Source organism: Cornus florida, unplaced genomic scaffold (genome assembly GCF_030987335.1).
Source record: "Cornus florida cultivar Cherokee Brave unplaced genomic scaffold, ASM3098733v1 CherokeeBrave_3.0.0_Hap2_Chr11, whole genome shotgun sequence".
In the NCBI taxonomy this organism is placed as follows: domain Eukaryota; kingdom Viridiplantae; phylum Streptophyta; class Magnoliopsida; order Cornales; family Cornaceae; genus Cornus; species Cornus florida.
The window spans coordinates 29,527,593-29,671,771 of NW_026775581.1; the positions used below are offsets into that span (position 1 = coordinate 29,527,593).

General features: G+C 38.2%; 1 protein-coding gene and 1 long non-coding RNA gene across 3 annotated transcripts; one reads left to right on the plus strand and one right to left on the minus strand.

Annotated features, from left to right (window-relative positions):
- Positions 1-1,990: 1,990 nt before the first annotated feature.
- Positions 1,991-113,537, minus strand: LOC132285641 (probable alpha-mannosidase At5g13980). 2 transcript variants are annotated; one of them, XM_059787835.1, is made up of 31 exons: positions 113,066-113,537; positions 112,854-112,937; positions 112,580-112,668; positions 112,156-112,330; positions 111,830-111,949; positions 111,579-111,668; positions 111,421-111,492; positions 111,094-111,207; positions 108,403-108,503; positions 108,212-108,305; positions 107,961-108,128; positions 107,774-107,863; positions 107,007-107,072; positions 106,836-106,892; positions 84,299-84,518; positions 84,052-84,191; positions 61,007-61,081; positions 60,792-60,851; positions 60,629-60,700; positions 33,650-33,697; positions 33,396-33,515; positions 33,150-33,215; positions 26,913-26,948; positions 5,789-5,901; positions 5,559-5,643; positions 4,937-5,047; positions 4,754-4,849; positions 4,396-4,443; positions 2,645-2,713; positions 2,335-2,551; positions 1,991-2,260 (listed from the first exon to the last, which is right to left on the minus strand). In XM_059787835.1, exons 1-30 carry the CDS (start codon positions 113,258-113,260, stop codon positions 2,336-2,338), a joined length of 3,090 nt encoding a protein of 1,029 aa, XP_059643818.1. In that variant the 5' UTR covers positions 113,261-113,537; the 3' UTR covers positions 1,991-2,260; position 2,335. The 2 variants fall into 2 exon arrangements, with proteins under 2 accessions (XP_059643818.1, XP_059643819.1); XM_059787836.1 differs by lacking the exon at positions 26,913-26,948 and having other exon boundaries at positions 113,066-113,536.
- A 22,249-nt stretch (positions 113,538-135,786) lies between these two features.
- Positions 135,787-137,292, plus strand: LOC132286329 (uncharacterized). The gene is made up of 2 exons (XR_009472751.1): positions 135,787-136,159; positions 136,626-137,292. It is a non-coding gene; the product is annotated as an uncharacterized LOC132286329 (long non-coding RNA).
- The last annotated feature ends 6,887 nt before the right edge of the window (positions 137,293-144,179 follow it).

The window sequence follows — 144,179 nt, forward strand, 5'->3', positions numbered from 1 at the left end:
TGATCACAGAGAAACTTTCACTAAGTTTTGATGTCACGTTGCCCTAGAGAAATAGAGAATATATATATAGTAGGAGTAGATTGCAGAGAGAGAATATAATTGCAGTAGTTTTTCTGAGAGTAGAAGATAACTTCTTTTATTGATCTCTCCGCTAATCACAACCTACATATTTATAAACTTTGTCACGTCGATCTTTTCGTCAATAGGTATAAACCTAAATGTGTCGTTGGGCTAAATCACTGTTAACGTTATTAATAGTTATTATAACTCTAACAATACGCAACTTAAATCCAATACTATTGATGGACACTTGTCATGCACTGATTGGGCACCTACCCAAGGTGGATGAACTTCATCATCCAACCTCGGTTGGACACAAGTATTGTCCTTGATGAAATATCCATAGGAAAAAATTTGGTTGGATAAAAGAAAGGATAATAAGACAATATTAGGAGAGAGAGAAAGTTTTGTAATTTAAAAACATGTATAATAGCCTTAATTGGGATTAAATTTGTGAAGAAATAAAAATGACCCATCCATCCTCTTTTTTCTTCTTTCATTGAGTCCTCCCTACCAAAGGAAAGAAGTTTGTTTCTTCCTTCGTATTTTTCCTCCTCCCCTCTTCCTTATATCTTCCCATACGGACGCCAATGCATCTACACTAGTGACTTCCCCTTACAAGTGTCGGCAACTTCTTCCTTCTGGACAATGTGGGAACTCACAACTCTTCTAAACATTTAATTGGAAAAAATTTCCCCTTTTTTGCAAGATTTTAGAGATAGTACTATTCTTTTGGGAAAAAAATAAAGGATTCATTTCCTTGCTAATTGCCATACTATAACTAATCCTCAAACTCTTGTAAAATTCATTTTTAAAGAACTGCAACTTGACAATAGCTTGAGACATCACAACCACCACATCATCAACAAAAGAAAAAAGCCACAAACCAAAATTTTATATATATATATATATATGTGTGTGTGTGTGTATTATATTATGTGTCATTCTCCCTTATTTCCTTATATATATATGTATAATATATTATATTCATTTTTATTTCTTTCCTTCTTGATTTACTCCTTGATTTATGCGATATCTGCACTCTACTTTTCAACATTCGCACTACAATCTTAAATGAAATGATAATTTTAACCTTACATTTACAAATAAATAATTATTACTTTTTAAATGACACAATTGCCCTTTCATATTTTCTCTCTTTTATCTCTAACATTTAATATTTTAAGCATCTTTTGATAGCACAAATAAAATAAAATAAAAATTGAATAATTTTTTTTTAAGGGACCAAAAAAAAAAATTGTTATGTTGAATAAATGGCCTCTTTTGACCGGATAAAAAAAAAAATAAAAAAGTAACCATTTAAACAATTCTCTCTTTTTACATGAAGAAAAAAAAATCCCAAAAAAATATATTTATTGAATAAATTATCTCTGTTTTTAAGATCCAAAAAAAAAAATAAAAAAATAAAAAATACAAAAGGAAGATGATTAAAAATATATATATGTCTATTGAATAAATTATCTTTTTCGATAAGACCCAAAAATTAAAAAAGGTTATTTTTATCAAATAAATGATTTCATTTGACATGACCCATAAAAAATTACCAAAAGGTAAAGTTACCTCTTTTGAAAAAATAAAAATAAAAAATAAAAAAAAAAGTCAATTTTGTTGAATAAATCTCTTTCGATTGTAAAAAAAAAAAAAAAAAGTTGGACTAAATTATCCCTTTTGACTACCAAAATAAAATTATTAGTATAGAATAAATTATTTTCTTCGGGAGGACCTCCGAAAAACAAAAAGAAAGGAAAAAAATAGTAAAGAAAGTAAAGAAGGTAAAAAAAAAAAATTAAAGTTGTATAAAGGGTAGTTATGACATTATAAATTAAGGAATTGTGCATTAATGAATTCAAGGACTTTTTTGTCATTTTCTTTAAAAGAAAATGATAAATATAGTGCAATTGGAGAAAAGTGAAGTGCGAATATCGTCTCCCTGATTTATTCATTTTGTCAACTTTATTTCCAATATATTGTGTATCAATACAACGCATCAAGAAAGTAATAAGGGAAAATGTAGCCTCAGTGGCTCTTGATCGATGGATGTAGGCCTTAGTGCCGAACCATGTATATACTTCTCTATCTTTCTCTCTTCCATCTTCTTATTTTACATCTTATATTTTTGCATCATAAATTTAACACAGCTAACGGATTAAATTCATTAACCCATCTGCAATCAGCTTACCTGAAAAATAAACCAATACATCAATCAAAACAATGCTTTTTGAAATTTGTTGAGGAATCATTGAAGTTTCTTACCTTAATTGTAGTGGACAATTTTGTTAGTGAATTCAAGAACGAAGGTCCGAATTTCCATTGGGGCAAGTTCCACCACCAACTTTATGGGATCTACAGGGCCTCCTCTCAATATACTGGGCTCATCATGGGAGCTTTCTACTTTCCAAACCAATCTTTTCTTCTCCATCTCTAGTCTTTCTTGATTAGCAGATAAGCTCATTTCTGTAATTTTACTTATCTAAAAGCCCGGGGAAAAAAAGAATGGTTAAACAGTTGAGGTAAAGCAGATGATAATTAAGGAATGATATATCATGGTGCATATTGCTTCTACCTTCTTATCTGTGAACAATTTTTTCAATTCTATGCTTGCCATGACTGAGAGATCCTTGTCCTCTCCAATCTAGAATCACATACCAAAAGAGAGGTTCAGAACACATGACTCTGGATTGGAAAAATAAAATTTTTGTCACCAATGAATTTTTTTATGGTGAAATTAGTCACTATAGTGCATAAGTTTAGGAACAATTGGTAATAAATAAGAAACACCCCGATGCCAAATGGACATTTTAAAAATAAAATCAAAGTTCACCTAACGCCCACCAGAATTACATATTCAAATAACAAGAAGCATTATCAAATGATACAATAGCAACAATATAAATGATTTGTTAGTCTTGTTGGTTTCCTAATCAGAAGTTAAGAACATAGGGAGGAACTTCAGCCCATATTGGCCAAAATATTCCTCTCATTAAAGTGAATCTTTGAAAAAATATGTTAAAGGGAGCAAATTCACGAAATGTGTTGCTATAATACCTTGAAACTTAACCAACCAAGCAAAATCATTTTGATTACAAATGTGGAACTGCTAGAGAATTGACTATCCAAAAAGAACATGGATTGAGGCCATGAAGGAGGACCAGATTGCCTCCGATTCAACCTAGGGATATGGCTTTACAGAAATGCCAACTGGAGATGATGATAGATGTGGCTGAATCTAACTAGTTAGGACAAAGGCTTGCTGAGTTGAACAAAGTTGAGGATTGAATAAACGGAATTGACAAAAGGATTATGGTAACACAAAAGATAAACAATGAAATTAATTTTTAAAAAAGTATCTAGAAGAAAGCCTCCATGCTGAGCTGTCACAGAAAACAACTAATAGATGATGGTCACTGGCATGGAACCTACAGAGAGAGGGATCACAAGAGATTCGAAGACAACCGTAGGTTTAGCCACCCCGAGATAGGATGAACACTGCTTCAGGTTGCGTAGGACAAAGGCTTGCTGAGTTGAACAAAGTTGAGAATTGAATAAACGGAATTGACAAAAAGGATTATGGTAGCACAAAAGATAAACAATGAAATTAATTTTAAAAAAAGTTCTAGAAGAAAGCCTCCATGCTGAGCTGCCACAGAAAACAACTAATAGATGGTCACTGGCATGGAACCTACACAGAGAGGGATCACAAGAGATCCGAAGACAACTGTAGGTTTAGCCACCCCTGAGATAGGAAGTACACAGCTCCAGGTTGCGGAGGTCTGGAGATTTCGTCATGTCCCTCTGGCACAATGATTTACCCTAGTACTTGCTTGATTCATATAGGATGAAGAACTGCACGTGTCCAAAAGGATCACTAAGATGCTCAAAGAGGCCAGCATACCTCCTAGTTAGCACTGAAAATGAAATAGGTCTAACCCAAAGCCATAAGGATATATATGAATTATTCAGACTGTTTGCAAGACTTGGACCAAAAATAATGACGCAAAGACCAAAAGGTTGTGCAACTGAGGATATTTTCGTACAAATGTAAAATATATATATTTTTCCTAGTTGGTACTCAGACACACACGTCTCTTCTGAGACTTGAATCCCTGACCTCCCTTTGGGAAGTAAGAGGCTGATACCGCTAGGCCACTGGCCCGTTGGTATACAAATGTAAAATATAATTTTGCAGAAAATAGTTCTATTTCCTCCATGAAATTTACATGGTATTAGGGTTGAACCAAAATCTTTTAGTTGATAAAATTGAGGATACTAGGTTTTCTATGTCATAATGTGGAAGGAAAAAATAGATAGAGAAACCTCATATAAGTGCGCCAACCGAAGAAGAACTTTTCCTTCTTCAAGCTCCTGCAGGAAAGAAACCAAAAAAAAATAAAAAATTATAGTTATCTTTTCTTTTCTTCTTCTTCTTCTCTTTTTTTTTTTTTTTTTTGGATAACGGAGGGTGTCCCCACCCCCTTTACGGACGGGACTATCTTCGGACACCCACAATCACCCTCAAAATAATAAACCCAAAGCGGAAGCTTAACATTCCTAGGAGTTTATCACAAGACCACTGGGTCATGGCCAAATGCCTTGTGCCAACTCAGCTATCCCGTGGGATTCATTAGTTGCTTAACCAATTTTACAGTTGCCTTACAAGTTTACAAATGCATACCTGGAGGGTAATCATTGCAACATTTTCTGGTAAACTGTAGGAAGGGTCTATCCCTGAAAAGCTTGATACTTGAAAGTTACTCCATTTATCCCCATCCTGTAAAAATAATTTTTTTTAAAATGATGTAAGATCTAACTGATTCACCATTCAAAAAACAAGACAACTTCAAGGTCTTTCAGTCACCTGCTCAGTGAAGGCTAAGAGAAATGGAGAATATATCTCCTGACCGGAAGACCGGCGCCATTTAGCTCCCTCTCCTAGGGGATCAATTCTGAGATAATACTTTCCTTGGATCTATAAGTATGACAATCAAGCAAATTAGATATGACTGTTGCAAAAGACTTAAGTTCATATGATTGGTAATGCAAAGTATTTCACATTAATAAATATGCAATAAGAATAGAATGGCTAATATCTTGAATGTAAATGCTGGCACATGGCCCAGATGTGAAGTGAATGACCATGAAGTATAAGAAATCACATGCAACAGGAACACACATAGCGAAATGTCCCAGTGGCACCACCAGTCAGTGCAAAACTTATGAAGAGATGAGTGTTTCAGATAGATAAATGTAAAAGTGAGATTTGTGAGCGTCAGTGTAGATTGAACAGCGTTATTATTTTTCAAAGAGCACACCCGAACACAGAAATGTAGCCTAAATACAAAATGAATGTAAAATTCAGCAAATATAAAAAACGGTAGGCTACAGTAATGCAGACAACTGTTTTAAAATTCAGCAAATATAAGAAAATGTAGGCTACACAGGAATATGGTACCAAGTGTTGATGGTTTGATTATGCTTACAGTTAATCCCTTGCATTCATCAAGCACACAAACTGTTTCGTTTAGTGCCTCTGCAACACCTCTAGAATCATCACGAAGCAATCTCCTACGCAACGGAAAAATCCAATATATCTATTTTAAAACTTTGTGAATTGCTGATACCAATTATCATGATCTCTATTATTTGGTAACATAATATTTAACAGAAAAATATTTGGGGCACAAAAAGCAATGTAAAGGGAAGAACAAACCTATGGAGCATCAGCTCCAATTGCCCATCCCTAATGCTGGATCCCCCCACAGATCTATCGACCAAGACAGAGAGCTCTGTGCTAACATCTTTCATATAAATTCCAAGATTAATCTGAAAGTAAAACAAACTACAGATATTAATTAATTTGCATAGGAAATTCCATGAAGTTCTTCAACAACTGTATGGTGAACAAAGAGACAAGAAGATCTAGTTGTAACAACAAAAAAATAAAATAAAATAATACTTCTATCAAAAACGGCTATTTTGTCCATGGAATATCATCACATCTTTAAGAAATAGCGCAATATTTAAGAAGCAGTTATTACATTTTCACATAAAATTTGATACGCTTTTCTTATATAATTTTACACAAAATTCAATCATTAGGGCCATGTACAACAAAAACAACTAAGACATGCACCAGGCTTCTAATCTAGGAAACATCATCAAGCGCATGGTTTGAAACACTAGTGATATTAAAATATGGTCAATAATTGATTTTATTTGATAGTTTATATTAATGAATTTGTGTTTTATTTAAATAATTTACATACATATATGGTGAATGCTTGTATTTAGGGCTGCAAATGAACCGAGTTGTTCATGAACAGCTCGGGCTCGTTCATTTGGAAAACGAGCCGAGCTCAAGCTCATTTTCCAGGCTCGTTTAGTAAACGAGCTGAGCTTGAATTGTAAGCTCGACTCTCTAGCTCGTTTATTAGCCCAATATATGTTTGATTTTTAAAATTTAAGTTTAAGCCCATATGCCCAAACACACACACACACACACATTTCAAACCCAACTTTGTTAAGGCTTATAACAATTACTTATAACATTATCAATTCGAAGTGTTATGACAAATGCAACGAACCCAAGTTGAATCAAGAATCACAACAGAAAAGTAAACACACCATACAAAGAACACAAGGATTTGTACGTGGTTCGGCAACAGCCTACGTTCACGGTCGGGATCTGGCAAAAGTTTTCACTATGTGTAAAATCGAAGATTACAAAATTTCAGTCCCTCACTCTGTTTCTGTACGAATTCCAGAGTCTCTCTCCCTCAATCTCTTAAGTCTCAACCCACAACATGTGTACCTATTTATAGAGTTTCAAACATAATTCCTTGTTGGACAAGGATTACAATTCCTTTTAGGCCAAGACTTGCCAAATAAGAAATTACTTAATAGAATACAACTCTAAAACAGAATCCTAATTAGAATACGAATTTGAGACACAATTTCCAACAATCTCCACCTTGGCTCAAATTCCATCCAGCTACTCCTTTCGCCGCCTCCACATGCCCCTAAGGGTCTCAGCAACTGCATGTACCATTCAAGTCCAGATAGTGCCTGAACTTGAGTGTAGGAATGACCTTAGTCATCATATCTGTCGGATTCTCTGTTGTCCCAATCTTCCTCACTGCAATAGCACCCTATGCAACTACATCTCTAATGAAGTGAAACCTGACATCAATGTGCTTGGTCCTCTCATGGAACATCTGATTTTCAATCAAATGTATGGCACTCTGGTTGTCGCAAAACACAGTCAAATCATTCTGCTGCAAGCCCAAATCACCGACCAAGCCTCTCAACCATATAGCTTCCTTCACTGCTTCTGTAGCTGCCATGTACTCAACCTCAGTAGTAGATAATGCAACTACGGGCTGCAAAGTCGCCTTCCAACTGATCACACTCCCACAAAGAGTGAAAACATACCCTATCAAGGACCTCCTCCTATCAAGATCTCCAGCATAATCCGAATCAACATATCCAGCAACACTCCCTCACGTGTTGCTGCCTTTGTCATAAACCAACCCAACATCTGCAATGCCTCGCAAGTATTGTAATATCCACTTCACAGCCTGTTAATGGACCTTCCCAGGACTATCCATGTATCTGCTCACTACACTAACTGTATGTGAAATGTCTGGCCTAGTGCACTCCATAACATACATAAGGTTACCAACTGCACTAGCATAAGGAACACGAGACATGTGCTCCACCTGCTCCTCGGTCTGTGGTGACAATCGTGCTAAAAGTCTAAAATGGGCAGCCAATGGAGTATTCACAAGTTTTGGTGCCTGCATACCGAAGCGTTCCAGCACCTTCTCAATGTATTTCTTCTATGACAAATACAATCTGCCCTCCTTTGTCCCTGTGAATTTCCATTCCCAATATCCTCTTTGTAGCACCAAGATCCTTCATCTCAAATTCACCACTAAGCTGAGCCTTCAACTTGTTGATTTCAAACATGTTCTTGCAAGCTATCAACATGTCATTAACATACAACAACAAGTACAAATACGAACCATCTGAGAGCTTCCTGTGATACACACAACTGTCAAACTTACTCCTACAGTAGCCATTGCCAAACATAAAGGTGTCAAATCACTTGTACCACTGTCTAGGAGACTGCTTCAACCTATACAAGGACTTCTTCAGTAGGCAAATAGGATATTCCTTTCCCAGAATCTCAAACCCCTTAGGCTGATGCATATAAATCCGCTCTTCCAACTCACCGTGCAAGAAAGCAATCTTGACATCAAGATGCTCAAGCTCCAAGTCAGACAGAGCAACCATAGCAAGTAACACCCGGATTGAGCTGTGTTTCACCGCAGGAGAAAATACTTCATTGAAGTCCACCCCTTCCCTCTGTGTATAGCCCTTCGCCACTAAGCGTGCCTTGTACCTTGCATCTTCCACCCTTGGAATTCCTTCCTTCGTCTTGAAGACCCATTTACAGCCTACAATCTTCTGGCCCTTAGGCTTCTTAACTAGCTCCCAAGTCTGGTTCTTATGAGGAGACTCAATCTCCTCACTCATGGCGACAGACCATTGTTCTGACTCTCCATCTATGATAAGCTCACGATAAGTACACGGCTCATTAATATCCTCTGCCACACTAAGTGCATAATCAACCAAATCAGCATGTGAAAACCCATACTTCTCAGGTGGCCTAGTATCCCTCCTAGGCCTGTCTCTAGCCACACTATACTGCTGCAACTGTGTATCTCCCTCAGCCCGAAATTGCACCTGCTTGTGAGTCTACCGAACAGGACTATCCTGTAACTGAACCTCTACATGCTTTACCTACTCAATGACACCCCGAGCTTTCCCTGAATCAACTACCTCCTTCTGCGGAGTAAGCATCGTAGACTCATGAAAGGTCACATCCTTGCTAACAAGTTTCTTCTTTCCCGAAGCCTCTGGGCACCATAATCTGTATCCCTTGACCCTAGGCTGATAACAAAGAAACATGCATTTCTTAACCCTCGGTTTAAGCTTCCCCTCATTCACATGAGCATACGCTAGACACCCAAATATTCTCAAATTACTGTAACTAGTAGGAGAACCAGACCATACTTCCTCTGCAGGTTTACAATCGATAGCAGTCGATGGAAATCGGTTCACCAAGTAACTAGCTGTAGATACAACTTCAGCCCAAAACGCTTTATCTAACCCCACATTGGACAACATACACCGTGCCCTCTCCAATAGCGTTTTGTTTATCCGTTCTGCAACTTTATTTTGCTGCAGAGTCTTCCTCACTGTGTGGTGTTTCATAATCTCGTGAGTCTTGCAGAACTCATTAAATTCTCCATCACAAAATTCCAAGCCATTGTCTGTCCTCAAGCGCTTGACCTGTTTTCCTGTTTGCTTCTCAATCAAGGTCTTCCATTGCTTGAATGTAACAAAAGCCCCATTCTTGTGCTTCAGAATATAAACCCAAACTTTCCGAGAAAAGTAATCAATCAACGTCGTCATATATCTACCACCACCATGTGAAGTAACCTGAGAGGGACCCAAAGATCAGAATGAATATAATCCACCGTACCTTTGGTCCTGTGAATTCCTGTACTGAACTTCACTCTGCACTGCTTCCCGAAGACACAATGCTCACAAAAATCCAGCTTCCTAGTTTTCTGACCACAAAGCAAACCCTGCTTACTCAGAACATACATCCCCCTCTCATTCATATGCCCAAGCCGCATATGCCACAATCTGGTAATATCTGAATCTGGATCCAAGGATGATACAGAAACTGAACCCGTGATTGTGTTACCCTGCAGAGCATATAAACCATGCTTCTTAAGTCTCTTATTCACCACAAGAGCACCCTTGGAAACCCAAATGACTCCACCTCCAGCCTTATAAGTGCACCCGATGGAATCCAGCATACCCAAGGAAATCAAATTCTTTCTCAGTTCTGGTACATGCTTGACATCAGTCAGTGTTCTCACTATGCCATCATATATCTTGATTCGAACTGTACCGATATCTATAACCTTGCACGCCGCATCATTCCCCATCAGAACTTCCCCTCCATCAATAGATCGATAAGAGGTAAACCAGTCCCTGTTTGGACAAGCATGAAATGAGCAACCCGAATCAAGAATCCACTCATCGCAAGAGCTACCGACAAACAAAAATATTACCACCATCTGAATCATTACCCTCTGCAACAACCACACTTTCAATTTAAGAGGATTTTACATTTCCCTTCTTACGCTCCGGACAATCCTTTTTGAAGTGCCCTTCCTTATGACCGACGAAACATCTAAACACCTTCGTTTTGTTCTTAGACTTAGAATGACCTTTGCTTCGAGACCCTCCCTTCTGATTCGTTCTCCCTCTAGCAAATAACCCCTCTACCGAACTTTTTATATTGCCCTCAAACGCCCTTTTCTGCAACTCCTTAGAATTCAGAGCTGCCTTCACGTCTTCCATGGACAAGGCAATTTTGCCATACATCATTGTATAGACAAATTTCTCATACAAGGGTGGTAGAGAACACAATAGAATAATAGCGTGCTCTTCATCCTCTATCTTCACATCAATATTATTCAAATCTATGATGATACTATTTACCTCGTCAAGATGGTCTTTTAGAGACGACCCTTCGTGCATCTGAAGAGTAAACAACCGCTTTTTTAGATACAAACGATTCGCAAGAGATTTCGTCATATACCAGGACTCTAACTTCTGCCACAGCCCACCCGCCATAGTCTCTCCAGCAACCTCTCGCAGAACCTCGTTACGCAAGCACAACAAAATCGTACTGTGCACTTTCTCCATAACCTTATCTTTGTCCTTGATCTTTTCTAGCGGTGCATCATTCCCCTTCAGCGCCTTGGATAACCCTTGTTGAACCAACAAACCTTGCATCCTAACCTGCCACAGGTTGAAATCGTTTCTGCCGTTAAACTTCTCGATTTCCAAAAACTTGGACGACATTCCTGCTTCGAACCGAAAGCTCTGATACCATTTTGTTATGATAAACGCAACGAACCTGTTCTTTATCATGAGAGACAGAGAGAAGGAGAGAGAGAAATTGAACTATATTTCACACATACACACTTACAAACCTAGGGATACAAGTCACCTTAATAACACAAGGGCCCTACTAACATAATGTAATTACATAATGGCCCAACATATATATATATATATATATATATAACATTCTAACACTCCCCCTCAAGTTGGAGAATATATATCAAATAATCCCAGCTTGGAACAGATAGTTCTTAACTGGTTATGACCCAATGCTTTGGTAAACATATCAGCTAATTGATCTTCAGACTTCACGAATGGAGTAAAGATGCTCCCACGCAATATCTTTTCTCGAATAAAGTAACAATCAACTTCAATATGTTTGGTCCTCTCATGAAACACAGGATTTGAGGCAATGTGAACTGCTGCTTGATTATCACAGAACAATGGAGTAGGAGCTTCAACTGTCAACCCAAGTTCTTTTAGAAAATGTTGTATCCAGGTCAACTCACTAGTATTATAGGCCATTGCCGTACACTCAGCTTCAGCACTAGATCGAGCAACCACCGTTTGCTTTTTACTTCGCCATGTAATAAGATTTCTTCCTACAAATGTGCAGTAGCCTGTAGTAGATCTCCTATCTGAAGGAGAACCAGCCCAGTTGGCATCTGTAAAACCTTCCACCCTGAGATGACCATTTGATTTATATAGTAACCCAACACCTGGAGCTTGTTTGAGATATCGGATAATCCAAAGAACAACAATCCAATGTGGCATTCTAGGAACTCCCATAAACTGACTTACAACACTAACTGCATATGAAATATCAGGTCGAGTGATAGTGAGATAAATTAATTTCCCAACAAGACGATGAAATCTGCCCGGATCATTAAATAGATCACCCTTATCAGACACAAGTTTTGTATTCGAATCCATAAGAGCATCAACCGGGTGACCACCCAACATACCTGTTTCTTCTAATAAATCCAACACATATTTTCGTTGGGATAAACTTATACCCTTCTTGGATCTAGTAACTTCAATACCCAAGAAATACCTAAGTTTACCTAAGTCTTTAGTGTGGAATCGATATTGCAGAAACAACTTCAACTTAGCAATGCCTTCAGAATCATCACCTGTGATCACAATATCATCTACATATACCACAAGAAAGATGAAGCCAGCTTTAGTGCGCTGGTGAAATACCGAATGGTCAGTCTGACATCTGTTAAGACCAAATTTTAATGCCGCCTCAGAGAATTTTCCAAACCAAGCCCGTGGAGTTTGTTTCAATCCATATAGGGCCTTTTTAAAGCGACAAACAGTGTGAAGATACTCCCCCTGAGCAACAAACCCAGGTGGTTGCTCCATATAAACCTCTTCTGCTAACCATGCAAAAAAGTATTTTTAACGTCTAACTGAAACAGAGGCCAATGTCTATTAGCAGCAAGAGAAATCAAAACACGAATAGAAGAAATCTTAGCAACAGGGGCAAACGTCTCATCATAGTCAATACCATAAGTCTGGGTATAACCTTTAGCAACAAGACGAGCTTTTAAACGCTTAACGGACCCATCTGGAAGATACTTCACAGTGTATACCCAGCGACAACTAACCGGTTTGACACCTGGAGGTAATGGAACAAGATTCCACGTGCCATTCTGATGCAAAGCATCCATTTCATCTTGCATTGCTTTCCTCTAGCCCAAATCAGACAAAGCATCCTGCACAGTCTTAGGAACAAATGTAGTAGACAATTGAGAGGAAAAACATGAGAAGGATGGCGATAACGAATTATAAGAGACATTATGACCAATGGGATGATTAGTGACACACGAGCGAGTACCTTTACGAAGTGCAATAGGCAATGAATCAGACACAGTGGATTGTGTTAGATCTAAAGACTCTAAAGACGATAGAGGAGGCACGACAGCAGATGGCTTTGGGCTTCAAGTGTACACCTGTAACGGGGCAGGCAAACGAGATCTAGGTTGAAGAGAAAGTGAGGGAAGTGGAACCGGAGGAAGAGGCGACTCAGGAGTAATATCAAGAATTAAATCACTATCTGAAAAATATGGGACTGACTCACAAAAGGTCACATCCGCGCTAATAAAGTACCGTTGAGAAACAGGACTATAACAACGAAAACCTTTATGAGAACGAGAGTATCCAAGAAATACACACTTTATGGCACGTGGGTCAAGTTTATCAAAACCAGGACCAAGATTGTGGACATAACATACACATCCAAAAACTCTAGGAGTAAGAGAAAACAAAAGAGAATCAGGAAATAAAATAAAATGTGGAGATTTGCCATCTAATACAGATGATGGCATACGGTTAATTAGATAACAGGCAGTAAGAACAGCATCACCCCAAAACCGTTTAGGCATGCGCATATGAAACAAAAGAGCACAAGTTACTTCTAAGAGGTGTCGATTCTTACGTTCTGCAACTCCATTTTGTTGAGGAGTATAAACACATGAATTTTGATGAATAATTCCTTTATCACTAAGATATATATTAAAGGGGGTTAAAGAATATTCCTCAGCATTATCAGAACGTAAAATTCGAATTGGACAGCCAAACTGAGTTTTGATTTCTTTTCGGAATTTTTGAAAAATTAAAAATAACTCAGAACGATCTTTCATCAGAAACAACCAAGTCAGGCGAGAATAATCATCCACAAATGTCACAAAATAATGAAATTTATTGATTGAAGAATGCTTTATTGGACCCCATACATTTGAATGAACCAAATAAAAAGGACTAGAGACACAATTATTAACCCTAGACTTGAAAGACACGCGACGGTGCTTACTAAGTTGACAAACTTCACATGACAAGATTTTCAAATTACTAAGACTAGGAACTTGATGCTACAAAACTTGAAGTGACGGGTGACCAAGACGACAGTGCCACTGGAATGGAGATAGAGAAGACTAAAGAGCCACAGGATAAGGTGCCACATCAAAGTAATATAAGCCACAAGCTTCATGCCCCGTACCAATCGTCTTCTTTCGTCTTGAGATCCTGAAACACACAAAAAGTAGGATAAAATGTAACAGAGCACTGAAGAGATTTAGTAAGCTTACTAATAGACATTAAATTAAAGGGAAACTGAGGAACATATAAAACAGACAAGAGAGATAAGGAATCACTAAGTTGAGTTGTCCCCAAACCTGAAACCTTAGCGGAGGAACCGTTAGCAAGGGTAACTCTTTGAGAAGGAGGTACAGAATTAAAATCAGATAGAAGAGAAGAACATCCAGTCATATGATTGGATGCTCCAGTGTCTATGATCCAAGGACTGCGAGTGGAAGACAATAGACATGTGTGTGCAATACCTGCCTGGGCAAAGGTAGCCGTGGAAGATGAATTAGATAATTGCTTATAAGACAAAAACTGAGTATACTCGTCACATGGGACAGGGACCGTATCTGATTCAGCTACATTTTGAGATCCAGAAGCAACATCATTCGGAGAGGAGGAAACTTGATTTGCATAACTAGATGGTTTGCCATGAAGGTCCCAACAAAAATTCACAGTATGATTAGAAAGGCCACAATGAGTACAGTTTCGTGATTCCCTGCCACTGCCACGGCCACGTCCTCCCCGTGAATCACGAGCACCACATGTGGAGCGTCCCCCTACGACCTCCATAGAAAGCAGTATTTTCACCCTTTGAAACGATCAATGGTGAACGCTCACCACTCTGCCCAGTATTCAAAGTTGAGGTATCACTGACAAGTGTAGGGCACTGAAGTCTAGAAAACACATCAGCAAGAGATGGAAGTGTGGGACTGCCCATAATCTGTGAACGAAAAGACTCATAAGCTGATGACAAACTAGTAAGAAAACGGATAACATTAAAGTCCTCACGTTGTTGTTGCATACTTCGAACATCAACAGTAATAGGCTGATACATATTCAGCTCCTCACAAACTCCCATAACTTTGGAATAATACTCTTCTATACTGTGATTACCTTGTTCAAGATTGAAATACTGCTTACAGAGCTCATAAACATGAGTGATATTACTTGTCCCAGAATACAGTTGCTGCAATCTGTCCCATATCTCCTTGGCAGTATCCAAATAAAGTAAAGTTGTACTGATTTGGGGTTCAATACTGTTTATCATCACAGAGATGATCTGAGCATCTTCCTTTTCCCATGCATCAAAAGAAGCATCAGTTTCCTTGAGTTTCTCTTTAGTCAGATGAGTACCAAGGCCTCTACCTTTAAGAAAAATTTTAACAAATTTAGCCCACAGTATGTAATTCTTCCCATTGAGTTTAACAGAAGTCATGGGAGAATGAAGACCAGATGTGGGAGAAAACAAATCTGAACTGGATGCCATGTTGTCCCCAGCAAAACAGAGAAGAAAAAGAAGCAGAATTGGTATTCTGGCCGAACCTGGCAAACGGGCCAGATTTGGGCAAACGGGCCGGATTGGGCCAAATCTGGTCAAACGGGCCAGATTTAGGCTATCCAAGGTTAGAATAGCTATTCCAGGTTTAGTAAACCAGGATTGGAATAGCATAATCGTGTAGCCAAACAAGGTTCTTCTTCTTCACACCTCACAAATGCTGGTGAACAAAGCAGCGGAGACAATGGCGACCCAGTCACAAGCAATGACCGAATCAAGAGGCAGCTACCTCTGCAACTTCCGGCCAAAAAAAAAAAAAAAATTTAACGAACCTCTCCTCTGTAAATCAAGACGGCAGATCTAATGACGAGCTCGCTGACAACCAAAAAGAAGCTGCCGGCAACGAAGATGACGAACGATGCAGATCTGACGACGACGAATGACGATGCAAATCTGATGACGGTGAACGAGGAGTTGCCGGCGACAAACGAAACACCAACACCACAATCGTGATTCCGATCTTAAACCACACAATTACAGACCGTCACACCCATGAATTCGTAGAGCTCTAATACCATGTTCTTTATCATGAGAGACAGAGAGAAGGAGAGAGAGAACTTGTACTATATTTCACACATACACACTTACAAACCTAATAAGCCTATATAGGCTTATATAAAGGATACAAGTCACCTTAATAACACAAAGGCCCTACTAACATAATGTAATTACATAATGGCCCAACATATATATATATATATATATATATATATATATAACATTCTAACACCCAAGTTGAATTAAGAATCATGACAGAAAAGTAAACACACCACACAAAGAATACAAAGATTTGTACGTGGTTCGGTAATAGCCTACATCCACGGTCGGGATCCGGCGAAAGTTGTCACTACGTGTAAAATCGGAGATTACAAGATTTCAGCCCCTCACTCTGTTTCTGTACGAATTCCAGAGTCTTTCTCCCTCAATCTCTTAAGTCTCAACCCACAACATATGTACCTATTTATAGAGTTACAAACATAATTCCTTGTTGGACAAGGATTACAATTCCTTAGAGGCCAAGACTTGCCAAATAAGAAATTACCTAATAGAAGCAACTCTAAAATAGAATCCTAATTAGAGTAAGAATTTGAGACACAATTTCCAACAATAAGCCATCAGATTACCATGAATCTAGTGGTTTTAAACAAACCTGTCAAAAAGATATTAGGTCTCTTGAAAACCTAAATGGTCATCACACCCCAAGCAAGCAAAAAATAAATCGGATCTCACCCACAGCCCCACATCCAAGCAACATCCCCATCGTCACACCCCAAGCAAGCATTATCTCCATCGTCACACCCCAAAAAGAATCTTTATCGTTCCCTCAAATCTCTGTATTTCTCCCACTCTCAAATCGATCAGCTTGGGTGATGTATAACTCTCTTCTCTCTTTCTCACTCTCCCTTCTATCTTTCTGCAACTATGGTGACACTTGTGGTTGAGATATCAGTGGTAAACCGAGAAATCAGAACGATCAAACATGTGTATACACATATTTGTATATGTATATAAATTTGTATAAAAAAAATGTATATATCTGATTTTACATATATATTCTCCCTATTTACACGTGATTGTGCATATAGATGTGTGATTTTATGAATATACGAGTCGAGCCCGAACTCGGCCTAGCCAAGCTCCTCTGAGCTAAACCCGAGCAAGCCTCTGAGTTTGGCGAGCCGAGCCCGAACAACCCAAAGCTCAGCTCATTTGCAGCCTTACGAGATGAATCAAGTTGTCCTTGGATTATTTAATGTGATTTATGTGCATAGGAACCCTTAAAATCACTCCTATTATGTTCTCATATCAAGATTCTGTCAAGGAGTAATTTAAGGGTTCCTATAATAATATTCTCCAACACTGTCCAAGAAGTACATCGATATGATTAAATAGCTAGTACCCTGAGAAAAAAGGTCACCATGCTTCTTCCAAAATCATCTAGAATTTGAAGTTACTTCCCGCATTGTGACAATGATAAACTCTGCAAACTACTGCATGACATCAATTCGTTTTTATTGGGCGAAAATATAGGGATTTGATTTGATCTTAATTTGATTTTATATGATATTATTTTCATCATTTGCCTATTAGAGGCATAGGATCAGTGATTTGATTTACTTTCCACTTATATAATATTCAGTTTGTAATATAAATTAGGAGCATGGCTAATGAGAATTTGTGGCTTATAAGAGCCTTTTACATTCAATTTGGTATTAGAGCCAAGAACACGGAACACTCCATTGCTTGATCTCTACTTCATATTCTCTTGGTTCATCCTCTCCTTTTTTTTTGTGTTCTTTAAATTTTTCAGTCACCAACCACTAAACCACACCCAAGCAAACCAAACCCCTTCGGAGGTATGTCTTCTTCCCTCCATCGCTTCATGTGGTAGAGGGGTATCTCTCTAAACCAATGACCGGCTCGGTCGTTATGTGCTGTTGACGAATTGTCCAGCCTTTTTGACTTCCGCAAGGTCAGTACATGCTGTTGACAAATTTTTCGGCCGAGTTTCACTCTTATAGACAGAGCTGCTCACTTGGAAGACTTTTCCAACCCTTGTGACTTGCAGACAACAGTATTTACAATCTGCAATTCGGTAAGAATCTGCGATTTGATTCTATATCATCACAATCTGAGAAATGGAATCTATTCAGACTAAGGATAATGCATCCTATGCGCATTGTTCCCAAGCCCAAAGGATTACTACAATTTTATTAAATTGGAAAATTTTCCATCTTAGTCGAGATCAGTGAGACTTTATTTAGGGAGTCGGGGTAAAATTGGATATTTATTGGGCACTACTAAAAAACCAACACCTGTTGAACCAACGTTTACACAATAGGACATTGATAATTGTACCATTCTTTGGTTATTCAATTGTATGGATCAGTGTATTTATAATATGTTTATGTATCATGAAACTGTACACACCTTATGGACTGCTCTCACTAAGACTTATGCTCATGCTTGTAATGAAGCCTGGATCTATGAGTTGATCGAGATATCTCATGAGCTACCCAAGACGATTTGAAGGTGTCAATTGCAGATTACTTTGCCTTCCTTCAGTCACGTTAGGAGGAACTTGCTCACTATGAGTCCCTTGGTGATATCTTAGCAAAGGCTGTAGGGATTATTAAAGGCTAGACACGAGCCCCATTAGATTTATCAGTTTCTTATGGGACTCCGTCCAGAATTTGAGGCCCCTCGTGCTCAAATTCTGAATAATACACCTCTAGCCTCTCTTTTTGAGGCTTTTGCTATTATTGATGGGGATGATCGTCAATGTCAGGTTACACCTTGCTCTTGCTACAGTTCCTGCACCTGACAATGATCAGATGGCATTAGTCGCTTCTTCTAGACCATCTGGTACTCGCAGTTGTGGCCGTGGCAGTAATTGTGGAAGGGGGAGTTCTACCATATGTGCACACTGTGGAAAAATTGGTCATGCTAAGGATAGGTGCTTCCAACTCTACCCACATCTCAGATCTAGCAGCACTACAACTTCTTCTATTGCTGCTATTGTCGAGTCCTTTGGTGCCCATGAGCCACTTGCTCCTCCGCCTAGATGTATTGATATGCATCAGTTGCATACACAAATTGGGTTTATTATCTAAGATCATTTATCATAGGCATCTCTCCCTTAAGCTACATCAGCTCACTTAGGTACCATCCCTTCAGCTACATCAACTGTAGCTCACTTAGGTACCCCATCTGCATTCCATGCTTCTCAATCTGGTATTGTTCCTCCAACTTGGGTCATAGATTCAGGTGCTTGTAATCACATGACTGGTGAGTCTCGATATTTTTCAGATATGGAAGCATCCTCTAGGCAGGTAGGCCTTGCTGATGATTCTTTTACACCGATCATTAGTAAGGGTACTGCCCTTTTATCTCCTGATTTATCTTTACAGTCTATTCTTCATACGCCTAACCTTTCCCTTAACTTATTATCTGTTAGCCGTTTAACTCGTTCCTTGGCCTGCTCAGTGACTTTCTTTCTTGAACACTGTGTTTTTCAGGACCTAGCTAGGAAGAGAATTTTTGGTAGGGGGTATGAGAGGGACGGGCTGTACATCTTTGGGACATCAACAATTTTTGCACATGCTTCTGTATTACCGGACTATGGAAGGCATTCTTTTACGAACTAAACTCTTGATTTATGGCATGCTCGTCTAGGACATCTTTGTTTCCTGCATTACGAACAGTTTATAGAACCCATCAGTTTTGGTGCGTTGTGTGTGAGCTTTCTAAACACACGCACCTCTTATATTTCGTGCATGCGTCGTAGTCCTTGTTTATTTGATCTTATTCATTCTGATGTATGGGGACCTTCTCCTGTTACTTTTTACCCTGGTCATAAATATTATGTGACGTTTATTGATGATTACTCTCGTTGTACTTAGGTTTATTTACTTAAGTCACGTTTTGAAGTATTGTCTACATTTATTTCTTTCTTACAAATGATTAAAACCCATTTTAATACTATTGTTAAAACCATCCAATCAGATAATGGGAGGGAATATATCTCTAATGATTTTCGGTCTCATCTTAATTAATTGGGGATTCTTCATCAGTTGACATGCCCTTATACACCAAAACATAATGGAGTGGCGGAACATAAAAACCGTCATCTCGTGAGTGTTGTTCGGTGTCTTTTACGTGGTATGCAGGTTCCTCAATATTATTGGAATATGGCAGTTCTCACTGCAGCTTTTTTTATTAATCGAAGCCCTAGTCGAACTTTAAGGGGTAAGGTTCCATTACATATTTTGCGACCAAACAACACCTTTTCCCTTATTACTCCTCGTGTTTTTGGATGTACATGTTTTGTTCAGGACCGACATCCTACACGTACAAAGCTTGACGATAAAGCTATTCGTTATGTTTTTCTGGGTTATTCGACTATGTCGAAAGGGTACCATTGTTATGACCCTAGTACTCGTCAGATATATTATTCTCTTGATGTCACTTTTTTCGAAGATGTTCCCTTCTTTGGCACAACTTTTTTGCAGGTTCCGTCTTCTTCTACTCCATCAATGACTTTCTCACCCCTGGCTCGGTTCTATCCTCAACATCTCATCCTATGGCTCAGCCCGAGCTTCGCGTATACACTCGTCGCCCACAAGATCCCCCTCATGCTACACTGCCACTGTCCTCTTGTGGTACAGGCAATCCTAACCCTGCTATTCCCAATTCTACTTCAGATCCTACCTTGCTTACTTCTACTATCGATCCTGCATCACCTACTTCTGATTCTGATTTGCCTATTGCTCTCCGCAAAGGTAAAAGGACTTGTGTGACTAATCATCCTATTGCCTAGTTTGTTTCTTATAAGGGACTTTCACACAATTACCGGGCCTACCTTGCAGCCACCTCGGCTATTTCCATCCCTCGAACTGTATCTGAGGCTTTACAAGACCAACATTGGACAACAGCCATGGCTGCTGAGATGGATGCCTTGTAGAAAAATAAGACATGGGAGCTTGTTACTTTACCACAAGGAGAGAGGACTGTTGGCTGTAAATGGGTATTTACAGTCAAATATAAACCAAATGGTATTGTTGATCGCTATAAAGCTAGGCTGGTTGCGAAGGGCTTTACACAAACTCCACGGAAGGACTTTAATGCCACTTTTGCTCCGGTCATCAAGCTGACTATTGTCTGCCTTTTTATTTCCTTAGCGGCTTGCTACTCTTGGCCTCTTCACTAGTTAGATGTGAAGAATGTCTTTCTTAATGGGGATTTGACAGAAGAAATTTATATGGATCCTCCTCCTGGTTGTCGGCTTCAAGGGGAGTATTCTGGGAAAGTGTGTTGCCTTCTAAAATCCTTATATGGACTGAAGCAGTCACTTGGGGCATGGTTTCACTGATTCAGTGATGTAGTTATTTCTATGGGTTTCACTCGATGTCACTCAGATCACACATGCTTCTTCCGTCATAGTCCAGAAAATCATTATGCCGTTCCGTTATCTTAGTATATGTTGATGACATAATTGTCACAGAAAATGATGCATCTTTCATTAACAAGGTAAAAATAGACCTTGGGTAGGCTTTTGAGGTTAAAGACTTAGGTCCTCTTCGACTTTTTCTTGGTATTGACATTGCAAGCTCTAGGCATTGCATTTCGCTCTCTCAGCGGAAGTATACATTAGACCTCCTACAGGGCACTAGTATGTTTGGGTGTCGTTCTACTTGCTCTCCTATAGATTCGACGCATCAGCTTCATGCCGAGTCTAGAGACCTTCCAGATCCGTCTGCTTATCAACGCCTTATTGGCCGTTTAATTTATCTAACAAACACTAGACCCGATCTCACATTTGCGATTAGTGTTGAGCGTTAGTTCATGTATGCTCCTCAAACCTCTCACTTAGATGCAGTATACCGAATTTGTCGGTACCTCAAGTCCTGCCCAGGACTTGGTCTATTCTACAAATCCATACCACAACCTCTTATCTTGTGCTACACCGATGCTAACTGTGTCGGATCTCTGACGTCGCTCTACTTCAGGTTTCTGTACTTTTCACAGGGGCAATTTAATTTCTTGGAAAAGTAAGAAACAAAGCATTGTGTCTCGTTCTTTTGCAGAGGCAGAGTACCGTGCCATGGCTCAGGGCACATGTGAGATCCTATGGCTTCGTTCCCTATTGACTGAGCTAGGATTCCCTGTATTTAGTTCATCAACTCTCTTCTATGATAGCTGGTTTGCTATTATGCTCGCATCTGACTCAGTTCTTCATGAGAGGATGAAGCATATTGAGGTTAATATTCACTTTCTCAGGGAGAAAGTGCGATGTGGAGTTATCCATACTTCCTTCATTTATTCTACTAATCAGCTTCCGATATGTTCACAAAGTTAGTAGGACAATCTGCTCTTTACTCCGGTATTAGCAAGCTGGGCTTAGTTGATATCTTCGCTCTAGCTTGAAGGGGAGTATTGGGAGAAAATATAGGGATTTGATCTGTATTGGGAGTATCTATAGGGATTGGATTTGATCTGATCTTAATTTGATTTTACATGATATTATTTTCATCATGTGCCTATTAGAGGCATAAGATCTGTGATTTTATTTACTTTCCACTTATATAATATTCAATCTGTAATATAAATTAGGAGCATGGCTAATGAGAATTTTTGCCTTACAAGAGCCTTTTACATTCAATTGTATCATTCATTAAACTTCATGTGTTGACACACCCTAGCAGAATGGTGTAGCCAAGCGTAAGAGTCGACATCTCTTAGAAGTTGCTAGATCATTACTCTTTGCTATTAATGTTCTAGGGAGATGATGTCCTTACAACATCATGTCTCAATAATAGAATGCCTTTTAAAAGTCCTTCAGTTCCAGACCCCTCTTCAGTCCCTGTCCAAAACACACTTTATTCTAACTCTTCTTCACATCCTACCCAGCTTGTGTCTGTTATGCATATATTCACAAACAACACCTGAGTAAACTGGATCCGAGAGCACTCAAGTACATTTTCTTTGGGTACTCTCCCACACAAAAAGGATACAAATGCTATCACCCTCCTTCAGCAAAGATGCTTGTTTCCATGGATGTTACTTTTGTTGAAGATCAGGCTTACCATTCAAGGGGAGATTCAGACACTTCCCTTCAGGGGGAGAAGGAGACGAAGAGAAGTCTTGGGATGTGCTACCTCTATTATCATTTACTGGAACTTCTGTACCGACTTCAAATGGACTTCTTGAGCTATACAGATTGGTATACTCAAGAAGGGAGAAGACACAGGCAACTCAACCACCTTTTGATCAACCCAATGACCAATTAGGCGCTCCTGTGACAGGTAGTCCTAAGGTAGTTCCTTCTTTTGAACTCTCTATTGAAACTCAACTCAGTTACCTATTGATCAACTTTATGAGTCACACGACGATACTCAGTTAGTTCTTGAGAATCAGGCTCGTTATCCCCCTCGGGAACGAAAACCTCCATCTCGTTACGGCTTTCCAATTGTAAAATATCACATATCTCATTATGTGTCTTCACATCTTTTATCTTTATCTTATAAAATATTTGCAAACCAGTTGTATTCCGTGTCTATCCCTGATAAGTTATAGGAAGTTGTTGACAACCCTAAGTGGAAGATGCTATGATTGATGATATGGAATCTTTATAGAGAAACTGTACATGGGAACTAGTTGAGCTACCAATTCCTTGGAGGGAGTGTGTGTGAGTACCAACTAGGAAAAAAAATTAGTTGAGCTACCAGAGGAAAAGAAGGCAGTTGGTTGCAAGTGGGTGTTCACAATGAAGAATAACGCAAATTGTTCTGTAGAGAGGTTCAAGGCAAGATTGGTAGCTAACAGATAGATTATCAGGAAACATTTGCACCAGCGGCAAAGATAATTACTATTAGGGTCCTCTTATCCTTGGTTGCAAACCTGGAGTGGCCTCTTCAGCAGTTTGATATTGTTCAAACTGACGAGAGAGAGAGAGAGAGAGATGATGGAGGCTGCAATTGTATTATATATATATATATTAACTATAAGACAAAAGAAGCTTATATACAGGTACAAGAATGAGCTAATTACATAATGACCCTACCAACTCTATGTAATTACAGCATGACCTAACATAAATATATATACACACATAAATATTCTAACACTCCCCCTCATGTCGGAGAATATATACCAAATAATCCCAGTTTGGAACAAATAGTCCTTAACCGGTTATAACCCAATGCTTTGGTAAACATATCTGCTAATTGATCTTCAGACTTTACAAATGGAGTAGAGATGCTCCCACTTAATATTTTTTCTCGAATGAAGTGACAATCAACTTCAATATGTTTGGTCTCTCATGAAACATAGGATTTGATGCAATTTGAACAGCTGCTTGATTATCACAGAACAATGGAATAGGAGTTTCAACTGTCAACCCAAGTTCTTTTAGAAAATGTTGTATCCATGTCAACTCACTAGTGGTATGGGCCCTGTACTCAGCTTCAGCATTAGATCGAGCTACCACCGTTTGCTTTTTACTTCTCCATGTAACAAGATTTCCCCCTACAAATGTACAGTAGCCTGTAGTAGATCTCCTATCTGAAGGAGAACTAGCCCAGTTAGCATTTGTAAAACCTTCCACCCTGAGATGACCATTTGATTTATATAGCAACCCAAAACCTGGAGCTTGCTTGAGATATCGAATAATCCGAAGAACAACATTCCAATGTGACATTCTAAAAGCTCCCACGAATTGACTTACAACACTAACTGCATATGAAATATCAGGTCGACTGATTAGTGAGATAAATTAATTTCCCAACAAGGCGAAGAAATCTGCCCGGGTCATTAAATAGATCACCCTCATTAGGCACAAGTTTTGTATTTGAATCCATAGGAGCAGCAACCGGACGACCACCTAACATACCCGTTTCTTCTAATAAGTCCAACACATATTTTCTTTTTCTTTTTCTCATAATTACCAACACATATTTTCGTTGAGATAAACTTATACCTTCCTTGGATCTAACAATTTTAATACCTAAGAAATACCTTAGTTTACCCAAGTCTTTAGTGTGGAATCGATTTTGCAGAAACAACTTCAACTTGGCAATGCCTTCAAAATCATCACCTATGATCACAATATCATCTACATACACCACAACAAAAATGAAGCCAGCTTTAGTGCGCCGGTGAATACCGAATGATCGGTCTGGCATCTGCTATGACCAAATTCTAATGCCGCCTTAGAGAATTTTCCAATCCAAGCCCGTAGAGATTGTTTCAATCCATACAGGGCCTTTTTAAGGCGACAAACAGTATGACGATACTCCCCCTGAGCAACAAACCCAGGTAGTTGCTCTATATAAACTTCTTCAACCAAGTCACCATGTAATAAGGCATTTTTGACATCCAATTGAAACAACGGCCAGTTACAATTGGCAGCAATGGAAATAAGTACCTGAATAGAATAAATCTTAGCAACAAGGGAAAAAGTCTCATCATAATCAACACCACAAGTCTGAGTGAACCCTTTTGCCACAAGACGAGCCTTCAATCACTTAATAGACCCATCGTGAAGGTATTTAATAGTGTAGACCCACTTACAACCAACCGGTTTGGAGCCCGGATGTAAGGGAACAAGATCCCATGTCCGATTACGGTGAAGGGCATCCATTTCATCTACCTTAGCGCCAATCCGAATTAGAGAGAGCATCTTGCAAAGTCTTGGGAATAAAAGTAGCAGACTCTTTGGATACAAAACAAGATAAAGAGGATGGAACATTACTGTAGGAAACAAAGTTAGAAATAGAATGTGCAGTAAAGCAATAGGCAAATCATCAGGCATAGTAGGTGGCGTCGGATCCGAAGACTCTGAAGGATATGGAGGGAGCGAAGTAGGTGGTCGAGGTTGCCAAGTATAAACCTGCAATGGGACAACGGAGCGAGGAGGTACGGGAGCAGGGAATAAAGAGGGAAAAGTTGGCATAGGTGACTTAGGAGTAATATCGAGAGGAGTAGAATCAGAAAAATATGAGAGAGACTCAGAAAAAGAGACATCAACACTAGTGAAATAGTGTTGAAAATGAGGACTTTAGCAACGATAACCCTTCTGAGTGTGAGAATACCCAAGAAAAACACACTTGGTGGCACGAGGGTCGAGTTTGTCAAGACCAGATCCAAGGTTATGGACATAACACACACATCCAAAGACCCGAAGAGTACGATTAAACGACGCGGAGTTGGGAAATAGAACAGAATGAGGAGATTTCCCTTGTAAGATCGACTAGGGCATCCGATTAATAAGATGACAGGCCGTAAGAACAACATCACTCCAAAAACGTTTGGGAACATGCATATGAAATAAAAGGGAAGGGCACACTTCCAGGAGATGATTATTTTTACGTTCAGCTACTCTATTTTGTTGAGGAGTATAAGTACAAGATGATTGATGAATGATGCCTTTAGCATGAAAATAAGTCTCAAAAGGGGCCGAGAAATATTCTTTGCCATTGTTAGAACGTAAAACTTTAATGGAACACCCAAATTGAGTTTTTATTTCTTTTCAAAATATTTGAAAAATAGAGAATAACTCAGAATGAATTTTCATTAAAAACAACCAAGTCATACGAGAATGATCGTCTACAAATGTCACAAAATAACGAAATCCATTAATAGAAATATGTTTTATTGGTCCCCATACATCTGAATGAACTAACTGAAAAGGACTAGCAACACTATTAGTAGCTCTAGGTTTGAAGGACACACGACAATGCTTACTAAGCTGACCTACTTCACAAGACATGGACTCAACACGACTAAGACTGGGTACTTGACGCTGTAAAACTGATAATAATGGGTGGCCGAGAAGACAGTGCCACTGGAAAGAAGACAAAGATGAGTGAAGAGCCGTGGGAAATGGTGCAAAATCAAAGTAATACAAGCCACCTACTTCATGTTCCGTACCAATCTTCTTCATCGTCAGATCCTGAAAAATACAACATGTGGGATAAAATGTAACAAAGCAATTAAGAGATTTAGTAAATTTACTAATAGACATCAAATTAAAAGGGAATTGAGGAACATATAATACAGAGGAGAGGGACATAGAAGAAGTGAGATGAGTAGTTTCTAAACCCAAAACTTTAGTTGATGAGCCATTTAGCAAGAGTAACACTTTGAGAGGAAGGAACAGAATGAAAATCAGATAAGAGATGAGAACTACCAATCATGTGATCGGATGCGCCAGAGTCAAGAATCCAGGGACTCTGACGAGAGGACAATAGTGGTGCACTACCTGATTGGGCAAAGGAAACCATGAAAAATGAGGTGGAAGGCCATTATTGAGACATAAGATGAGCATACTCATCGCGGGGAATCGTGACCATGGCAAGCTCAACAGCCAAGTGTGAAGTAGTTGATGTGGCAAAGAAAGAAGAATCCTTTTTATTAAAGGTCGAGTGATGTGCATAGGGAGAAGGTGGCGGTTTCCCATGAAGAGCCCAACAATAATTGACAGTGTGATTAGTAAGACTGCAGTGAGTACAGAGTTTCGAGTCTCTACCTCTGCCACGACCATGGCCACGGCTATGGGTAAAACGACCGCCACTGCCACGAGAAGAATGAAAGCCACCCTGGGAGACAACTAATGTAGAATTTTCACTGCTAGGAGGAGCAATGACACCACTTGAAGCACCCCCTGAAGCACCACTAGATAGAGTAGCAAGCTGGAGTCTGGATAACATATCAGGAAGAGTGGAAAGTGCTGGGCTACCCAAAATCTGTGCTCGAATAGGTTCATACTGTGGTGATAACCCTTTTAGAACACGAACAACATTAAAATCCTCACGTTGTTATTGCATACTCTTCACATCAAAGGTGATGGGCTGATACAAGTTCATTTCTTCACAAATTCCCAATGCCCGTGAGAAGTATTCTTCTAGACTTTGAGTACCTTGCTAGAGGTCAAAGTATTGTCTGTACACCTCATAAATTTTGGTGATATTACCGGTACCGGAATATAACTGTTGGAGACGGTTCCATATCTCCTTGGTAGTGTCCAAATACAACAGTTATATTGGAGCACATAAGGTTTAGTACAATTCAACATTAAAGAAATAATCTGAGCATCCCTTTGCTCCCATGAACTGAAATCAACATCACTGTCTTTAGGTTTATCCTTAACCAAATGAGTGCCAAAGCCTTTGGCTTTCAAGAAAATTGCTACTGACTTGGCCATAAAACGTAATTCTTGCCATTAAGTTTTACTGAAGTCATGAGAGGATTGAAGGAAGCAGAGGAAGATAAAAAGTTTGAATTGGTAGCTATGGAGAAGAGAAGTTGACAAAATAAATTATCGAACCTAGGAAAAAAAATTTGGCCGAATCTGTATTCGGATCGAATCTAGTCAAACGGGTCGAATCTGGGTAAATGGGTAGAATTAGAACTAGATCTCTACAACCCTGATTTTAGTAGACCAACGTTGGGATAGCATAACTGTGTTTTGAATATCCCTAACCTGGTTTGGGATAACAGAACCCTGTAGCCAAACACAGTTGTTCTTCTTTACAAACTCATAGACGGCGGCAAGCACACAGCGCCGGCGATGGCAATCCAATCATAAGCAGCAGCAAATCAACAAGAAGCGACACCACACTGAACAAAACCTCTGCAACTTCCAGCCAAAAATAAGAATCGATGAAGCCTCACCTCTGCAAATAACAATGGCAAAATCAATTTCTTATGGTGATGACACAACTCACGATAGCCACCGGCGACCCAGCAACGAGCAGCAACGACGATAAAAGACGGCGAGCTCGCCGACAGCCAGAGCGGCAATAACACAAGCAACCAAACGGGGCTTCAGATTTTTCCAACCTTGTTTTTCTCTTTCCTCCCCCATCGACGTGTGGACCAGCTTTATTTTGGTACTATGAGTGATTCTAGTAGCCAAAAGGACACTTTATCTTCGGGCCGTGGCCGCACTTCCACAATAGCAGATACTATTAGTGGGTATACTACTCCATAGATTGTTGTCCCTCTTGCTTCAACTCCTCCTAGACCATCTTTTCAGGACTTCAAACAGTTAAAGCCCCAGATTTGTCAGCTTCATCACGAGCAGTTCGGAGCTTTATCTACCAGGCCAGCTCTTTTACTCCCACGACTACTATAGCTACAACTACTCCTTCTGCTTATCATGTTAAAGCAGGAAAACCTACTTGGGTTCTGGATTCGGAGCTAATGATCACATGACTAGTGAGTTGTCATTATTTTCTACTCCCGTTACCCCTGTTAATTAGGCTGTTAGTTTAACTGATGGGTTAACCACCATTATTCGTAGCAAAGGAGATGTTCATTTATCCCCTGATATTATTTTTCCATCTGGTCTTTATGCTCCTAACTTTGCATTTAATCTTTTATCTGTTAGCAAACTTGCCAAAACACTAAATTGTGCAGTGATTTTCTTTCCTCATTACTGTGTTTTTAAGGACTTGTGTTCGAAGAGGATTTTGGCAGGGGAAATGAGCACGATGACCTCTACTACTTTAGGGATCCTCCACTTGCTTCAGGCCTTCAAGCCTCTATTCTTCCATTTCCAGGTCTTATGATTTTTCTTTTCAGACTTTAAGTTTATGGCATGCTCGCCTTGGGCATGTAAACTTTCAGTATTTATGTCTACTTTTCCCTTCATTAATAACAGCTTGCAAGGATAATAAGTTTCAATGTGAGATTTGTGAGCTTTCTAGACATACTAGAAACAGTTATATTTTTCATATGCATCGTGCACCTAATATGTTTGATCTCATACATTCTGATGTGTGGGGTCCTTCTCCTGTTACTGCATTTTCGGGGCATCGTTATTATGTCACATTCATTGATGATTATTCCCGTTGCACATGGGTATATTTACTTACAAGAAATTTGAAGTTTTTCCCTTGTTCACTCAATTCCTCCAAATGATTAAAACTCAATATAAAACTGTTGTTAGGAATATTAAGTTTGACAATGGTCGTGAATATGTTTCGAATGAGTTTCGGTCTCAACTTAACCAACAGGGTATTCTTCATCAGCTTACTTGTCCATATACCCTTGAACAGAATGGTGTTGCAGAGCATAAAAATCGCCAACTAATGTCAGTTGTTCGATGTCTTTTAAGTGGTACGAATATGCCAAAGTCACACTGGCACATTTCGGTTCTTACAGCTATTTTTCTCATTAATTGTACCCCTAGTAGAGTCTTAAATGGTAAGGCCCCTTACAAATACTCCAGCCTGATATTACTCTTTTTTTCCATCATGCCTCGAGTGTTTGGATGTACATGTTTTGTTCAAAATCGTAGCCCTTCTCATACTAAACTTGACGACAAGGCCATTAAATGTATCTTTTTAGGATACTCTTCCATGTTAAAAGGTTATCGGTGTTATGATCCAGTACACAAACACAAGTATCATTCTCTTGATGTCACCTTTCATGAGCATACCCATTTTATGGTTCTAACACTATCTTGTAGGAAACTTTTACTCTCGATCAAGAGGCTTCTCCTATTGCCCGTCCTCTTCCTATTTTTCAAGAAGAGTCTTCTCTTGTGGTTTCCTCACCCCCTTTGCAGGTCTATTCACGCCGCCCTCGTGCTCCGCCTCCACTGCCTTCATCTTCCTCAGATTCAGGTTCAAGTACATCTCTATCTCCTTTACATTGCCCTGACCCTGTTCCTGTTCCTGAGTCTCGGTATCCCACTCGGAACCGCAAACCCCCTGCTTGATTTGGATTCATTTATAGTACTGATCATCCTATTTCGCAGTATATCTTTATGATGGTCTTTCAGGGTCTTACCAAGCCTTTCTAGGCAAACTTGATTCCATTTTCATTCCCCGAAAGTTATCTGAGGCTCTCCGGAATCCAAATTGGATGTTTGCTATGAAGGTAGAAATGGATGTTTTGCAGCATAATGAAACATGGGAACTTGTATCTCTCCCTCCTGGTGAAAAGATAGTTGGTTGCAAATGGGTATTCAGTGTCAAATATCTGGCTGATGGCTCTATCGATCGGTATAAAGCCCGTTTGGTGGTCAAAACGTTTACTCAAATTCCTGGTAAAGACTTTAATGATACCTTCGCTCCGGTGGCTAAATTGACCTCAGTTTGTTTGCTTGTCTCCCTAGCTGTCTCTCACAATTGGCCTCTTTATCAGCTTGATGTGAAGAATGCTTTCCTTAACGGTGATCTTCTTGAGACTATTTATATAGATCCTCCACCCGGTTTTCAGGTTGAGGGGGAAAGGTCTCTCGATTGCGGAAGTCTTTGTATGGATTAAAACAATCTCCCAGAGCTTGGTTCAGCCACTTCAATGATGTAATTCTATCCATGGAGTTTGTTAGATGCCATTCTAACCATACATGTTTTATCCACCGTTCCTCCACTGGTTAATGTATCATTCTGCTGGTCTATGTTGATGATATCATCATTACTGGCAATGACATCCTTAGGACTGCTCAAGTAAAGCTTCAATTGGCTAAAGCTTTTAATGTGAAAGACCTTGGGCAGCTCAGATATTTAATGGGAATTGAGGTTGCTAAATCTAAGCAGGGTATCTCTTTATCGCAAAGGAAGTATGTCTTGGATCTTCTTCGAGACACGGGTATGCTTGGGTGTAAACCTACTTCCACTCATATGGATCCTAATTTGAAGATCTCGGCTGAGTCCGGAGATCTCCTTTCTGATCCCTCACAGTATAAGCACTTGGTAGGAAGATTGATTTATCTTACCAACACCCGTTCTGATTTAGCTTTTGCGGTTAGTGTTGTGAGCCATTTTATGCATGCTCCTCGTACAGCTCATATGGATGCGGTATATCATATTCTTCGATATCGTAAGTCCTGCCTAGACTTGGATTATTCTATTCTTCTAGGAAGCAGGTTAGGTTATCCTGTTTCAATGATGCAGACTATGCTGGGTCCTTGACAGACGTTCCACATCTAGTTTCTGTACTTTCTATGGAGACCATCTTATATCCTGGAAAACTAAGAAACAACCTATAGTTTCGAGATCTTCAGTAGAGGCTGAGTTTCGTGCCATGGCTGAGGGTACTTGTGAGATTCTTTGGCTTTGATCTTTCTTGGAGGAGCTAGGGCTAGGTGAAAACCAGTCCTCAGACTTGTTTTGTGATAAATAGTCAGCCATCATGCTTGCTTCAGATTCTGTTCTTCACGAGAGGACTAAACATATAAAGGTAGACATTCATTTTATCAGAGAGAAGGTTCATTCGGGAATTATCAAGCTATGCTTTGTTCATTCCTCTAATCAGTCGGCCGATGAGTTCACCAATTCTGTTTGTCTATCTTTGCTTCATTCCTCGATTACCAAGCTGGGCTTGATTGATATCTTCACTCCAGTTTGAGGGGGAGTGTTGAAATATTTTTATCATTATTATTTTTATTAGCTGTTTTTAGCCTTTTATTAGGTGTTTTATGTAAGATCCCTATAATCATAAGATCACATAGATAAGACCCACGTAATTATGGGATCCCGTAGATAAGATCCCCATAATCATGGGATCACGTAGATTTTGGCATATTTTCTGTCTTTCTTTGATTTGGTTTCCTTTCTTTGTACCCTATTCTTGTATATAAATATAGATCTTGGCTCTCGGTTTGAGTAAGCCAAAACCCAAAACTTCTTCTTTTGATCTGTATTGGGAGTATCTTTAGGGATTGGATTTGATCTGGTCTAAATTTGATTTTATATGATATTATTTTCATCATGTGCCTATTAGAGGCATACGACCAGTGATTTGATTTACTTTCCACTTATATAATACTCAGTCTGTAATATAAATTAGGAGCATGGCTAATGAGAATTTGTGGCTTACAAGAGCCTTTTACATTCAACTGTTTTCACAAGAAATTACTATTTTTTACATGTGAAAAGGTCTCATAAATTATTACCATAAAACCAAAATCTGAATCTACTCATTAAAATTTTCACCATAAGCCCAATGATATAACCCCTCCATCCTTAAAGAGGAGGGGAGGGGTTCGAGCCCAAGTGTGGGCAAAAAGTGTGTGCATGGGGTGTGAGTGTGTTTCTTGCCAATTTAAAAAAAAAAAAAAGATGATTTGACCATTACAAATAAGAACAATTATGAATTGAGGAACAAGAACTAAATAGTTCTAACTATAATAAAAACATACGGGGTAATAATTTCCTGCAACAGGTTGGTTCACTTCAAGGTCCCAGTCAGCTCTATAATCTCGAATCTGTCAAACAAAATAATTTCTTTTAGTCACCACAAATTCGTTAATTCCTCCATGTTTATAGTAACATGCAGACATTGTCCGAACTATTTAAGAATATGCTAGCAGAGTCAACTAATTAGTGAGGCATATCAAATAGCAGTATATGATAAAATAACTTCAAGATGTGGTTCTGCAACGTACCCGCTCAATGAAATCACGTCCATTAGAATCCGTGTAAAATGTCTTATTGCTTTTCATGGATGTAGTAATTTGGGTTACAACCTCTTTCCCAATTCCATCATCAATAGGTATGGGGCCAACCTACAATTCAGAATATTGTTCCTGAAAAGAGCTCCAAAATGAAACTACAATCTCTTTTCTATACGTTTTTTTTTTTCAGGGCCACTGAGAACATATGCAAACACATAAATAAAATTCAATGAAGATTAACTTACAATAAATTCAACTTCAGCATGCTCTTTTCCCTTGTACACTCTCGTGATCTGCTCATGCATGTAGAGTTATGTTAGTGAGAATGTCAAGAATGAAATTTCTAGGAGATCACAGTCCCAACATATCATATAATTGATAAATGGCAGAAAAAGTTATATTTCTTTCATATATCTCAAGGGTATTTATACAGAATACACAGACCTATTCAAGGTAAATCAACTATACAATTAATTTGACAACTAATACACGCTAACTCCTAATAGATAACAGCTGTAACTCTTAATAGATAACAACTGTACATTCAGCTGTAACTCTTAATAGATAACAGTTGTACATTCAGCTGTAACTCTTAATAGATAACAGCTGTACATTCAGCTGTACACGCTAACTCTCCCCCTCAAGTTGGTGCATAGATATCGTACATGCCCAACTTGGATAGTGATGTATGAAACGAGCCACTAGTAACACCATGAGTCATCATATCAGCTAGCTGGTTTGCACTCTTAATGTAAGGAACCTCTATCACACCAGAATCCAGGTTATCCTTGATATAGTTTCTGTCAAGTTCAATATGCTTAGTTCGATCATGTTGCACTGGATTATTAGCAATATCAATAGCTGCCGTATTATCACAAAAAATCAATATAGGTTTCTTTGGACCAAACCCAAGCTCACTTAAGAGAATCTTCAACCATGTAAGCTTCGTAATTGCATGATGAAGAGCACGGTATTCAGCTTCTGCACTAGACAATGATACCACATTCTGTTTCTTACTCCTCCAGGTCACCAAATTGCCTCCAACGAATGACACAAACCCTGAAGTAGACTTCCTATCCAACTTGGCTTCCGCAAAATTAGAATCTGTATAACCCACAATGTCTAGGTGTCCATGCCTGGAGAACATAATACCTTTACCTGGAGAGGACTTTAGATAAGCCAAAATACGATTCACTGCATTCATGTGTCGGTCACTCGAATTGTACATGAATTGACTCACAACACTAGCTGCATACGACAAGTTAGGCCTAGTGTGAGTTAGATAGATCAACTTCCCCACTAGTCTCTGATATCTCTCCTTGTTTGTCGGAATCTGATCAGGATAGATAGCTAAGCCATGATTTACTTCAATAGGAGTGTCTATACACACGCAGAGTTACCAGTTTAAGCCAAGAGATCTAATGAATACTTTCGTTGAGAGAGAAAAAGTCCCTGCTTGGACCGAGACACTTCAATGCCCAGAAAGTATTTCAGAACCCCCAACTCCTTCATTTCAAATTCCTTGGCCAAATAGCTCCAAAGCTTCTCTATCTCATTGGTGTTGCTACCTGTAACAATTATGTCATCCACATAAACGATAAGCAAAGTAATATCATCACCATTCCTCTTATAGAAGAGAGTGTGATATGCCAAAGCTTGCTTAAAACCATACTTCTTCATTGAGTAGCTCAACCTACCAAACCATGCTCTTGGTGATTGTTTCAACCCATATAAAGCCTTCTTTAGCTTGCATACCTTACCTCCTTCAGGTATAAACCCCGGGGGAGGATCCATATACACCTCCTCTATCAAATCACCATGAAGGAAGGCATTCTTCACATTAAACTGTTGTAATGGCCAGTCCAAATTAACTGCGAGAGAGAGTATAACTCGAACAGTGTTCATCTTGGCCACATGAGCGAAGGTCTCTTGATAATCAATCCCATAAGTCTAAGTGTATCCCTTGGCAACTAGTCTAGCCTTGTACCTCTCAACTGTCCCATCTAACTTATACTTCACTGTAAACACCCACTTACATCCCACTGTCTTCTTTTCCTGAGGTAACTCGACCAACTCCCAAGGAGAGTTCTTCAGGAGAGCCCTCATTTCCTCTACCATAGCAGCCTTCCACTTAGGATCTCCAAGGGCATCCTGAAAATGACTAGGAACAGACACAGAAGACAACTAAAGGGCAAAAGCTAGGTGAGTCTTAGACAGACGGTGATAGGAAACAAAATCAGAGATAGGATAGACAACATTAGAAGAAAATTTGGAGAAACCCAACCTATCAGGTTCTTTACGATCACGAAAAGGATACCTCCTACCCTGATAACCAACCTGTGGATTCAAGGCAGCAGTCTCCACAGAAGTTACAGGGTTAGAATTAATAGCTGAAGTTGAAGTTAAAGGAGAAGAAACATGTACCTCAGAGTTAATCCTAGAAGATTCATCCGATGGCATGGTAGTATCATCAAGAGGGGTACTAGAGTTAGAAGGAGGCGGCATGACAGTGGCATCCTTGTTCCTTCTCACATATACTTCTTTGAACAAGTGGGCTGGTCTTTCACCTATTTTTTCATCGAACTCAGTCTCCATATGATCAAGAGTATCTAAAGGTTCTCCTTTTTTTATAATAGCTGAATCCTCCTCTTTACCTGAAATCCACAACCTCTTTTCTTCCAGCCATAACCGTTCCTTTTCTTTATATGGGTTGAAACAATCACCAAGAGCATGGTTTGGCAGGTTGAGCTACTCAATGAAAGAGTATGGTTTTAAGCAAGCTTTGGCAGATCACACTCTCTTCTATAAGAGGAATGGTGATGATATTACTTTGTTTATCGTTTATGTGGATGACATGATTGTTACAGAGCTGAAAAAAAAAAAAAAAAAAGGAATTTCCGCTGCTTTCTTTTCTTTTCATTTCTTTTCTATTTTAACCTTACTTCTAAAGACCTGCAACAGCCGTCAGCAATCTTCTTTGTGCTGCTGCTACTTGTCTTCAATACCTCTTAGCCACGATCCATGGCAACCAAAACAACCACTGACTCTTCCTCTCTAACCGAAAATTCATCTGACAGCAAGAAGTTCTCCACGATGACTATTCACGAAACTTCTTCTCCCATTCCTATTAAATTGGATGGTGCTAATAATCATGTTTGGTCTCAGATTTTGGAGATACATATTGCTGGTAGACAGAAAAAAAGGGATATATCACAGGGAGAAAGGTTGCACCTGCAGAGGATGATCCAAGCTATGATGAATGGGAGGCTGAAGATGCCCTAGTCAAGTCTTGGCTTATCAATTCTATGACGGTAAATCTGATGTCCCACTTTGTGTAGTGTGGAACAGCCAGGGAGGTTTGGGATGCGGTAAAGAGAAGCTATCTTGATGTCTCTGATTCTTCTTAGGTTTATGAACTGATGAAGAAGTCCTTTCAATTGCGTTAAGATGGTCGGCCTTTTGTAGAGTACTACAATGAGCTGAACTCAATCTTCAAGGAACTTGAATATCGAAGACTAAATGATATGACGTGTGCAACTGATATTGAGAAACAGAGGAAGCGTATTTCTGAGGATCGGGTCTATATGTTTCTTGTAGGTTTGGATCAAGTTAGTAGTCGTGTTCTAGCTACCTCTCCTTTACCAAGCCTGGAAGAAGCATATTCTCTAGTTCATCGTGAAGCACAGAGACAGGTCACCATGGCAATAAAGGATCACTCAGAGGCCTCGACTCTTGCTGTCCAAAGGAGTTCCCGACCAGCTCCTCCTTCTACTGACTCTACTTCTCGTCTCTGCATTCACTGCACTAGTACGAGACATACGGTTGATGTTTGCTGGAAGAAACATGGTTATCCGGAGTGGTTCAAACTTAAGCAAGTTGAGAAGAACAAGAAATTTGCTCAGGTCGCTATCACCGACACTTCTCCATCTTCTGCTTCTCATGTACCTCGAGTGTCTTCTCAAGGAGGTAATTCTGGTTTGGCCTTTATTTCTACTGCTTCTAACACTTGGGTTATTGATTCAGGGGCTACTGATCATATGACTAGTAACTCTTCCATACTTGACTCTCTAATACCTTCACCTGTTAAGTCTGTTCAGGTTGCTAACGGGATTCCTATGCCAATTACAGGGGCTGGGAATGTCTCACTTTCTCCTACATTCTCCATGTCTTCAGTTTTACTTGCACCTAATCTCTCTAACAGCCTTCTTTCCATTAGCAAAATTACCGAAAAACTTAATTGCTCTGATACCAAATTGATAAATGGCAGAAAAAGTTATATTTCTTTCATATATCTTAAGGGTATTTATACAGAATACACAAACCTATTCAAGGTAAGTCAACTATACAATTAATTTGACAACTAATACACGCTAACTCCTAATAGATAACAGCTGTAACTCTTAATAGATAACAACTGTACATTCAACTGTACATTTAGCTGTAACTCTTAATAGATAACAATTGTACATTCAGCTGTCACTCTTAATAGATAACAGTTGTATATTCAGCTGTACACGCTAACTCATATTCTTCCAGATCTCTATAATTTCCAGAGATTATAAATCTTCATATGATCCTGCTCATTTACTCAATGGCATCTATATTGTCCAAGAACCACTGCATAAAGTTTTATCCAAATAGAATTCGCAAGGAGAGGGAAAGAGAGTTATAAAACATATTTCTTGAGCCGAAGCACACAACTTGTTGATCCACAAGGTTTATATACATCTAGGATTTCGGGCGATTTAGGGTTTCAGCATTACCGACTTTGGGTCACATGAACTAGGATATCGGCGAAGGCTAGGGCTTCAGTTTATGTTTATGGAGGACCAAACATCCTCCCATCAGCCCGTGGGAGCAGGGGGGTCCCATGAAACTTCCCCTCCTCAAACCACTTGGAGTAGCCCCTTAAATGACTCACTGTACTCTGTAGACCTTCGCGAATCTGGTGCATGTGGATGAAGGCAAGTCTGAAGAGATTGTCCATATCACCGATGAAGATGCTGCGTAGGAAGTCGAATACTGGTAGTTTTCAATTGTTGGTTACTTGTTAGGGAAGAGAACATACTTCCCATTCTTTTGAGACTAACGCATCTGGAAGAGAATGTTGTGGAGTATAAGATCATTATGCTGCAAAAGGGAATCTTCATGGTGCGGTTTGATAATCAATCTGAAGTTGACAAGATTTTGAAGTGTGTTCAACCGTATCAAGGTCATCCTATGATTCTCAAGCGGTGGAATAAGAATGTGAATTTGGAAAGGGATGTTCCGGGATTAGTTCCAATATCTTCAACCTTTTGATTTGGCCATTCATTGTAAAAGCCCCTCTGTGATATCTAAGGTCTGTTTGAAATTTGCAAAGCCAATATTCTTGGATGATATATCAGTCACAAGGATAAGGGAACATTCGTCAAAGTCATGGTTGAAGTAGATGTGCATGAAGAACTTCCAGAATTCATTCTAATCAGTTTGCATGGTAATGTGTGCGTTGTTTGTATTGAATATGATTGGAAACCCCAATTGTACAAGGCATACCATGGGATTGATTATGCAGAAAAGAACTGCCCTAAAAAGGTTGTTCAGAAGGACAAGACAGTAGGTGAGTGGGTGGTTAAGAGGATAGGAAATTTGTAGTGGAGGAAAGTGTTGAAAAGGGAGAGATTCCTGTCATGAAGGTTGGAAGTAAGGGAAAGGTGTTGTCAGGGGCTTGTTTGTTATTACTTATATAATGTTGGGGCTTATGTGTAATTTCTGAAACTTGTTATTATAAATAGAATGTGGTGAAAGGATGAAAGTATTCTTTCATTCTTTCTCTCTTTCCCCATCTCTCTCTCTTTTTCTCACATTTGCTTTCTTCTCTTTTTTCTTATTCTTCTTTATCACTTACTCTTGATTTGATTATATCTTAAAGTCAACATGGTATCAAACCATGGTTTGTAAAGCTCTAGGTGTTTGTAAAGCTCTAGGTGTGTAGTTGAAACCCTAGGGCAAGTTTGTGTAAACTATAGTGGGTGTAAAGGGTTTTGAAGAGATTCCAAGATGGGATTTGTTTGCAAGGAAGTAGTGTTAATCACATCCACACGTGACCAGTTTTTTATCTATTACAGTCTCAATCGGTGTTTCTTTGTCTTCGCGGGTTTCTGCAACAGCGGCTTTTTCTTCGTCGTTCGCGATTCTAGTATGGTCTACTTTGTTGCTTTTTAGGGTTTATGTGGTGATTGTGGTCGCTTTTTTATGCATCTTAGAAGATAGTAATCTTTTTTTGTTGAATTTTGTGTGTTAGAGAGGTGGTTCTCTACGTATTTTGTTGTTGTTTTTGTTTCTGAAGATTTATATACCCAGAAACTGTTTAATAAAATGTCTAGCTCAAAGGTGACTTCAAAAGAAACTGGGTCTTCTCCTAGTATGACTGCAATATTGGGAAGTAGTAGTGATCACCATCCAGGCTTTTGTATTATGACTGTTAGGCTGGGTGAGACAAACTATATGGAGTGGGCTCAATCTGCTCGTATGCATATCACTGGTCGTAGGATGATCGAACATATCGAAGGGACTATCACGTATCCCTCCAAGAGAGATCCTGAATTCAAAGAGTGAAGTGCAAATAATGCACTAGTTATGACGTGGTTGTTGTAGCCAATGCAGCCACAGTTCAGCAAAGGGTTTCTGTTTGTGAAAACAGCTAAAGAGCTATGGATGACTGTGGAAGAGACATACTCCTCGGTTGGTAATTTTGCAAAACTGTATGAACTCCAACAACAGATTTCAAGATTCAAGCAGGAAGACCAAACTCTTGCTACATATTACCACACTCTACGTGATAAATGGGAAGAGTTAGATCACTACCAAGACTACATACCTATGTGTGCAGCTAATGTTAAATCATTTCATGCTATGGTAGAAAGAAATCGAATCTATGAGTTCTTAGGTGGACTACATCCGAGATACGAGCATGCCAGGGTACAAGTGCTAGGCAGGTATCCAACCCCTACTTCTGTTAAAGATGTGTTTTCGTATATCCAGGTTGAGGAGAGTATAATGAAGCCTATGTCTGCACTTGTATACACTAAGCCTAAGCCAGAAGTTCCATTGTCTGAGAGGTCTGCTCTTGCCACACAACAATGGAACAAGCCTAATCCTCCAAAAGGAGGGAAACAGGATGACAAAAGCAAGTTGAGGTGTGATCACTGTAGGCGTACGTGCCACATTAGGGAAACATGATGGAATCTACACGGTCGCCCTACTCTAGCTCCTGCTAATACGAATGTTAGGCCAAGGCCTGGTCCATTTAAGGGGTTATCTACAGCCCATACTGCAGAGCGTGAGACTGCTTCTACTGATCATGCCTCCTTAGGGCCACCGAGTTATTTGTTCGAGGATGAACTTGATGCTCTCCAACATCTACTAGCATAACATTCCTTCGTTTCCACCGCTAACTTCGCTCAAACAGGTACCTCGACACATCAGGTTTCCAAATTATCTGGTGGCCCACCCTAGATCATTGATTCAGGAGCCACTGATCACATGACTGGTATGGCATTTGATTTTTCTTCGTACAGTTTATGTTCTGGTAAGGATAAGGTTAGAATGGCTGATGGCACCTTCACCTCCATTGCGGGGAAGGGCACTGTTTCTGCCTCTCCTAATCCTACCTTATTTTCTGTTCTTCATGTCCCAAAGTTTACCAATAACCTCCTTTCTGTTAGTCACATTATAAAATGCATGAATTGTAGTGTAACCTTTTTTCCATCTCACTGTGCGTTTAAGGACTTGGACACGGGGAAGACGATTGGAAGTCGACGTGAGGACAATGGCTTGTATTTGCTGAACGCGAGGCTAACTTCTTATTATGTTGCAAATCAATCTAATGTTGGGAATAGTAATGTCAATAAAGATCTGTTAATGTAATGGCATAATAGACTAGGTCATTTACCTCTTCCTGTTTTAAAGCATGTGCTTCCCCAGTTTGCTTCTGTTGAATCTTTCGAGTTAAATTGTGAAACATGCGTTCTTGCCAAACAATGTCGTGTTTCTTATCCTACTAGTATTAATAAAAATACAACTCCTTTGCAGCTTGTTCATTATGATGTGTGGGGTCCTAAATCTACTACTTCGTTACTTGGTTTTCATTACTTTGTTGTGTTTGTTAATGACTTTAGTCGATGTACTTGGCTTTATCTTATGAAAAACAAAGATGAAGTTCATTCCATTTTTAAAACCTTTCATAGGATGGTATGTACTCAGTTTGGTTGTCCCCTCAAAATCCTTCGATTTGATAATGGAGGAGAGTTTATGTATAGTGGTCTTACCTCCTTTTTTGCTAATAACTGGATTGTCCATCAAACCTCTTGTGTTGATACACCACAACAGAACAGTGTAGCTGAAAGAAAACACCATCATATTACGGAGGTGACCCGTTCTCTTCTAATTGGGATGGGAGTGCCTAAAAGTTATTGGGCGAATGCAGCCTCAACAGCTACATACCTTATCAATAGCATGCCTTTTAAGGTTCTTGGCTACCAATCCCCCTTTTTTGTCTTACACCATGACACTGCCTTGTTTATTGTCCCTCCGAAAGTGTTAAGTTATGTTTGTTATGTTCACATTGATCATCACAAGGACAAATGGACCCTAAGGCAATCCATGTGTCTTTCTTGGATATTCCGCCACTCAGAAAGGGTATTGGTGTTATAACCCTGCCACTCGTCATCGCTTTGTCTCCATGGATGTTACATTCTTTGAGTCTGTTCCTTTTTTTCCCACTGCTCGGGATTCTATACAGGGGTAGACTACTATAAAGGTAGAGAATCCGTAGTCCATTCAGAGGGAATGCCCCCTTCCTTTACCTATTCCCATTCAAGGGGAGCTTCTTATTGAGCTCTATTTAAAGGGAGGTGCCTATGTCTAGTCCTCCTAACATTAATGATTTACAGCAGGGAAAGCAGCCAATTGTCTACACTAGGAGGGCAAAACAAGTTATTGACTCACCCCAGGACCAAGAAGTCTCCATCAATCCAGGTAATTCCTTAGTTGACATTGATACTCCTTATTCTTTTTCCCAATAGAATTCCTGTTGATCTTGATGTCCCTATTGCCTATCATAAGGGTGTTCGTAGTTATACAAAGCATCCCGTATCTCAGTTTGTATCCTATGATGCCTTATCTCTAACATATCGTGCTTTCACTTCGTGTATCTCCTTTGTATTTGTTCCTTCTAGTGTTTCAGATGTTCTCAGTCAAACTCTATGGAAGAAAGCTATGCTCGAAGAAATGAACCCTTAAGAAGAATGGTACTTGGGATATTGTTCCATTACCTAGGGGTAAGAAACCAGTAGGCTGAAAATGGGTATACGCAATAAAATATCATGTAGATGGAACAATTGAGAGATATAAAGCTCAATTAGTTGCAAAGGGCTTCACTTAGACCTATAGAATTGATTATTTGGAAACATTTGCTCCAGTTGCCAAGATGAAATCTATATGTGTTCTTCTTTCTTTGGCAGCTAATTTGAATTGGCCCTTACATCAACTGCATGTAAAGAATGCTTTCCTTCATGGTGACTTGGAGGAAGAGGTGTATATGATTATGCCACCAGGGTTTAAGCTTGCCAATGGTTAGAATTTAGTGTGCAAGCTAAATAAAGCCTTATATGGGTTAAAGCAGTCGCCACGTGCTTGATTTGAGAGGTTCAGCACTACTGTGAAAAGAGTAGGGTACACACAGAGTTAGGTAGATCATACACTCTTCATCAAGAAGCACCAGGGCTGCACCACTGCCTTTATTGTATATGTTGATGATATTGTTATCACTGGAAATGATCCAGAAGAGATTCGTCGAATGAAGTCATTCTTGGGAACAAAATTCGAGGTTAAAGACCTCGGATCATTGAGATACTTTCTTGGCATCGAGGTGTGCAGATAGAAGAAAGGGGTGTTCATTTCTCAACGGAAGTATGTGTTAGATTTGTTGGCTGAAATAGGCAGGCTTGGAGCTAGACCTATTGATATTCCCATTAAGCAGAACCATAGGCTTAATGATGTAGATGGAGACCCATTAGATGATGTGGGAAGATTTCAGCGATTGGTTAGGAGACTGATTTACATATCTTTTACGTGCCCGGATATTGCCTACGCTCTTAGTGTGATTAGTCAGTTTAAGCATGCTCCACGTACACCTCACCTTGAGGCAGCTCATCATGTTCTTCGCTACCTCAAGGGTTCACCTGGTGAGGGGATATTATTTGGCAGTCATGGCCACTTGCGTGTTGAAGCCTATACTAATGCTGATTGGGTAGGGTCTATGACAGATCGACGATCTACTTCATGATATTGCATATTTGTTGGAGGTAATTTTGTTTTATGGTGAAGCAAGAAACAGTCTGTAGTAGCTAGATTTAGTGCAGAGGCTTAGTTTAGATCCATGGCACATGGAGTTTGTGAGTTGTTGGCTACGTACGATGTTGGTTGAGTTGGGTTATCTTATTCGCGAGTCAATGAAGTTGTATTGTGACAACAAGGCTGCTATTAGCATTGCCCACAATCCAGTTCAACATGACAGGACAAAGCACATTGAAGTTAATCGACACTTCATCAAGGAAAAGCTTCGTCTTGGGCTGATTTGTACTCCATACGTCAATACACATGATCAGGTTGCTGATGTTTTGACTAAGGATGTGAGCAACTTGCTTGCAAAATATGTTAGTCAAGCTAGGCATGATAAATATCCTTGCACCAGCTTGAGGGGGAGTGTTGTCAAGGGCTTATTTGTTATTACTTATATAATGTTGGGGCTTATGTGTAATTTCTGAAATTTGTTATTATAAATAGAATGTGGTGGAAGGATGAAAGTATTCTTTCATTCTTTCTCTCTTTCCCCATCTCTCTTTCTTTTTCTCTCATATGCTTTCTTCTCTTTTCCTTCTTCTTCTTTATCATTTACTCTTGATTTAATTATATCTTGAAGTCAACAAAAGGATGTGAAGCAATCATCAGATAATGTTGCTTCTATGAGGGGGAAGTGTTATCCTCGGTGGAACTACAGGTTAATGACAACATAAAGGGTGAGAATCATGGCCCTAATTTGTAAGGTGGGGAAGCTGATATGTGGGAGGGGACTTTTTGAACCTACTGATGACCAGAATGGGCAAAGTTAAAAACGTTGGTGTGTAGATTTTTCAGAATGATGAGCTTATCGATTACCAGGTTGAGGCTAATGAGCCTGGTAAATAGAATGTTGTTGGGAAGCAAGGGAAGGACTCATTCCAAAAAAGGTGAGAGGGAGGTGCGGAGACTTATCTCATATGTTAATTATGACGGGAAGAATGGCGGGTCAAGGGAGGGGTTAGAGGGAGGAGTGGGAAGGAAAATTCATTTGTTTCCCTATGAAGCTACGCATTCTATCATGGAACGTTCGAGGACTCAATGATCCGGACAAAAGGAAGGTGGTGAAGTTGGCAGTTCGTAAATGAGGAGCTCATGTGGTGTGTATGCAAGAAACCAAGATTGCTTCGATGTCAAATGAGGTTAATAGAAGTGTTTGGGGTGTAAGGTTTATGGAGTGGACAACCTTGGATGCTATAGGATATTCGGGAGGTATACTTGTTGTGTGGGACAATAGATGGGTCTCTAATGTGGAGTCTTGGGCAGGAAGGTTCTCAGTGTCGTACTTGTTCTCTTTAGAGGAGGACGGTGGTTTCCATTGGGTTTTTTCAGGTGTTTATGGTCGCACGGAGGATAATGTGCGGCCTTTGTCTCGGGAGGAGCTTGGCTCTATCAGGAGGAGATGGTCCTTACCATGGTGTGTTGGAGGGGACTTCAGCGTCGTGCATTCTCCAGGGGAGAGGTCGAAGGGGGGTAGGTGGACTTCGGATATGCAGCATTTTTCGGGGTTCATTGATGACTTTCGGTTTATTGATTTGCCTTTGGAGGGGGCGTCCTTCACTAGGTCTAGCGGCAGATTGTCAGGAGAAGTTTCCAGATGTGATTCAGGCGGCTGTGACAAGACCTACCTCTGACCATATGCCATTGGTTTTGGATTGTGGTGGGATGTGGAGTAGAAGATCCCCTTTCAGATTTGAGAATATGTGGCTTCGTGCAGAGGGATTCATTGACATAGTCCAGTCTTGGTGGGAGGATTATGGGTTAGTTGGCACTCCTAGTCATGCCCTTGAGGGTAAATTGCGGCTTTTGAAGGACGAAATCAAAAGATGGAATAAAGAGGTAGTGAAAAAACTGAAAATAGATGATAGAAGAAGATAAGAATTTAGGAAATTTTCACCACACTAAAATGATGGTGTCCTATTCTGTATTTATAGTTACAACAATAAGAGAGATGGAAAGATTCACTCAACAAACCTATATGAGATTCTCTTAACAAACTTATCTCAACAAACCTATCTAGGTTTCCCTTTAACCTGATTTTCTAGTTTATCCAATATATCATTAGATAATCTCTTAACACCCCCCTTTAAGATGATGGTGGAGCAAGGACGAACCAGCAACTTGTCTCTTAGTAGTTGAAACCGGGCTACCAATAGAGCTATGGTGAAGAAATCTGCTGTTTGGTCAACACGTGGAACAAACACAATTTTTAGAGAGCCACGTAAAACACATTACCGTAAGAAATGATAGTCAATCTCAATATGTTTGGTTCTGGCATGAAGAATTGGGTTGGAGGCTATGTATGTAGCACTGATATTGTCACAGTGAAGGATTGGAGGATGGTGTAACAGGATTTTCAACTCTAGAAGAAGGTATGTAAGCCACTGGATGGTGTATCAGCTGCGGTGTGTGCTAATGCGCTATATTCTGATTCAGAACTTGATCTAGAAATAGTGGTTTGCTTCCTAGTGGCCCAAGTGTGAGGTTAGGACCAAAGTAAATACACAAGCCAGTAGTAGAGCGTCAATCATTTGGAGAACCAGCCCAATCAGCGTCAGAAAATCCCCTCACATGTTCATCACGAGATTTAACAAGATGCATGCCAAAATGAGGAGCGTTCTTGATGTACCCAAGAATCCTTTTAACGGCAACTAAGTGAGTCTCACGTGGCTGATGCATGAATTGGCAAACCCGATTCATAGCATATGTAAGATCTGGGTGTGTGATGGTGAAGTATTGCAGTGCACCAACGAGACTACGATAAGATGTGGTATTAACAAGGTCACCAGCATCATATAAGGATAATTTAGAACCAGCAACAATGGGGGATAAGTATGGTTTAGCTAGAAGGAAATTAGCTTTCTTTAGAAGGCTTAGCGCATATTTTGTTTGACTCATTTGCATACTACGAGAATCACGGTAAATTTCAATCCCCAGGAAGTAGTGTAATGACCCAAGGTCTTTAATCTCAAATTTCTTGTGCAGTTTGGTGAGGATTGTTGAGATGAAAGCATTACTGGAACCAGTGATGAGGATATTGTCCACATAGACAACGAGAATAGTGATATCATGGTCCGCATAGCAGAGAAACATAGACGCATCAGTTTTGCTTTAAATAAATCCGAGCTCAAATAGTGCAGCACTAAAGTCATCAGACCATGTTCTTAGTGCTTGTCGCAACCCATAAATGGATTTGTGAAGGCGACAAACATGATTAGGAAAAACCTTGTCGATAAAACCTAGTGGTTCCTTCATATAAACTGTTTCATGAAGGATACCATGTAGGAAGACATTTTTAACATCAAGTTGACGAATAGGCCAACATCGATTTATGGCAAGAGAGAGGACAAGTCAAATAGTAGGGGGTAAACCTGGAGCTTGCTTGAGATATCGAATAATTCGAAGAACAGAATTCCAATGTAGTACTCTAGGAGCACTCACGAACTGACTTACAACACTAACTGCATATGAAATGTCAGGTCGGGTGATAGTGAGATAAATTAATTTCCCAACTAGTCGTCGATATCTACCATGGTTGTCAAATAAGTCACCCTCATCAGGTAATAGTTTTATACTTGGATCCATAGGAGCATCAGTAGGGCTACTACCTAACATACCTGTTTCTTCTAATAAGTCTAACACATATTTCCTTTGAGATAGACTTATACCTTCCTTGGATCTAGCAACCTCAATACCCAAGAAATATTTGAGTTTGCCTAAATCCTTAGTGTGAAACTGATTCTACAAGAACAATTTCAACTTTACGCTGCCGTCAGAATTATCACCTGTTATAACAATATAAAATACATATACCACAAGAAATATAAAGCCAGATTTAGTATGCTGGTGAAATACCGAATGATTTGTTTGGCATCTGTTAAGGCCAAAGGAAAGTGCCGCCTCGGAGAATTTTCCTAACCAACCCTTGGAGATTGTTTCAATCCGTACAGGGACTTCTTAAGGCGACATACTAACGAGACTCCCCCTGAGCAACAAATCCAGGTGGTTGCTCCATATAAACCTCTTCATGTAAGTCACCATGCAAGAATGCATTTTTCAAATCTAATTGAAACAACAGCCAATAACAATTGGCGGCAATGGAAATAAGGATTCGGATAGAAGAAATCTTCACAACAGGGGAAAAATTCTCATCATAATCAATACCATGGGTTTGGGTGTATCCCTTTGCAACAAGACGAGCCTTCAATTGCTCAACAAACCCATCATGGAGATATTTGACAGTGTATACCCACTTACAACCAACCGGTTTGGAACCGAGAGGTAAGAGAACAAGGTCCCATGTACCATTATGATGAAGAGCATCCATTTCATCTATCATGGCTTTGCGCCAATCTGGATTAGACAGAGCATCCTGCACAGTCTTCAGAATAACAGTTGCAGATAATGTGGATAAAAAGTAAGAAAATGACGGTGATACATTGTCATAGGAAATAAAGTTAGAGATGGGGTGGGTAGAGACACAAGAACGAATACCTTTTCGCAGCGCAATAAGAAGATCATCAGTAGCAGGAGGAGCCTCAATAGAAGTAGACAATTGGGGGGGTGCTACTTGTGATCGTCGACTATAAACTTGAAGTGGCGGTGGCACTGGAGGTGCTCGTGGTGGGTCACAAGCTAATGAGTGTGACGCAACAGGCAATGGAAGCAACAACTCGGTATCTAAAGACGAACCATGTGAAGAAAAATAAGGAGTGTCCTTAACAAAAGGTAACATCCATGCACACAAAAGCACTACGAGTGCTAGGATCCCAACATTTATAACCCTTTTGAGTCCGAGAGTACCCAATAAAGACACACTTAATTTCACTAGGAGACAATTTATCAGTGCCAAGGCGTAATATGTGAGCAAAGCGCACACCCAAAAACACGAGGCAGTAATGCAAATAACGGCCATGTAGGAATAATAAGGGAATAAGGACATTTCCAATTAAGAACAGAAGATGGCATACGATTAATTAAATAACAAGCAGTTAAAACAGCATCTCCCCAAAATGCCTTTGGAAGATGCATATGGATCATCAATGTCCGAGCTATTTCAATTAAATGCCTATTTTTCCGTTCGGCTACACCATTTTGTTGGGGAGTATAAGAACAAGAAGTTTGGTGCAAGATGCCACGAGAGTCGCAAAAGGTAGAAATAACACCTTTGACATATTCCATAGCATTATCAGATTGTAAAGTTCGTATAACACAACAAATTGGACTTCAATTTCTTTTAAAAATAATTGAAATATGGGAAAAAGTTCAGAACGGTCTTTCATTAAAAACAACCAAGTCATCCTTGAATAGTCATCAACAAAGGTAACAAAATAAGAAAACCTGATTGACTAGTTTGACGAGTAGGACCCCAAATTTCCGTATGCACCAATTCAAATAAAGAAGACCGACGATTAGCAATACGAGGAGGGAAAGGCACTCTATGGTGCTTACCCAACTGACAAGACTCACAATTTAAAGTAGACACCGACTCAAGGAAAGGTAATGCAGACTTCAAGTACCACAACGAGGGATGACCTAACCGATAATGCCACTGGTATACAGACATCTGGGAATGTAAAGCAACACCACTAGTGGAAGGTTTGCAATCCAAATAGTATAGGCCATTTCTGTTAATGCCCCCGCCAATCGTCTTCTTCATGTTGAGGTCCTGAAAGACACAAAACGAAGGATAAAATGTGACAAAACAACTGAGTGCTTGAGTCAATTTACTTACAGATAATAAATTAAAGGGAAATTTTGGAACCAATTGCACAGAAGATAAAGAAATGGATGGGATTAGTTTAATTGTTCCCTGGCCAATAATGGAACATGTTCTACCATCAGCCAAAGTAATAAAAGATGAGAAACGAGACTTCTGAAAATTAGAAAATAAAGATTCATCACCTGTAAGATGGGTAGACGCCCCAGAGTCAATAACCCAAGGGGAGGCCGAAGTCTATAAATCGGACAAGCATGCAATATTACCTGATTGCACAAAGTTAACCATATCAGTAGAGTGGGGATGTGTCTGGTTGACCAAGGCACTAAACTCAGCTCTTGAGAGTATCACACTGTCACTAGTAGGTGCAGGTGATGGCAATACAGAGTTTTGATCAGGTGGGTGGTGGTGGTCAAGAGAGAGATGAGACCCAGCAATGTCAGAAGAAGACACTACTTGATTTGCCTATACTGGTTTCCCATGAAGAGCCCAATAATGCTCAACACAATGGTTAGTACCCCTACAGTGGCTGCAGTAGCGAGTATCAGTACGTCCTCGACCACGGCGACTGCGACCTCTATCACGGCCACCACTGCCACGAGAACCACTTGAATTTCCTCTATACCCTCTGTTGTTACTAGGAGTATCACGGCCTCTAGAGAACTGTGGAGAGATAGAAGGAACCATCATAGCTGAATTTTCTTTCACAGTGGACTTCCCATGTGATTGTTCGGAAACACGAAGCAATCGGGCATAAATGTTACCCAAAGATGGGAGTCCTCCATCACCAGCAAGGATTTGATCCCGAATATTTTGAAGGCTAGGGTGCAAACCGGCAAGAAAAATGGAAACCGAAAATTCCTCACGTTGTCTCTTGAGAACATCAAGATCAGTAGTTAAGGGATGGTACTGATTCACCTCATCTAGCAAGCTTTTGAAAGTACTGTAATATTCACCGATGCCTTCACCAGAGGGATCAGATTGACGAGAATGGAACATCTTCTCATACAGGGAGTATATGCGAGAGACATTTGTGTCCATAGAGTAGGTTTCTTTAACTGCATCCCATATTCCCTTCGCAGTGTTGACAAACATAAAAGTGAATGCAATGGAAGGTTCCATACTGTTCCACAACCAGGACATAACCATATAGTTATCAGCTTCCCAATCATCATATGTTGTTGATGTTTTAGGTGGAGGAGCTTCTATAATAAACTTCAGCTTTCGTCGGGTGCCTAAAGAGATCTTCACTGCTTGAGCCCATAGTAAGTAATTGGAATTCCTTAATTTCATAGTTGTAATTTGCAACCCGACATGATCAACATGTGTTGCAGGAGTTTTAATTCCAGTAGACTCAGAAGAAACAGTTGAGGAATCCAAATCCATGCCACGAACAACAGAAGAAGCCGCTGTAAATGTATATGTAAACTGAAAAAAAAAACTTATCAGCCCAAGTTGAAGCCGCTGATGCCGAATCTGTCCTGAGAGAAACCGAAGAAAAACAAACCAATAAAACTACTGCACCAGAGAAGGCAAGAACAGAACCAAGTCTGAAACAGAAGAAGAACCAGACAATGCAGGAAGAATGAAAGCATAACAGCACAGACCCGGATCAGGGAAAAAGGGTCGAACCAGACCCGAATCTGAAAACGGGCAGGATCTCGACAAAACAAGTTTAAGTGAACCTGGATCAAGATAGCCTTGTGCCTGCAACCAAACACTATCCTTCTCCTTCTCAATCAACGCCGGCGAAAGCCATAATCTGCTACCGTCAACAATGAGCAAGGATCCTCACCTCCACAAGGCGAAGCCCCAACCACAAATCAGTCACAGCGGCGACTATTCACGACAACCACCGGCATCAGCAAATGGAGAGATCTTCACACTACAAATTCTTCGCCGACAGTCCAGGAATGGTCGTCGATGAAGACGTCCAAGAGAGGCCGGATCGACGACAAACAACTATCCCTTCACGAGCTAGTACACACCCTAGCACCGCGGTAGCAACGTCAATAGCCGGATCTCCGCTCTGATACCATATTAGTTTTACAGATTACAGAGAGAGAGAGAGAGAGTAGAGTGAGAGAGAGAAGTTGTAAGAGAGAGAGGCGCAGCCCTCTTCAGTATATTATAAAACCCTTACACATAACATAATATATATACAATACAAGAAAGGCCTATTTACATAATGGCCACAAACCCTATTTCTAATTACAATATGACCCCAACATAAATACCTATTTACATATAACTGTTCTAATAACCTGTAAAGAGGTTCTTAGGTTGAAGAGTACCATCACAAATTCAAGTCACCATAGGATGTACTGATCTGGTTGGGTCTAATGGCAGTTGGGTTGAGTTAGGACATGGTAATGAGTCAACATGGTTTGTGGCACTAGGCTGTGAGAAATTATCCAAATGGTATAATTGAAAGGCTAAAGGCTCGCAGCTCAATTGGTAGCGGAAGGATATACTCAAACATTTGGGGTCGATTATTTTGAAACCTTTTCTCCAGTTGCTTGCCTTACTTCTGTTAGTTTTCTTTTATCAGTTGCAGCTATTCAAATATATCAGCTAGATATTAAAAATGCATTGAAGTTTACAAGGTTTGTTGCTCAAAGGGAGTCACATCTGGTGTGTCGACTAAATAAAGATATATATGGGTTAAAACAGTCTCCAAGGGCATGGTTTGACAAATTTAGTGTTGTGGTGAGTAAATACGGATTAAGGAGAACTACATCAGATCACTCGATTTTTGTGAGACATTGCAAGAATGGTACCATCATCCTAGCAGTTTATGTAGGCGATATTGTTGTGACAGGGAATGATAAATGTGGTATTGATAACCTGAAGCAATTTTTGAGCAAGCATTTTCATATGAAAGACTTAGGCCGATTGAGATATTTTTTGGGGATAGACGTAGCAACATCTCAGGAAGGAATTTGCCTATCCCAAAGGAAGTATGTATGTAATTTATTAAGTGAGACAGGGATGCTAGGAGCAAAACCGACTGATACTCTCATGGATTCAAGTATAAAGTTTAGTCCAGATGAGGGAAATCTTCTTGATGACCCAGGAAGATATCGAAGACTTGTTGGCAAATTAATATATTTGACTGTGACGAGACCAGACATAACCTTTGCTGTAGGGGTGGTAAGTCAATTTATGCAGCAAAGGACTTGTCTTTAAGTCCTCTAAAAGCAAGGATATTATTGGATTCACTGATGCAGATTCGGCTGGAAGTCAAGTGGATATGAGGTCTATATCTGGATATTGCACATTTGTGGGAGATAATTTAGTATCATAGAAAAGTAAGAAGCAAAATGTCGTGGCTAGATCAAGTGCAGAGGCAGAGTATGGAGCAATGGCCCATCTAGATTGTGAAATGATGTCGGTAAAATCTCTTTTACAAGAGATGGGTTTTTCCAACGACAAGCCAAAGAGAATGGTTTGTGATAATCAGGCTGCTATATACATTTCTAGTAATCCAGTGTTTCATGAGAGAACTAAACATATAGAGGAAGATTGTCACTTTGTGAGAGACTTGGTGATGAGTAAAAGGATAGCTACTACTTATGTGAGATCCAAAGACCAGTGGAGATGTATTTACCAAGGCATTAGGAAAGTATCAATTTTCGGAATTATGTAAGAAGCTGGGAATGATAGATATATATGCTTCAGCTTGAGGGGGAGTGTTAGGTAATAAAATAATTAGTCATAGAGTCGTGGTCTACATTTAAATACTCAATACTTGTAAATATATATATATATATATATATATAATTCTCTAGGGTTCTCTATATTGAGAATACCCTCAAATATTACGTCTCTCTCTCTCAACAAGCTTAATTTCTGGTAATTGGCTAAATTATTGTACTGATTTCATGTTTTGGGTTCCTATATAAACCCACACATACTCACATCTAAGAGATATACAAGAATTCTTCTCTTCTATTTTCTTGCTCTTATTTACAACACAAAGAACACCAGGCACCCCACAATTGAGTCTGGAATCCACACACTCACCACCTATACGGACATAATCAAGAATCCGAAATGATATTGTCCAACACCTCCTTCAATCTCAATGCCAAAACCTTAGCAATCAGTTTACAAATGCTCCCTGTAGAAATGAAGATTTGTATATAATGACAATAGAGATACGGAGAGAAGGAGAGACAGCGAGAGAGAGAGACTAAATTGCTCAACCCATTTTCTCATATATCTTTACCCCTAAAACATAAAGGGAGTTATATACAATACAATAAAGGCTTAATTACATAATGGCCATAAACCCTATATCTAATTACAATAAGACCCCAACATAAATACATATATACATATGAGTGTTTCAACACTCCCCCTCAAGCTGGAGAATATATATCATATAATCCCAGCTTGGAACAAATTATTTTTAACCGATTATGACCAAGAGCCTTAGTAAACATATCAGCTAATTGATCTTCAGACTTCACGAATGGAGTAGAAATGTTACCACTCAATATTTTCTCTCGAGTGAAGTGACAATCAACTTCAATGTGCTTGGTTCTTTCATGAAAAACCAGATTGGATGCGATGTGAATAGCTGCTTGGTTATCACAGAACAGTGGAATAGGAGTCTTGACTATTAACCCAAGTTCTTCAAGAAAATGTTGTATCCACGTTAACTCACTAGAGGTATGGGCCATCGCCCTGTACTCTGCTTCAGCGCTAGACCGTGCTACAACTGTTTGCTTCTTACTTTTCCATGTAACAAGGTTTCCACCAACAAGTGTACAATAGCCTGTAGTAGATTTCCTATCTGAGGGAGAACCAGCCCAGTCAGCATCTGTGAAACTTGTCACATTAAGATGACCATTAGATTTATATAGTAATCCAAAACCTAGAGCTTGTTTGAGATATCGAATAATTCGAAGAACAGCATTCCAATGTGGTACTCTCGGAACACTCATAAACTGACTTACAACACTAACTGCATATGAAATGTCAGGTCGGATGATAGTGAGATAAATTAGTTTCCCAACTAGGCGTCGATATCTGCCATGATCATCAAATAAATCACCCTCATCAGGTAATAATTTTATATTTGGGTCCAGAGGAGCATTAGCAGGGCGAGTCCCTAACATACCTGTTTCTTTTAACGAGTCCAACACATATTTTCTTTGAGATAGACTTATACCTTCCATGGATCTAGCAACCTCAATACCCAAGAAATATTTGAGTTTACCTAGATCCTTTGTGTGAAACCGATTCGGTAAGAACAATTTTAACTTTGCCACAAGAAATATAAAGCCAGTTTTATTATGTTGGTAAAATACCGAATGATCTGTCTCGCATCTGTTAAGGCCAAAGGAAAGTACCGCCTCGGAGAATTTTCCAAACCAAGCCCTTGGAGATTGTTTCAATTTGTACAGGGCCTTTTTAAGCCGACATACAGCATAACGAGACTCCCCCTGAGCAACAAATCCAAGTGGTTGCTCCATGTAAACCTCTCCATGTAGGTCACCATGTAAGAAAGCATTTTTCACATCTAATTGAAACAATGGCCAATTGCGATTGGCGGCAATAGAAATAAGGATTCGGATAGAAGAAATCTTCGCAACAGGAGAAAAGGTCTCATCATAATCAATACCATAGGTTTGTGTGTATCCCTTTGCAACAAGGCGAGCCTTCAATCGCTCAACAGATCCATCATGGAGATATTTGACAGTGTAGACCCACTTACAACCAACCGTTTTGGAACCGGGGGGTAAGAAAACAAGATCCCATGTCCCATTATGATGAAGAGCATCCATTTCATCTATTTACGCCAAGCTGTATCAGATAGAGCATCCTGCACAGTTTTTGGAACGACAGTAGCAGATAACGTGGATAAAAAAACAAAAAAAATGAGGGCGATACCTTTTTACAGGAAACAAAGTTAGATATGGGGTGTGCAGTGACACATGAGCGAACACCCTTACGTAATGCAATAGGAAGATCATCAGTAGCAGGAGGAGCCTCAATGGAAGTAGACAATTGGGGGGGGGGGGGGGGGGGGGCCTACTCGTGATCGACGGCTATACACTTGAAGTGGCGGTGGCACATGAGGTGATTGTGGTGGGTCACAGGGTAATGAATGTGACACAACAGGCAACGGAAACAGTAGCTCGGTATCTAAAGACGAACTATGTGAAGAAAAATAAGGAGTATCCTCAAAAAAGGTAACGTCCATGCACACAAAAGCCTTACGAGTGCTAGGATCCTAACATTTATAGCCTTTTTGAGTCCGAGAGTATCCAATAAAGACACACTTGATGGCACGAGGAGACAATTTATCAGCGCCAGGGCGTAATATGTGAGCAAAACACACACACCCAAAAACACGAGGCGGCAATGCAAATAATGGTCGAGTAGGAAAAACAAAGGAATAAGGACATTTCCAATTAAGAACGGAAGATGGCATACGATTAATTAAATAACAAGCAGTTAAAACAACATCGCCCCAAAATGCTTTTGGAAGATGCATATGTATCATCAATGTACGAGCTATTTCAATTAAATGCATATTTTTCCGTTCAGCTACGCCATTTTGTTGAGGAGTATAAGAACAAGAAGTTTGGTGCAAAATACCACGAGAGTCGCAAAAACTAGAAATAGCACCTTTGACATACTCCATAGCATTATCAGATTGTAAAGTACGTATAACACACCCAAATTGGACCTCAATTTCTTTTAAAAATATTTGAAATATGGAAAACAGTTCAGAACGGTCTTTTATTAAAAACAACCAAGTCATCCTTGAATAATCATCAACAAAGGTAACAAAATAAGAAAAACCTGAGTGACTAGTGTGACGAGCGGGACCCCAAATGTCCGTATGTACTAATTCAAATAAAGAAGACCGACGATTAACAATACGAGGAGGGAAAGGCACTCTATGGTGCTTACCCAACTAATAAGATTCACAATTTAAAATAGACACCGACTCAAGGAAAGGCAAAGCAGACTTCAAATACCGCAACGAGGGATGACCTAACCGATAATGCCACTGGTACACAGACATCTGGGAATGTAAAGCAACAGTGGAAGGTTTGCAATCCAAATAGTATAGGCCATTTCTGTTACTGCCCCCACCAATCGTCTGTTTCGTGTTGAGGTCCTAAAAGACACAAAACGAAGGATAAAATGTGACAAAACAGTTCAGAGCTTGAGTCAATTTACTTACAGATAATAAATTAAAGGGAAAATTTGCAACTAATTGCACAGAGGATAAAGAAATGGATGGGGTTAATTTAATTGTTCCTTGGCCAATAATGGAACATGTTCTACCATTAGCCAGAGTAACAAAAGATGAGGAACTAGACTTCTAAAAATTAGAAAATAGAGAGGCATCACCTGTGAGATGGGTAGAAGCCCCAGAGTCAATAACCCAAGGGGATGTTGAAGTCTATAACTCGGACAAGCATGCAATATTACCTGATTGCGCAAAATTAACTACATCAGTAGAGTTGGGATGTGTCCGGTTGACCAATGCACTGAACTCAGCTCGTGATAGTGATAGTGTCACAGTGTCACTAGTAGATGCAGGTGATGGTAATCCAGAAGTCTGACCAAGAGAGGGATGAGACCCCGCAAGGTCAGAGGAAGACACTGCTTGATTTGCCCATGCTAGTTTCCCATGAAGAGTCCAACAGTTCTCAACAGAATGGTTAGTACCCTTACAGTGGCTGCACATACGAGTGTCACTACGTCCACGACCACGGCGATTGCGACTTCTATCACGGCCACTACCTCCACGAGAACTACCTGAATTTCCACCATACCCTCTGTTGCCACTAGGACTATCACGACCTCTAGAGGACTGTGGAAAAATAGAAGGAATCATCATAGCTGAATTTTTTTTCACTCCAGTGGGCATCACATGTGACTGTTCTGAAACCCTAAGTAAGTGGGAATAAATGTTACCCAAAGATGGGAGTCCTCCATCACCCGCAAGAATCTGGTCCCGAATATTATGAAGGTTCGGGTGCAAACCAGCAAGAAAAATAGAAACAGAAAATTGCTCACGTTGTCGCTTGAGAGGATCAGTGGTCAAGGGGTGGTACTGATTTAACTCATCTAACAGGCTTTTGAAATTACTGTAATACTCACCAAAGCCTTGACCAGAGAAGTCAGATTGATGAGATTGAAATATCTTTTCATACAATGAATATATGCGAGAAACATTTGTGTCCATAAAGTAAGTCTCTTTAACTGCATCCCAGATTGCCTTGGCAGTGTTGACAAACATAAAAGTGGATGCAATTGAAGGTTCCATACTGTTCCACAACCAGGACATAACCATATAGTTATCAGTTTCCCACTCCTCATATGTAGCTGATGTTTTTGATGGAGGATCAGTTGTAATAAACTTCAGCTTTCGTCGGGCACCTAAAGAAATCTTTACTACTTGAGCCCATAGTAAGTAATTGGAATTACTTAATTTCATAGATATAATTTGCAGCCCAACTGGATCAACATATGTTACAGAAGATATAACTCCAGTAGACCCAGAAGCAACATTTGAATTGTCCGGCATGGAGATATGAATATGAAAAGATAAAAAAAAAACTTATCTCAGCCAAGTTAAGATGCCAAATCTGTACGGAGGAACCAAAGGAAGTTGTTGCACTTGAGAAGGCCAGACCAGAGTTGAACCAGGAACAAAAGAAGACTCGGAGCAGAACAGACCCGGTAAGTAAATCGGGCCGGACCTTGAATCGGGTCAAACGGTCCGGCACTTGAATCGGGCAAACGAGCCGGACCTTAAATCGGGTCGAAACAAATCCAGATTATATTAACCTGGATTAGGATAGCGAGCACCCCGTAGCCAAACACCATTCGTCTCTTAGCTCTCCGGCAAGCATGCAGCGGCAGCGACGATGGAATCAACAAGCAGCGATGCACCTCGCGACAGCCGTCAGTGACCAAACAACGAGCAGCAACGACGACGACAGCCGCTGGTGACCAAGCAGCGACGGCAAGAGAAAGCGGTGAATTCGTTGACAACTGAAACGGCAACAACACGAGTAACCAAACTGGGTTTCAGATCTGAGACCAAGCAACGAGCAACGAGCAGCGACGACAAGAGAAGGCTGTGAGCTTGTCGACAACCAAAAAAAAGGGCAACAACACCACCGTCACAAGTTCTGAACAGATCTAAAGATCTACACAAGAACAATGCAATTGCAATTTCCCACACTCACAATTTCGATCGGCTCTGATACCATGTAGAAATGAAGATTTGTATATAATGACAATAGAGATACAGAGAGAAGGAGAGACAGCGAGAGAGAGAGACTAAATTGCTCAGCCCATTTTCTCATATATCTTTAACCCTAAAACATAAAGGGAGTTATATACAATACAATAAAGGCCTAATTACATAATGGCCACAAACCCTATATCTAATTACAATAAGACCCCAACATATATACATATAAGTGTTTCAACACTCCCCACCAAGATGATAGGTCTAAAGTCCTTGACGTCCGACGTACCCCCCTTCTTTGGAATGAGAGCAATAAATGTCGCATTCAGACTCTTCTCAAAGTGCCCCCAAGAGTGAAAAGAAGAGAAAGTGCCCATAACCTCCCCCCTCACCACCTCCTAACTGTCAAGAAGAAATCTCATAAAGAAACCATCCGGACCGGGGCTTTATCCCCATTGCAACTCTTCAAGGCCCACAGAACTTCCTCTTCAGAGAAAGGCCTTTCCAAACCAATGCCGTTCCAACTCAGAAATGCAATAAAAATGCAACCCCCAGAGCAAAGGTCGCCAACTCTCTGTCTCCATGAACAAACTCTGATAAAAAGAGGAAACTCCCCTACATATGTCCTCCTTGGAGAGAAGCACCCCGTCCACCGTAATCTCCCGATATGGTTACCCCTTCTATAAGCACTCGCCGACCGATGAAAGAATTTCGTAATTTTGTCCCCTTCCTTAAGCCACAATGCCCTAGATTTCTGCCTCCACAAAATTTCCTCCAATATAGCAAGCTCAGCAATTTCTACCTGACATTCAACCCTTCTCTGAATCAAAGCCTCATCATTGGCACCCTCCCTTTCCTTTCGGTCAATATCTGCAATTTCAGCAAAAGCACGATTCTTTCTCCATTCCAGATTCCCAAAATCCTCCTTGTTCCATATTTTAATGTCCTCTTTCAGAATAGGGGTAGACCTAGATGGTCTGTGTTTGCTTCTTCAATTTTGCAGAACAAAATTTTAGTTCAAATACAGTTGCAGAAGAGGGGTATTGAGCTCTTGCTGTCCTTCTGTATGAAGCATGATGATGAGGTTAACCATCTGTTTCATATATGTGATACACAAGAGGTTATGAGCTGGTTAGGTGGTGCTCTTAATTGGTGTTTACCAGTTGCTAAATTCTCTTTTAGAGTTTGCTGGTTGGTTTACACAAACTTTTATATGTACAGCAATAAAAGCAAGCTATCAAGGGTCAGTTTCACAGCAACTTTATCTCATATTTGGACTGTAAGGAATAACAAAGTTCATGGAAATTTTTGTAGAACTGTGCTCATCTACCTATGGGTATCTTTTTGGCAGTGTCAGATGTACTGGGATTGTAATTATCTGATTTGAAAGTGTGATCATTTTGTTTTGATGTTTAGAGGCTGTTAGCTTGTCTACACGATTTGTACACCAAGGGTATGCCTTCACTTATTCTCTTGTACATTATTGTTTTTTTCCCCTCTATTAATACAATATCAATTAGGAAAAAGAAAACATATTTCTTGCGCCATAACCTACTGAATTACCTAAACATGTTACTTTCTACGATAATCTTTCAATGGTCAGTTTCACCACATAAACATCATGAAGAAGATAGTATCTCTGTAATTAAATATCTTATCATCGCAATTGCTTTCTACAAGGTGTGGACACATACACAATCAAAATGCAAGTCACTTATCAGAAGAAAAAGAAAATAAAACAAATAGATGTTGCTTTGATTTGATTAAAGAAGTATCTTTCATCAATATATGTAGTATTCATTTTTTTAACTACAATGTCATGATTCTACTAAGAGAAGGTTTCAGAAGAAAAATACATGTCGGATTTCAATTCTAATCCAACAATGTAATGACCTGATATATCCATGAATTAATCCTCTGATGAACTTCATCTAGTAGCGGTCCTCGCAAAACTGTAAATGGCATCTGTAATTTCAAGAAACGGCTCCTTAGTTAATTATTGCCAGTGTTTTTCTAACTCATGCATGTAGTAAATGCTTCGAAAAACATCACATACCTGTCCTTCAGATGGAATGGAGAAAGAACCATTTGGACGAAAAACATATGCTCCAGAGGCCTTTAACAAGTACAAGTCACTTATTACTTATACTGTTAATGTTCTCATATATTAACTCAAACTGAAAATACAATAGTCAGAAGAACAGTAATATCCATGGGTGAACCAACAATGATGCAAAATAAACTTTAGACAAAAACAAAAAGTTTAAGTACCTGAAAATATTCGGGATCTTGACTTCCGTCATAGGCAGCATAGTAGCCATATGATTCCTCTAAAGTTGCTTCAACCTTCAATTTTAAACTAATACTAATTTAGATGCAAACAAACTATTCTTTTAAATGAAAAGGAAAAATATGCTACCATGTGTTTAGACATTTGAAAAAAAAAAATAATAACAATTATAATTATTCGTCTTATGATGGGTAAAAAAGAAAATGTAGGACAAAATAGAGAACCTACCAGAAGAAATACAAGAGAAATATGTAAAGGCTTGAGTAAAGGCTTGAGTGAGAATAAACACTCATTCATAGCTTTGGTATTTATATACTAAAAAGAGCACATGTTAATATTACAAGAAATGAAATTGAATAAAATCACTGCATATTTTATGCCTAGACATGTGTGTAAATAAAGTTAAATCCCATGATTTTAGCCTATCATATCTTGCCTATGTTAGAGTGTGTCTCAAGTTCATCATACTACTTTTATTCGAGGTGGAGAAATCTTTAATTGAGGTGGAGATATGAAGAGATCCTTGTTCGAGGTGGAGCTATGAAGAAGCACATGAAGATTGAATTTTGGGCCAAGGTGGAGATTGTTGGGTTTGTGGCTCAAAATTTGTGTGCAGAAATTTAGTTCCCTTTTTACGTTTTGGAAGGCTAAAATTTATGGAGGAAATTGCTTGCCACTATGTTTCTATTTTAGAATTGTGATCATTATGGTAACACTCCTTGTAAGCAAGTTGGGGAATACTTGTCCAACAAGGAATTGGGTTTGAAGACTCTATAAATAGAGATGGGTGTGAGGGGTTTAGAGAGAGAGAGAGAGAGAGAGAGAGAAAAGATGTAAGGGGTTTAAGGGTGAGTGTTGTGAGGAGAGAGGTGACCATATGTAATTCCCGAGTGTATACATGTAGCCTCATAAGAGATGATGAGTGAGTGAGTGGGGTTTTGACATGTGGTTGTATATTCTCTTTCTTGATTCATAATAGTAAAATCTCTCTCCCCCATGGACATAACCCTAGAGTTGGGTGAACCATGTAAATATTGTGTTATGCATTGATGTGTATGATTGTTATCTCCATATATGCTTGTGTGTGATGTGATGTGATGATGCTTCCGCTGTGTGTGATGAAGGGGGGATTTAACTCTCAACAATAGTCAACCGTTGAGTGGGTTGGAGGGAGTTAATTATCCCCAACAATTTGTATCAGAGCCGATGGTGGGTCAGGCGGGTCAGAGCCTGTGATTGGTCCTGAAGATCAGTAGAAGAAAATTGGTGCGAAGCTTGTCAGAGCAGAAGATGATCGTGAGGTGCTATGGAGATTCAATCAGAGTTGATGATGACACGAAGGTATGAAGAAGCTGATGGTGTGAAGCCCATGAGGAACAAGTCTTGGGACAAGCCGGATGATGCTCGTTTTCAAGATGGGGCAAAGGTGATAGAGTTGAAGCCCACGAGGAACAAGTTTTGGGGACAAGCCAAGAGTGGTGCTAGTTCTCAAGATGGGGCAGGGGTGTGAAGAATGAAGGGGTTTACTCTAAGCCCGATAAAGAGCAAAGGGGAATATGAAGAGTGAAGATGAGAGGTTTATTGCTTTGATCCAGAAAAGCAATTGACGAAGATGAGTTGAAGATTGGTGGGTTGCCATGTGTAAGCAATTGAACACCAACGGGGTAGATAGAAATGATAGAAGAAAAAATGAAGAATGATGAATTTGAGAAAAGGCTAAGATTGTTAGAGTGTTTCTCAAGTTCATCATAGTGCTTTTGTTCGAGGTGGAGAAATCTTTAATTGAGGTGGAGATATGAAAAGATCCTTGTTCGAGGTGGAGCTATGGAGAAGCACGTGAAGGTTAAATTTTGAGCCAAGGTGGAGATTGTTGGGTTTGTGGCTCAAAATTTGTCTGCAGAAAATTACTTTCCTTTTTTCGTTTTGGAAGGCTCAAATTTGTGGAGGAAATTGTATCCCATTATGTTTCTATTTTAGAGTTGTGATCATTATGGTAACTCCTTGTAGGCAAGTTGGGGAATACTTGTCCAACAAGGAATTGGGTTTGAAGACTCTATAAATAGAGATGGGTGTAAGGGGTTTAGAGAGAGAGAGAGAGAGAGAGAAAAAAAAAAAAAGATGTAAGGGGTTTAAGGGCAAGTGTTGTGAGGAGAGGAGTGAGTATACGTAATTCCCGAGTGTATACATGTATCCTCATAAGAGATAATGAGTGAGTGAGTGGGGTTTTGATACGTGGTTGTATATTCTCTTCCTTGATTCATAATAGTGAAATCTCTCTCTCCCATGGACGTAAACCTAGAGTTGGGTGACCAATGTAAAATATTGTGTTGTGCGTTGATGTGTATGACTGTTATCTCCATATATACTTGTGTTGATGTGATGTGATGATGCTTCCACTGTGTGTGATGAAGGGGGGATTTAACTCTCAACAACAGTAGACCGTTGAGTGGGTTGGAGGGAGTTAATTATCCCCAATAGGCTAATATGATAAGTTACATCAATTAAAGTTGAAGAAGTTAGGGTTTGTAGAAGTAGAGGAAAAGAGGAAGAAGATGAGAGAAAAAGAGAGGAGTATTCAGTGAAAGGTGAGACACGTAGGTTAGGGTTTTCCCCACACCTCTCACCTATTATAAATTAAGTAGACATAAAGACAATAGTACCCTTGATAAATAAAAGAAATAACAACCACACTCTCTAACACACCCCCTCAAGCTCAAGCATACATATTAAACATGCCCAGCTTGGAACACATGCGCTGAAAAGCAAGACTGGCTAACGGCTTCGTAAGAACATCATCCAGTTGGTCTGTAGAGCAAATATACGGAGTAACAATCTGTTTTTGCATAAGCAAATCTCGAATAAAATGACAATCCACCTCAATATGCTTGGTACGCTCATGAAAAACTGGATTACTAGTAATAAAGATAGCCGCCTGATTATCACAAAGCATTGACATAGGAGTAGGAACATCAATACCCATCTCCCGAAGAAGAGAGCGAACCCATAACATTTCAGAGGCTGTGTGAGCCATAGCACAATATTCGGCCTTAGCACTGGAGCGAGCAACTACTGTTTGCTTCTTACTCCGCCATGTAACCAAATTACCACCAACAGATGTGCAATAACCAGATGTAAGCCGCCTATCAAAACGACAGCCACCCAATCAGCATCACTAAAACCGGATACAGATAAGGAAGAAGAGGTTGTATACAATAGGCTATTCCTAAGCGCACCCTTCAGATAACGCAGAATACGACAAACAGCGTCAAAGTGAGGTTAACGAGGAGCATGCATATACCGACTAACCACACCAACAGCATAAGTAATATCAAGACGAGTAACAGTAAGATAGATCAATTTCCCAACTAGTCGTCGGTATCGCCAACATTGGCAAACAAATCCCCATTTTCACCATCTAGTTTGACCATTGAATCCATAGGAGTATCAACAGGTCGAGCACCTAAGAGACCGGTCTCAGAAAGAAGATCAAGAACATATTTCCATTGAGACAGTGAGATGCCCTTACGAGAACGAGCAACCTCAATCCCAAGGAAATATTGAAGAGCACCCAAGTCCTTGGAATGGAAATGATGACCCAAGTGTCGCTTCAACTCGGCAATGCCTGCTGAATCACTCCCAGATATAATGTTATCATCAACGTAAACAATCAACACAATAGTACCAGCAGAAGAGTGACGAACAAACACAGAATGATCACAAGTAGAGCACTAAAAACCAAACTCAAATCACCACAACACTGCATTTATCAAACCAAGCACAGGGTGAATGTTTCAAACCGTATAGAGCCTTGCGCAGGCGACAAATGAGGTGCTCACTAACAGCAATAGCATAACCAGGCGGTTGATCCATGTAAACTTCCTCTTGTAAGTCCCCATGAAGAAAAGCATTCTTTATATCAAGCTGATATAAAGGCCAAGAACAATAAACAGCCACTGACAATAAAACTTATACAGAGTTTAGACGAGCTATAGGAGAAAAGTTCTCTGAGTAATCAACTCTATAGGTCTACGTGTAACCTTTAGCAACCAAATGCACCTTAAGACGCTCAACACTACCATCAGGAAGATACTTAACGGTGTAAACCCAACGACAGCTGACAGTTCGTTTCCTAGAAGGGAGAACAGCAAGCTCCCAAGTCCGATTCTTGTGAAGAGCACTCATTTCCTCATCCATAGCATGTTTCCATCCAGACATAGATAAGACCTGCTTACAAGATGAGGGGTAGAGACAAAGGACAAGGTAAAGGCAAAAGACTACAAGGAGGAGGAAACACGATCATAAGAAATAAAATTAGCAAAGGGATGCTGAGTGCAAGTACGTTTACTGTTAGCATATATAATACCACGATTTATGGTACGACTTACCATAATAGCAGAGATTTGACTATGCATATGTTAGCATATATGATACCACGATTTATGGTATGACTTACTATAATAGCAGAGATTTGACTATGCTATAAAATATGCCATAGAATATGCTTTAGAATAAGTTGTGATTTGATTTTGATTTTATTTAGTTTCCTTTCTTGTAATATGAGCATGTGCTTATTTTATCTATAAATACTAGAGCTATGAATAAGTAATTCATATCATTCAAGCCTTTACACAATTCTCTCTTTTCTCTTCTTTTTATATATTTCTACTTGGTATCAGAGCCAACACCTTTCCACACCTTTCAATAGCCTTGCTACTTATGCGACAGCTACCTTAGGTTGTTTGTGACATCGTATGACATTGCCTACACATGCTTTTCTGTGTTGCTGTTTTGTGATTGAAAACAGGTATTTTTTAAGTTTTACAATTTCTTTTTCACTCTTCTAGGGTTGGGTAAATTGGGATAGTTGGTTTCCAACACCTAGAAGGGCTTGGGTAAAAAAAAAAAAATATTATTAGTCTACAAAGAGGTTCCAAATATTAGGAAGGAGGCTGTCTGGCTATATGTAAGCGGGCAGCGCTCCTTAAAAAAGGTATGTATTTGGATTTTTCGGGAATGGTTTGAGGAGACATTGTTGTTGTTATGGTCTGAGGAGACCCTTTGATTTATTAACAGAATTTGCGGTGTTTTTGGAGTTTTTTATTGTCGTGTGACAGATTATGGCAGATTCAGGGTCCTCGACTGTTAATTCTCTTGGCTCAAGTTCTGTGGGTGGTGGTGCCATTTTTCCCACCAACTTAACAGAAAATCCAGGACTTCAAATCACCACAGTGAAGTTGGATGGTTCCAACTATTTGATTTAGGCACAGTCTGCCAAGATGTTCATTGGTGGCAAAGGCAAGATTGGCTATATTACTGGTTCTGAGAAAGAGACAGCTAAGTTAGAGAAGGCATATCTACAGTGGTTTGCAAATAACGCAATGGTTATGTCTTGGTTAGTCAATTCAATGCAACCAAACATAGCTGTTGGCTATATGTTTATGAAGACTACTAAGCAGATTTGGAATTCAGTTCAACGCACTTATTCTCAGAGGCAAAATAATGCACGAATTTTCCAGCTGGGGCGAGATATCACCAAGATTTCTCAGGGTGACTTGACAGTTTCAGGTTACATCGCCAAGCTTCGTGCTATTTGGGAGGAGATGTCATATTATGATTCCTTCCACTCTTGGAAGGATCCAGATAATGCAGTTTTATATGCAAGAATTGTGGAGAAGAATCGAGTGTTTCAGTTTCTTGCCGAGTTGAACGACGAGTTTGAGTATGCTCGTGTTCATTTATTGGGCTTATCTTCATTCCCTACTCTTGAGGATGCATACTCCTATGTGTTGTTAGATGAGAGCCGCCGGACTCATCCATTAGGTGTTGCTTCTGTTGATCGTTCTGCAATGGCAGTTCGGGTTCCCAACCTTTCAGGAACTTTACTATCCCAGTCAGTTCAGAGCACTACCACCGGTCCTCTTCTAAGACGACAACGTGGACGGTGTGACCATTGCGGAAAATTTGGTCACATTAAATCTCATTGTTATGCTCTACATGGACGTCCACCGCAACAGAAACAATAGCCTCGATCCTCTACACATTCTGTCACACAACCAGTCTCGTTGTCAACTACTAACAACCCTGCCTCTACATCTTCTGCCACAGTTACCTTGACTCAAGCTGATTTGGACAAGTTCAAGCAATTCTTCAACCAAATGGAGGCATCATCTCAACCAACCTCCACTTATGCCCACTCAGGTACTATTGCGTCTGCACATAGCGTATCTACATCTTCAACACTATGGATCATTGATTCTGGTGCTTCAGACAATATGACTGGCATGTCCTCACTCTTCAAATCTTATAGTATCTGCTCTGGCCAACGCAAGGTCCGCCTTGCAGATGGATCTCCATCTTCCATTGCTGGGAGGGGTCATATATCAGTTACTCCTTCATTAACTTTGTCAAATACACTTCATGTTCCAAAGTTAACTACAAATCTTATTTCTGTTAGTAGCGTTACCAAACAATTAAATTGTAGTGCAACGTTCTTTCCCTTTCATTGTATTTTTCAGGATCTGGTGTCGAAACGGACAATTGGCAGTGGGCGTGAAGTGGACGGTTTATACCTATTGGGTGCTCCTTTGTCACCTCAAGCACATTCAGCTTCATTTTCTAATATTGTTTCATCTAATAAAGCCCAACTTAAGCGTTGGCACATGCGTTTAGGACATATTTCTTTTGGTTATTTGAAACATTTATTTCCTTCCTTATTTTGTAACGTGGCAGTGTCAGATTTATCCTGTGAAACATGTCACATGGCTAAACATGTTCGTTCCAATTATCCTGCTAGTAATAAATCTGCTTTAACACCTTTTGATCTTGTTCATTCAAATGTGTGGGGTCCTTGCCCAGTTACTTCTAGTCTTGGATTTCGCTATTTCGTGTTTTTCATTGATGATCATAGTCGTGTTACTTGGGTTTATCTTATGAAAACCAAAAATGAAGTATACACCATTTTTAAAATTTTTATAACAATGGTTCAAACTCAATATGGTCGTACCATTAAAAAATTCAGATCTGACCAGGGTATAGAGTACACTTATGGGGAGGTACAACGGTTATGTACAGAATTTGGGATTGAGCATCAGATGGCTAATGTTAAAACTCCTTAACAAAATGGTCGTTCTGAGAGAAAGAATCGCCTCATCGTTGACTTAGCCAGAGCAATCTGCATTGGCATGAATGTTCCCCAGTCTTTTTGGGGAGATGCAGTTCTTACCACTATTTACATCATTAATAGGACTCCTTCTAGGATTCTTAACTTTGCAGCACCACTCTCAATCTTACATCCCAATTCATCTCTTTTTTTTATTCCTCCGCGAGTCTTCGGATGTGTGTGCTTTGTTCAGCAGTTGGGGCAGACTCGTACAAAGCTTGACCCCAAGGTTTTAAAGTGTGTGTTTTTGGGCTATTCTCACTCTCAAAAAGGTTATAGGTGTTACCATCCTCCCAGTCGTCGGCGGTTTATATCCATGGATGCTTCTTTCTTTGAGCATACACCATACTATAGTGGTTCAGTTGGTTCTCAGAGTGAATGGTTCCCATTGAATATAATGGATGATCACCTTCTTCCGTCTTCAACTCCTCTACCATTACCTGTTTCTTCTTCTATGATTCCTCCTCGTGATACCCCTCCAGCAGGGGGAATTGTTCCTTTTTCACAGGTTTATAGTCGGAGACAACAGGTACAAGCTTCTACTCCCACGATCGACTGCCCTGTTCCTTCGGCACTAGCTCCGCCTTCTCAAGCTATTATTTCGCTTGATGATTGCCCCATTGCTCTTCAAAAGGGTAAACGTTCTTGTATATACCCTATTTCTAATTTTGTTTCTGATTATGCTCTCTCACCCTCCTATCGGAGTTTTCTTGTTTCTGTTGCCTCGGTTCATGTTCCTTCTGGTGTTGCAGATGCACTAGCACAACCTCAATGGCGTGATGCTATGACAGAAGAACTACAAGCACTTGAGAAAAATCAGACTTGGGACATGGTTCCACTTACTATTGGACGAAAGGCTGTGGATTGTCACTGGGTGTTTACAGTTAAGCATAATCCAGATGGGTCAGTTGCTCGTTACAAGGCCCGGTTGGTTGCCAAGGGTTATGCTCAAACTTATGGCATAGATTATCAAGAGACTTTTGCCCCTGTTGCCAAGATGAATACCATCCATGTATTATTTTCCGTTGCTGCAATTCGATCTTGGCCTCTATTTCAGTTAGATGTAAAGAATGCCTTTCTCAATGGTGATTTACAGGAGGAGGTGTACATGGTTCCTCCTCCGGGCTTTCGTTCTCCTACTCATTCTGGTATGGTATGTCGACTTCGTCGTTCTCTGTATGGCCTCAAGCAATCTCCTCGAGCTTGGTCTGATCGCTTTGGCACTGCTATGCTCAAGTTTGGTTTCCATCAAAGTGCAGCTGATCATACCTTGTTTTTACGTCATTCAGCCGGTAAGACAGTTGCTTTCATTGTGTATGTCGATGATATTGTTCTTACCGGCGATGATACTACCGGAATTGATGAGGTTAAGAGCTATCTTGGCCGTCAGTTTGAGATTAAGGATCTTGGTCCCCTACGGTACTTCTGGGCATTAAGGTGGCTCGCTCCAAGACTGGCATTTTCATCTCTCAACGCAAGTATGTTCTTGACTTACTTTCTGCTTCTGGTCAGCTTAGCGCTCGTCCTGCTGATACTCCGATTGAGCAGAATCATCGGTTGGCTGATTCTGAGGGGGAGTTGTTGTCAAATATTGGTCAGTATCAACGACTTGTGGGGAAGCCCATCTATTATCTATGACTCGACCTGACATTGCTTATGCCGTGAGTGTCGTGAGTCAATTCATGCACTCTCCTCGTGCCCCTCACCTTGATGCAGCTATTCGGATCCTTCGCTACTTAAAAGGGTGTCCAGGCCGTGGTATTTTGTTTGCCAATCATGGTCACTTACGTGTTGAGGCTTGGACAGATGCTAATTATGCAGGATCAATTTCAGATAGGAGGTCTAATTCGGATTATTATACCACTATTGGTGGTAACCTGGTTACTTGGCGCAGTAAGAAGCAGGATGTCTCTCGATTTAGTGCAGAGGCAGAGTATAGGGCTATGGCTCTTGGGGTAGGTGAGTTGCTTTGGCTAAAAACCTTGATGACAGACTTGTGCCTTCCAGTGTCGCTTCCATTTTCACTCTACTACGACAACAAGTCTGCCATTAGCATAGCAGCAAATCCCGTTCAGCATGACAGGTGTAAGCATATAGAGGTGGACTGTTACTTCATTCGAGAGAAGATCATCTCTGGTCAAATTTGCACTCCATTTGTCCTAAGCTCTCAGCAGCTTGCAGACATTCTTACAAAGGGCGTCAGCAAGATTGTGTTTGAGAATGCATTGTCCAAGTTGGGCGTTTCAGATATCCACGCACCAACTTAAGGGGGAGTGTTAACATATATAATACCACGATTTATGGTATGACTTACCATAATAGCAGAGATTTGACTATGCATATGTTAGCATATATGATACCACGATTTATGGTATGACTTACCATAATAACAGAGATTTGACTATGCTATAGAATATGCCATAGAATATGCTTTAGAATAAGTTGTGATTTGATTTTGATTTAATTTAGTTTCCTTTCTTGTAATATGAGCATGTGCTCATTTTATCTATAAATACTAGAGCTGTGAATGAGTAATTCATATTATTCAAGCATTTACACAATTCTCTCATTTCTCTTCTTTTTATATATTTCTACTTTTACCTTGACGTAATGCAATTGGTAAATCATCGGTGGCAGAAGTGGATGATGGACGAACAAGGACCTCTGGTTGAGAAGATGATGTGTCCAGAGCATAAGGAACAACATGTCGAGACTGTGACCGCTGGTAAACCTGCAAGGGAAGGATTATAAAATGGAGGAGAACTAGAAGATGGAGCTAATGGCATTGGAAAAGTAGGTAAAGATAAGGAAGACTCCCCCTCACAAGAAGATATCAGATCAGGAGACAAATGCAGACCAGATAATGTAAAGAAAGCAGTGAACTCAAAAAAGGTAACATCAGCACTCACGAAGTAACGCCGGGACTCGGGACTGTAACAACGATACCCCTTCCGAGTGTGGGAGTACCCTAGAAAAATACACTTATGAGCACGAGGAGACAGTTTGTCATGACCAGGATAAAAAATGTGAATAAAGGCTACACAACCAAAGACACGAGGGGTAAGTTGAAAAGGAGAGCGATCAGAATATAAAAGAGAGAAAGGAGACTAATTATTTAAAACAGCAAAAGGCATGCGCTTAATGAGATAACAAGCAGTAAGAACTACATCAACCCAAAACTGTTTTGGAACCTGCATATTGAATAACAAGTATTGAAGATTTAATGGAGAAATCAGTGGAGGAAAATCTTTCAGTAATTGATGTTGTTTCCTATTATTGAAGATTTGATGTTACAGAGGAATCAGTGGAGAAAAATCCTTCTTGTTTCCTATTTTCTATCTCTTTCCATTCTCATAATTTCTTCTCCTATATAAAGGAGCCTCCACTATTGTATTGTACATGAATTGAGAGAGTATTATAAAAGTGATGTAGCCATTTGGGCTCTTTGTGCCGTAGATGTAGGCCCTAGTGGCTGAACTACGTAATATCTGTGTGTTCTACTTGTTTTATTTATCTCTTCGCTTTCGTTTTATGCTTTACAACATAGTATTAGAGCCTAATTTCTCTGCCCAGGTTCGGACCCCTATTTTGGGGTATTCCCTTAGCATCTAAAATGTTGCCAAGGGTTTCTCGGTGCTTTGTGACTTGTTTGGGTTGCCGGTTTGTTCAGCAGTAATGTTCTTTGCCTTTGCCGTGTCTCCGACAGTTTTTATTGACTAGTTTGGGCTTCCGGTGTGTTCGGTAGCATTGTCTTCGTCTTTACCGTGTCTCGGTAGTTTCTATCGACTTGTTTGGTGTGTTTAGTAGCATTGTCGTCGCCTTTGCCGTGCCTCCAGCAGTTTTTTGTTCACTTGTTTGGTTTGTCAGTGTGTTCGATAGCATTGTTCTTAGTCTTCTCTCTTCATCATTCACACTTGTTGCTCGTCATCTCAATGGCAAGTTCGGCATTCATGCTCCAACTTGAGGGGGAGTATTGAAGATTTAATGAAGAAATCAGTGGAGGAAAATCTTTCAGTAACCGATGTTTCCTATTATTGAAGATTTGATGTTATAGAGGAATCAGTGGAGAAAAATCCTCCTTGTTTCCTATTTTCTATCTCTTTCCATTCTCATAATTTATTCTCCTATATAAAGCAGCCTCCACCATTGTATTGTATATGAATTGAGAGATATTATAAAAGTGATGTAGCCCTTTGGGCTCTTTGTGCCGTGGATGTAGGCCCTAATGGCTAAACCACGTAATATCTGTGTGTTTTACTTATTTTATTTATCTTTTCGCTTCCGTTTTATGCTTTACAACAACAAGGTTCGCGCAACATCCAACAAATGGTGGTGCTTTTGTTTAGCAACACCATTTTGTTGAGAGGTGTGAGCACAACTAGTCTGATGTAGGATACCACGATCAGCACAAAAGGAATCCATGATCAACTGTGTATATTCCAAAGCATTGTCAGATTGAAGAATTTTAATGCGTTTACCAAATTGAGTAAATATTTCTTTATAAAATTTAGCAATAATATGAGGTAACTCAGATCTCTCTTTCATAAAAAATAACCGTGTCATTTGGGAATAGTCATTAACAAATATAAAAAAATAACGAAATCCATTCAAACTAGTGGTTCTAGAAGGACCCCAAATGTCCATGTGGACTACATCAAAAGACTGAGTTTGACGACTATGACTACTACTAGGGAAAGAACTACGTTGATGCTTGCCTAATTGGCAAGCTTCACACTCTAAGACAAACACATGACTCAATGTAGGAATAGCTAATCGTAACTTTGCCAATGACGGGTGACCCAAACAACAATACCATTGAAGAGGTGAGACTGTAGCACTCAAAGCTGATGATAAGGTAGAAGGAGGTTCACCAGGATCCAAATAACATAAACCATCCTTCTCATACCCCGAACCAATCATCTTCTTCATCTTGAGGTCTTGTAAAACACAACAGTTGGGAGAAAAAGTTATTAAACAGTGCAATGCCTTAGTCAGTTGACTTACAGAAAGCATATTAAAAGGAAAATTAGGAACATAAAGGCTGGAAGATAATGACAATGACTTGGTAGGGTGAAGGACACCCTTCCCACAGACAGGACGAGAAGAACCATCAGCTAAAACTAAATGATGTTTAATAGATTTGATATTAGAAAAGAGAGATGATATACCAGACATATGGGAACTAGCTCCAGAGTCAATGACCCAGGACGGAGAAGATTAGGCCACATATGCAATATTACCTGAGTTGGCTAAGGTAGCAGTCGATGTATATGGAAGAGTAGATTGTAGTGTTTGGATGAGCTCGCTAAGCTGAGTAGTGAGCGTATCACGAGAACCAAAATCAGAAGCCACATGTCCAGATGTAGTATGAGGCAACAGTGGTTGTGCAGTACCATCCATAACCTGATGTGCATGTTGTGGTTTGCCATATTTCACCCAACAATAAGGTTTAGTGTGATTTGTACCACTACAATGATCACACTTTCTGGCACCACGTCCATTAGAACGGCCACCACCACGGGAACTACCACAAAAACCACGACTAGTACGGTTACCACGAGAACCGCCATGAGAACCACCACGACCTCCACTGCTAGAGACTAATGCAAACGACTCTATGGGAGGTACAGTGGAGCTTTGCACCCAAAGATGACCGTAATAGATGAGAATAAGCATTAGCAGCTGTAGGTAACTTCTCGCTAGCGAGAATCTGATCTTTGAAGCCACGAAGATCTGTATCTAAACCAGATAGCAATGAAGCAATCATAAATTCCTCCCAATGCCTCTTCTGCTTCTCTAAATCAGTACTAAATGGTCGATGTTGCAGTAAATGATCCCACAAATTTTTCAAGGTACTATAGTATTCCGACAATGGTTTCCCGGACTGCTTAGTAGCAAAATTTTTCTCATACAACTCATAAACTCGAGAAACATTACTTTGGTGTGAAAATGACTTTGCAATAGAGTCCCAAATCTTTTTAGAAGAATCGCAAAATGCAACTGTACTAGCAATCTCGGGTTCCATACTGTGCTAAAGCCATCCCATAACAACACTATTCTCACACGCCCAATCTTCAAGTTGCTTCTCATCAGAGGGAAGATTTTCAGTTAAGTATTTCAATTTCCTTCGCCCACGTAGAAAAACTTGAACCGCATGAGCCCAAGAAAGACAATTAACTCCGTTCAATTTTTGCGAGGTAATGGACTTAGGCATATCATCATCCCTGATAGTTTGTGGCTTAGTCTCAGCCATGGGCAATATTTAAACAAAATAAACCAGCAGCTGAACAGATTATAAGTCCAGAATTAACACACAAAGCAAGCAGAAGCAAACAGGTTTTAATATCAGTTTATAGCAGCACCAACAACCCAATTCCAAGATTTAACAGCAAATTTCAGCCCCAATCTAACCTAAACAGTAACAACAGCCTGCAGCTCAAGAACCCAAACAAGGTTAGTAACAACAGCCTGCAGCCCAAGAACCCAAACAAGGTTTTACAACAGATTTTAGCACCAAACTCACAAAAACAGTACCAACAGCCTGTAAACAACCTCAGCCAAACCTCCTTTTGGCCAAAAAAACTCAACCTAAATGCAATGAATCAACACACAACCACCAAGCAATCTCTTCCAAGGCACAAACGACACCCTTTAGAAGGGATTTCAACAAAATAAACAACCAAAAATGGCTCCAAAATCTAGATCAAAACCCATAAGGCCAGAATTTAAAAAATATTTCAAAAATGGAAAACGACCCTCAAAAAGCATCAAAAGGAAACAAGAATACTATCATAATTACCAGAAAATTCAGGCGATCCAGTTGCTGTAATTCGTGACCTGTATATGCTGACGTCAGAATGACGTTAGCGAACTGACGCTGACGTCAACCTCTTCTGGTGCTGGATAATTGAATGTCAATGAGTTCTAGACTTTCTTGCTCTGATACCAAGTTAAAGTTGAAGAAGTTAGGGTTTGTAGAAGTAGAGATGAAGAGGAAGAGGATGAGAGGAAGAGAGAGGAGTATTCTGTGAAAGGTGAGACACGCAGGTTAGGGTTTTCCTCACACCTCACCTATTATATATTAAGTAGACATAAAGACAATAGTACCCTTGATAAATAAAAGAAATAACAACCACACTCTCTAACAACATCCATAATTCTAGCCTATTATATCTCAGCTAAAACTCCCCCTCAAGTTAGTGCATGGATAGTTGAGACGCCCAACTTGGACAATGCATCCTTAAACATGGACTTCATAAACAAATAGGCAACGACCATGTTTGGCTGCATTTAATTGGCTAGCCAAGACAAAACCATGGCGTTATCTCCAAACCACTATGAATATATCTTATCTGACTTAGCTAATGTCTCCTCAGACCATAAACAATCAACAATGTCTCCTCAGACCATAAACAATCAACAATGTCTCCTCAGACCATTTTCAAAAAGTCTAAATATGAACTCTTTTTTAGGGTGCTTGCCTTCTAACCCAAAAACTTAAATTGTTGGGTAGTATTGCATGCCCACCCATATAAGCCCATGACCGTACCCATCCAGATCTGATGTGGGACAAGAACCTCTAACATTCTCCCCCCTCCCAAACTCGCAATACCCTCATTGCGGTCGGAACACGCTGCTTTAAGGATTGGGTCTGCCTCTGATACCAAGAAGGAATACGTAAATGCTTGAATGAGAATAAACACTCTACACATCTTTGGTATTTATGTACTAAAAAGAGTACATGTTAATATTACAAGAAAGGAAACTGAATAAAATCACCACATATTCTACGCAAAGGCATATGTGTAAATAAAGTAAAATCCTATGATTATAGCTTATCATATCTCGGCTAACACTACCAAAAAACACACAGAGAGAGAGATAAATAAAAGAAAAGGAGAGACAAAGAGGCTGAAATAAAGGAACTAATTTGTTGGAAAGGAGAATATTCGGCTAAGATTTATTGCTGATCTCTAGGGATTGTCTAGCTGTATTTTATGTTTAAATATAGGCCTAGTCAACTCTGTAAATAAGGAAAATTAGTTGTATAGTTATTATGTTCCTTTTTTAATGCCTTCTATAGCCTATAAGTAGTGTACATGTATATCATTCTCCGTATCAATGAAATACCATTTCACTAAAACAATTCTCTCCTAATTTCTTGTTGTTTAGATGGTATCAGAGTAGGAACTTTATTTCTGACTCTTTTCTGCATTCCGAAAAAAATTACCAGGACTTATTCCTTTGTAAACTCTACAATTTTTTTTTCTTTCTTTTTCCTCTCAAATCGAAACCTAGCTTCTCACGATGTCTGAAGTCTCTTCTAAGCCTACTGAAAACCGTGGTCCCAATTCTGATTCGCACTTTGTTCAGATAACCATTATACGTCTTAATGGAGACAATTTTCTGCGTTGGTCTCAATCAGTGCGTATGTATATTCGAGGGAGAGGAAAGATTGGCTACCTGACTGGTGATACAAAGGCACCTGGTTTGAAGGATACAACTTATGCCACTTGGGATGCAGAAAATTCCATGGTTATGGCCTGGCTTGTTTAATTCCATGGATGAAGACATCGCCTCTAACTATATATGCTATCCAACTGCCAAGGAACTCTGGGATAATATTCACCAGATGTATTCTGACCTCGGCAATCAATCCCAAGTGTACGAACTACAACTACAGCTCGGAGAAATTCAACAAGGGGGAGACAACGTCACCAAATACTTCAACATGTTGAAAAGGCTGTGGTAGGATCTAGATATTTTCAACGACTATGAATGAAAATCCCCAGATGATTGCAATCACCACAAGAAGACAATGCAAAACGATCGCATCTACAAGTTTCTCGCTAGCTTGAACGTAGAATTTGACGAAGTAAGGGGAAGGATCATTGGTCGTGGTCCTCTTCCTTCACTTGGAGAGGTATTTGCTGAAGTTCGGAGGGAGGAAAGCCGCCGTATTGTTATGCTCGGAAAAAAAGGGGCTAGGGCCTCGATTGAAAATTCTGCCCTAGTCGCTACTGATGCAAATACGAGCAGAGCTTCCAATAGCCAGCGTAGAGCCGAGGACAAGCCTCGAATATGGTGTGATTTCTGCAACAAACCCCACCATACGCGTGAGACATGCTGGAAGATTCATGGCAAACCCGCCAATTGGAAGAGCAGCAAGCCTGGAGACCGATCTACTCGTGCAAATGAGGTTGATGCTAGTCCCTTTAGTAAAGAGCAGATGGATCATCTTCTGAAGCTGCTGAAATCCAATCCAGAGTCTGGTATTCCTTATGTTTCTCTAGCTCAAACAAGTAGCAACTCTAGCGCTTTCTCTTGTCATTCTAGTCCTACACCTTGGATCATTGATTCGGGTGCTTCTGATCACATGACAAATCTCTCTCATGTATTTCATTCTTATTCGCCTTGTTCTGGTAATAAAAAATTAAGTATTGCTGATGGAAAATTTTCATCTATTGCAGGAAAAGGCTTTATCAAAATTTCTGAAAAAATAACCCTAGAATCTGTCCTTCATGTCCCTAATCTTGCATGTAATCTCTTATCTGTGAGTCAACTCTATAAAGATTCTAATTGTCGTGTTACCTTTTTTTACTCTCACTGTGACTTTCAGGACCTGAGCACGGGGATGATGATTGGTAATGCTAGAATGGTGGACGGTCTTTACTATTTTGATGACAACTTCCTCCATAATAAACAAGCTCTAAGGCTTTGGTACTCGTATTAGTTCTCTCTCTATCCGTGAACAAAAATTGATTTGGCATCTTAGACTAGGACATCCTAATTTTTCTTATTTGAAGTCTCTATTTCCTGTTCTATTTAAAAATGTGGATTGTTCATCTTTTCAATGTGAAAGTTGTCATTTATCAAAGAGCCATCGTACTACATACAGTTCAAAACCATATTGTGCCTCAAAACCATTTTACTTAATTCATAGTGACGTTTGGGGTCCTTCGAAAATTACCACATCTTCTGGAAAAAAATGGTTTGTAACTTTCATAGATGATCACACTCAGCTATGTTGGGTAAATTTGATGAATGATAAATCTGAAGTTAAAAATTTGTTCAAAATTTTTTATAATATGGTTGAAAACCAATTTCAAACAAAAATAAGAATACTTCATTCTGATAATGGAACTGAGTATTTCAATCAATTTTTGGGAAATTTTTTAAAGGAAAAGGGGATTCAACATCAATCTACTTGTAGTGATACTCCTCAACAAAATGGTATAGCCGAAAGAAAAAACAGACATTTACTTGAAGTTGCACGTGCCATTTGATTAGCGCTGAAAAGTGCGTATTTAAACCCCTTAAGCTTAGGCATTCTAGTACCTTTATCTATCTTACTTTACCGTTTTAGATTGATTTCGTATTATTTCCATTTTTAGGCACTTATCCCGAAAATAAGCTAACTCAACCAAATAAGAGCTTAATTGAAGCAATTCTGGGATGAAACAAAGAAAGGAGCCAAGTGGAAGAAAAAGGAAGAAAAAGGTGGAAATCAACATCTTCGATCAATCTCAGATCAAAGTTCGATCGATCCAACATGATCGATCTCAGCACTTCAAGATGGATCAGAGCTATGATGACATTTTCAGAGATCTCAAAAGTTCGATCGATCTAACATCATTCTTCGATCGATCGAACTGCTTTGTCCTTATCCAAATGATTGATCTTATCTAGTTGTACCACCCTACCAACCACTTTTGTCCTTTTCCCAAAAATATCTTCAAAATATCTCAGATTTGTCTTATCCAAAAAGCGCCACCAATGAAGATCGATCCAGCCTAAGTTCGATAGATCTCAGCTAAGTTCGATCGATCCAAGTCCAAGGTTCGATCGATCGAACTTCCTCCAGTGCGACAAAAGTTAAATTTCCAGCTCATTGAAAGTTGTTCTTTATCCAATCATTAGGGAATATGCTTTGCACGACCCCATCTCATTTTGTGTGTCACTTGACCTACCTATAAAAGGAATATGATGCACTTTTTGAGAGAGAGACTTAGCATTTGGTAGATACAACTTTAGAGGCTATTCTTAGTGTAGAAGAAAAGAGGAGAAGGCTAGAGACACCATTGGAGTTCTTCATCAACAAGGAGTAGATTCCTTCCATGGAGTTAGCCCTTGAGGGTTGGAGCAACATCACCATGAGTGGCTAGACATCCTCTTGGGGCTAGAGTTAGCCCCAAGCATGCTTTCTATATCTTAATCTTGTGTATTATTGAGGGATTAGTGTTGTAATTAATGTTTTGACACTTTGATATATATAGATCTTGATTGTTCAATGATTTATGTGGTTAAATGCTTTCAATTGATCATTTCATTCTATCCATATATCTATGTATGTTAGAATAGATGTTCATGTGCTTGTCTCTAGATTTTGTGTTATTGATGCATGTCTATGTGTATTGATGCTATAGATTTAGAGATTATCAAAACATAGTGCTTAATGGAATGCTCTTGTGATTTTCTTGATGGTTCATACTTGTTCCTTGATGGATTGTGCCTCTCCCTTAGTTTATTTTCATTCTAGTAGTGTAGATGTAATGTAGTTGTAGTGTAGTGTTAAATGGAAGGACAATCCATGCTTGTTTTTTTTTTTTTTTATAAGTAAAATGTATTAGAAAGCGTTCAAAAGGGGAACGCGTCCCGAGATATACACAAAAAGAATCTATGAACTCAAAGAACCCAAAAAGTCCACAATGTCCTCTAAAGAAGAATAATCCCTCCCCCAACCCCAACAAAAAAGGGTACAAATAATAGAAAATTTCAGCTCTCCAATAGAGGACTCCTTCCCATCAAAAGATCTTCTGTTCCGCTCTTTCCAAAGACTCCACCAAACACAAAGAGGGGTCACCCTCCAAAAGTCTCTAGCCTGAGCCCCCACCCATTGGCCCCTCCAGATATCTAGCAATCCTCGAGAAGTCTGAGGCATGACCCAATGGATGCCAAACAAACCAAGCAAAAGACTCCAACATTCATAAGCAACAGGACAATGCAACAGAAGGTGATCCACGGACTTCCCAAAACACTTGCAAAGACAACACTGGTTAACAATGATATGTCTTCTCTTCCGTAAATTGTCCAAAGTCAGAATCTTACTCCAAGCTGCAGTCCACACAAAAAAGGCCACCCTAAGGGGTGCCTTAGAGAGCCACACCGTCTTCCACGGGAAGGGCAACCCATGAAACCCAGAGAGGCGCACAAAGAATGACCGAACCTGGAACATCCCATTAGAAGAAGGCACCCAAAACAAGGAATCCACACCAGTGCCATCCAAATCCTGTCTATACAAAGGGGCCAACAAGCCAGTGACATCATCCAACTCCCAATCTTGAAAAGGTCACCTGAATCGCACATCCCAAGACAACGTCCCGCTATCAAGACGATAACAGTCAGCAACCATAGCATGTTTGTCAACAGCAATCATAAACAATCCATGCTTGTTGTTTGATGATCCATGCTTTTGAATGCAAATAGCATATGTCTCTAACCTTGTGGTGTATTTGGATTGTGAGCTTAATGAAAGGATTAATGACTTGTTTTGATCTATTGTGCCTTTCACATGTTGTTTAGACAATATATGCTTCATTGCTTAGATATATTGTGCCTTTCACATGAAGTTTAGACAATACATGCTTAACTAGTCATCCTTGCTTGTTAAATCAACCAAACACACACACACACCAATATTGCAACACACCATTTGCCCTCATTAGTCACTTGTCAATGGTATAGAAATACATTGCTTGGTGGTGATCTCTAAACCCCAAGACTCTTCTCTCTCTTATTTGCTCTTAGTTGCATTCTTTTGTTATCACTTAGTTTAATTTAGTTGCTCTCTAGTCTAATCAACCAACCAACCAATTGTTTGATCACTCGACCTACTAGCCCTAATAGCAATTCCACAACCTTGTTCGACCCTCACAATCCCTTGGGACGATCCCTACTCGCTCTAGCTATATTTTTAGTGAAGGTAGTAGTGGCTTATACAAATGTAAAAGTTGGCCCTCGCCTTAATGCACACTCTCTAAGCTTGACGGTAGTGCGACACACCGGTCACCATTATGTTCTCAATGCATGTACCAAAATATCTATGGGGAGATGCTATTTTGACAACATCTTCTTTAATATATTACACCTTTAGAGTGTTTCAAAAACTTCTTCCCTGAATGTCGACTTTTCTCTGACTTACCCTTGAAAATTTTTGGGTGCACTGTGTTTGTTCACATACCTAGTAGGCTTCAACCCAAACTTGATCCTAGGGCAGAAAAATGTGTGTTTATTGGTTATGCGCCAAATAAAAGGGGATACAAGTGTTATAATCCTAAAACAAAAAACACTTTTGTGAGTATGGATGTATCGTTTGTGGAAAGTCAGCCTTACTTTGGACAAAACTATCTTCAGGGGGAGATAGTGAATAATGAAGCTCAATTTTGGGAAACAGTTGTTCCTCTACCTAATACCTTAGTTGTTCCTCTGCCTAATACCTTATTTCCTGTACCTGTTCTTGATCCTTCCACCTCTAATAATCAAGACTAAGTGCTCCGTGTTTACACTAGAAGGAGTACTCATCAAAAAAGTAAAGACTTGCCTACAACTATAGCACAAGACCAACCACTGTCTCCGAGCGATGGTCCATCTACTACTACAGGTAACTCTAATCCTTCTTTGTCAAATTCCACTCCTATTACTTTCGATCTTAATGTACCTATAGCACTTAGAAAGGGAGTCCGAACATGTACAGAACATCCTATTGCTAAATATGTCTTACCATAGGCTTTCTAAGTCTCATAAAGCTTTTACCTCAAAAATTTCCCACCTGTTTATCCCGAAACCATTTAAGAAGCTTTAGATAATCCGGATTGGAAATTGGCAATTTTGGAAGAGATGAATGCTCTGAAAAAGAATGGGACTTGGGAGATAGTTAGCTTACCCAAGGAGAAGAAAACGGTAGGATACAAATTGGTGTTTACAGTTAAGTGTAGAGCTGATGGAAGTATAGAAAGGTACAAGGCACATTTAGTGGCAAAAGGATTTACACAGACACACAGTATTGATTACCAGGAGACTTTTGCTCCAGTCACAAAGATTAATTCAATCCGTGTCTTACTATCCTTAGCAGTTAGTCTTGACTGGCCATTACACCAGCTAGATGTAAAAAACGCATTCTCTAACAGGGATTTGGAAGAGGAAGTCTTTATGAGCCTACCACCGAGGTTTGAAGAACGTCTTGGTGAAGGGAAAGTGTGTAGACTAAGAAAATTCCTGTATGGCGTCAAACAATCTCCCAAAACATGGTTTGAGCGATTTGGGAAAGATGTAAAGAGCCATGGATATACACAAAGTCAAGCAGATCACACTATATTCTATAAGCACTCAAAAGAAGGAAAGATTGCTATTTTGATTGTTTATGTTGATGATATAATATTAACAGGTGATGATCATGTTGAGCTGAAAAGACTCAAGAGAGTTCTTGCTGATGACTTTGAGATCAAGGACTTGGGAGCCATAAAGTATTTTCTTGGAATGGCGTTTGCCAGGTCTTAAAAAGGGCATCTTTGTGTCTCAACGAAAATACGTGCCGGATTTTCTTAGAGAGACAGGTCTACTCGGTTGCAAGGCAACTGAGACACCAATTGAACCTAATTTGAAGCTCCAATCTACTAAACCCGAAGATGTGAAGAACAGGGAACAATTTCAGAGGCTGGTTGGTAGACTGATTTATCTGTCGCATACTCGCCCAAATATAGCTTTTGCAGTGAGCATGGTAAGTCAATTTATGCACTCACCATGTCCAGAACACTTCGAGGCTGTGTACAGAATCCTAAGGTACTTAAAGGGATCACCAGGGAAGGGTCTGTTGTTTGAAAAGCACGGTCACCTACAAATTGAAGTATATACAGATGCAAACTGGGCTGGGAGTATAACTGATAGAAGGTCAACCTCTGGCTACTGTACTTTTGTTGGAGGAAACCTTGTTACTTGGCGTAGTAAAAAGCAAAATGTGGTGGCAAGAAGCAGTGTTGAAGCCGAATTTAAATCAGTTGCCCACGGAATTTGTGAGGTGTTATGGGTTAAAAGAATCTTAGACAAATTGAAGGTCTCAAGTCCCTCTCCGATAAAGGCATACTGTGATAACAAAGCAGCAATCTCAATAGCAAATAATCCTATGCTTCCTTACGGAACCAAGCATGTTGAGGTAGACAAGCACTTCATCAAGGAGAAAATAGAGAACGGGCAGATTTGTATGACCTATATACCAACTGATGAACAGATTGCAGATGTTTTTACAAAGGGTCTGTCCAGAAACAATTTGAGAAATTGACGGGCAAGCTGGCTATGGAAGATATCTTCAAGCCAGCTTGAGGGGGAGTGTTGGAAAGGAGAATATTCGGCTAAGATTTATTGCTGATCTCTAGGGATTGCCTAGCTGTATTTTATGTTTAAATATAGGCTCAGTCAACTCTGTAAATAAGGAAAATTAGTTGTATAGTTATTATGTTCCCTTTTTAATGCCTTGTATAGCCTATAAGTAGTGTACGCGTATATCATTCTGAGTATCAATGAAATACCATTTCACTAAAACAATTCTCTCCTAATTTCTTGTTGTTTAGATAATCATAAAAGGATCAAAGAGGAATCACAACTTGCACGGAGGTGGAAATATTAAAGAAAACTACCATTTGTTAGCCACCTTATTATTTTCAAGGAATGAAAGTTTAAACAACGATATAAGGAGCTTTTGGATCTTTGGGAGGCCCAAGGCCCACCTTGGCTTCTGTGTAGCTCCACCATTGATACAAGGATGTAAGATATCATGAATTGAAAATAAAGTAAGTTGCCAACCCAATGACATACCGAGCTTCTGCTATTAATGTAACGAATGAGTTTCCCTTCATTTCCAGAATAGATAAGCTTCAAATTTCCCGGCCCCACTTCTATAGTGTCATTTTGACTCCCAGTGGACGTGTATACCGTTTCTCTCACTAAAGTAGCAGCTGCGTCATAAAGCAGGACAGATTTTTAAAAAATACAAATTTTGAAGTCAATAACTACAAAAATAAAAGCAAGAGTACTTCCAAAATATGGCAATTAAATAGCTAACCTGCCTGCTTGGCACTTGAGATGATGTAAGTGCTGAAACCAAGAGGTGGAACAGATGCTGTAAATGCAAGCCAATACTTGGGGGTCACACTTGGGGATTTACCCACATAGGCAGTAGTATATTGGTTTCTTAGGCTTAAAGAGGCATTAACTAGAAGTAGAAGCTGTGATTCAATTTCTTTTCCATTTGAATCATGAACAGTAACATTCTCATTGATAACCTGCAGGAAGTACACTATGTAAGATGATGTATGAAAAGTTCAAAACAAATTATTTAAAATTATTGTCTTCCAGCAGGGAAACATATGATGAGTATGGCCAATATGTTTTTTGTATTTATTAAATGAATTTCTTTTATTTAAAGGTATATGCAGTAGAAAAATTTATCATGACATATCCACCCACATACATACAAGCATATATGCATGCACACATGAAGGATTGGATGGCACGTAAATTACTTGTAAGGTGGAGAACAAGAATGCAGGTCATAGGGGATAACAATTCTGTGCTTCTTTGAAATGATGGGAAGTAGCTTTTTATTTTTAATTTTTTTCGGAGGAAAGAAAAATAGGACTCCACTTTCTTGAAACCAAACTGGATATAATAATCTTATATATTTGATTTCATGTTATGCGAATTCTTGAATAAAAGCTTTCTTATGATAAACAAAATGACATGCAGCCATATCCAACAGAATTAGACTCTTATTTTCTACATTTTCTTTTCGTGGAGACAGAGCCTTAGAATTTCCTCATCTGATGTCATAATTGAATTTCTCTACTTTCCATCAAGGACCCAATGCTTTATCTTTTTGAAAACACAAACACAATTCAAACACAAACAACTTTGCACGTCTTTCACATCTGCCCAAATTTACTGACTAATTAAAAAGGGATACAATTTTCTGTTCCAAACAGTAAATCGAAGCCGCACAATTGCAGGTGGCAGCAGTGAATTCAGATATCAAGAAAAGAATCTATTTGGTTTCTGTATTTAGCATTAGCAGGAAGGCGAGGACAGCTGAGGCATCAAACAACAGATACTAGTAAAATTTATATACAACTTGTTTTGAGATAATACATTCTGGCTGAATGGCTATAGCTCATGTTGGAAGATGTTAGTGGTGACAACATATTATCCTATAGTTGTTGCCATATTTACCTCCTTGATTTTAGGAATTTGATTATTATGATTGTTGTAAGTTAGGAGCAGATTGTAGGGTTGTGTTTTAGACTTTTGTTTTACGTGTATAGTTTTCCATCTTTCCTATTTATACTTGTACAAGATGTAAACATATTGGAGAAATACAGAGAACTTTTCTCTCTAAACTTACAACATGGTATCAGAGCAATAGTGTGAGAAAGAGAGAGAAGTTTCACTGGAGTGAGCAATTACCGCTGACCTATTCTCGTTGCCTTCCTATTCTTGGTGTCTTGGTGTGCAATTGCCTTGGAGAACATCCTAAGGCCTCGATTCTTCACACCATTGACACAGAAATATTGTGTACCGCTAAATCTTCTGGTTGGTTTTGGTACAACACCACCCATTCCTTCGACTGTGACAATTCAACATGATAAAATGAGTGGGATGAATTATTCCGCCTGGTCCCAATTTGTTAAGCTGTACATCACAGCAAAGGGAAAGTTGGGGTACTTGAATGGAGAGAAGAAACATCCGGCTGATACTGATACTTCCTTGGCAGGAGCCGGATGCCATGTTGATGTCATGGCTTCTTAACTCGATGACTCTGGACATTAGTGCCAGTTTTCTTAGACTTCCCACATCTCATGCTATTTGGGAAGCTGCGGCTCAAACCTATTCTGATGGCAGTGATGCTTCTCATATGCTATTTGGCAGGAGCTGGATTTTCTCCAACCGTGTGATATGGAGTGTGCTGGGGATACAACAAAGCTAAAGAAGAGAATCGAGAATGAGAGGGCCTACGATTTTCTAGCGGGCCTCAACCCAGGGTTTGATCAGATCAGAGTACAGGTTTTAGGGCATGATTCTCTTCCCAGTCTTCATGGTGCTTATGCCTATGTTTGGTGTGAGGAGATCCGTCAGGCTACTATGCTTAAATGTGCCTCACAGGAGAGTTTAACCTAGACTACTGTCCAGACTCCAACTGCATTAGTTACCTCTGGCTATAGGAAACATCAAAACAAAGAGCCTTTGTTCTGTACAAACTGTAATAAGGCAGGAAATACTCGAGAGACTTGTTTTAAGCTGAAAGGTTATCCAGACAGGTTCTGTAAGATTGGGTGTGTGTGTGTGTTGGGGGGGGGGGGGGGGGGGTGTGGTTATTGGTTTGGTGGAACAAGGGGATAACTCAAATTTTTGAGCACATCATAACAACCTCCGATGCACAATCTTCTTTTGCAGCCCAACCACAGTATTCTCAGGCCCAGGTAGATCAAATGATGAAAGAGTATGCTCAGAAGCTATCCTCAAAAGATGCTTCCTGTAACTTAGTCAATAAAGGTAACTTTGGATTAGCATTGAGCAATTCTAGTCATGCTGAGTCATCTTGGATAATAGGTTCGGGGGGGGGGAAGGTGGTTGTTGGTTTGGTGGAACAAGGGGATAACTCAAATTTTTGAGCACATCAGACAACCTCCAATGCACAATCTTCTTTTGCAGCCCAACCACAGTATTCTCGGGCCCAGGTAGATCAAATGATGAAAGAGTATGCTCGAAAGCTATCCTCAAAAGATGCTTCCTGTAACTTAGTCAATAAAGGTAACTTTGGATTAGCATTGAGCAATTCTAGTCATGCTGAGTCATCTTGGATAATAGGTTCAGGTAGTACTGATCATATAACGCATGTATCTAGTTTTTTCTCCTTTCTATAGCACTCTCCTGGTACAAGAAGTGCTAAGACAGCAAATGAGTCTACTTCTATTCTGTCTGGGCAAGGTTCCATTCCTTTAACTTCTTCTCTGTCTCTCTCTATCTAACATGTTCCATGTTTATCTGGTAACCTATTGTCCATTAGTCAGGTTACTAAGGCTCTTAAATGTTCCGTAACATTCTTTGATACTCATTGTGTCTTTCAAGATCTTATGGGAGCGAAGATTGGTCCTGGTAGAGAAAGAGGTGGTCTGTACTACATGGATATGAATCGTGCTTCAAATGGAAAAGCAAATCAAGTAGGTCAACATAAGAAGAGCATATTTGGTTATGGCATCAAAGATTGGGACACCCCCTCATTTAGCTATTTTCATAAGTTGTTCCCATTTTTATTTTCCAAAGTTGATGTTTCTAATTTTCATTGTGATAGTTGTGTGTTAGCCAAACACCATCCAACTTCTTTTCCTTCAAGATTTAATAAAAGTTATGTGCCTTTCTCAATTATTCAAAGTGATGTGTGGGGGCCATCCCGTGTTCCTAATCATTTAGGTTCTAAATGGTTTGTTTCCTTCATTGATGATTGCACTATTGTTTTGTGGATCTATCTGTTGAAAGAAAAGAGTGATGTTTTTTTCCACCCTCTAGTCCTTTTACCAAATGGTTCTTACCAAGTTTAACACGAGAGTACGGGTTTTACAATCAGATAATGGATGGCAGTATTTTAAGAAGGGTCTTAGTATCTATTGGGAGAAAATATAGGGATTTGAATTGTATTGGGAGTATCTTTAGGGATTGGATTTGATCTGAACTTAATTTGATTTTATATAATAATATTTTCATCATGTGCCTATTAGAGGCATAGGATCAGATTTGATTTACTTTCCACTTATATAATATTCAGTCTGTAATATAAATTAGGAGCATGGCTAATGAGAATTTGTGGCTTACAAGAGCCTTTTACATTCAACTTGGTATCCGAGCCAAGAACACGACACACACTCCATTGCATGATCTCTACTTCATATTCTCTTGGTTCATCCTCTCTTCTTTTTGTGTTCTTTAAATATTTCACTCACCAACCACAAAACCACACCCAAGCAAACCAAACCCCTTCAAGCGTATTTCTTCTTCCCTCCATCGCTTCATGTGGTAGAGGGGTCTCTCTCTAAACCAATGACCGGCTTGGTCGTAATGTACTGTTGACGAATCGTCCATCCTCTTTTAATTCTCTATCGACTTCCGCAATGTCAGTACATGCTGTTGACAAATTGTTCAGCCGAGTTTCACTCTTGCAGATAGAGCTGCTCACTTAGAAGACTTCTCCAGCCCTTGTGACTTGCAGACAGCAGTATTTACAATCTGCAATTCGGTAAGACTCTGCGATTTGATTCTATATCATCACAATCTGAGAAATGGAATCTGTTCAGACTAAGGATAATGCTCCTATGGGCATAGTTCCCAAGCCCAAAGGATTACTACAGTTTTATTAAATGGGAAAAATTTTCTGTCTTGGTCGAGATCAGTGAGACTTTATTTAGGGAGTCGGGGTAAAACTAGATATTTATTGGGCCCTATAAAAAAACCAGCACCTGCTCAACCCACGTTTACATAATGGGACATTGATAATTGTACCACTCCTGGGTGGTTATTCAATTCTATGGAGCAATGTATTTATAATATGTTTATGTATCATGAAACTGTACACACCTTATGGACTACTCTCACTAAGACTTATGCTCATGCTCGTAATGAAGCCCGGATCTATGAGTTGCATCGAGATCTTACTTCTGTATGGGGGGTGAAGTCTTTGACCTTGGTGTTTCATTTTTTTTTTTTTTGTCTTTTGACATTTTTGGACCTTAAGCATTACGGTGCCTATGACATTGTTGTTAGAGTTTTGGGATTGGCTACCCCAACTCTCACGGAATGCCTAGTTCCCACAATGCTTTTGGCAATGTTTGTTTTGTGACATTGATGTCATTTGTATCGAGTGGTTTTACGGGTAGACTTAGTGGGGGCATATAATGAACTAGGGCTATATACTGTCATGCTACCGTACGAAGTTGTGTGTTGTGGGAGGGTGCCAGTTGCTGTCGATGCTACCGTACTGACGAGTAAGTGTGAGCGGGCTCTAGACACTGTCAAGCTACCATACATTTGAGTACGTTGTGGGATGGTTCTAGTCGCTATTCATACTACCATATTGCTTTGATCTCGAGGCTTTAGGAGTTGCCCTTTAGTAGTCGATGATCTGTTCGGTGTTTGAGTTTTGACGAGTTGTGTGGGATACTCGAAGATGTACTCCATAGCTATCCTGGGTTGGCCTTCTGTTTTGTCGAGGCCGGATTTCGGGGACGAAATCCCTTTAAGGTGGGAAGGTTGTAATGACCCTATCTTTTCTTCCTCTTCCGATTTTCCGTCATTAAATTTTTATATATTTATTATTATTTAATTATTTGATTTATTCTTTTCTTGTGACCTTAGGGTTTTGAGTTCAGATTTAACTTCCGACTTCAAGTGCATCTTCATTATTTTATTTCCATGAAATGCGTAGTCTTACTTTTGTAGAAAAGCATACTATTTGTTTATTTTTTTCCGTAGGGGTATGGATGCATAATTTCTTCGGAAACATTTACGCTTTTGTGATACTTTGTGTAATTATATTTTTGTAATTATTTTTGTCTTAGGGACCATTTTGCAATTTATTTTGCAAGATATTTTGGGGAAGGACCATTTTGCAATTTTTTGAAAGTGTGACAAGTGTCACTCTCTCATTGGGCCACTTGTTGACATGTTGGTGGTGTGACTTGGAAGCTTGTCTTTGTGACAAGTGTTGGGTGTAGGTTCACCCACTTGTCACCCTTTGGTTGGGACACTTGGAGGTGTGGGATGATGACAAGTGTAGGCTTGAGATTAAGCCTTGTAAGAGTGCTTTGAATGATAACATGTGGAGCGTGAAGATTCACCCACTTGTAGACTTTTGGTTGTCACACTTGTTGGCTTAGATTAGTGACAAGTGTAGACTTGAGATTAAGCCTAGTGAGGAAGCCTAGGATTGTGACAAGTGGAGGGTGTGGATGTGTTTGTGTGTGAGAGAGGTGGTGTTGGTGTGTGTGTGTTTGGCTAACATAGCCATTGTGGGTGGAAAAGTTAGGAAATTTGTTGAACCCTCACTTTACCACCATGCAGCCAAACAGCCATTTCAGATTTTGAACCCCTTGCCTTCGGAATTTGATCTTGGGCCTTGAAGATCATATCTTCCTCTTTTCTTGATCTAGAACATCTTTTTCCAGTTTTTCATTTTGATCTTGTTTGCATGGGATTTGATGAGCGCTGAAAAGTGCGCTTTTAAACCCCTTAAGCTCGAGTATTCTAGGACATTTATCTATCTTACTTTCCCATTTTAGACTAATTTCATGTTATTGCCCTTTTCAGGTGCTTATCCCCAAAATAAGTCAATTCAGCCAAATTAGAGCATAAAAGAAGCAATCTTAAGCTGAATGGAATAATGGAGCAAAGTGGAAGCAAAGTGGTGGAAATCAGCAATCTTCAATCAATCAGGAATATTTTCGATCGATCTCACATTGATCGATCTCACTTCACCAAGATGGATCAGACCCCTTGTCCTTATCCTCAAAGAATTTCCATTTTCGATCGATCCAACTTTCTTCAGATCGATCGAACTTCCTTGATCTTATCCCCACCTACCACTTTTGTCTTTTTCCCAAAATATCCCAAAAATATCTCAGATTTGTCTTATTCCAAAATGGCGCCGCCAAGGATTGATTGATCTGGCCTAAATTCGATGGATCTGGCCACAGTTCGATCAATCTCATCTGAATTCGATCGATCGAACCTCCTCAAGTCCGAATTAAAACAGAGTCCAGCTCATTAAAAGATGGCTCATGGTGCAATCATTGAAGGGACCCTAGTGCACAAGTCCAGACCATTGGGTGTGACACTTGAGCTACCTATAAAAGGATTTTGAGCCATTTTTACATGGGAGAGGATCATAACATTCATTCACATACATACTTAGAGACTAAGAAAAGAGAGGAGGAGAGGCTAGAGACTAGAGACACATCATTTTGGGAGTTCTTCCATTCTTCTAGGGTTTCCATCAAGGAGAAGAGCATTTCTACCATGGAGATGACCCTTGAGGGTTGGATGACTACATCAATGAGTGGCTAAACATCTTCTTGGGGCTAGAGTTAGCCCTAAGCATGCCTTCTAGACCTTAATGCTTTGTATTTTGAGGGGATTTGCGTTGTAATGTTGTCTTGACACTTGATTTATATATGAATCTTGTTCTCACAATGATTTGTGTTCATTAATACTTCCAATTGATTATTTCATTCTATCCATATGTCTGTGTATGCTAGAGTAGATGTTCATGTGTTTATCTCTTGGTTTTGTGATATTGATGCATGTCTATGTGTATTGATGCTATGAATCTAGAGATTGTCAAGGCATAGTGCTTAAATAGAATACTCTTGTGGTTTGTTTGATGGTTCATACTCATTTCTTGATGGATTGTGCCTCTACCTTAGTTTAATTAGTTTAATTTTCATGTCCTTAGCTTAGAAGCAGTGTAGTTGCTTTACTTTCTTAGATGTGAGGACAATCCATGCTTGTTGTTTGATGTTCCATACTTATGAATGCAAGTAGTATAATTCTCTAACTTGTTAGTGTGTTCATTGTGAGCTTAAAGGAAGGATTGATGGCTTAGTTTGATATATTGTGCTATTCAATAGGTTGTTTAGACAATGCATACTTAATTAGTCAATCCATGCTTGTTGATTCAATCAATCACACCTCATTGTATTGCAACACATGTTTTCCCTCATTCATTACACATTGAACGTCTCGAATGGTGATGTTTAGTGGTGACCTCTAGATCCCAAGACCTCTCTCTCTTGTTCTCTACCCTTTTGTTTATTTCAATTGCTTTTTATTGAATTCATTTACATTGTAGTTTAATTAACCAAATAAACAATCTTTTGATCATTTGACCTACTAATCCGACCTTGTTTCCATATTAACATAGCCCTCAATCCCTTGGGACAATCCCTACTCACCCTAGCTATATTAGTAGTTAGAGGTAGTAGTGGCTCTTTATAAATTTAAACTTGGCCACACTTTTATTGCAACTTTGGTTGATCGATACGACTAGGGTCACACCAGGATTCCAGAGGGGTGAATCTCGAGTAGGCAATTTGGGGAATCCTGGAACCTGTTTTGCCATTTCTGAAATTCGACCCCCTTGTTGAGGAATTTGGTCTCCAACATTGAAGATCATAGCTTCCTCTCTTCTTGATCTAGAAGACCTTTTTACAGTTTTTCATTTTGAGTTTGTCTGCCTTGGATTCTAGAGGAACAATCCTTTAGTGAGGTAAGGATTATATTATGTTTATATTCTTGTTATGGTTTCTTGTTCCTTTGTTGTTGATATACATTGTATGCATGTAAATTGATGTTCTAGGGTTGTATTAGATATATTTTGATTGTATCTAACCTAGGGTGTCATTTTACACAAGGCTTATATGTGATTATTCACTTGTATTATTGTTGTTATACATGGTAGAAATTGGAATTTCTTGTATAGTCTTGTAGTTGTGACTATGATATTCTTGTACAATTATTGTTCCTAATTGTATTGTGATATTTGACTATGTTATTGTTAAGTTAAGGATTTAATGAATACCATGTTAGCATGACAAAAATCACTATGTTTATAACCTTAGTGTTTTAAGTGTTGTTGAAGTGAATTTAAGTTGTATGCATGTCTTCCTTTAATTCTTAAGACTTGTATATAGTTGTACCTTGCATGAAATTCACTTAGAACTTGATATTAGTAAAGGCCTTGACTTAATCTTTAGCATATATGAACTTGAATCCATTTGGTAGTATTTTGAAATCTAAAGATTTTAAGTATGTGATTTTAGTAATTCTATATAATTGTTTCCACTGATTCAATTGTGTATTTAAGATCATATTGATGTTTAAATCATGGATTTAGGACTTGTTGTATATTCACATGAATCGGTTTTATGCATTGATAACATAGTTGTTAAGTGTAACGAATCGCACATTAAAGATTCGATTTTGTCTACGCTATTGTTATGTGTAACGAATCGCACATTGAAGATTCGATTTTGTCTATGCCATTGTTATGTGTAACGAATCGCACATTGAAGATTCGACATTTCATGTGCCATTTAGCTTGAGGACATAGGGCACAACTTGTGTGAATTCCTATCGGTTTGTGCATGATAAGTGGTTAAGTGCATTATATACTTAGGGTATATTGTGTATAATTTATTGATTTTGAAAACTTGGGACGTCGTTGTCTTGACTATGGTTAGAGTTCGGCTCGAATGCGGTAGATATGAGTTCTCCCCACACGTGTACACTAGGGTAGTTCCCGGCGGGCTAGTAACCCAAAATAGCTATTATTCGTTCGGTTTGATTAGGCGTGATGTCCAAGTGTATCCACTTTATTTGATTTCGCATTTCGTTTCAAGTTGATAACACTAAATCGTTGTAACTTGTTGTATCCATATTGTTGATCTCGTATTTTGTTCAAGTTGATAACAAGTAGTTGTAACTTGTTGTTTCGTATTGGTTATTCCAATGTTGTTTAAATTAAGTCATTATAACTTATCGTTTTGTTTTGGCTATGTCCAATGTCGGTTAATTGCTTCACTATTTGTGGTTCGTGTTTAAAATGCCCTAAGGTAGCTTAGGATGATTCCTTAGTACCACTTTGAACATAGAAGTTAAGTGGCATGCACCATATGTGCTCGTTTATATGACTTTACAAGTTGATATAACCTAGGGTTTGTGACTTGTTGCATCTTATGGAATATTACCTTTGTAATAGATTGTCTATCTATTGTGGATTGCTTTTAAATTGCGTCGAACATAGTTTAGGATGATCCTTTAGCTCTCCCATGGAACATAGACGTTAGGTAGTATGACCCACATGAATTGGTTTAATTACGCTGCAAAGATTCGTTGAAACTTTAGGGTATACGCATATGCTTCTTCCTACAAGTAACTTTGGTTGCTCACCTTCATTGTTTGGGATATTTTCAAGTAAAGGAGACCTTGTTTTGGGATGCACAACATCCCTAGGTTTGCTTGGTTGCTTGAGTATTTTTTTTTTAATGTATTTTGCTCACATGCAAGTGTTAGCATGTTTAAGTTTTACTTTTGAAGTTGTAACGCATAGCTAGGTTTGAATGTTTGATATGTCATTTTTGCTTTGGAATATGTAATGTGTACCTAAGTACATACTTTGAGACACTTTTTATATGTATGATATGTGGCCAAGGGCCAAACACCGTTTAGCTACATGTATGCTCTTGGTTTCACGTGTTACTTATGAAAGTAACTTTACGGATTTTGGAGGTTTGACATGTGATATTTTGTATTTGGTGTATATTAAGGCCGCGGGCCATTGTAGCGCTCGTAAAAATGCATATTACGTTTGCGTGCATGTTCACTTGTGCACACAACACCTTCTTGAATGAAATGCACTCTTAGCGCTTGCATTTTAATATTTTTTGCAAATTATGGGCGCAAGGGCATTTTGGGCACTTCACTTGAAAAACAAGAACTTCTCTTGACAAACTTTTTCCGGAAAAGTTCATCTTTGGCCTCAAAATCATCCTTGTTCCGAATTAACCAAAAACCCTCATTTTGAACTTAGGGTATTGGTACTATTCATTGACTTTTTTTTTGAAAACCGTGTCGACCGTTCCGAAACTTTCATAGGCCTTGTGGTCACATTTTAAGGTTGCATATTCAATTTAGGTGTTTTAAAAACCATCCCGAGCCTCATTTCCAACTGTTTGGCAGCAACTCTACTATTTAGCCAGTGCCCGTAGGATTTGGCGTCTGCCCGCAGTGTTAGCCTTGGCGGGATATGGCGTCTACCCGCAATGTAGGTTCCAGGGTTGACTCTTGGCAGCTTTGTTTCGAAATCTTATTTTGGTCTAAACTCTTTCGTCCGGACTCCGAATCAAGTGATTCTTGAGTCTAACTTTGTTAATTTTTCATTGTCTACCCAATGGTGTGCACGGTAGCATCCATCTCTATATGAAATGACCATTTTTCCCTTGGTTCATTTTTCTTGTCGAGTTTTGAAACCCTAGTTTCCGCACTAGTCTCATTTAGTTCCGTGGTTTCGTGGGGAGTTTTGGTGCCTTAAGGATGACGTGCATCTCTAGACGACTTGTTTTATCATTTGCTTCCGCATTCCAGATCCGTTATCGGGTCAACTTTCGGGTTATCATTGACGCACCGGGTTTGAAAAACTTGGGCCGTCACGGGATTCTCTACCTGTATAGTACTCTCCCCTATAGAGAACCCCGAGCAGGGCCGCACTACCCCTGCAACCCCCAGTGGAGTTGGATCTGTGGTACGTCTGGATGTGATCAACACTACTTCCTTGCAAACAAATCCCATCTTGAAATCTCTTCAAAACCCTTCACACCCACTAGGGTTTACACAAACTTGCCCTAGGGTTTCAACTACAAACCTAGAGCTTTACAAACCATGCTTTGATACCATGTTGACTTTAAGATATAATCAAATCAAAAGTAAGTGATAAAGAAGAAGAAGAAAAAGAGAAGAAAGTGGATGAGAGAAAAAAAGAAAGAGGTGAGGAAAGAGAGAGAATGAAAGAATACTTTCATCCTTCCACCACATTTTATTTATAATAACAACTTTCAGAAATTACACATAAGCCCCAACATTATATTAGTAATAACAAATAAGCCCCTAACAACAACTCCTCCCCCTAACAGGATCTCCTATTTCTCTCGTGCCACAAGCCCAACCAAAGGCAGAGGGGGGTGGCCCTCCAAGCATCTTTGACTTGGCTCTCCACTATACACCCTTTCTAAGCCTCAAGAAAATCAACCGTGGACTCAAGGAACATCCAAGCCACACCAAAGGCAGCCAAGAACATAGCCCAAATGTCCCTCACCGTAGGGCAATGAATCAGAAGGTGGTTCACATATTCCCCCGACTTCTTACACATGCAACACCAGTTGGCGTCTTCTTCTGAGGTTGTCGAGAGTGAGGATACTTCCAAAGGCAGCTGACCATGCAAGAAAGCCACCTTCAAGGGGGCTTTAGTCCTCCACATAGCTCTCCAAGGGAAGGAAAGGCCAGAGGTCTCCATAAGACTTTAGTAGAAAGATCTAACCTTAACACCCCTCTCAATGACCCTTCCCACACCCTCCACCACTTGGTTGTAAATCAGAGCAAGAAAATCTTAAATCTCCAAAAGTTCCCAATCATGCAACTCTCTACGAAACTGCACATCCCAAGTCAGCCTTCCATTATCAAGCCAATAATAGTCAGCAACTACAACATGCTTGTTCACAGCAATCCTGAAAAGAAATCTACAAAGCCAGTAAAGAGTCCCCACACCATCGATCATCCCAAAATCTGACGTGCCTCCCGCTCCTAACTTTGAACGGATGCACTTGGAAAACTCATCCCAACCCTTCCGAATAAGTTTCCAAGATCCCATACCCGCTGGAGCTCTCACGTCCCTAGAAAGCCACCCTCCATCTCCCTCCCCGAAATGACAAGAGACAACCCGCCTCTATAATTTTGTCCCCTCTCTCCTAAATCTCCACAGCCACTTGCCCAACAAGGCCTTATTAAGCATATCCAACCTTCGGATCTCCAAACCTCCCTTTTAAATAAGGGTACAAACTCGCTCCTAGTTCACTAAATGGTATTTGAACTCATCCCCCACGCCACCCCACAAAAAAAAAATTCTGAATTGTATCAAGCCTTTAGAGCACTGTCTTAGGCATCGGAAAAAGTGACATAAAATAAGTAGGGGGGTTTGAAAGGGTACATTTCATGAGCGTGATTCTCCCCTCTTTCGAAAAGTACTGTTTCTTCCAACCCGCCAGCCTCCTTTCAAATCTCTCAACAACCGGGTCCTAAACAGAAATCCTCCTCAAATAGGCACCCAGGGGAGTCCCAAGTAGGAAATCGAGAAAGAGCCAACCCTACATCCCTGACAACACTCCCCCTCAAGCTAATGCAAATATATCTATCATTCAGCTTGACTTACATACTTTGCAAGCAAGCTTGCTCACACCCTTAGTCAAGACTCAAAACATTAACAAGCAACCTGATCGAGTGTGTTAATGTATCGAGTACAAATTGTTGAAAGAAAAATAGAAGTTGAAGAAGTAAATTAAAACATGAAGAACATAAGAATATAACGTGGTTCAGCCACTAAGGCTTACATCCACAACACACAAAGCCCAAAGGGCTACATCTCTTTCATTACATTCTATCTTAATTTTGTTTACAATAACCCCTCAATTTATAGGTGAATTGGGGAAGACTTGTAATAAAGGAATTACACAGAAAGTCAAATATAAATATGGCAACAACTTGTTGCTACCCAAGTATAGCAACATTAACATTCTGTCAATGAGTGATTTAAGGGCTTAAATCACTCCTTGAATTATTCTTCAACACCCCCCCCCCCCTTAAGTTCGTACACGGAGATTTAACTCAAATGTCCAACTTGAAATTAAATATGAAGTTGTCGAGAGTCTGAGATGAGTTGATTCAGACATCCGAGACAAGTTGATCTAAAGATCCAAGACGAGATGAGTTGATCCGAAGATCCGAGATGACTTAATCCGGAGATCCAAAACGAGTTGATCTGAAGATCCGAGACGAGTAGAGTGTAGAGTAGGATATAATAAACCTTCTCTGATACCATGTTGAAAAAAATTATGAGTTGAAGAGATAAATTAAAATATGAAGAACACAAGAATATAATCAAGGCGAACAAAAGGAAAAACGGTGTGAAAAACACCCACGGAACGAACTTATTGAAACACGCCGAGTTTATTGAATCCGTGGGGAGGAAAAAGTCACCTCCCCACTCCTATGGAAGGGAGCGGGGAGAAAAGAGGAGGGGTAGAGGAGGAGCTGTTAAAGAGGAAGTGATTGCTCTTACTGTTCGTTTAAGGCCTGGTGTCTGGGATTTTGAAATCCAAACAGGAAGCAATTGTCTTGTCTCCGTCACTTTCTCTCCAACAACTCCTCCTCTCCCCCTCCTCTTTTTTCCCCGCTCCCTTCCATTGGGAGTGGGGAGGTGACGTTTTCCTCCCCACGGATTCAATAAACTTGACGTGTTTCAATAAGTTAGTTCCGTGGGTGTTTTTCATGCCGTTTTTCCTTTTGTTGAAGTAAATAGACACTTTATCAAGGGGAAGTTGACAGGAGGATTAATTTGCACTCTGTTTGTGAAGACAGAGAATCAACTTGCAAATAATTTGACAAATGCAGTGTTGAGAAGGACTTTCAACTTGGCACTTGACAAGTTGGGCATTCGAGACATCTATGCTCCAGCTTGAGAAGGGGGGTGTTGGAAGATGATAGTGGTGACAACTAATATTAGCCTAATATTAGTTGTATAAATAGCAAATTTTCCAGCCTTAGACTTTCTATAATTGCTGCCATATTTAGCTCCTTGATTTTAGGGATTTGATTATTATGATTGCTGTAAGTTAGGAGCAGATTGTAGGGTTTTGTTTTTATTGAAGATTTAATGGAGGAATCAGTGGACGTAAATCTTTCAGTACTTGATGTTGTTTCCTATTATTGAAGATTTGGTATTACTAAAGGAATCAGTGGAGAAAAATCCTCCTTGTTTCCTATTTTTTAATTTTTTCCATTCTCATAATTTCTTCTCCTATATAAAGGAGCCTCCACCATTGTATTGTGTATGAGTTGAGAGTATTGTTGTGCAGTATCGTATGAGTTGTCACACGCGTACAGTTAGTATTGTATGAGTTGTCACCTATCCCTTATTACCATATATAGAATTACCATGTATAGGGTTTTCTTGTTCTCCACTCACCTACTCCCGTAACTTCTCCTATATAAACACCATTGTATTATTGTATTTACTTACTCAATAACATATACGTTTTCATATATTCTCTTTTTCTCTCTCTCTCTTTCAACATGGTATCAAAGCGGAAATCGATCCCTCTTTAATTTTTATTTTTTTATGTCTTATTCAGAATCCGATCTTGATTCCATCTCGGCTTTCTCTCAATCTTTTCTCGGCAATCTCTCCTCGGTGATCTCAGTTCTCGTCTCAGCAATCTCTCTCGGATCCCTACTCGGCTCTCTCGAGTTCATCTCGGCTAGATCTTGGTTCTCTTATCTCGGCTCCCTCGAGTTCATCTCGGCTAGATCTTGGTTCTCTTATCTCGGCTCCCTCTCGCTAATATATCTCATTTGTTTGACAGCTCTTGTGATGGATACTAAGGAATCCTGTCTTCTTAGGTCAATCACCAGCACCAAACTGGTAAAGCGTGAGAGTGCAAATCAGCCATCCTCCACCGCTACCATTGTTACTTCAGGTAGGGCTGCAACTTGGGCGGGCTAACCTAGTCCAGCCCAACCCCAACCTAGATATTTTGAAATTTGGGCATACAATTCACAAATCGGGCTCATGTTCAGATTGGGTTTTGTCAAAACCCAGACATATTAGGGTTGGGCTCGGGCTCAACCCGAACCCAACCCAAAACCCAAAATTAAAAAAAAAAAATTCTCCTTTCTCTCTCCTCTCTCTTCTTTCTCTCTCTCTCTTCTTTCTCTTTCTCTCTCAGCCGCCGTCCCCACCACCGCCACCGCCACCGCCACCGCCACCGCCGATCCACCGCCATCGTCCCTTGCCCTCAGCCGCTGATCCGCCGCCACCTTGCACTCGTCGGAGGTCGGTTCGCCACCGTAAACCTCCTTAGCCTCCATCACCTTCTTCTCTATCATCTCCGTCAGCTGTTGCTCTCTCATCTGCGTCCCTTTGTACTTCGCCATTCCACCCATCCCTTTCACCGCCATACACGAACCCGATCTCATGCTTCGCTTGCTCTCCGGACCCGAACTAGAACAGCGGGCGATGGAAACTGAAAGATATGGGTTTTGATTTTTTGAACAATCTGAAATGATATGCCGATATGGGTTTTGAACTTTTGATTCTTGCAGACAGATCTGAAATATATGGGTTTTGAACTTTTGATTCTTGCAGACAGATCTGAAATATATGGGTTTTAAACTTCTGATTCTTGTAGATTTTGTAGTTTGCAGTTGCAGAGAAAGAGAGAGAGTTGAGAATGAAACCTGGAGGCGATTAGGGAGGCTGAAATGATCTGCCCTAAAATTTTTTTGTTTTTTAATAATAATATATATATATATATATATATATATATATATATAATTTTTGAAAAAAAAAAAAATTTATTTTAAAAAAACTCCACCCGTCAACCTGACCCGACCGGCCCTAAAATATTCGGGCTGGGTTTTGACCATAACACATGTTGGGTACAATTCGAGCTGGCCCAACCCAACCCGATTCAGGTTGAGGTTGGGTTGGGACTGGGCTGGGTTGGGCCAGCCCAACTTGCAGCCCTAACTTCAGGTAATACGTGTCTCCATGCTTCATCTTCTACACCTTGGATCATTGATTTAAGGGCATCTAATCATGACAGGTAACCCATCTCTTCTTTCTGATATTTCTCATGTTTTCTTACCATCAGTTGTTACTATAGCCCCAACCAAACTAATAGGCCGAATATCCCTGATATCCAGCGCCCCTCCCTTTTTCGGAATGAGGGCAAGAAAAGTGGCATTCAAACTCTTCTCAAAAGACCCCTGAGCATAAAAAGCGTGAAAAGAGCCAATCACCTCCTCGCGAACCACCTACCAACACTCCAAAAGGAATTTCATGGAATAACCATCTGGCCCTGGTGCTTTGTCCCCGTTACACCTCTTCAAAGCAAACAAAACTTTTTCTTCAGAGAAAAGCGCCTCCAAATCAAAGCAATCCTCACTCGAAATAGAATCAAAGTGAAGCCCTGCAAGCAAAGATCTCCAACCAACAGATTCAGTGAACAACATCGAATAGTAATCTGCAATACCCTTACAAATCTCTTCCTCCTTAAAAAACTTCTCCCCATCCACCCGGATCCTCCCAATGTGCCCTTCTATGAGCATTGGCAAGTCTATGAAAAACCTTCGTGTTATTGTCGCCCTCCTTGAGCCACAAAGCTCTAGACTTTTGCCTCCACGAAATCTCCTCCATGATAGCAATCTCAGCAAACTTCGCCTGACATTCCACCCTCTTAAGTCTCAAGGAATCCACCAAGGTGCCCTGACCCTCCAACCGATCAATATCAGCAATCTCAGAAAAAAAAAAAACCCGATTCTTTCTCCAAACCAGATTACCGAAAACCTCTTTGTTCCAAACCTTAATATCATTCTTCAAAAAGCGCAACTTACTTGAAAGAGAATGACTTGAGGTTCTAACCACTCCATACCCCGTCCACCAAGATTAAACACGCTCCAGAAAGCCCTTAGCCCGAAGCCACATATTCTCAAATCTGAAAGGGGATTTCCTACTGCGCAAACCACCGCAATCCAACACCAACGAGACATGATCAAATAACGGGTGAGCTAAAGTGGCCTGAACAACATCAAAGAACTTCTCCTCCCAATCACTTGACACAAGGAACCTGTCAAGTCGAGAGAAGGTAGGAGGAGAGCGACCACTAGACCAAGTAAAGGGACCACCCACCAAAGGCAAATCAAACAACCCAGACCCATCAATGAACTCCGAGAAAGCCTCCATGTCAAAAGTCCACCTTCCCTCCGTCGACCTCTCAAAAGGAGAACGAACAACGTTGAAATCTCCACCAATGCACCAAGGCAATGACCATCTCCTTCGAATCTCTCCCAACTCCTCCCAAAGCAAATGACGCACACAATCTTCATTAGGACCATAAACACCAAAAAAACCCAACGGAATCCATCCTCCAACAAAGAAAGGACGCAGGAAGCAGAGAAACGCCCCACCCGAGTGTCTTCCTAAGAAACCTAACGGTTATCCCACATAATAAGAATACCACCCGAAGAAGAACCAATCGCATCCAAAGCAATCCACTCCACAAATGTCCTCCCCCCCCCCCCCCCCCCCCCCCCCCAAATAAGTTCCTCACAATCAAATCCGTCATCAATGCAATCTTGGTTCTTGGTTTCTTACAGACAAACCACATGACCACCTTCTTTACGAATCATAGACTTTACAACTTTTCTTCTAACCGGGTCATTGAGACCCCAGACATTCCATGATAGAATTCGTAGCTTCATAAGGAAATAGATGAGAAAGCAATACCACTCCTCCTCCCACTGTCCCTCTCCCTGGACCCTATTCCTCCTTTCATAAGTAACCAAATCAGAAGGACTCTGCACCAGCCTCTCCCCCATCCCATCCCTCCTTTAACTTGGGTTTATATTCTTAAAGAGAGATCTCAAGTATTCTCTATTTTTCAATCCTTTTATGCTGCAATTCAAAATCAGTTTGATGCAAAATTACTTGTTCTTAGAACTGACAATGCCCTTGAATATAAACTTAATGTTTTTCAAAATTTTCTTGAGTTGAGGGGCATTATCCATCAAACATCTTGTGTTGATACCCACCCCTCAACAAAATCAAGTTGTTGAATGGAAGAATGGCCCACTTCTAGCTACTGCTCGTGCCTTAATAATTCAAATGCATGTTCCAAAACATTTTTGGGCAGATGCAGTTCTGGTTGCTACTTATCTTTTAAACCGCATGCCTTCTAAGGTCCTTCAAGGAAAATCACCCTTGCAAATGATGTTTTCTGACAAAAACCCTTTTTCCATTCCTCCAAAGGTGTTTGGGTGTGTCTGTTTTGTTCATAATCTAAGCCCAGGATGAGACAAACTTGATCCTCATGCTCACAAATGTATTTTCTTAGGTTATTCTCGCACTCAAAAGGGATATAAATGTTACAGTCCAACTCTTCGTAAACAATTTGTGTGTGCAGATGTAACTTTCTTTGAGGATGTTCCTTATTATTCTCAGGAAGGCAGTCATCTGGAGGACCCTGTTCTTTAAGAGTTTGTTCTTCCAACTCCAGTTTTTGATTCTGACATCCCACCAGCTCTTCGTGTCTATGCTCGCCACCGAAAAAGAGTAGTTAATCTTGTTCTAATGACTGAAGTAGTAAACCCAGCCTTGTGTTGATACCCACCCCTCAACAAAATCGAGTTGTTGAATGGAAGAATGGCCCACTTCTAGCTACTGCTCGTGCCTTAATAATTCAAATGCATGTTCCAAAACATTTTTGGGCAGATGCAATTCTGGTTGCTACTTATCTTTTAAACCGCATGCCTTCTAAGGTCCTTCAAGGAAAATCACCCTTGCAAATGATGTTTTCTGACAAAAACCCTTTTTCCATTCCTCCAAAGGTGTTTGGGTGTGTCTGTTTTGTTCATAATCTAAGCCCAGGATGAGACAAACTTGATCCTCATGCTCACAAATGTATTTTCTTAGGTTATTCTCGCACTCAAAAGGGATATAAATGTTACAGTCCAACTCTTCGTAAACAATTTGTGTGTGCAGATGTAACTTTCTTTGAGGATGTTCCTTATTATTCTCAGGAAGGCAGTCATCTGGAGGACCCTGTTCTTTAAGAGTTTGTTCTTCCAACTCCAGTTTTTGATTCTGACATCCCATCAGCTCTTCGTGTCTATGCTCGCCACCGAAAAAGAGTAATTAATCTTGTTCTAATGACTGAAGTAGTAAACCCAGCCTTGCCACTTCCACTAGTCGCTTCAACACCTGGAGATTCTTCCATCTCTCTGGACTCTGATCTTGATCAACCTATTACTATTCAGAAAGGTAAATGGTCTTATACCAATCACCCTATCTCTAATTTTGTATCGTATAATAAATTGTTCTCCTCCTTTCAAGCTTTTTCTTTGTCATTATCCTCTATTGCTCTTCCTAAGTCCTACAGGGAGGCACTTTCTCATCCAGGGTGGAGGAAAGCTATGGAAGAAGAAATAAACGTTTTAAAATTTAATCATAATTGGGACCTTGTTCCTAAGCCTGCTGATACTCAGGTTGTTGGTTGTCGTTGGGTTTTTACTGTTAAACAGAAGCCTGATGGTACTGTCGACCATCTCAAAGCTCAACTTGTTGCTAAAGGCTACACTCAGACTTATGGCCTTGAGTATACTGAAACGTTCTCTCCTGTGGCCAAACTGAATTTTGTTCGTGTGATAATCTCTTTTGCAGCTAATCTAGGCAGGCCACTTCATCAACTTGATGTTAAAAATGCCTTTTTGTACGGTGACCTTACTGAGACGGTCTATATGACTCAACCACCTGGGTTTGAGTATAAGGGGGAGTGTGTGTGTCATCTCAAAAAGTCTATCTATGGCCTCAAACAGTCCCCTCGTGAATGGTTTGATAAGTTCAGTACAGCAGTTGTAGCTCATGGTATGACCAGAAGCCAAGCTGACCACTCTCTCTTTTTTAAGAAAATGAAACGTGGTATTGTGATTCTTGTGGTGTATGTAGATGATATCGTTAACACCGGCAATGACAAAGATGGGATACAAGTTCTAATCCATCACTTAAGTTCTAGCTTCCTTACTAAGGATTTAGGCAAACTTCAGTATTTTCTAGGAATTGAGGTAGCTCGGTCGAAGCAAGGCATTAGTCTTTCTCAGCGGAAGTATACTCTTGATCTCTTACAAGATACTGGATATCTTGGTTCGAAACCTATAGCTACACCCATGGAGACTAATGTAAAACTTAAGGTGGATGATGGTGACCCACTCGATGATCCAGAGATGTATCAGAGACTCGTAGGTAAACTTATTTACCTCACAATCACTCGTCTAGACATCTCTTATGCAGTCAGTGTTGTGAGCCAGTTCATAACCAATCCTTAGATATCTCACATGGAGGCAGATGTACGCATCTTAAAGTATCTGAAGGGTGCTCCAGGACGTGGTCTACTTTATCGATCTTCTGGACATCTTCGGATTGAGGGATACACAGATGCAGATTGGGTCGGTTCTCCTTCTGATCGGCAGTCCATCACCGGTTACTGTACCTTCATAGGAGTAAATCTAGTAACTTGGAGGAGTAAGAAACAGTCAATTGTGGCTCATTCCAGTGCTGAAGCAGAGTATCGTGCCGTGGCACACACTGCCTATGAACTTACTTGGTTGAAAACTCTTTTACAGGAACTTGGGATTTCAGTCCAGTACCCAATTCCTCTCTATTATGACAATCAGGCAACTATTCATATTGCTAGCAATCCAGTCTACCATGAGAGGACTAAACATATTGAAGTAAATTGCCATTTCATTCGATCTAAAGTTTATTCAAATGAGATTGTTACACCTTTTGTTCCTTTTGGTAGACAACCGGCAGACATCTTCACTAAGGCGCTTCCCAGGAACTTTATTGATTCCATATGTACCAGACTGGGAGTTATTGACATTTACTTTCCAGCCTGAGGGGGAGTGTTGTACAGTATTGTATAAGTTGTCACACGTGTACAGTTAGTATTGTATGAGTTGTCACCTATCCCTTATTACCATATATAGAATTACCATATACAGGATTTTCTTGTTCTCCACTCACCTACTCCCGTAGCTTCTCCTATATAAACACCATTGTATTATTGTATCACTTACTCAATAACAAATACGTTTTCATATATTATCTCTCTCTCTCTCTTTCAACAAGTATTATAAAATTGATGTAGCCCTTTAGGCTCTTTATGCAGTGGATGTAAACCCTAGTAGCTAAACCAAGTAATATCTATGTGTTCTACTTGTTTTATTTATCTCTTCGTTTCCGTTTTATGCTTTACAACATGGTATTAGCGCCTAATATCTCTTCCTAGGTTCGGACCCCTATTTTGGGATATTCCCTTGGCATCTAAAATGTTGCTAACGGTTTCTCGGTGCTATTTGTGATTTGTTTGGGCTGCTGGTTTGCTCGGAGTAATGTTCTTCGCCTTTGTCATGTCTCCGACAGTTTTTATTGACTTGTTTGGGCTACTGGTGTGTTTGGTAGCATTGTCTTTTTCTTTGCCGTGTCTCCGACAGTTTTTATCAACTTGTTTGGGCTGCTAGCAATAGCATTATCCTCGCTATTGCCGTATCTCCAGCATTTTTTTGTTGACTTGTTTAGATTGTCAATGTGTTCGGTAGCATTGTACTTCGTCTTCTCTCTTCTCTCTTCTCTCTTCATCATTCACACTTGTTGTTACTCGTCATCTCAATGGCAAGTTGGGCATTCATGCTCCAACTTGAGGGGTAGTATTGAAGATTTAATGGAGGAATCAGTGAAGGAAAATCTTTCAGTAATTGATGTTGTTTCCTATTATTGAAGATTTGATGTTACTAGAGGAATCGGTGGAGAAAAATCCTCCTTGTTTCCTATTTTCTAATTCTTTCCATTCTCATAATTTCTTCTCCTATATAAAGGAGACTCCACCATTGTATTGTGCATGAATTGAGAGAGTAGTATAAAAATGATGTAGCCCTTTGGGCTCTTTGTGCCGTGGATGTAGGCCCTAGTGGCTGAACCACGTAATATCTTTGTGTTTTTCTCGTTTAATTTCTCTTCGCATATGTTTTATGCTTTACAACAGTTTTAGACATTTTTTTCCCGTTTTCCTTCTTTCCTATATATACTTGTACAAGATGTAGACATATTGAAGAAATACATAAAAACTCTCTCTAAAATTACTACAGCTCATAGCATGGATTAGATTGAAAACACTCACAGGAATTCTTATAACATCTTCTCTTTTCCACCCCAGAGAATTGTAGACGACAACAACCTACAGAAAACAAGGCATCGTAAGTTTTTTATTTCAAGAAAACTTGTAACTTTCTTACTTACGAAAAAAAAGCATCTGGCAGAGATAAAATTGTTATCGTAACATAGTCCATACCATTTTTTTTCCAAGAGATAAATAAACTTCTGTTGGAGGACAATAACTAATGTTCAGAAGTGGACACTGAGAAAAAAGACAAAAGAAATAACTGAGCTCAACATATTTACATTTTGTGTCACTTTCTTAAAAATTAAAAAAAATTAAATAAATAATGCATTAATCATCCATAGCAAAAGAAAAAATAATGTATCAGCCACATTTGAGACAAAGCAAATAAACTTGAAAATAAACAAGCAAGAAAATGTAAACGCACTCGTAGTCTTAGATGCCATTTCACTGTTAATAAAGAGTGACACCTGCGCTGCGCACTATGTTGGAAATACACTAATAATAATATGCATGATTTCAGTTGAAAATTCAGTTTCATAAATAATTCTTTCATAGATAAGTTGGTAACCCATTTGCCCATTTCGAGAAAGATTCTTTTGCCTTTTCCTCTTTGGTCTGGTATTGCTTGTACTTATAGGCCTCTGAAAGGATCCCCAGTTGGCTAATCTGACTATCCAATGGAATCAATGCAGAAGGATATGATAATTTATTTAGTGAGAAAAATAGTAAATTCAAAAAATAGCCATGATGAGGTGTGCAAACATCGGCAGTACCAATCAGAAGTTACTTTCAAGCCCATAAGCCAATTCAAGTATGACTTATTGTCAGATTTTTCACATCGCTTTTCTAGAGCAACATGAAACATAGATGGTTATTCTGTCTATTCTGAAGACAAAGCAAAAAAAAAACTATTGTAGCATAATCAGATTTTTTGCCTGTTGAAACTTGGTAATTGGGCTCCCACATCCAGATTTTGGTGCTGATTCTACCATACAAGCAAGGGAAGTTGCAACTAACTCCTCAGCCTGTGTGAAATAATATATTAGTAATGATCCATTTTGAGCATAAGAATAAGGAGGTTGACTAATAGGTAAACATCGAGACATGAAAGCTAATCTTCACCTCTTTGTAGCCTATTGAAAGCCTTTTTGCATAATCATCAGCCACATGCTGCTTTTCTGTACCACTAACTGCATCGTGGTGTTGAGCTATTCCCAAAGCATCAGCCAGAGTGTCTGTGGTGGGCCCTGTTATACTCCTCCCTTTGAAAAATTCCAATTGCCTTGCAGCCTAATAATGTGGTAGAATGAGCATCAGAGATTGGTCGAAACAATTTGTTTAACAGTATAATAAAAAACAGTAGCAACACCTACCAAGTAGTAGCCACTCATCATTCTGACATAGCCTTTTAAAGCAGGCCTACTTGTAAAATATCCTGTCCAGTAAGCATTTACACGGTCTGCATATCTGATAAATTCATTCATAACTCCTTAAAGACAAGTCAAGCAAGAAACCGTTAAGGGTGAGTATTTCAACTCTGAAACTTTCAGCATTTTGAACTTACGGGAAGAAGTCATCAGTCTTGAGTGGCCAGGACTCATTTGCTGCATATTTTGCATCAGTGTAAATAGATGGGGTTGAATACAGTGCATTGACACGTCCATCCTACAAGCATAAATAAATACACTTTTATATTAAAACATCACTAACAGCTATGTTTCAGAGGAAACTCCTGTGAAAGAAAGGGAGCAACAAGTTATGGAACAGGATGTTAGTACAAAGCTCATTTAACTGTAATTTTGTTGACATTTATATGCCTTTACCTTTATCACAACAGCATGTTTTCACATTGAAGAAATATACAATTGATATGCTCGATACCAACTAAGATTAGGATTGTTGACCAAGGATCCGATACATCAGACTACGCTATGCACAAAATAGATCAGGGGGTGAATAGATCTTGTTCATTACCAATAACTGATTTTTAAAATCTTTCAGTCACAATTTAAATGAAGAAATATAAATTATTAAACTATAGAGAGAAAAGATAAAATAACCAAGCAATCACACATAGACACACGATCTACATGGAAAACCCCAATTGGAAAAAGAAAAAACCTTGAGATCTAGTTCAGGAAAATCACTTTTAGAAGAAAGATAATACAACCCTAGGTATCAGATTGTAAACCCCATAGAATCACCTAAGTTAACTCTAAACCAGACTCACACCAGACCTCTTCATGCAATTGATGTCCTTGAACTCTGCTGCTGCCATTCAAAGAATCTGCTATCCAGGCAAACCGCTTTTCAACTCATAATTGATCTCCTCGAATAGTCATCCGACCTTTAATTACTCGCATCTAATACAAGATGATGAAAAGAAAAATATGCACTCTATGTGCCTATATGTGTGAGATATAATTTTTGTAATTGGCAAATTTCGATGTCAAAACAAGTCCGATCGAGTTGTAATTCTCAAGTTACCATATCAAGATCGAGATCGGCTGTGGAATTGGAAGGTTGTTCAAATTTGATAATCTTTGATCTACGAAAAATGTATGAACAACACTTTAGGAAGTTGTTTCCCACTTAGGACACTATACCTACATGGTATATTCTTCAAAGTTACCAAAATAGAATTTTTCCAAGTTCTGATCTTTCTTCAGAATTCTGTCAAGTGGGAACCGGTACCAAACTTGGGAACCGGTTCAAGAACCTTTGCTTCGAAGAAACCATTTTGTCCTTTGGGAACCGGTTCCACTTCCTAACTACCGGTTCCACCTGCTGATACAGTTTAGGTAATTGTTTACTATTCTGTCTAAAACTTCCTATTTGGTTTAGAATTCTTCCAAAAGTCCTATGCAAGAAAATTACCTTTTCCTATGCATATCTAGGTCTTTGAAAATTCTATATAAACCTTGATTTTCATCTAGGTTGATACGGCTTTTGCATTACATCTTCAAATTTCTTAAAAACCTATTAGAGAGATATTTTTACAGAAAATCAAAATTGGTTTTTCTGTTTTCTTTCTAGAACATACACATAAACACAAGAGTGAGTTTAGAGTGTTTGTTCAAATTCTGATCGTGATCAAAGTATTATTGTATGTGAAGCGATCAGAGAAAGCAGATCTACTTCTTCCACATCAAATCCAGATTTTGAAAAATAGAGGTGAAGCGATCACACTTTGAAAGGGTCAAAGCATTCGAGGAGTATTGTTTGGTCTACCCTCAATCCTTCTACAGAGATCAAGAATAAGCCTAAGGTCAAGAGTTGTTGGACGGGAAGTCACAAAGCCAGAAGATTGTCAGCGATTGGTGTTTAGTAGAAAGATAGGATGTGAGCCTGAGACAAAGACCATTGTACTTTGATTCAAACATAGTGGATCGGTTTACTTTGGACTGCACAGTCCACGAGGTTTTTCCAGCAAACAGTTGGTCTATTCTACCAATTGGGGTTTCCTCGCTAAAAATCCTTGGTGTCATCTCTAACTTTATTACTTTACTCTATTTTATCTTGCATTAGATTAATTAATTAATTACTAAAATAAGTAAAGTTAGAAAGACACAGATCGGTTTTTAAAATATAAAACTTTCCACACAAGTTATCTTCCACTGCACAACTCACAATATGCTCTCTATAATTCGTTGTATATGTGTATGTATTCTTTCTATAATGTAATATCATATTCTAGAGTGACTATAACCCTATATTTATAGCCAATATAACAGTCATGTATGAAATAGGAAAATAAAACCTTTTAAGATTCTGATTTTTGAGAGTTTCCAAAACTGTTTTATCCCAATCAATCAATTAAAGCAAAGTTTGACCAATCGAACCTACTCCACTAGCCTTCGCGTGACAAGTTCGAATGATTGACCTACCATCCTAGCTTACTAGAGTCCGTTCAAGCTCAAAGTCCATGGCTCCACGGTAATTCTAACTCCAAGTAACTAAACCAAATTTCGAATATAAAATAAAAATTACACACTGGTTTTTGTTATGAAATTTGCCATCACCATGTTTTAATATCCTTGCACATAAAGAGAATAAAATTCAGCAGTATGTTGCATAAGTCAATATAATTGCATCTCAACAAATTGCAGTGTAGCTGTAAATGTAAACTTGAGTACTAAAACTTAAACAGTACCAAGATGGCCAATTAAATGGAAAAGATAACAAAATGCAAGAAGAAGAACACAATCAACTACATATAGGGAAAAAAATTACAATGACTTTGAAGAATACTAACTTGATTAACATAATGAATTAATTTGTCCAAATTCCGGAACCATGTATTAGCATATTGATACTTGAAATCCGTCCCCATGGTCCACATTACATGATTTGTGCGAGTTATATTAGCCTGAAAGAGAAAACATCAATAAAAATGTTGGTGAGCCACAACAGACTTACATTTTGTTCTTTGTAAATCTTTGCTAGACTTCTTTGTTTAATTAGTACGAATGGAAGAAGAGAAAAAACACTTGCTACATCTGACACAGAATGCATTCCAACTGTGAGACTTACGTTAATAAGTTTGAATATTTAATGAGTAAAACAACTGCGCTCAGCTTACCTGGGATAATGCAGCAGCAACAAAATCATTGACACGCTCTTGGACATTGTAATCGAACAAATTGATGTTATCCTTCAATTCATAAAACAAATATATACATCAGCATGTGCACAAGTAAATGTTCAAGACCCTATCCACATTCTGTTTCAAGGATTTACCTGGACAATGGGGGAATCAGAATCATCATTAACTTCGAAGTTAAAACCACTTGGAGGATCATAATTCTCGGGGAATGCACCAGCGAAAATCTAGAAAGGATGAATAACTCAATGAGAGAATTCATTTTTTAGTTCCTAACACAAGGCAATTAACGAGACCAAGGTAAATCAATCAACAAATATCTTTATAATATCTTTATCAGCCCTGTTACAGTATCAGAAACAAATATTAACCAATTTGAATCACTCACCTGTGCAGAAGAACCAAGACTCTTAGAGCCTCGCCAAATGAACTCAAGACTCTTCTCATTTTTCCGCTTGGCTCTATCTTGGTAGTCAATTCGCCCAAAGAAAAAAGAGTCAAAACCAACCTAAACAAAGAAACGGGTTTGAGTTCAATTAATTCAGAAATGCAAGTAAATAGGGACCTTATGTTGAAAAATCCACATTTTATCAAGTTAGTATAATATTCAACACAACTTTATTCTTCAAGTAGCAAACATGGCTTACTGATAAAGTAAAGGCAAAAGAATAAGTCAGTAAAATTGTTGAGAAGTATAATAAAGGGAAGCCCTACCTCTGCCCCCAACAGATAAGCTTGCACTGCAGAATGTCCAAAGGGATCGATTTGCCAACCTATTCTCGGTGTCACATTGAACTGCTCCTTTATAAATTGATGTCCGAATGTTGTCTGATCTATCATGTCTATATAATGTGATGCTGCCTCCTCGTGCATGCACCAACCCCCGTTTCTACATACAAAGGAAAAATAAAATGAAAATCCACAATCTATATAAAAAAATTTGCTCCATTTCTTTGAGACATTGATCAAATTTTCCATCTTCATTGATAGTAAAATTGACAAAATAGATGGTAAGAGCAAGGAAATGGAGGGGAGACACGTCATTAATTCCCTGAGCCCAATGTCATACAATCATATTTTCGGTTATTTGTTTTCAAGTTTCCATAAAGACATTAAACGAGTTTATGTGATTCAATACATGAGCTCTAATTGACCCGAACTGACAAACTTCTGGACTGTGGCCTGTACTGCCTCACTCTGGTCTCTCCACCAGCGCTGGAAAAATGCCTGAATTATCGAACAAAAGCACCCATATCAGTTCCACTCCTCCAATTTATGCATCTCTATTTGTACGCTCTGCCCACATGGTTATGGGTGCATGCGTGTGTCTGTGTGAATCAATTATGGGCACATATGTGTTTATATATGTGTGTTTGCAAGTGTGTATGATTGAAATGTAGAGAAACCGTTGCCTGTTCAACATAAATGAATTTCCGATTCTTGTCAGCCAACAACGCAGGAACTAATGAATCTAATACATTTTGAACACAAGCCCCCTGCAGAACAAGTAAAATCATTGACACCCATAAACAAAAATCAAATAATAAAGCAAAGTAAAAATTTGAGATACTGATGTAATATATATATACACACAGAGACACATATATATAGAGAGAGGGGGGACCTGGATGGAGTTGTTGGAACCAACATAGTACTGATCAATAGTCTTCAACCATCCAACATCATCGTGCGAGTGAGGAACCAAATGAACATTGAGTTTCCCGGGAACAATGCCCTGCGAAGTGTTATACACCATATACTTGGATTGGGCGCTTAGAATTCCGGCGAATATAATCAACAAAGTCAGTGTTATCGCCATGGATGAAGTAGGTTTCCAGTGGACGTCCAAGCTCTGAAGACTTCAAATTTGATAAAGAACCATTTGGAAACGATTTAATACTTTTTTTTTTTGTCTTTAAGCTAGTGTCTGGTTTTGATCAATCAATTTAGGTGAAAGAAACAAGTGGCAATCGATCAAATATGGATCTAAAGAAATCAATTGGCGATTTGGGGATAGGGTTTGATTTCGATCGTTTATCAACCGTGATTGACCTAAATACAGACAAACAAGTTTGCTCTACCTTTCAGTCCTTTCACTCCCTTCACTCTGAGTGTTTGACTGAGTGCGTGCTTATCCATATTTCAAAGTTCCGTACAATAATTCCTTGGCAGAAAAATCTTGAAAATTAGTTTAAACAGATTCTCCAAGTTTACCTGTCGGTCCCCGTTTACTGGATTTAGTAACTTTCTGTGCTGCATTTATTAGACTAGACACGTTCGGGACAATTCATTTCAGTGGAGATTTCCGTTAACAAGTGACACAAAGTACAACATGCCCCATCATGGAAGACAATCCCCCTGCTCAGAATCCTCCAAACACAGAATGGATCACTATTAGAAGGAAGAATGGAATGAAGGTCTGCCCCAAGAGCACAGAAAAACATCTTGCCCTACAATCTGCAATTCCTTCTCACCTCTCTCCCGTTCTCACTAGAACTCGATTATTTCACCCTCATCTCCAACCTCACCCTCTACAAACCTCACAGTAACAGTCAACTCACCCACCACATCACAGAATACCCAATCTACCAACCCTCTTATTCACATACCATCTCCTTTATGTATCAAGAAGCTCACTTTCACAGACTCTCCATCCTCCACCGTCCCATCCCAAGAATGCTCTTCTCCATTTACATCTGATGAATTGGCCATACCTTCTTCACTGCCACATTGCAAGAGGAAGAGCAAGAACAGAAGTGATTCTCATCAGCAGCATTCCACCACTCCAACTCCGGTCATTGAACATCCCCCACATGATTCCTCACTATTGCACTACCCTCACTGACCCTGCAACAATGGCATCCCCTTCAGGAAAACCATTTGTCAAGTTGACTGCTAGAAGCTTAAAGAAGGCTGCTAGAGGGAGCAAAAGCTACAGCCCATAGTTGATATCTTCAGACCCTACAATGGGCCACAGTTGGGAAGAAATGATTCCGTGGATCAGCGATCGATGGAGGTCAAGCTCTCCAATCAATTTTCTCAGGAAAATTTGCATCTCAGCGTTGGTGTACCACACCTGGGAAGAAAGGAACAATCGCATTTTCAGAGGGAATTCATCTTCACGTTTTAGAAAAAGTATGCAATTCTATCACTTATCTCCTCTAACTGGGTTGTCTAAGGGATTGCTCGGTCTCTAGATCGATTCTGAGCAGCTGGAACCTCTCTCCTTCTTCTTGCAGACCGCCTCCGTGACCACCGGACCGAGAGAAGGAGACTCTCTCCGTCGCCATTAGGGTTTGCTCACCGAAATTGTTCTTAATAACTTGAATTAACGGCTACAAACCGCTAACTGAAGTTATTGATTTGTTCATTGGGGATGGGCCTTAGGTTTTGGGTTGGCCCTCTGTGGCTTCTTTGGGTTTGGGGTTAGCCTATGGGCTTTGCCTGCCCTTATATGGGCTGTTTTGGCCCAGGGCCTTTCACGTATCTTTTTCCCATTTTATACATTTTGCTTAAAATTTCAAAAAAATAAAAATAAAATTTAAAAAAAAAAAAAGAAGGGAAAGGATAATAAAAAAAAGTGCAGGATTCTTAGTAAGGCCACCACAATTTATGTTACATTTGGTACTATTATTATTGGATGTTAGGATATTGAGTTGTAGACCCTCATTTTGTCTGGCTAGGATTGTCTGCTGTGGGCTTCCTGCTGTTGCCAAAAATGACGGAATTTTGTTTATGTTTTACTTCCGTTTTTTATTATTATATTATTATTTTGTAATATAATTCTAATATTATATTCATTATTATACCGTATAGGTCTAATATGATAATATATGTTACACAGTATAATTTCAATATTAAATGGTTATAATTTTTTGCCCAATCAAATCAGATCAACTTTACAGCTGCCCATGACTCTCTCTTTCTTATCCATTCTCTTTCATCATGTGTTTGACAAGGGATAAAAATCCTCTCCTGCACAACATGACATATGTCCTGGCCAGTGAGTGACGTATGATCCTAGTAAAGCCACGTTGTATAAGTAGGGATGAATTAAAATTTATTACTACATACTGGAACGCTTTTTTTTTTTTTCCTTTCCTCTCAAAACCCTAAATTTTTAGCATTATCTTATCAAAATCTCTGGTTTAGTGTCGATTGATTCGGAGTATATGTGTTTGAATCCTTTGTTGTTAGTATTATATCTCTGGTTTTGCTATTGATTGGTGAGAAGATCTCCATGGTTCTCAAATTGAATAGCTAGATAACTATGGTTTTGCAATTAATTGGTGGAAAGATGATCTTCACGGTTCTGAAATTTGATAACTTCATTCGAACACGACAAAACCTTTTATACATACACACACATATATATACTAGAAAAAGGCACATGCGATACACGTGGTGAATATTTTGTAACTTATAGAATTTTTGTTTTTATATATTTTTTTTTCTAATTGTTGATTTAAAGCTTGCAACAATAAACGTTACAAATAAATTATAATTTTTTGTAACTCTTTTTATATTGATTAATAAATATATATTTTATATTAATAATAAATACTAAAATATTTTGAAATTGGTGAAAGAGTTTAAGTTTCGTAAATTAATAAATTCTTTTACGTTCTTATAATAATACTGAAATATGTATATTTTATTTTAATAATGAAATATTTGAGTTTTGCAAATTAACAAATTCTTTTAGGTAATTTGAATTTTATTAGGTAATTTGTAATTTGAATTTTATTAGGTAATTTGAAATTTAGTATAATTTTTAATTTACAATAGAAATTCAATTATATTAATTTTTAATTAAATTTTAAAATAGAAATTCAATTACACTAATCATACAATAGATTAAAATTGATGTAAAAATTTATTATATGGAGTTTGTGATTTTTGGAAGACCCTAGGTTATATTTTATTTTCTTTAAATAGGTAATTTGTGGTAGAGCTTTATAGAAATTATTTTATTTTATTTAGATATATCTTTGTAAAATTAGATTTTCTTTTATTAAAAAACTCATAATAAATAGATAAATACAAGGGTTATATACTTATATGTGATAGAGTTCTCTTTTTATATTAATTAATGAATATTTTTTATATTAAAAAATAAATACTGAAATGTTCAAATTCTTTAACATTTATATTTTATTTATATGTATTATTATATTATTATATATTTTCTTTAAATATATCCTTGTCTAATGTGATACAGTTATAGAAATTGTTTTATTTTCTTTAAATATATCCTTATTTAATTTGATTTCCTTTTATTAGAAAACTCATAATAAATAGATAAATACAGGTTATATCTGATAGAGTTTTAAAGAAAATAAAATAGTTAATTTGTGGTAAAGTTTTGGTAATTTGTGTTAGAGTTTTATAAAAACTCTTTAAATATATCATTGTCTAATGTGATAGAGTTTCATTGCAAATAAAATAGGTAATTTGTGGTAGAATTTTATATAAATTATTTATTTTCTTTAAATATATATATCCTTGTCTAATTAGATTTTCTTTTATTAAAAAACTCATAATAAAAAATAATTTGTGGTAGAGTTTTAGAAAAATTATTATTTTTTATTTCAATTATTAAATATTTTTTATATTAATAATTCTTGTCTAGTTATATTATATTTTATTAAAACACTTATAATAAATACATAAATAAGTAATTTGTATTAGAGTTTTATAAAAACTCTTTTAAAAAAATATTTTATTTTCTTTAAATATATCGTTGTCTAATTAGATTTTCTTCATTAAAAAACTTATAATAAATAGATAAAAACAAGTCATATGTGATAGAGTTTTAAATAAAATAAAGTAGATAATTTGTGGTACAGATTTATAGAAATTATTTTATTTTCTAAAAATCTATTTATAATAAATAAATAAATAAGTAATTTGTGTTACAGTTTAATAAGAACTCTTTAAAAAACACTTTTTATATCAATTAATAAATATTTTTTTATATTAATAACTCTTCTCTAATTAGATTTTCTTTTATTAAAAAACTCATAATAAATAGATAAATAGATAATTTGTATTAGAATTTTATAGAAACTCTTTTCAAACCTCTTTTTATATTAATTAATAAATAATATTTTATCTTAATAATGCTTGTCTAATTAAATTTCCTTTTATTAAAAAATTCATAATAAATAGATAAATAGGTAATTTGTGTTAGAGTTTTATGGAAACTCTTTTAAAACCTCTTTTTAAATCAATTGATAAATAATTTTTTATATTAATAATACTTGTCTAATTAGTTTTCCTTTTATTAAAAAACTCTTAATAAATATATAAATAGGAAATTTGTGTTAAAATTCTATAGAAACTCATTAAATATTATATCTTTGTCTAGTGTGATAGAGTTTTATTGAAAATAAAATATGTGATTTGTGATAGAGTTTTATAAAATTTATTTTATTTTCTTTAAATATATCATTATCTAATTAGATTTAATTTTATTAAAAAAAAACTCATAAAAAAAGTTAATTTGTGATAGAGTTTTAAAAAAATTATTTTATTTTATATATCAATTAATACATATTTTTTATATTAATAATTCTTGTCTAATTAGATTTTCTTTTATTAAAAAATTCATAATAATAAATAGATAAATAGGTTAACTTAAATTTTATTAGATAGATTTTAGAGTTTGATAGACTTTTTTTTATTTTTATAAAAACTCTTTGCATATCAATTAATAAATATTTTTTTTATATATAAATAGATACTTAAATACTGAAACTCTTTGCACATGTAATAATACTATAGATAAAAACTTTTTTTTATATCAATTAATCAATATTTTTTTTATATAAATAAATAAATACTGAAACACCTTGACAGAATTTCTGTATTTTACTCTAAAAATTAGATTTTCTTTTATTAAAAAATTCAGAATAATAAATAGGTTAATTTGAATTTTATTAGGTAGATTTTAGAATTTTATAGGTTTTTTTTTTTTTTGTTTTATAAAAACTCTTTTCATATTAATTAATAATTTTTTTATATAAATAAATAAATACTAAAATTCTTTTCACATTTAATAAATATTTTTTAAATAAATAAATAAATACTAAAACTTTAGATTTACTTTTATTTAAAAATTCATAATAATAAATAGATAAATAGGTTAATTTGAATTTTATTAGGTAGATTTTAGAGTTTTATAGAGTTTTTTTTTCTTTATTTTATTTTTTTATAAAAACTCTTTTCATATCAATTAATATATATTTTTTTTATATAAATAAATAAATACTGAAATACTTAAACTCTTTGCACATTTAATATTTTATTTTCTTTAAATATATCATTGTCTAATTAAATTTAATTCTATTAAGAAACTTATAATAAAAGTTAATTTGTGGTAGAGTTTTCGAGAAATTATTTTATTTTATACATCAATTAATAAATATTTTTTATATTAATAATTCTTGTCTAATTCAATTTTCTTTTATTAAAAAATTCATAATAATAAATAGATAAATAAGTTAATTTAAATTTTATTAGATAGATTTTGGAGTTTGATAGAGTTTTTTTTTTTAGAAAAACACTTTTTATATCAATTAATAAATATATTTTTATATAAATAAATACTTAAATACTGAAACTCTTTGCACATTTAATAGTAGTATGGAAAAAAAAAATTATATCAATTAAAAATATTTTTTTATACAAATAAATAAATACGGAAACACTTTGGTAGAGATTCTGTATTTTACTCTGAAAATTAGATTTTCTTTTATTAAAAAGTTGTAATATGTAATACATGTTAGAGTGTTATAGAAAATATTTTTAAACTCTATTTATATGAATTAATAAATATTTTTATATTTTGATAATTCCTATCTAATTAGATTAGCTTTTATTAAAAAAAACTGATAATAATTTGTGGTAGAGTTTTAGAAAAATTATTTTTATTTTTTTATATCAATTAAAAATATTTTTTATATTAATAATTCTTGTCTAATTTGATTTTCTTTTATTAAAATACTTATACTAAATATAAAGGTAATTTGTATTAAAGTTTAATACAAACTCTTTTAAAAACTCTTTTTATATCAATTAATAAATATTTTTTATTTTAATAATTGTTGTCTAATTAGATTTAGTTTTATTAAAAAAACTCATAATAAATAGATAAATAGGTTATTTGTGTTAGAGTTTTTTAAAAACTCTTTTAAAACCTCTTTTTGTATCAGTTAATAAATAATTTTTTATATTAATAATAGTTGTCTAATTAGGTTTTCTTTTATTAAAAAACTCGATAAATAGGTAATTTGTGTTAGAGTTTTATAGAAACTCTATTGATTGAGTTTTATTGAAAATAAAATAGGTAATTTGTAATAGAGTTTTGTAGAAATTATTTTATTTTCTTCTATGAAAAAACTCATAATAGTTGATAATTCGTGGTAGAGTTTTAGAAAAATTATTTTGTTTTTTATATCAAATAATAAATATTTTTTATACTAATAATTCTTATCTAGTTAGATTTTCCTTTATTAAAAAACTAATATTAAATAGATAAATAGGTAATTTGTGTTAGAGTTTTATTGAAATTCTTTTAAAAATTCTTTTATATCAATTAATAATTTTTTTAATATTAATAATTACTGTCTAATTACATTTTTTTTCTTAAAAAACTCATAATAAATCGATAAATAGGTAATTTGTGTTAGAGTTTTATAGAAATTCTTTAAAGATATTATTGTATACTGTGATAGAGTTTTATTAAAAATAAAATAAGTAACTTGTGGTAGAGTTTTAAAAAAATTATTTTATTTTCTTTAAATACATCCTTGTTTAATGAGGTTTTATTTTATTAATCAACTCATAATAAATGGTAATTTAAATATTTTTTTATATTAATAATTCTTATCTAATTACATTTTTTTCCTTAAAAAACTCATAATAAATAGATAAATAGGTAATTTGTGTTAGAGTTTAGAGTTTTATAGAAATTCTTAAAATATATCTTTGTCTAATGTGATAGAGTTTTATTAAACGTAAGATAAGTAATTTGTAGTTGAGTTTTACATGAACTATTTTATTTTATTTAAATATATCTTTGTCTAATTAGATTTTCTTCTATTAAAAAACTCATAATATGTAACACCCCCACATTTTCCACGCATAAGTTGATCAGGCTTATATACGAAAAACGAGGGATATCAAAAACAATTGGCAATATACAAGCATGGAATACAAAATGATGGAATTAAAAGAATTTAGACAGGAAAGAAACATTAAATAATACAACATCCATCCATCCTTTATTTAATACCGTACTTCATTACAACTTGGAAATCCTATGTCAAGGATCCCTAAGTATAACCCTGAGAGTTCAACGTCAAAAGTAAATAAAAACTGAAACTGAAGTATTACATAAAACTTCTACCCTGCACTGGATCGTAAGAGTAGATGAGTTCGGATGATGGTCCCACACTGCTAACCTCAGCCTTGAAACGGATACTGACCGTATCCTGAAATAACAACAATGGTGGGTCAACCCCACGAGCAAGTCCTCTCTACTATGACCCAAATCAGAGAATCAAATAAATTAATCATTATGAATCGGATGAGTACTATATCTGTATACATCCTATGGGAACTATCCGATGTATAACATGACCTCAACCAGAATAGACGGTGATCACTTAGACTCACACTAGGTGGTTAAGTGTCGCATTTCCCTACCCGGGAAATCAGCTATTATACATGGTGCACGGTACTGACAACACAGACTATAACGAACTATGCAGTGATAACACCTCGCAAAGTACTGATGAATATACTGAGCATATAAATTAGGCAACACATGCCAACAATATTAATAAATATACCGAGTATGTCAATTAGGCAACACATGCCAATAATATTAAACCACATACCCCGACAGCCACACATCTGTCTATCGCAACGAATGCATAAGGTATAAATGAGTCTAAACTTATTAGTCAGCTCACATGGTTCTATATGGCAACACATCCATATAGTATAAATGCGACAAAATAAACAGTCCATTTATTCCCTGCAATGCACACAGCATAATAATCATGGTTTATATACGATTAACAGTATAAACATCCCATAAGATAATCATGGATAATTTATCTGACTAAAACCATGGCCTTATTTAATTTAACAGTAATGTTTGATACCATTAAATACGATAATACCACTATTTATATTTAACAATGTCGTTAAATAAACCACATTAGTATCCGTACTGAGAACGAGCCAATAAATGCTTAGAAAAGATTAATCGGTCATCAGAATAAGTAACGGGTGTTAAAATAATAATTTCGTGGCCCGTTAAACCCGTAATTACCAACACAGTACCTAAAAATCCAAGTTTAAGGTTCTGGAATTTACAAAACAGGCCCTAGGGGTATTCTGGTAGTTTCCAGCAGCTGTAGGGACCCCACACGCGCCTTCACGCGCCTCCCAGAGCCTCCCCACGCGCAGCCCAACCTTCCCCACTCTCCCACGCGCCTCCACGCGCGTCTGGCATCAGCCACGCGCTCCCACGCGCGTCTGGAGAGTCCCACGCGCGCGCACGCGCTGCCACGCGCGCGTTGATGGCTTCCTGCTGACGTGGCGTCCTCCGGTTGGTTGGCTGCATCACCTTTCCTACATGCGCGTCACACCGGATCATCTCACCCTATCTTCCCTCCATCCAACGCCCACAGATCCGGGTGTACCGCGGTATCATGGACCGCGATGCACCGGATCAATCAGACTCCACTAATGGCCAGGATGCGCGCGTACACCCTCCTATGGTGCGCCGCGTCGCACCGGATCACTCCGGTCGTCTCCCCCACTGCCGGCGACCGGAAAACTCGCCGGAAGGTCGCCGGAAATTGCAGAAAATGCTCGGAAAAATCTAGAAAATTCTAGAAAAATCCCTTAAGTCTTATTTAATTATTTTTAGCCATTATTAATTTCATAGGACATTAAATAAATATATACCATCCTATATAATTAAAATTCCATTAATTTAATAAAATAAAATTAATTATTTATTAACCTCCTAACCTTGGCTCCATGCATAAAAATAAGCTAAACAATTAATTTATTAATTCAAAGGGGAAAAGTAGATAATAACTTGCCTTTTTGGATTTAAAATAAATCCGCCGGTCTGCGCGTAGTCGGGTAAAATTGCCTACACCGGTCCAAGCTTCTTTCTCTTTCTCTTTTCCTTTCACTCTTATAAAATAGCTCTCTAGAATTTATACTTTACTTCTACCTCCCTTTATTTTCTTCTAAGGCAAGCTAGTTAATTTATATACAAAATATATAATATAAATATTACAAATATCTAATTTTTATTAACTTCTCACCCATTTCTCATACTCCTACCTATATGGCTTTAAGACAATGCTATCTTTAATCAAGATATTTGATCCACCATTCTACCATAGTAAATGAAATTCTATCCTAGTATTTAATTTTTCATCATTACCTTGATTTAATACTAATATTATTATTACTAATATTATTATTAATAAAATTTTATAATTATTATTATTATTATATTATTATTATTATTATTATTAAACTAATATAATTATTATTATTACAAAATAATACATTATATCATCATAATACTATATAACACAAATATAATACTTTAATTAACTAATAATGATTAATATAAGCATAACCAACAAATAAAATTATTAATAATAATACATGCATAATTAAATGAATAAATTTACTATTTTAACATACTCAATTAATTTACATGCACAATTAAATGAACTTAATATAATAATGTAGTATGCACAAATAAATAAATAAATAAAATTAATTAACCTAACACAAAATTAATTTAAATACATTCTTTAAAATTACGGGGTATTACATTCTCCCCCCCTAATAAAGGAATTTCGTCCCCGAAATTCACTACATACCTGTATTAAAAAGCTCTGGATACTTGGCACGGATAATATCTTCCCGTTCCCAAGTAGACTCTGTAGCACTATGATGGCTCCACTGTACACGTACTAATGGAATAGTCTTCGTGCGCAGTATCTGATTCCTACGATCGAGAATACAGTAAGGTTGTTCCAAATAGGTTGCATCGGGTTGCAACTCAATCTCACCCACATCAATGTGTTGGTATCGATCTTCATCCCGTAGAAATTTTCGCAGCATAGATACATGAAAAACATTATGTACTCTATGAAGATTATCTAGTAGAGCCAGACGATAAGCTACTGCCCCAATCTGATCTGTAATCATAAAAGGACCCACAAAACGAGGCGATAACTTACCCTTTGACCCAAACCGCATTACTCCCTTCATAGGAGAAACCTTAAGCAAAACCTGATCACCAACCTTAAACTCCAAAGCACGAGTTCGACGGTCAGCATAACTTTTCTGTCTGCTTTGAGCTGTACGCATCCGATCCCTAATGATAGCGATCTTTTCTGACGTGTCCTTAATAAATTCAGGACCCAAAAAGCTGTTCTCACCAACTCCAAGCCAACAGACAGGAGACCTACACGGTCTGCCGTACAAAGCCTCAAATGGTGCCATACCAATAGTTTTCTGATAACTATTGTTATAAGCAAACTCTGAAAGAAGCAAATATTCCTCCCAATTGCCCTTAAAATCAAGGACACATGCCCGCAACATGTCTTCTAAAATCTGATTAACTCGCTCAGTCTGTCCATCTGTTTGAGGATGATAAGCAGTGCTAAGATATAGTTCTGTACCTAAAGCCTGCTGAAAGCTCCTCCAAAATCCTGATACAAACTTCGGATCTCTATCTGATACGATGGACAATGGTACACCATGAAGTTTCACCATTTCTGCAATATACAGCTTAGCATACTGTTCTGACGTAAAGCTTGACCGAACAGGCAGAAAGTGAGCGGACTTGGTCAATCTATCAACAATGACCCAAATAGAGTTGTGATTATGCTGTGAAGTAGGTAATCCCTCTATAAAGTCCATGGAAATACTTTCCCATTTCCACTCTGGTATGGGAAGTGGTTGTAACGATCCTGGCGGTCTCTGATGATCAATCTTAATCATCTGACAGGTGCTACATTTAGAGACAAAGATAGCTATATCTCTTTTCATGCCGGCCCACCAAAACTGGCGTTTCATGTCCTGATACATCTTGTCTCCCCCTGGATGTACAGAGAACTGAGAAGTGTGTGTCTCTCTCATCACAACATTTCTCAAATTATCAGCTGAAGGCACAATTAAACGTCCCTTGTACCTCAATCCTCCATCAGTCCCTATAGAATAAAAAGGAACATCTCCGGAGGCTAACTCCGAAACCCGATCAATACACTGTTGATCTGAGAGTTGCGCTTGAATGACCTGATGAATGATAGAAGGAGTTACTACCACACATGCCATAAAAGCGTCTGCTAACTCATCAACCGTCTTCAAAGCATCCCACTCTGTTGTAAACAAAGCTGAAAGGCTGACATAGGGTCGGCGGCTGAGTGCGTCTGCTACAACATTCGCCTTCCCTGGATGATACTGAATAGAGAAATGATAGTCTTTCACGAACTCCAACCATCTGCGCTGTCTCATATTCAGTTCCCTCTGTGTGAACAAATACTGTAGACTCTTATGATCGCTAAACAATCGAAAAGTCTCCCCCAAAAGATAATGTCTCCAAATACGCAAGGCAAAAACCACTGCTGCGAGTTCTAGATCGTGAGTCGGGTAATTAAGCTCATGAGGCTTAAGCTTCCTAGACCCATAAGAAACTGGTCGCTCTTCTTGCATCAACACACAACCCAAACCCTTCAGAGAAGCGTCGGTAAATACTAAATACTCGATTCCACTCTGAGGTGTGGCTAAAACAGGTGCAGAAGTTAACTTACTCTTCAATTCAGCAAAAGCAGTCTGACAAGAATCATCCTATACAAATGGTACATTCTTCTTAGTCAGATGAGTAAGTGGACCCGCAATTTTGGAAAATCCCTGGATGAACCTGCGATAATACCCCGCCAATCCCAGAAAACTGCGAATCTCTGTCGGTGAGGTAGGCTGTCCCCACTCCATAACGGCCGCAACCTTGGCTGGATCTACTGCTAACCCTTCTTCTGACACTACATGACCCAGAAATTTGACCTCTTTCTGCCAAAATTCACACTTCTCAAACTTCGCAAACAACTGATGTTCTCGAAGTGTCTGCAATACTGTGCGTAAATGTCTGGCATGGTCCTTCTCCGACTTAGAGTAAACCAGAATATCATCAATGAAAACAATGACAAACTGATCTAAGTATTCTCTGAATACTCTATTCATCAAGTCCATAAAGACAGCTGGAGCGTTCGTTAAACCGAAAGGCATAACACGAAACTCATAAGATCCGTACCTCGTGAGAAATGCTGTCTTTGGAACATCTTGTTCTCTGACTCGTAGCTGATGATAACCAGACCTCAAATCGATCTTTGAGAAGTAAGTAGCTCCCTTCAACTGATCAAACAGGTCATCAATTCTGGGCAACGGGTACTTGTTGCGAATAGTGACCTTGTTCAGTTCTCTGTAATCAATACAAAGACGAAGAGATCCATCCTTCTTCTTTACAAACAGTACTGGTGCTCCCCATGGTGAAGTACTCCTGCGAATAAATCCCTGGCTGAGCAACTGTTGAATTTGATCTTTCAACTCTCGCATCTCCACTGGTGCCATTCTGTACGGCACCTTAGCAATAGGCGTAGTGCCTGGAGCTAAATCAATAACGAAGTCTATCTCTCGACTCGGTGGCAAGCCTGGAATTTCCTGGAATACATCCTGGAATTCCTGTACTACCGGGATGCTGTCAAGAGATACCGCAGTCGCTTCCTGTGAGTCCTCCCCAAGAACGAATAAATAAGTGCTAGGCCCTCTATCAGGTTGTGGTACAACGAGAAGATACATCTCCTGTCCTGGTATAGAAAATACAATAGACTTTTCGTAACAGTTAACCTGAGCATGGTACTGAGATAACCAGTCCATCCCAAGTATAACATCATACGAATGCATATCTAACACTAACAAATTTGCAAGAAATCGAAGCCGGCCCATATCTATAAGGATATCACCGCTATACTCTCGTAAAACTGCGCCAACTCCCAGTGGTGTATAAATATTAAGAGGTTGGTCACATAACTGAGTCGTCATACCAGATAAGATAACAAAAGATCTAGACACAAAAGAATGTGATGCACCAGTGTCAAACAGTATACGAGCAGTTCTACCATGTATAGAAAACATACCCTCAATAGCCTGAGGAGCCTGCGCATTCTGTGGCATGAAGTTATAAACTCTGCCATGATGCAACTGCTGTGGAGGTTGTCCCGGAGGAAATGGTGGTGCTGGAAGTGCCGGAACATTTTGAACTTGCCCACGTGGCATCGGTGGGGCCGGTAGAGGAAACGGCTGATTAGGTCTCGGCTGCCCATACTGTCCCTGCTTAGCTTTGGGACACATCTTGGCCGGATGCCCAATCTCTCTACAGTGATAACAACGTCCCGTAAAAGGACCTGCCTGCCTTCTCTGTTGATTTCCCGACCACTGTTCCTGTCCGGTCTGAGGTATCCCACCTTGTCTACCCTGATTAGGGACTCCATCCCTCTGCACATCTGGGTTTCCTTTGTTTTTCTTCCAAGGTTGATGTCCTTGAAATCTGCCCCGATCATTGGACTTGGCACCACTGCTGCCTCCTTTCTCCACTGTCTGGTAGTCTCGGTTAGTCCGCTTATCTCCCTTGGACTTCCGGTAATCACTCCTCATCTGGCAGTGCTGTAAGGCGGCATTAACCACCTGGATATAAGTAGTATATGCTGGACTACCTAAGATCACCACTTTAATCGGCCATATCAACCCCTTCACAAAGCGGTCTCGCTTCTTTTCTTCCGTATTGACCTCCTCTGGTGCAAATAATGACAAATTAATGAACTTCTGTTCATACTCAGCCACAGTCATATCCTCCTGTTGCAGATCCAGGAATTCAGTCTTCATCGCTGATCTTACTGACATCGGAAAATACTTGTCGTCAAAGCGAGTCTGAAATTCAGCATAAGTCAATCTGGTCCTGTCTTCGACAGTAGTAATAGACTCCCACCACTGTAATGCATTGCCTATCAGCATAAACGTAGCTAGCATCTGTTTCTGCACTTCGGTACAGATTACCATCCGAAGATGACGCTCGCTCTCCTGTTTCCACTGATATGCTAACAAGACATCTGTGGACCCCGCAAATGTCGGTGGATTTCCCCGGATGAACGAGTGACGAACTTTGTCCCATGACATTGGCTGTGCCACTGGTTCAGGAACAGGTACTATCGGAGGAGGTTGCTGGTTTCGTAAAGCAGATGCTACTCCTGCTGCCACAGCTCGTGCAATGATATCAGCAACTTGAGGAGAAAATTCCTGATTCTCATTTTGAGTTGGGGAAATACTGCAATGACGGTTCGCATTCCTTGTCCCACGCCGAGACATCCTTCTTTTAAATTCAGAAAAATCTAACGTCAGTACATCATAATGGACCGACTAAACGAATACAAAGAACCCTAATATTTAGGCTCTAATTATCAGAATACACAACGCGGAAGTATAGTAATCACAGATCCCTAAGACACTTGAACCTGGAATGCTCTGATACCAACTGTAATACCCCCACATTTTCCACGCATAAGTTGATCAGGCTTATACACGAAAAACGAGGGATATCAAAAACAATTGGCAATATACAAGCATGGAATACAAAATGATGGAATTAAAAGAATTTAGACAGGAAAGAAACATTAAATAATACAACATCCATCCATCCTTTATTTAATACCGTACTTCATTACAACTTGGAAATCCTATGTCAAGGATCCCTAAGTATAACCCTGAGAGTTCAACGTCAAAAGTAAATAAAAACTGAAACTGAAGTATTACATAAAACTTCTACCCTGCACTGGATCGTAAGAGTAGATGAGTTCGGATGATGGTCCCACACTGCTAACCTCAGCCTTGAAACGGATACTGACCGTATCCTGAAATAACAACAATGGTGGGTCAACCCCACGAGCAAGTCCTCTCTACTATGACCCAAATCAGAGAATCAAATAAATTAATCATTATGAATCGGATGAGTACTATATCTGTATACATCCTATGGGAACTATCCGATGTATAACATGACCTCAACCAGAATAGACGGTGATCACTTAGACTCACACTAGGTGGTTAAGTGTCGCCTTTCCCTACCCGGGAAATCAGCTATTATACATGGTGCACGGTACTGACAACACAGACTATAACGAACTATGCAGTGATAACACCTCGCAAAGTACTGATGAATATACTGAGCATATAAATTAGGCAACACATGCCAACAATATTAATAAATATACCGAGTATGTCAATTAGGCAACACATGCCAATAATATTAAACCACATACCCCGACAGCCACACATCTGTCTATCGCAACGAATGCATAAGGTATAAATGAGTCTAAACTTATTAGTCAGCTCACATGGTTCTATATGGCAACACATCCATATAGTATAAATGCGACAAAATAAACAGTCCATTTATTCCCTGCAATGCACACAGCATAATAATCATGGTTTATATACGATTAACAGTATAAACATCCCATAAGATAATCATGGATAATTTATCTGACTAAAACCATGGCCTTATTTAATTTAACAGTAATGTTTGATACCATTAAATACGATAATACCACTATTTATATTTAACAATGTCGTTAAATAAACCACATTAGTATCCGTACTGAGAACGAGCCAATAAATGCTTAGAAAAGATTAATCGGTCATCAGAATAAGTAACGGGTGTTAAAATAATAATTTCGTGGCCCGTTAAACCCGTAATTACCAACACAGTACCTAAAAATCCAAGTTTAAGGTTCTGGAATTTACAAAACAGGCCCTAGGGGTATTCTGGTAGTTTCCAGCAGCTGTAGGGACCCCACACGCGCCTTCACGCGCCTCCCAGAGCCTCCCCACGCGCAGCCCAACCTTCCCCACTCTCCCACGCGCCTCCACGCGCGTCTGGCATCAGCCACGCGCTCCCACGCGCGTCTGGAGAGTCCCACGCGCGCGCACGCGCTGCCACGCGCGCGTTGATGGCTTCCTGCTGACGTGGCGTCCTCCGGTTGGTTGGCTGCATCACCTTTCCTACATGCGCGTCACACCGGATCATCTCACCCTATCTTCCCTCCATCCAACGCCCACAGATCCGGGTGTACCGCGGTATCATGGACCGCGATGCACCGGATCAATCAGACTCCACTAATGGCCAGGATGCGCGCGTACACCCTCCTATGGTGCGCCGCGTCGCACCGGATCACTCCGGTCGTCTCCCCCACTGCCGGCGACCGGAAAACTCGCCGGAAGGTCGCCGGAAATTGCAGAAAATGCTCGGAAAAATCTAGAAAATTCTAGAAAAATCCCTTAAGTCTTATTTAATTATTTTTAGCCATTATTAATTTCATAGGACATTAAATAAATATATACCATCCTATATAATTAAAATTCCATTAATTTAATAAAATAAAATTAATTATTTATTAACCTCCTAACCTTGGCTCCATGCATAAAAATAAGCTAAACAATTAATTTATTAATTCAAAGGGGAAAAGTAGATAATAACTTGCCTTTTTGGATTTAAAATAAATCCGCCGGTCTGCGCGTAGTCGGGTAAAATTGCCTACACCGGTCCAAGCTTCTTTCTCTTTCTCTTTTCCTTTCACTCTTATAAAATAGCTCTCTAGAATTTATACTTTGCTTCTACCTCCCTTTATTTTCTTCTAAGGCAAGCTAGTTAATTTATATACAAAATATATAATATAAATATTACAAATATCTAATTTTTATTAACTTCTCACCCATTTCTCATACTCCTACCTATATGGCTTTAAGACAATGCTATCTTTAATCAAGATATTTGATCCACCATTCTACCATAGTAAATGAAATTCTATCCTAGTATTTAATTTTTCATCATTACCTTGATTTAATACTAATATTATTATTACTAATATTATTATTAATAAACTTTTATAATTATTATTATTATTATATTATTATTATTATTATTATTAAACTAATATAATTATTATTATTACAAAATAATACATTATATCATCATAATACTATATAACACAAATATAATACTTTAATTAACTAATAATGATTAATATAAGCATAACCAACAAATAAAATTATTAATAATAATACATGCATAATTAAATGAATAAATTTACTATTTTAACATACTCAATTAATTTACATGCACAATTAAATGAACTTAATATAATAATGTAGTATGCACAAATAAATAAATAAATAAAATTAATTAACCTAACACAAAATTAATTTAAATACATTCTTTAAAATTACGGGGTATTACATAATAATTAGTAATTTGTGATACAGTTTTAGAGAAATTATTTTGTTTTTATATCAAGTAATAAATTTTTTTATATTAATAATCATTGTTTAATTTAAATATATCATTGTATAATGTGATAGAGTTTTATTAAAAATAAAGTAGGTAATTTGTGGTAGAGTTTTAAAGAAATTATTTTATTTTCTTTAAATATGTCATTGTCTAATTAGATTTTCTTTTATTAATAAACTCATAATAAATGATAATTTAAACATGAATATCTTAACATATCAAAATAAGAATGAATTATTTGAAACAACTTATTAAAAGTAAAGTTGATAACAAAAAAAGTGTTCCTTTAATTTGTAATAAAGGATTTGAAATGTCATAGCTAAGTGTGTGAAATACAATCATATCACTCTCTTGAAACTGAGAGAGAATCTTATTTTACAGAGAAATTATTGTGAACAAAGGTGTATACTACAACAAAAGTTAACTGATGTGACGGCGGCTGACTACAACCTTGGTGAGAAAATTTCGCCATTGGTGATATATGTGTGGAAACCCCATATTGGGTCTGAACCGTAGTAATAATGTATGTATGGCAATCCCAGATTGGGTCTAAACCGTAATAATAATGTATGTGTGGCAACCCTAATTTGGGTCGAAAACATGATCATTTTGCACTTCCCATAGACAGTGCCAATTATTAATGCAAAAATTCACACAATCCAGAGCCGAGGACCATTCCTGGAAGGTAAGCAATATTATAATGCTTTTTAAGGTTTTTGGATCTTCTAAACATAATGGTGAAGTTCATAGGTAATTTTGACCATCAGTGTGAAAAGTCAAACTCGGGGTTGACCATTCGGGCCCTACCGAGGGGTCTAGTCAAGGTGAGTGATGGGTGAAGGGTACCTTAGGGATTTTGGCTGCTTTGGACATAGTGGTGAAGTTCATTTGTCGTTCTGACAATTCAATTTTGCACTTCTCGGGAAATTGGTAATCGGGTGCCGGGAAGTGTCTGATGTGGTCGATCGAAATGTTTCTTGGGGTTGTATGATGTTAGACATGTGATGGTGAAGTTTGATATCTAATCGGACGGTCCGGTTCTTTGTTTTTAGTTTTCTACCGTAAATGGGCCCTACCGAGAAATGGTCTTGGGAGATGGAAACACCATTCCTTCTCGGAGTCTAGATGGTTGGTGCATTTAAAGTGGGAGGGTAAAATGGGGTGTCTACACACCTAAAAAATGAGTTTATGTATTCATAGTAGATTTAATCTCATCTAAAAAGCCCAAAGAAATAAAATAAAAAAAATCTTTTAAAGTTCTACTTGCACTGACACGCATAGGTACACTTGGAGAATCACATGGAATTTAGGCAACCATGTATAAGAATGGATACATGGGGTGCCTAACACCTTCCCCATGTATTAATTAGATCTCTGAATCTGTTCATCTAGTTTTGGTAGACCGTATGGATGTCATCTTATAGGATGTCACGTATAATTCACATGCACATATTTTAGGTGACCGACCTAACACACCAAAACTCGATCTTAGGTGGTGACTCCATTAGTCAAGCTTTATTTACTTTTTTATCGCATTAAAAGTCTTATTTCCCCAAAGCATTTTCATTTACATAATTTACACAAACATTCTCCATACGAGGGTGTTGTAAGGAAAATTTGGGCGCGACACATATTATATATTATATATATACCATTATTGTATTATTTATATTATATCTTATACAATTCATATATGTATAAGTATATTAGATGGACAATTGATCAGACAATTACATCTACAAATATTAATATTAATTTTTTTAAAAAGACTTTTCTCTCATTTTGTTTGGTTGAATATTTTTTAAAAAATATGGGGAAAGCCTATAACAAGATTTTACTGTGCTAGGCATATACTAAAGAAAAAACATGTAGATGCACTTGTAACTATATATGAAGTTTACTCTTTATTTATTTATTTATTTTTACGTTTTTCTGTAATTGAAAATACAGTGATGCATTTAATGGAAAATATAAGTTCAAATATTATTATTAAAGAAAAAAAAATAGAAGCCTTTAGTTAAATTCACATAATTGGATGAATTGCATAAAAACCCTTGACTTGGTGGGGGTATTTTGACAAAATTTCAAAAAGTAATCTCCTCGGTTGGGTGTAGACTTGTAAACAGATTGGATCACAGCTGATCCGATCCAAATTCGATGAGCATAAAAGCAATTCGTTTCGATCCGATAATCTGACGAATTTTCAAGTAATGAATCCATTTCCGAAATTCTACTTCTCGGATGGCCAATCCAATAATGCAATCCGTTTAATTACAAAACTACTCTTTTGAATAGATCAAGTTTTTATTTATTTATTTATTTCACAAAACAAGATTAGAATAACAAGAAGCAAACAATGGGAAACAAAATGGGAGAGAGAACATGGAAAAAGGAAAAAGGAAAAAGGAAAAAAAAATGATGATAATCTTTGTAAGGGAAAAGAGAAAAAATTCATGAAATTAGGGCTTGTTTATTGTTTAACCATAATAATAATAATAGGGCTTCTATATTGTATTTGAGCAGAAGGATAATAGAAGAGAGAAATAGTATAATAAACTCATCTTTTCATCATGAAAATTGGGTTTGTCCATTATCTACCCAAAAAAAACTAGGCTTCTATATTGTAACAGGAGAGAAAAAAAAAAAAAACAGAAAAAAACATTATACACATTTGAGAAGATGAACTAGGGTTTTGGCGAGTTGATGACGATCTGGCCTCTCACTCCCCCTCGTCCTTTCGGCATAATACTGTAAGCCTCTTCTGATTTCTTAGTGGAATACTGGAATGTGTGGGTGCAAATATATACAATGATATTTTCTAATATGCTTTTAGCACTACCATATCATGTTCTATCTTACTTTCGATTGGTTAATCTGTTCAAATCTATATAAATCCAAAATTATATAACATATATCATATATTATATAATCAGATTGTGTTCTTATCGGATCGTTTTAACCCTAACCATATTTGATTTGTTAAGCAATTAAATTATTCAATTCGGATCATTGTCGAGTTACCGGATCAAAAACATAATCCATATCCAACTTAACAGATCAGATTCACGTTAGAATCATGTTAAGTTTTTTTACAATACACTACAAGGAACCTCTTGACCACCTCTTGACTTGACTTATATATATATATATATTAATACAAAAAATACACGGATCATGTTATATATATATTAAGGTAAAATGTTTTTAACCTCTTGACTTGTAGTGTATGGTAAAAATAGCTTGTATAAATAAATATATGCAGGTATGTAATTAATACTTTTTGAAAACAAAGTGAAACTTGAGAACTCAATATAAATACACGGGCATAATAACTTATTCATTTGTTGGACTTGTAGCCGAAGGTTTAGAATGGGATGAATCTGGAAATGATTTTAGTACTTTATTCCCCTTCTAATTTTCACTGGTTTTCCAAGGAACACCTAGATTAAGATATTGAAAGTTGGATTTTTTGTGAAAACTATGGCAACGTCTTGAGAATTTCTATGCCTTAATGGTGATCAAAATATTACACTTTTCAGCTATTTTGAAATTTTTTGGTAAAAAGATGTCAACGACCAGAATGACAATGGTGATGGCAATCAATATAATGTACGGAGTATATTAATATAAATCTGTCATTGTAAGAGCAACCCCCAGCGCAAGCTCAGTTTGTACAATATCTATGACGACGGTGTAGAAGCATATTGCTTGTTGTGCAGCTTACCACTTGTGGGGCCCAACTCCTATTACACACCCCACTCTTCACATATAAAGAATGGGGTGGCGTCTGACAGTCTGCAGGCGCAGTGAGCCATTGTGTGTGAGATAATGATATAAAATGAAAAAAATAATATTATATGATGGTGTATAAAATAATTATTATATATGTATTGAATTAATTAATTAATGTAAAGATAGTCAAATTTTAATTGTAAAAAGACAAAATGAAATTATGACGCGTTATGCAAAAAGGGGCAATTAATTGTAATGTTTACTATATTTTTTTTCATGTGTGGAAGTATTAATGTATTTTTTTTTTTTCTGACTTGTATTTTTTATTTTATTTGTAGGAAGCTATGTAATGCATATATATATATATATATATATATATGTAATATTATTATTTTTTAGTATATATATATATATATATATATTTAAAATCTTGTATCTAAATCGGAACAAACAATTATAGTCGTTAGTATTATAGTTGTTAAGAATAAAACTGTTGGAAAAGAAAATAAATAATAACAAAATTTATTTTATTATTTAAAAAATAATAATATAATAAAGTGTATAATGAAAAAATGAGTGCATAACAAGAACTTACAATCTTCAAAATAAGTGTATAATTAATTACTGATATGACTTTACACTTTATATAAAATTGGTGACATGGTTATACACTTTATATAAAATAAAATGCGGAATGGAAAAAAATGGGAGCGCTGGGGTTGCTCTAATTTTGTGAAATTTAAAAGGTAAATAATGACTTTTCAGTAAAGGCAAATTCATCATCACTCTGACAATTGTGACCGCTAGTTAACTTTAGTGGATCATGTAAACACGTGAGCCAGTGCCATAAAAGCCAATAGCCAATCTCAACCATTGCGTGCAATAATGACAAACTTAAAGAGGCCTAAATATAATTTAGGGTTTAATGTAAAAAAAAAATTCCTAAACTAATAGGATTTTTCAAGAAATTACCTGAACTATAAAAAAAAAAAATTCCTAAACTTTTATTTTGTTGCAATTCAGCCCATCACGTCACCTGAAAAGCAAAAGACAATTTTGTCCTTACTAATAAACGATGCAGTTTCAAATTCGCCTTAACTTGCTGACGTGGCCTTGGTATATAATACTCTATAATATAATATTATACATCTATATCATATATGTCTCTGCAAACTAGAAGTTTATGTGCAATATCCCAAATGAAGAAGGAACAGCGGTGATACTCAGTGACTGGCACAGCGGTGACGACAGCGGCTTGTGATGAAGCGCGGCTGTGAACCGGTGAGACAGATCCGGTGATGGGCGGTGGGTCTGGAATCGGTCGGCGGTGAAGAGCTTGGATGTTGGCTCGGCCGTGGAGAGCTTGGGGCTGTGAGCAGCGGGACCGGCGATGGGCGGGCGGGCGCAACGGTGGCGACGACATCGATTATTTCCAGTGACGCCGTGACGGAGGACGAACAAGCCACCTCCCTCCCTCACCTCCTGCAGGCGGAGAAGTTCTAGAGAGAGAAGCCGAGAGATTTATTCCCTATCTAGGTATCCAATTCCAATCCATCATTCTTTGATTATCATCTGTAATCATTAATTTTTATATTGAATTGAAGAATTAATTATTTGTGGTTTTGTGGATTGATCAGTAGGTGTCTCATATTTTGATTTCATTATTCAGATATTATGATTTCAGATTCTGAAATCATTAATTTTCAATGCATATTTTTATATATATATATAAATATTGAATTGAAGAATTAATTATTTATGGTTTTGTGGATTGATCGGTAGGTTTCTCATATTTTGATTTCATTATTCAGATTCTTAAACAATTGATTTCCAATGTATGCATGTATTGAATTGAAGAATTAAATATTTATGGTTTTGTTGATCAGTAGTAGGTGTCTCAGATTCTGATTTAATTATTCAGATTCTGAAATCATTGATTATCAATGTATGTGTATGTATTGAATTTGAAGAATTAAATGTTTATGGTTTTGTTGTTTTGTAGGTTTCACATATTTTGTTGCGCCAGCTAAGTTTCAGTAAGGAACTGTACCCAATAATTTGGCACTACAAATAGGTTCATATACTTCTTTATTTCATCGAGAGCATTGCCCGATCTAATAGCCCTGTCAATGCCCCTTTTCGCATGGGTGTAAGCTCGGAATACGAAAGAAAAAAGCCATTTTTTTTTTCTTGTAAAAAACGTGCGAAGAAGATGAACAGTGGTTCCAAGGATATACATTATATTTGTGTGTGTGTGTGATGCAGAGTGATAAGGGCGTGTTTGGGTGTAGCTGTGAGAAGAGGGTGTGTTTGTGTTTAGGTGTCAAATAAGGGGCAATATAGTATTTTTATGTTTATAAGGGTATTATGGTCTTTAAATTAAATATTATGGGTTATGTGACCACACATGGTATTTTACCAGTGAGTTTTAACCGGCAGCCGTGCCCGTGCCCGTGCCCGTGCCGGATGGGTCATCTGCCACAAAAAATGTATAGTTAAGGGGATTTTGCAATTTTTATAATTCTGAGGGGTTTGTTACTAATTAGTTAATAGTTCAGGGAGAATTTTTTGCATTTAACCCTATAATTTTTCAAAATATATCACGGATTCTCATAAATAGTACTGGAACAATTACTAAAATTGAATGAAATGTTAGCATGTGTATTTAATCTTATTCTTTCTACGGCCATTCTACTTTAAGGTTCTGTTTGTTCGGATATAAAATATTTTTTTATTTTCTTGTTTTTGGTTGTTATAAAATATTTATGAAGGAAAAAAAAATTAAAATTTAACAAAAATAATTTATCCATAAATTTTTGGTAAATTATTTTACATGCTCGATGAACTCGATTTCAATTTCGACGTAGATTTTTGTCAAATTCTGACAAAGTAAAAGTAAAAAATATTTTACCCGAAAAAAAAAAAAAAAAATTCCAAAAAGAGTATTTTATATCGAAACAAACGGAGACACAAATTGACAAATAATTTTTTAGAATATAATGAATTTATCCAAGTTTTAGTGGTATTTTATCATCTTTCAAAATAAAAAGTTGATGGTTCAAGTCTTCATAGGAGTAAAAATTGGTGTATGCACGTATTGCTTGCCTTAAAAAAAAAAATGAAAGACTAATAATTTTAGAAATACCACTTATGGTCACCTTTTTGTCAAAAGGAGAAATAACACATTTTGCGTCATTTGAAAGGTATGTAAATAATTGTGAGCATAAAATTTTAAAATATTTAATGAGAAATAAACGTTGTGTAACGATTATTATGATCTCATATCAATTTCGTTTTCCTCTCATGTCCATCTCTCTCTTTTCTCCCTTTAGTGCTCCGAAGATTGGTGATAGGGCCTCGTTCTTTTGCGGATCCATTGTGTGGGCTTGCTAGTAATTTTTTTAACTTGAGTGGGGGAGACCTCCAATTTGTTCGAAGGGTCTAGACTCTAGATGAAGCTGACAAGTCACGTGATTTTGAGTTTACTAATCCAGATTGTTTTTGGATGCCAATAAGGGTATGCTTATTCCTTCTGCAATCACTAACCGTGTGACTAGATAGAAATAAGTAAGAAAAGAAAGGAAATGAAAAATAAAAAAAAAATGAAGTAGATGAAAAGGAAAGTCATTTTCTATCAAATATTTGATTAGTATGGAAATTTATGTAGAAAAATTTTATAAAAATATTAATTTGTTAGTTTTGATAGTATGAAAATGAAAATAAAGTAATTTTGTATACTAAAATTACCCTTATAATTTCAAATACTAAAAAAAAAAAAAAATTGTGTTTGATGATGTCTATTTTTATCAAAGTTTTAATAAAATGATGAATTATTAAATTTTAATAATATAATTATTAATCTAGTTTAAATTAAAACAATATTCAAGACTTCTTAGGTAGAACCGCAAAAGTAGAACTATTTATTCATTTAAGAAAAATAAAGAAGCTTAAAAATAAAATAAAAAATAAAAAAATTTTGGGCTCATGGACTTGTGAGCTTTCAACCCGAGAACACAAAAAAAGAAAAAATATATATATTACTCTCTGTATATATAAATAATAGAGGTGTATAATATATATGATAAAATGTATATTTGGAACAAAAAAAAAAATAGTCCAAATAGTATTGCAAGAGAACATGTTTAGAGAGAAGTTGCCTTCTAGAAGTCTACTAAAATAGAAATTATTAGAGAACTTGCCTTTTTGAAACTTAGTAGAAAAGAAACTTAGTTAAAAAATAAAGAAGTTAATTGTTTTACATGATTCAATTGTCGGATAAAATAAGAACTTCAAATAAAAAGAAGTAGTTTATTTCCTTCCTCGTGTGTTTTATATGAGAAAAGTTTTGAGAGAAATTAATCTAATGCGAGAAACTATATTTATTATTACAATTCTTTTGTCCATGAATCTAAACTCTAAACAAATTCTAAAATTTTCTCTTTTCTTTCTTTTTCGATTCCATCCAACCAAAGAAGCCCAAGGAGGATCGTAAATCATTTTCAGCTGGGAAAAAATGGAAACGGCTTGCTCGCATGGCGGGATCGTTTGGGTCATCTACAATGGATTCTTTGATGATTGGGTATGAGGATGAAGTAACTGAGAGTGGTCTGAAACGGAAAGCAGCTATGGATGCTTTCGGGTCTGTTGGGGGTTAATGGTAGGAAACGGCACGCGGGAAGGGTGCACGATAGCGGGCTGAAGATGATGGATGATTATTCATGCCCTGCTCTTAATAATGAGGTGGAGGAAGCCAGCCTAGAGTGACCCCATGCTGATCAATGAAGGTACTTTCTTGGAACTGTCAGGGTGTGGGGAACCCCCTCAGAGTTGTCCAATTGAAAAAGCTCCTAAAGCTTTATTCCCCCACATTTTATTCTTACAAGAAACTAAGAATGATGCGGTTATGTTGGAGAAGTTAAGAAGAAGCATTGGTTTTGTTAACTGTTGGTATAGAAACCCGAATGGCTTGGCGGGTGGGCTTGCTTTGTTTTGGGATGACGGGGTTGAAGTCGGTTGTATTGATGAGGCAGACTTTCAGCTTTCAATTAAAATTAAAGATTGTGTGAAGAATTATTGGTGGATGTTTACATGAATTTATGCTTCAAATTTTGATTCGGTTCGGAAAGATCAATGGAGTTATTTGAAATCAAAGTATACGAATCTCAATTGCCCTTGGTTATTATTGGGGGATTTTAATGATTTGAGATCAAATGATGAGAAAAGAGGTGGAAGAATTCGTGAGGGTGGACTTTAAAAGCTTTCAATGATTGTCAGCTTATGGAGTTGGGTTTCTCTGGCTTTCCGTCTACTTGGAATAATCAGAGGGCTGGAGATGCGAACATCATGGAGAGGCTGGATAGGGCGTTAGGGACTGACAATTAGGTCTCTCTTTTTCCAAAAGCTTTTTTGCATCATGTACAGGTGCCATGGCTTTGATGTTGGACACATAGGGCCATCAACGGAAGTGGCAAGGTTCTTTTAAATTTGATGCTCGTTGGGTTGAAAACAATCCTGTGACTGGTACACCTATTATGTTTTAGTTAAAGGAAAAAATAGGTGGATGCAAAAAGGCTCTGAAGCAGTGGACAAAGAAGGAGGATTTCAACTCGCGGAAACATATTGAGATGGTTGAGAAGGAAATTGAAGAGGTTGCTTAAAATACAGTATCTTTTGATGTGAATAAATATAATGCGTTGAAAGCCCAAGTTCATACGTTATGGAGAAATGAGGAACTTTATTAGAAGCAGAAGAGCAGGGTTCATTGGCTAAAGGAAGGGGACAAGAACTCAAAAAATTTTCATGCTAAATTAAATCATAGAAGATCGAAAAATAGTATTTTGGGGCTTGAAGATGAGTTTGGATGCTGGCATGATGATGAGCAGATGGTGGGGCAGATAGCGGAAGCTCACTTTCGAAATTTATTTCAATCGTCAAATCCCCTGGATATTGAAAGGGTGGTTGGCCATTTGCTTCCCCAGGTGACAAGGGAACAGAATTAAAGTTTATTACAATTGGGCAATGCAGAAGAGTTGAAAGTTGCTGTGTTTAGCATGGCTCCTTATAAGGCTCCGCGACCTGATGGTTTCACACCGTTTTTCTTCCAAAAACACTGGGATATTTTGAAGGACAGTATCATTCTAGCTTTCAATGATTTTCTCATTTCTGGCAGTCTCTTAAAGAGTCTTAATCATACTAACCTGGTACTGATCCGAAAGGTACCTAATCCTACCAAGATATCTCAATACAGACCAATTGCTCTTTGTAAGATGGTCTACAAAATTTTTTCAAAAACTCTAGCAAATAGAATGAAGGGTTTGCTGGACAACATTATCAGTTCAACACAAAGTGCATTTGTTCCGGGGCGTTTAATTCATGATAATATTATTATTGCCCATGAAATTATGCACTTTTTGAAGAATAAAAGAGGTGCTCAGGAAGGTGATATGGCTATTAGATTAGATAGGGCTAAAGCTTATGACCGAGTTGAATGGGGTTATATTGTGGCTGTTTTAGAGAGGCTGGGGTTTGATTATAGATGGGTCAGACTCATACATGCTTGCATGAGTACAATGAGTTTTTCGATTATTTTAAATGGGACTCCTTCTGGTCTTTTCTGGGCATCAAGGGGCTTACGGCAGGGGGACCTTTATCACCTTTCCCTAATATTTTTTTTTTTTTTTTTTTTTTTTTTTTTTTTTTTTTTTTTGTGCTGAAGGACTTATCAGTTTTATTGCACTAGGACCTGGTAAGAGGAAACATTAGTGGGGTTAAAATTGGGTGTAGGGCTCCTGTTATTTCCCATCTGCTTTTCGCTGACGATTGTTTACTATTTTGTAAAGCCAATGAAGAGGAAATCTCTAAAATTAAACAAATTCTTGCTTTGTATGAGTCAGCCTCAGGCCAAATTGTGAATGTTGACAAGTCCAGTCTCTTTTTCAGTCGAAATACTCCTTTGCCAACTCGAGTTTTATTGAGGGATTTACTTAATATCCTGAGAGGGGGGCCAAGAGAAGTATTTGGGCCTTCCTCCTATAATAGGAAGGTCAAAAAGGGAGGTATTTAGTTTTATTGAAGATAAAATTGCAAAGAAAATTCGGGGATGGAAATGAAATTTTTTGTCGCCTGGTGGTAGAGAGGTGTTGTTAAAAGCTGTGCTTACTGCAGTTCCTTCTTATGCAATGTCTTGCTTCAAGCTCCCGAGAAATATATGTGACAGGTTGAAGAAACTATTGTCTCAATTTTGGTGGGCTGGTTGGGAGGAAAAGTTTAAAATTCACTGGATTAATTGGGATTGTATGGTGAAACCTAAGTCATGTGGTGGGTTGGGTTTTTGGGATGTGGAGGCTTTCAATCTTGCTCTTCTAGCTAAAGTGGGGTGGAGACTTCAAGTGTAGAAAACTGGTTTGTTGTATAAAGTTTTGAAAGGAAAATATTTTCCTTCCTCGGATTTTTTGAATGCGGGAAAGGGGCATAATCCATCTTGGGCTTGGAGTGGTATCTTGCAGCAAGACCAGTGGTGTAAAAGGGGTTGCTATGGAAGGTAGGAAATGGGAAAAGTATTTTTTGTTGGGAGGATAATTGGCTGCCTCATTCAAAAAAATTTGGGTCAACCACTGTGGCTAATAATTTTCAGGTTTTTCAAGTTTCTAATCGCATTGATGTTCGGACTAAGTCTTGGAAACAGACTCTTATTTCGCCGGTTTTTTGCCCCTCTGATACTCAAAAAATTCTCCAACTTCCACTTAGTGTAGTGGATCGAGAGGACAAATGGTATGGGGATATGATAAGCGGGGTATCTTCTCAATAAAGTCAGCTTATTTAGTAGCTTTGGAGCTTTGTCAAGGGCAGGGTCAAGGTAGCGGTGCACAGATTGAAAGTAGGCTAGTGTTCGAATTTTGGAGAGCTATTGGAAAAAGTTATGGAAGGTAACAATTCAGCCTAAGATTACTCATTTCCTCTGGAGATGTTTGCATAATAAAATTGCGGTTTTTAAAATTTGGAAAGGAAAGTTTGGCTGCGGATAATTTGTGTAAAGTTTATGGCGGTGAAGTGGAAACTTTAAAACACTTAATTTGCGATTACCCCAGAGCTTCCATGGTTTGGAGAGTTTGCCCTCTTAGGGTGGATGTCCTTCAAATTGCAGGGGTTCCTTGACAGATTGGTGATTAAATTTGTTTAATGAATGGAATGAAGTCTCAAATGGATTGTCTTTGCAAGGGTTAGCAGCTACTGTGTGTTGATTCCTATAGAAAGCGAGAAATGCTTTTGTTTTTAAGTTAGAGAGGTGGTCTGTTGAAAAAATTGTTTGTCTGGCTATCAATAGTATTATGGAATATCAATCTATTCGGGAGTCTTTGGATTCGATGTTGACTATTCCTTCCCCAATGGTGCCTATTGATCGATCTCGGGGATGGGTTAAGCCTCCTATGGGTGTTCTTAAGGCTAATATTGATGCGACCGTTGACAAAGAAAAAGCTGAAATTGGTGGTGGGCTGGTCTTGAGAGATCATTAGGGAGTAATATTAGCAACAACAACCTTCTTTGTCTCTCATATTTCTGATCCGTCTGTGGCTGAAGCATATGTGTCTATTAAGGGTTGCTGGATGGAGCTTCGCAAAAGTTCAGTTTGAAATGGATGCTCAAGTTATTGTTCGGATGGTGAATGGAAAGCTTTCTTGTCCTCTACACTTGCAGGTGTATATAGAGGACATTATTTTTTGTTTGAAGTCTTCTCCCTCTTTCACAGTGCACTTTGTCAATCGGGAAGGAAATGTCCCAGCTCATACTTTAGCTAAATATGCTATGCTTTGCAGATAAAAGCTAATGTATGTTTGTTGGACCATTTTCTTCCTGACCTTATGAGTGTTATGAAACTCGATTGTAACTCTTTTTAATTTTATTTACCTTTCTTGCAGAGAAAAAAAGAAAAAAAAATCCCTCAAAATTTAGGAGAGAGAGTTTTGTAATTTAAAAACATTTATAATAGCCTTGCCTGGAATGAAAATTTGTGAAGGAATAAAAATGACCCATCCATCCTCTTTTTTCATCTCTCCTTGAGTCCTCTCTACCAAAACAAAAGAAGTTTACTTCTTCCTTCTTATTTTTCCTCCTCCCCTCTTCCTTCAATCCCTCCATACGGACGCCAATGCATCTACACTAGTGACTTCCTCTTATAAGTGTCAGCAACTTCTTCCTTTTGGACGATGTGGGAACTCACAACTCTCGCAAACATTTAATTGGAAAAAATTCCCTCTATTTTGCAAGATTTTAGATAGTTCTATTCTTCTGGGAAAAAAAAAATAAATAAATAAAGGATTCATTTCCTTGCTAATTGCCATACTATAACTATCCTCAAACTCTTGTAAAATTCATTTTAAAGAACTGCAACGTTGACACTAGCTTGAGACACCACAACCACATCATCAACAAAAGAAAAAAACCACAAACCAAAATTAGCCCTAATAGAATATATAGTGATAGACTTTAATATTTTTATTTCTAATCTCTCGGGGGCAACCAGAAAAATATTCAGTAGTCTAAGTAAACAACACGAGAT

Coding starts and splice junctions, on each gene's coding strand:
- LOC132285641 (XM_059787835.1), bottom strand. CDS start 113,260: ATGGCGATAACACTGACTTTGTTGATTATATTCGCCGGAATTCTAAGC. Junction 84,519..106,835: donor AAGATGTTATAAGAATTCCT/GTGAGTGTTTTC, acceptor TACTTCCTGCAG/GTTATCAATGAGAATGTTAC. Junction 5,902..26,912: donor AGATTGGTACGGAACATGAA/GTAGGTGGCTTG, acceptor TTTTACTTTCAG/ATTAATCTTGGAATTTATAT.